This window comes from Bos taurus, chromosome 20, assembly GCF_002263795.3.
Source record: "Bos taurus isolate L1 Dominette 01449 registration number 42190680 breed Hereford chromosome 20, ARS-UCD2.0, whole genome shotgun sequence".
NCBI lineage: Eukaryota > Metazoa > Chordata > Mammalia > Artiodactyla > Bovidae > Bos > Bos taurus.
Genome location: NC_037347.1, coordinates 33,439,238 through 33,583,416, shown reverse-complemented (window position 1 = coordinate 33,583,416; position 144,179 = coordinate 33,439,238). Strand labels below are relative to the sequence as shown.

The window sequence follows — 144,179 nt, the reverse complement described above, 5'->3', positions numbered from 1 at the left end:
GATTTTGCCCATTTTTATTAATGGGTAAGATTAATAAATGGATAAGAGGCTTAAAAGATGTACCTTTGATTACCTTTGGAGAGGAAAAGGATTTTGTAGATCTTTCTTTTTGTTTAAACACTAGATAAATGTCTTCATATTGAGTAAATGAAGTTTAGGATGAATTAGTTTTCACATTTGGCTTAGTGATTTCCCCTAATTTTTTTTACCCCCACCCCCAGCATGTGCATTTGATATATTTCTAATTTCACAGATCAGTGATTTTGGATTTCCAGTGAAGTTTCATTGTAGATGTACCTTCATCTGTGGACCACTTAGGCTTCTGTTTTGTAAACTTGACTTTCATGGTAGCCTATATCTATCTTTCTCTGGACTGTTTTGCCTTCCTGAAGAAGGCTTAAGGTTCAGCTCAAATCAATTTCCACCACTTTTCTAAAGGTTTCCCTAACGCCACTTCATCTTAGCCCCCCTTTCCAGTACCCTTACTTTTCCTCTAGCCAAACTCACTTCACCTTTTCTAGTTAACCCTTGGTACATTGCTTTGGTGAAAAATGAATCATTCTGTATTGTGATCTATTTGCTTATAGTTCTATCCAGAATTTTTTCTTAAAGATTCACTATTTTTTTTCCCACTCAACCCTAAGCATAAATATAAACTGGGAGTGCTCTAGAAATAATAACCCATGTCACCAGACTCAAAGACAAGTGGGTTTCTGGATTCATTGATTTTGGACATTTTACTTCTGTAGTACACCAGAAAAATTTTATAAATGTCATTTCTCCAAATTATTAATTTATCTCAGATTTTATTTCTCAGATAAAGGAACCTGGAGATACTGGAAATGTGTTTGTTTTGTATTTAGACTCGCAGGCGGTCAATTGCTGTTTATGGACAATACGGCGGCCATTCCTGTGTGGGAAGTGCTTTTGAAACACAACCATGTCAACCTACTCGAGGATGTCCAACAGAAGACGGATGTGGAGAACGTTTCAGGTGTTTCTCAGGTATTTGCTTCTCATAGGCTGAGCACGCAGAGGGTAAATTCAAATGTTATTTGTTTAACTTGCTCAGTATATACTTGTTGAGTTGTACTGCATTTATATTAGCCTATACCAGTTTTCCCCCGAAACAGTTGGATTTTTATTGGCATATTATTTGCATACTCAACTATCATTCTTTCAAATGCATGGGTGGCATCCAGTAATAAAGATGGGGATACTCTTTGAAAAGAAACATGGCTGTTGACAGACCCAAACAGTTCCTGACATTGCATTTTTGGTTAAGATGTAGAAGGAGACTGGAATAAAGACAAGTCAGGCAAAAACACTATTATTGCCCGAATTATTTTTATGTTTACAAGAAAAGCAGCTCTAATTAGTTAATTAAGGAGTGATACAGGTCATGTCTATGCATAGGGGACTGAACACAGCTTTGGATTAGATATTATTTGACCTCTTGTCTTGGGCTTCCTAGGTGACACTAGTGGTAAAGAACCGTCCTGCATCTCCTGCAGGAGATGGAGGAGACATGGGTTCCATCCCTGATTTGGAAAGATTCCCTGGAGGAGGGGGCATGGCAACCCACTCCAGTAGTCTTGCCTGGAGAATCCTGTTGACAGAGGAGCCTGGTGGACTGCGGTCCATAGAGTCACAGAGAGCTGGACACAACTGAAGCAGCTTAGCAGGCATGCATTGTGTTGCACTTGTGCAGACAGGTTAATTCAACAACTTTTAGCAAGCATTTATTATTCTTGTTATGTTCAGATACAGAAATGAGGGTTACGAATGTAGAATGAAACAGCCTCTTCCCTCAAAAGTCTTAGTTTTATGGGCAGAATAGTACATAAAAACTTCCTGTGTTAGAAGTGTTTCTCAACAATACCTCTCTAACTCCTATTTTAATTTCAAAACCCGAGTCAGACGATGCCTCCTTAGGGAAACCTTCCCTAAACACCCAACTAATAAAGCTACTTAACAAATTACTTTCCATGTTTTCCATGTGTGTTGTATCATCTGTAATCTGAAGTATATGTTGCCCTGGGTGTCTCTTGGTAGACTGTGAATTCCTTGAAGATGTGGATTTTATTTCTTTTATTTTTTTCATCTGGAGTGTGTACTACATAGTAGACTCTCAACAAACGTTTGTTGCATTGGATCAAAAGCATAGTGGGATGGGCTGGCAGGACAGTTTTGTGCCATGCTTGCTATTAGGACACAAATGAAGGCCATACATCATAGTTTGTGGGGGAGGGGTGGTTTTTGAAAGAAGATAATATACAATCTGATTTTTGAACGACAAGTAGGCGAGAAGTAGAGAAACCCCTTTGAGGTTGAGAAAACTATCTGCAAAGTCTGTGGAGATGGCAAAAAGATTGACCTTTGATTTAGGTAAGTGATCCAGTATGACTAGGGTGTAAGCAGCTGGTAAGAGAATGGCTGGAGATGATACTGGGGAGGGAGGCAGGGGCTAGATCATCTGGTACCTCTAGTGTTTCCTCTCTTGCTTCTGGTACTCTCAGCTTGTATCTATCATGACAGTTATGGCTGGATGGCATCACTGACTCGATGGATGTGAGTCTGAGTGAACTCCGGGAGTTGGTGATGGACAGGGAGGCCTGGCGTGCTGCGATTCATGGGGTCGCAAAGAGTCGGATACGACTGAGCGACTGAACTGAACTAAACTGATACTGCTGAATTGCAATGATCTATCTTCACACTCTTTCCTATTAGATTGTAAAGTGTATGAAAAGCCTGGTGAATTCCTTTTTACTTGCATCCCAACACCCAGGAGTGTCTAGAACAAAGAAGGTATTAAATAAATGTTGAATTTTATTTTTTTATTATTATTTTTTTTACTTTACAATATTTATTGGTTTGGCCATACATCAACATGCATCCGCCACGGGTGTACACGTGTTCCCCATCCTGAAGCCCCCTCCCACCTCCCTCCCCATACCATCCCTCTGGGTCATCCCAGTGCACCAGCCCCAAGCTTCCTGTATCTTGCATCGAACCTGGACTGGCGATTCGTTTCTTATATGATATTATACATGTTTTAATGCCATTCTCCCAAATCATCCCACCCTCTCCCTCTCCCACAGAGTCCAAAAGACTGTTCTATACATTTGTGTCTCCTTTGCTGTCTCGAATACAGGGTTGTTGTTGCCATCTTTCTAAATTCCATATATATGCATTAGTATACTGTATTGGTGTTTTTCTTTCTGGCTTACTTCACTCTGTATAATAGGCTCCAGATTCATCCACCTCATTAGAACTGATTCAAATGTATTCTTTTTAATGGCTGAGTAATACTCCATTGTGTATATGTACCACAGCTTTCTTATCCATTCATCTGCTGATGGACATCTAGGTTGCTTCCATGTCCTGGCTATTATAAACAGTGCTGTGATGAACACTGGGGTACACGTGTCTCTTTCAATTCTGGTTTCCTCAGTGTGTATGCCCAGCAGTGGGATTGCTGTGTCGTATGGCAGTTCTATTTCCAGTTTTTTAAGGACTCTCCACACTGTTCTCCATAGTGGCTGTACTAGTTTGCATTCCCACTAACAGTGTAAGAGGGTTCCATTTTCTCCACACCCTCTCCAGCATTTATTGCTTGTAGACTTTTGGATCGCAGCCTTTCTGACTGGTGTGAAATGGTACCTCATAGTGGTTTTGATTTGCATTTCTCTGATAATGAGTGATGTTGAGCATCTTTTCATGTGTTTGTTAGCCATCTGTATGTCTTCTTTGGAGGAATGTCTATTTAGTTCTTTGGCCCATTTTTTGATTCGGTTGTTTATTTTTCTGGAGTTGAGCTGTAGGAGTTGCTTGTATATTTTTGAGATTAGTTGTTTGTCAGTTGCTTCATTTGCTATTATTTTCTCCCATTCTGAAGGCTGTCTTTTCACCTTGCTTATAACTGGAGGAATCAACCTGCCTGACTTCAGGCTCTATTACAAAGCCACAGTCATCAAGACAGTATGGTACTGGCACAAAGACAGAAATATAGATCAATGGAACAAAATAGAAAGCCCAGAGATAAACCCACGCATCTATGGACACTTTATCTTTGACAAAGGAGGCAAGAATATACAATGGAGAAAAGACAATCTCTTTAACAAGTGGTGCTGGGAAAACTGGTCAACCACTTGTAAAAGAATGAAACTAGAACACTTTCTAACACCATACACAAAAATAAACTCAAAATGGATTAAAGATCTAAACGTAAGACCAGAAACTATAAAACTCCTAGAGGAGAACATAGGCAAAACACTCTCTGACATACATCACAGCAGGATCCTCTATGACCCACCTCCCAGAATATTGGAAATAAAAGCAAAAATAAACAAATGGGATCTAATTAAAATTTAAAAGCTTCTGCACAGCAAAAGAAAGTATAAGCAAGGTGAAAAGACAGCCTTCAGAATGAATTTTATTTTTTTAATCCAGTCCCCATGCTCTCAAAGCATATATATTTAAAATACCAAGAAAGGCAGGACTTCGGCATCTTCATCAGTGATTTCAGAAAAGAAATCAAAAGTTGAAGAGCAGGAAGTCAATCTGTCTTCCCAATGGTTGACCTTGTATGATTTTAGAGACCAAAATGCTTGATGGTTATGGATAAGAGCCTGGAATTTGAATTTGGGTTCTGTTTTCAATTTTATTGTTCATGCAAGGTCAGAGGCAATGGCACCCCACTCCAGTACTCTTGCCTGGAAAATCCCATGGGCGGAGGAGCCTGGTAAGCTGCAGTCCATGGGGTCGCTAAGAGTCGGACATGACTGAGTGACTTCACTTTCTCTTTTCACCTTCATGCATTGGAGAAGGAAATGGCAACCCACTCCAGTGTTCTTGTCTGGAGAATCCCAGGGACCGGGGAGCCTGGTGGGCTGCCATCTCTGGGGTCGCACAGAGTTGGACACGACTGAAGCGACTTAGCAGCAGCAGCAGCAGCAGCAAGGTCAGAATCAATTTTGCATGTTGCAAAATGAGGACCAAAATAATCAGCGTTCATTCCTTGGGCAGTGAGGGTTTATCTTAAATTCACACTAGAGTATCAGTACTGTGTTGGGAGCCCAGGCTGAAACCTTTTGACCCCAGGTAGTGTTTTCCTTTTTTCCTCTAATATTTTTGTGTGGTGGATGGTCTTGTGTTCAGGTCAGTGCATCAGCAAATCTTTAGTTTGCAATGGGGATTCTGACTGTGAAGAGGACGGTGCTGATGAAGACAGATGCGAGGATGCAGAAAGCAGACCTGCCTGTGACAAGGATAAACCTCCTCCAAACATAGAGCTTACCGGACGTGGGTAAGGTGCTGAGTGGCTTCCTGTATACATCTACGAGCTGTAGTTTTCATTTTGTTGTGTTTTAGTCTGTGGTTTGGTAAATCTAAGAGCAAATCAACTAATAGTCAACCTTTACTTAGATCTCTTTGCCACATCCTGAAACATTAAAAAAAATCCCTACATATACACCTGTAAGTATATGCGGTAAAGCTTGGAAGGACCAGTTGTCCCTGCAGCGTCCTGGGTTTAGCACTGAGAATCCTGCATCCAAGGAAACCCCTCAGACCTGGGAAAACCTGGCCAGTCAGTCACCCTATGGGAGAGGGAGATGGGGAGGAGAACTAATTCAATGATGTGGGGCTATTTAAGGGAATTGAGAGACCACAGAAGGAGAGCAGTGGAAGAAAAGAGAAATTGTGTTGGGACCTTCGGGATGAAAAGTAATTGTCTCAGCTAGCTGGGAACTTTCAAGTGAAGTTAGAGTGATCCTCTTTGCCTTTTCAAAAAGAATTCTGAAAAACTTTTAAAGGTCAGGCTCAAGTTAAGGTTTCAAGGTTTTAAGATAATCTCTGAGACTGATAGATGTGAAATGTGTTAACAGAAAAGTGGTAAAATTACTCCAAAGAGTATACCAGTTAGCATGCTAAGGGGCCAATTAGTTGAAATTCATTTGTAGAGAGTTCTATCTCCTCAAGAGTAATCTTAATTGTATTGGTTTTATCTAAAGATGCAATTCAAAACCAGCTGTTGCCATAGATACAAAAGAGCTGTTCTTAGGGCTAAAAAGATCTTGGGTTTCCCCATTCATTAGTGTTAGCCATTATACCAATCAGGGGGAGTTGGTAATGTATGGTGTGCTTTAGGAGGATTTTATTTGAGATCGCCCAGAGATGCTTAACTGTAATGTGTTTCAAGAACATCCAGAGTTCACTAATGATGCCTGTTTCAGCAACTGCTATTTCTGGTTTTTAACAGCCTTTTCTTCTTTCATTTTTTTTTTTTTTTTTTTTTAACAGTTACAATGCACTAACGGGCCAGTTTAGAAACCAAGTCCTCAATACCAAAAGTTTTGGTGGTCAATGCAGAAAGGTGTATAGTGGGGATGGGAGAGATTTCTACAGACTGAGTGGAAATATCCTCTCCTACACATTCCAGGTACTTAATTATGGATTTAATGTCTTTCTAGTCTGTAAACTGTTGCCAGAGATAATTATTTATGATATTGAGCTTTTTGATATTTTGTTGAGTTTACTTGTAGCCTCATGTGCGATCAGTTCTTATAAATGTCTTATATGAGCTTAAAAAGAATATATTTTCTTTTTAAAAATGTTTTATTTATTTGTAAACATTTAAAAAATTTTATTCAGTTTTTAAAGGTTACTTTCCATTTACAGTTGTTAAAAAAATCCTGGCTATATTCCCGGTGTTTTACAATTCATCCTTGAGCCTGTCTTACACCTCCTGCTAGTTAGTGCCTCCTCCTCTCCCCTCCGGTGTTGCCCCCTCTCCCCACCCCCTCCACTGGTAACCCTTTAGTTTGTTTCCCTTATCTGTGAGTCTACTTCTTTTATGTTATATTCTCTAGTTTGTTAAGAACACATATTCTTTAACTCTGGGGTACAGGGCAATAATACTTTTAATTTGTGTCATTCATGCTGAAATATCTATTGTCTCATTTTCAATTCCATGCTCCCAGAACCTAATGGTCTGTCCCTGTGTGGGTGTTAAAACTCAAGACTCTGGTCGTAACTGATTGTGATAATTTCCTAACCACTGCCATGGTTAAAAATGCATTTATTTTTAATTTTTTTTTTACACAGATGTTCATAGCAGCTTTATTTGTGATAGCTAAAATCTGACAACAATCCAATTATAGATCAAAAGTGAGTAGATATTACATCCATACAATACAATACTACCCAGCGATGCAAAGGAATGAGCTACTTATACACACTACAACATGGATGAATTGCAAGTTATGCTGAATTAAAGTAGCCCACAAGTACATCCTGTATGATACCACTTATATAACATTACTTAAAAATGAAAAATAAGGAATTCTCTGATGGTCCAGTGGTTGGGACTCCATGCTTTCACTGTGGAGGTTGGGGGGAGATCAATCCTTGGTGGGGGAATTATCTTTAGCTGCAGGGAACTATCTTTAGCTCTGATATGGCAGATTCCAAATTACTTCTGTATCTGCAGCCTCCATTTGGCCACCAGGGTAATGATGTCACCCAGTGGATTCTCTTCCACTGTTCAGAGTGCCAGGAGCACGTTCCCTGTAATATTCAGGATATTCCCTCCAAAACAGAGCACACGCTCCAGGATGTCACTAATGTAATAACTCCGGAAGACCAGCGGGTCAGGAAGCAGCACTGCCAACGGGGCCTCTGCTGGCCACAGAGTCTCCCCCTGGTGGCAGCAATTATGAAATATTTCATATGTACAGAAGCATGTGAATAACATATACTTGCAGTTTGGAGAAAACTAATAAGATCAAACCAGTCAATACTAAAGGAAATCAATCTTGAATATTCATTGGAAGGACTGATACTGAGGCTCCAATACTTTGGCCACCTAATGCGAGGAGCTGACTCATTGGAAAAGAACCTGATACTGGGAAAGATTGAAGGCAGGAGGAGAAGGGGACAACAGAGGATTAGATGGTTGGATCACCAACTCAACGGACATGAGTTTGAGCAAACTCCAGGAGATAGTGAAGGACAGGGAAGCTTGGCGTGCTGCAGTCCATGGGGTTCCAAAGAGTTGGATAAGATTTAGCAACTGGACAACAAAACAATTACACAAATAGGACTCATGTATGCCTAGCACCCACCTTAAGAAATAGAGTATTGCTGGTGACTTAAAAACTCCCGTCTGCCCCTCTCTGTTGCATCCTCTCCACCTGTACAGCCCGTGTAAACGCTATCTTACATTTTGTGTTGATATTAATCACTTCCTTGTTTTCCTGTATATGTTTATCCCGTATGCTTATTCTTTGCCACTTACACAGATAAATCATATAGTATGTTTTCTTCTGTGAATCGTTCTTTCACTCAAGGTTAGTTTTGAAATTTATTCATGCTGATATAGATGGCATTTTTACTACTATTTCCTTTTTTTTTTTTTCTTATGAAAATGCCTTGAACGTTCTTGTGCATGAGTTGTTCCATGCCAATGAGCTAGAGTTTCTCTAGGGCAAACACCTGGAACTCGAATGGCTGCCTTGTAGGTTATGTATAGGTTATATTTGTCTAAAGTTTCCAAAATGATATATATATATATATGGTCCGTCTATACCCCACCAGCAGTGTGGAAGAGTGACCTGTGCTCCACATCATTGCCAGCATCTGTATTCCAGGCTTTTAAACTTCATTTATGGTCTTGAGGGCTGCTTCTTGCGGGCTGTTTCTGTCATACACACTACCTAATCTCATCCTGTTCCTTGATTTCCACACAAAATCTACTCAGACAAAAGCGTAATGGCTTTAGGGTAAATTCCTGAAGATTTAAAGGGAACATAGAGATTGTCTGCTGTAGCAATGCCAACTCATTCAACAAAAACAGTTGCGATCTTCCATCTTAAATTGTCTGTCCTTCCGCAACCTCAACAAAAAGAAGTTTCTGGTCTCATCCTGTTTTAACCTGTTTCTTGCTCTTCTTTTCCAAGGTTTCCTCTCTCATGCCTTTCCTTTCATCTTCCAAGAAATTGAAATTTTCCAGTTCAACCCTCCTTACTGATTACTCCCAAATTTGTAAAGCAAAACTATTAGAATGTTCAGAGGGAAGGGCCTTTAGTTTACCAAAATTAGCCATCTTCAGAAAGCAGTTCTGATTATAAGGAGCAAACCCACAAACCTCCAACTTATAATGGAATTAAGTTACATTTAAAAATTATTGAATCATGAAAATGAAAAGTGAAACATATCTGAAAAATGATCATGGCTACCAAGTTTTGAATATCTCTGGTGGCATCCGCACTATTTTAAGAAATTTGTATAATTTTAATCACAATATCTTCACAATATCTATGGAAGGTAAGTAATATTTTACTGTTTTGTATAAGTAGAAATCAAGGCTCAGAGGACTTCAACTGACTTGCTCTAAGTCACTAAATTAATAAGTAGTAAGGCTTAGGGCTCAGTTCCAGCATGCCCCAGGTGGTGCTAGTGGTAAAGAATCGGCCTGCTAATACAGGAGATCTAAGGGACATGGGTTTGCTCTCTGGGTTGGGAAGATCCCATGGGGGAGGGTATGGCAACCTACTCCAGTATTCTTGCCTGGAGAATCCCTTGGACAGAGGAGACTGTCGGGCTCCAGCCCATAGGGTCGCACAGAGTTGGACATGGCTGAAGTGATTTAGTACACACGCCAGTATGTCAGACTTCACAGCCCTTCATTTTTCTAGTATATTTTACTCTCCCTGTGCTGTGCTTAGTTGCTCTTTGTGACCTCATGCACTGTAGCCCACGAGGCTCCTCTGTCCATGGGGATTCTCCAGGCAAGAATACTGGAGTGGGGTGCCATGCCCTCCTCCAGGGGATCTTTCCAACCAGGCATCGAACACAGGTCTCCCACACTGCAGATTCGTTACCATCTGAGCCACCAGGGAAGCCCAAGAATACTGGAGTGGGTAGCCTATCCATTCTCCAGAGGATCTTCCCAACCCAGGAATTGAACTGGGGTCTCCTGCATTGCAGGTATATTCTTTACCAGCTGATCTACCAGGGAAGCCCAGTTTACTCTCCCAATGTATTGTATTAAATGCTTTTTCAACTCTAGATTCTAACATGGTGAAAAACATGTATTGTAATTTATCCTTTGGCCTAAAGGGAGAATGTGAGTAGGTATATGCAGAGACATTTTTCTCCTCTTATTCCTAGGTTAATGTGTTGATAATTCTTTCATTATTATAAGGGGGAGAAGTGTGTGTGTGTGTGTGCGTGTGTGCGTGTGTGTATACATACACATATAGAACAGAAGAAATAATAAGGGAGAGGACTTTTGACATGGTTGGAAGGAAGACATGCTGGAAGCCTGCCACTTCTGAAGAAGAAAAATAATTTAATAACAGTGTAATCCTGCCATTCATTTTTCACAGCGTGGCTTGGTTTTTGGATTGACATCTGAAATGCCTTTCCAGTCACTGAATTTGAAGGAATGTTTGTCAGAGGTAGAGGGAAATTACAGCCTGTTACGAGTGAAGAGTAGAGATGTTTTGAGAATCCAGCCCGAGGGAAGTGAGGTGGAAGTAGCAGGCAGTGAGTCAGTCAGGCAAGCGTGAAACCCAGGTGCCAATACAGAGGTGGTCGACGTTCTCCTCAGTTCAGACAGACTGGGGGCCACTGCAGATTCAGCCCTCTTCAGGTAGAACATGACTTTTGGCTTGTTGGAGCATAAACATTAGTAAATAAACAGAAAACAGAATTGGTCAATCTCTCTTCTACGCTCTGTTTTGGAAATCAGCTTGATAGCGTACCCAGGACAAACCCCGTTTCTTACCGAGGAGTCCACTTACTTTGAAGCTATGCTTGTTCTCTGTTTGCTCATGTTTTTCATACTGCAAGGAAGCCTTTGAAATTCAAGCACATTCCTGCTCCATGGTCACTTTGGGAAGGTGCCACCCTGCTTAGTTCAGCTTGGGAGATGCTGAAAGACAGTCTTGTTTATTCTCAGCATGTAATGAGTTGCAGATGGCAGTGAGCAAAGATCAGGGTGGAAAAAACAACTTTCTGGATCCTCCTGCTTTGGTCTTGGATGTACTTCATAATATTAAAATTTTTATTGAAATATAACTGATTTGAAACGTGTTTTTGGTGTATAGCAAAGTGAGTCTTTAAATATATATATATGTATATATATTCTTTTCAGATTCTTTTCCATTATAGTTTATTACAAAATATTGAATATAGTTCTCTCTGCTATACAGTTGGACTTTGATGTTTATCTATCTTAATATTTAGTAGCTGATATCTGCCAATCCCCAATTAATTTGTCGTTCCTCTCCTTTCCTTTGGTAGCCATAAGTTTTGTTTTCTATGTCTGTGAGTCTGTTTCTGTCTTGTAAACAAGTTCATTTGCGTCATTTTTTTAGATTTCACATAAAGTGATATGTGATATTTGTCTTTGATTTACCTCACTTTGTTATTTAGAGATCAGATATGTCTGTCAAATTAATAGCGAAAACATATTCTAAAGGAAATTTTAATTAATGCTTAATTATCTGATCCTCTGCATCCTCTGAAGGTATGTCTAGTTGTCCAAGATTTCTAAATCTACTTTGTTAACAAAAAAATAATTTGAATAATGATAAAAATATCTCACATATATTAAGAGCCCTCTGTATACTAAGCACTGTTTCAAGTGCTTTAAATGTACCTTATTTTTTCTTTATAATAACCTAAGTAGGTAGGTTGTATCATCTACTATTTTAGCAGATGACAACTATAGGGTGTGAAGGCCAGGAGTGTGACTTTGGAGTCATTGTAGTGCCTTTTACTTTGGCAGGATTAGAGTGTGTGTGTGTGTGTGCGCGCACGCTAAGTCACTTCAGTTGTGTCCAATTCTTTGCAACCCCATGGACTGTTGTCTGCCAGGCTCCTCTGTACATGGGATTCTCCAGGCAAGAATACCACAGCGGGTTGCCATGCCTTCCTCCAGGGGCTCTTCCCAACCCAGGGATCTAACTCATGCCTCTTACATCTCCTGTACTGGCAGGCAAGATTTTTACCACTAGCACCACCTGAGAAGCCCCAGAATATGTGTAAGTGTTAATAGAAATGAACCAGTAGAGAAAGAAAACTTGAAGCTGTAAGACAGGGAGTAATCGATTTAATTGGTCCTTTGGAGAGGTGGGAAGAAATGCAGTATAGAAAGAGGTCAGAGAAATTAGCCTTAGATAGGAAGAGGAACACGTGTGCAGAAAGGAAGTGAAGGTGTTCATAAGTTTGTAGATTTGTTAGCCAGAAGTATGAGTAGTCTCTTGTCTGACAGAGGGAATATTTGTAAAGAATGAGATTAAGGTTATCTTCCAAGAGTGAAAGAAATGGCTGTAAGAGTGAGGGGTTGAGATGGATGCAGAACTTTTGAAACTGATACTGTAGGGAATGGGAGAAAGAATTGGCTAGAGATTTAGGATTGCTGGCATGTATTGAGGGTTCCCCTGAAATTAGAAATCATGAATGAACTTATATCACCAATGGATAGTTGTGTGATTTTTCTGTAGTAGTGCTAAGCTGCTTGGCTGTGAGGATTGAACTAGAGTTGAGTTTCTGCCTGGCAAATATGGTGGCAGGACATACCTAGACAAGGCTCATTGGCAAGAGTTAGGTTCATTGGCATGAGAATGGTTGAAGTCATGAACCATGAAGCTTACCCACAACAGGAAGGAAGTGAAAAAATGAAGGTGCTGATAGGGAAAGAGAAGGGAAAGTAACTTGCAGAGCTTCTTTCTATGAAGTTGAATAATAAGCTATGGCAAGAGTAGAATGAGAGTTGAAAGAGTAAAAAAGTCGGAGTATAGGATGTTTGCATTGTGATTTCAGAGGAAGACTCAGTCTGGGGGAATTCAAGATCTTAGCCAGAGTGAAGAGGGTATTAATTGAAGCAAATTTAAGATCACACTACAGGGAGGGAGGAGGGAGGAGGGTTCAGGATGGGGCACACGTGTATACCTGTGGCGGATTCATGTTGATACATGGCAAAACCAATACAATATTGTAAAGTTAAAAAATAAAATAAAATAAATAAAAAGTTAAAAAAAAGGAAGAGATTGAAGGCTGCATCAATTAATATTAAGAATTGATATAATTGATATTATATAATTCTTATTATATAATTGATATAATTCTTAATATAATCAGATATAAGGTCTGATTTATCCTTGTTTACAAAAAAGGTGTTTTCTATAAAATAAAATTATGTGTAAATTTTAACATATACACAAAATAAAGACAATGAACTAACTTGTAGTAACATACAAGACTGCCTGATGGGTTTGAATGTTTAGACCCTCTTAGATGGGATGTATGCTCACTTCTTCATTACCTTACCTTCCACTGGATGCTTCCAACATTTATATTACTTGACAGGCCTCATTTGACACTTGATCTAGGGCAAAATAAAGGATAAAGAAGTGATAGTCTTCTCCATGAATGCTGGAGCTGTCCCTTCTCAGCCACATGTGACTATCCTGTTGTCTGTTTTAAAATTCTTCTGGGATGGCTTTTTCTTCTACCATCTAGCAAAGGAAAAACAATTCCAACCCTAGCATTTATTTAAGTCTAACAGAATTAGAAATTTAAATCCACTACGGATCATATAGAGTATTTCAAAAACAAAGCCCCAGAGATCTAACTAGTTCATATCACCTGTTTGCATCTCTGTGTCCCTCTATTGGATGAAAAGTCAAGAGCCAGCTGCTTTGTAGGTCTCTGTTAGTGTAACTCTGGTGATTTGCTCACTTCTGGGCTAAATGCTGGCATTAAAGGAAAATGCAAGATGTTTGTACACAAACATATTTTGTGAATCACATGGGATTGCTGTTATTAGTACTATGTCTCCTGGTTGACAAGGAGTAATTCTAATAATGCACTAATTGTTATAATAAGGGACTAAGTAATTATTATAATGAACTCTATTCTTTACAGTCATATAGGCCTGGTCTTAGTGAGAATCACTGTTGTTTTACATTAATGAAGAGCTTTGTCTTTTGGAGAAGATCATGTGAAGAAAGTATCCATGTGAAGGGATCCATGATGAAAGACTCTTGGTTCCATCTAAGGCCTTAATTTGATCATAGCAAAATTTTTCATTTTCTTTATGGTACATATTTAAGGTGTGGTGGTTGTAGTTTAGTCACTAAGTCATGTCTGACTTTTACAACCCCAGGAGTGTAGCCTGCCAAGTTCCTCTGTCCATGAAATTTCCTAGGCCAGAGTACTAGAGTGGATTGTCATTTCCTTCTCCAGGGGATCTTCCCAATCCAGGAATCACACCCAGGTCTCCTGCATTGCAAGAAAATTCTTTACCCTCTGTGCCACCAGGGAAGCCATGACAAATTATTCTTGGTTACATCTAAGACCTTAATTTGCTCACAGCAAAAATTTTCATTTTCTTTATAGGTGAAAATAAATAATGATTTTAATAATGAATTTTATAATAGTACCTGGGCTTATGTAAAAGAGACATCAACAGAACATTCATCATCTAGTAAAGGACGTTTCCTCTTTTTTAGTTCTTCATCTTCTTCACACGGTTACTCTTCAAATACGAATATACTCACTAAGAAAAAGGTTAGTGTGAAATATTCATTAACTTTTCCATATTTTGCTGGTTTAAGTATTTCTAACATTAACAAAAGTGTATTTACCAAAATAATCAGCCATCATTTTTTAATTAGGGCATAGTATCTTCTTCAAAGAGATAATCCAATATACTTCTTTAAAAGGTATAGCTTTTGTCTTGTTAATTCTCTTTCATATTGTATTTATTTACACTTTTTATTTTCTCATTATTTGTTCTTATTTAAAAATCCAAAAAATACTTATAACTTTAAAATCTTCTAGTTAAAACTAGCCTAAATTTCTAATTCATGATTACTGATGGTACTATAGGTGTTATATACTATTTCAAAAATCCAATGAAGATGTGCTTCTGAAACACTAATACTAGAGTTTTTCAAATAAGCTGTATTACAATAAAAGATGTTAAAATACCTTATTACTTTGGAGAGACCAACATTTTCATCTGAGGAGTTAAAAGACTTAACTTTAGATATTCTGTTGTTTTGAGATACTAAGACTTTCATCATGGGCAACCTGAAGAGTTGGGATGAATTATACTAATTGATACATACTTAGTGGTGAAGTATTTTTCAGGCTGATTATCATTCATTATATGCATAATTCATCTCATTCTTAAAGTCAGTAACTTGATAAATAAATCACATAAGTAAGATATAAAGGAATATAGATATTATTTGTTTTATGACTAACTGGAAATATGAGTGTAAAAACATTTATCATATTCATATTATATTATTCATATAAGTGAGAATTTAGTGTAAGTTAACTCTGTCTTGGATATCATGAAAAGATGCCTAGGAAGGGTTTAAAAGATCTCATTATTAAGTGGCTTACCCTGTAAATACCCCAGTATGAAAGATAAATTAGATCACCCTACTGATAAGTCATTGTCAAGATGTGGACTCTAAGGACATTATATCCCTATTTGTGAGATTATTTAGTAGTTAATGATGCTGATTCCTTTTTGCTAGTTGAGGAGGGCATAACAATTTTGTCTTGGGGTTTTAAAAGTTAGCTATAAAACAAGTTATGAAGTCATCACTCAGATGTTATTCCTGTTTGAGATTCCAAAAATTCCTTAGATTGCTTCAAGTGGGTGGGCTCAGAAGAGACCTCGTTATGCATCAAAAAAAAAAAAATTCATAAAGTCTGCATTAATGTAGGTGACTGTTGATGGAGACATTGGACCAGAAACTATTTCTGTTGTCTTTTAATCTTCAACCTAAAATGCCTTTTACTCTTTCTTATTCCTATAGAGTTATCAATTGTTGGTTCTTCAGAACACTGTTGAAGTGGCTCAGTTTATCAATAACAATCCGGAATTTTTACAACTGGCTGAGTCATTCTGGAAGGAACTCTCTTACCTTCCCTCTCTGTATGACTACAGTGCCTACCGAAGATTGATTGACCAGTATGGGACGCATTATCTTCAGTCTGGGTCCTTAGGAGGAGAATACAAAGTTATCTTTCATATGGACTCAGAAAAAGTCAAAAAATTTGGTAATTAAAAACATTGCTATATATAAGCATTGCAAGGATTTTAATGGGGGAATAACCTGTAGTTAAACTTTAGAGCTTTAAAATATGACAAATAGAGGTTAATTGCAAAGGAATCCAAAATTGTATGAATCCATTATACTCTACACAAAATCTTCCAGGCCTTAAGAAAAAGCTTGCCTACTCTTTTGGATAGTATCCTGAAATGAAAGTTAAGTCATTAGAGATAACTAGAGGGTGTTGATTAGATTTTTATAATACTTTTTGATCTCCCCATTTCTCAGATTAAGTAATATTCCTTGAGGAAAATGGATGAGGATTTTACTAATATTGCAGAAATCAAAATGTTTCAATGAAGTATTTTTTTTTATTTGCCTCTGTTCTTTACCACTCCCATGCCTTTAAAAACAAATTTGCTCTGAATATCACGTTTGCTCACTACCTAAGACTTGTAACAGTAGCTTAAATTTATTGATTCCTTCTCAACAGGTGAGTTGTCTATGTCAGCAATGATCCTCACTGTTACCCAGTGATATGCCCATTATGGCTCCTGCCCCACAGACTGAGAAATGCAGACTCAGTGCTGTGAAGAGACCCATCTCAAGGCATACAGATTGTAAGGAGGTCTAGCTGGCTCCAGCATCAGCTTAGCTTTATCCTTATGTTATGTTGCTGCTGGAATTGCCTGATTCTTGTTAGAAACTGGGCACGCTACTGAGTTCATGTTGGTTGATTCCACGGTGAGAGGATGTTCCCCACCAGCTACTGCCATGTTGGAGGAGCATGTGAGTCTTAGGATCCACTCTTCCTCTCCAAAGACCTTTCGGCCCTGGCTTATTTATGGGCCAAGTCCAAACTTCTTCCCAGTTTTGTCCTGAAGCTCACGGCCACCCTTGCTTCTCTATCCCAGTTCACCTCTTCAGTCAAGACTTTCTTACCACTTTGGAGGAGAGTAAGACTTTTCAGATGAGATTCAGAGGAGGAATATAGCCTTCTCTTGCGGGTAAACCACAATATTTTCTGTTTCCATTGACTATTTTCCCCCCTTGGGCTTAATTTTTTTTTTTTTTTTTTTTTTTTACCAATTATGGTTCAATTAGAATGTGAACATTTCCAACCTCAATAGGTTGGAAATGAATGCACAAGTATAGGTTTTTGTAGCAACAACAGAGGCAATATTTCTTTGGGAAATTAATCCAGAAAATGGCTTGATCTAAACTCAGTTTCATGATCATGTTTTTTTTCTTTAAATCTTAAAAGAAATGAAGAGGATTTTTAAAAAAGACTTCTGAGTTCGTAAAAATTTTGAGTAAAAATTTTACTTGAGCAGTTTCTGTTCTTCCCCAAAGTTTTAATTGAAATTAATCAAGGCTCCTGGGATATGATACATACAAGTGTTCTTTAAGAAATATTGAGTTTATTATAATATTGTTAGTAAAATTATATTAAAATGTATTTCTACTCTTTATTATTTTCTATCCTCTTTTTTAAAATTACATTGGCAAAATTCCAATTGATAATGAGTAGAAATTATAACCAACTAAGATGTCATTGGAAGAAAATGTAGAAACCAGAGCTGTTAAAGATGGAGACACTGAGGCACTAGAACTAGGGTTTTAGGAATTAATTACTATAGAACCAGAACCCAGTTTTTGGTGTCTCCAGTAGGTGGGCTGGAGGCCATTGCATATTAACTTTTACTTATTTGCCTTGTGCCTGAGAAGCTGACTGTTGTTGGGTGAAAGATATCAAACTTTGGGGTGTTCAATTTTAGTTCCCTCCACTGTTTCATATAGAAATCATCCATGTAACTCCACCCTCTGGTTAAAGATATTAGAAGCCAATATCAGCTGAATCATTTGAAAGTGAGACAGACACTTGATGCTTTATCCCTAAATATATGCATGTATCTTATTTTGTTTATAACAAAGATCAAATATTGCTTTTTCTGACCTTTGATCCTTCTAGAGCACTTGAAAATATACACATCATAACATTTTTGATTATATGGCCACAGTGGTAGGAAACAATCTCTTCTCCCACTCTCACACCTGGCATCTCAAAGAAGATTTTCAGCAAATGTGGAAACTAAGCACGTTTAAAATTTTTCCCTCCAGATTTCCATTCAGAGGACAAGAGGAAATGTGCTTCCTCACATTTCCAGTTTTTGTTTACATCATCAAAACAAAAATGCACAACGATGGAAGAGGTCTTAAAATCGGTTTCAGGTAAATGAGAAGGGGGTAATTTTCATTACAAGTTTATCCCCTTATGGTTAATTCGTGGTCTCCAAGGGACTTTGACATTTCAGCAGGCGTTCTATTTTGCGTTTTTCAAATACTTGGCTATTTTACCTGTGATCTCTCCGTCGGATGTCATGGACATCCATCTGCATCCATGCATCCATCCATCGTGCAGAGCAGAAGGTTCACTGGGTATGTCCTGTGCTCTGTAACTATGTCCTCCATGTACACCACCACTGTCTCCTGTGAGGATGGTTGGCAAACCAGTCTAGAAAAAGGACACCAAGAGGGGAAGCTTCAGTTTCACTCTCTAACATGGATGCTCAGTGCAGGCAAAGATTTTGGTGCATGGTGGTGGTGGTGATGGTGATGGTAGAGTAGGGGAGGTGGTGTGTTAGTCTTTGAGTGATTGAGAAAGGAACTGGAAGGGTAAGCTGATTTAGACTGTCTAGACACTGTGTCAGGGAGTTTGGGTTTCATCCTGATGGTGAGGGATGCTGTTAAAGGATTCAGTACAGGGAGCGAATAAATGAAAGATGACAAATATAAAGTTGTAGTGAAACAAGAAGGATTGAAAGGGAATAATCTGATAGGATAAAAACCAGAAGAGACGAGTAAAATGGAAGGTAGAGGAGAAGAAGCTGATAGCGAGAAGTGCTAGAGTGAAGTTAAGTAAGAACGTCTGAAGATTCTTTATTGGATTTGGTGATTAAGACTTAATTGCCTAAGATGAAGAGATTTTTAGTATGTAGGGATGTAAATGAGACTGTGCCGTGAAATGTGTAAGGCCATGGAGTGATACTGGGGCTCAAGTTCTCTTGGGATGATGGCAGAAATTGGGATGAAGGAGAAGACTGATGCAGGTGCTAAGGTCCTCATCAGGGAAGTGAGGATTCTTTAGCGGATAAATGCAAGGAGGAGGGAGACACTGTTAAGCCAGGCTTTAATTCTTCATTTACTTACTGTATTCATCAACTATTTATGGAACCTATAGTGTCTGAAGAAATTGTTCTAGGCACTAGTGAGGTAGCAGTGAACACGCTAGAAAAGAGGCTGTCTTCTTAGAGCTGACGGGACAAAGGAGAAGGACAAGTAGTTGAATAATGTGGAAATCCAATGATCTGGAAATAGAAATGGAAGTGGAGCTTTGAAAAGGTGTTGACATCAGCTATCAGCTGGGTTGGTGATTAGAAGTGGCTCATCAATGTTATTTTGTGTTATTTTTTCTTTCGGGCTTAACAAACAGGTAGCACTTACAATGTGCCCAGCACCATTTTAAGTGATTTACAAGAATTAGCCAATATACTCCCACCTAAGAGCTGGTTATTATTCCATATTTCCATTTTACCGACAAGGCACTGAGCCACAGAGAGCCACAGCCTAAGACTGCAGTTGGTGTCAGGCTTGAGATTCCAATGTCTGGCTTCATAGTCTGGATCCTTCGCTGTTGTCCTGGGCTGTTGTCTAGGGGAAGAGGGCCAGCTGAGCAGAAAGCTTACTGAGGCGTAGAGAGAGAGGCTACAGGCTTAAAAATAAATATGAAAGCTGATTTCTCAGACTCTGTATTTTGTAAACAAGCTTATCAGTTAAGGTGGTAATTCGCAGACTTTGGTGTGCATGAGGATTACCTGGTTAGCCTGTTCAGCTGCTCAGTCCACGGCTTTTCTCCCAGCTATTTCCTTCTAGAAATCCATCTGATATCAGAAATCTGCAGTCGTTCAGGTGATTCTGGGAGTTCAGGGACTGAACTTAGCAATACACTGCTTTAAAAGTGGTTCTATTTGCATATTAAAGATGTAACAAGATGAGGACACACTTGGGTATTTTTATTAAAATTATGAGACTTAATATTTCTTAATATTCTGATTATAAAAATGTAATTTTTAAATTTGTAAAATTGGATGAAATTATAAAATTTGATTAAAAAAAGGAAATGAAAATCAAGCTCTGATTAGCAAGTTAGGAATTTCCAGTCATGATCAGTGTAGAATCAGCTACACATGGAGATGAAAATATTTCTGAAATTATAAGGCACAGATATGAAAAAAAAGGGATTTGATTAGTATTTGAGTTTTTAAAAACACTTTTTATGTGTTAATGTATGCCTGTTAATTAAAAGCATTTTGTTTACTATAGTAGTCCAGATGCAATGAACTTTCCCTCCTGACATTTTCTTGTGAAAAATTTCTAACATACAGAAATGTTGAAAGAAAATAGTAATAAATACCCATGTACCCATCCCTTATATGTAATAATTATTATTTTGATATATTTACATATATATCTACATATAGTATTTATAATGTTGACTGTTTAGCAATACAAAAATATGTATTTAAAATATTTGTAATATTTGCTGAATCACTTGGAAGTTTCAAACAGCATAATGTTTCATCCCTAAGTATATACATGTATTTTCTAAGAAGCAAGACAGTCGCCTGTATAACAAATATTCTTTTTTAAAAAAATATGCTAATTTATTTATTATTTTTTAGAATTTATTTATTTTAATTAGAGGCTAATTACTTTATAATATTGTATTGGTTTTGCCATACATCAACATGAATCCGCCACGGGTGTACACGTGTTCCCAGTCCTGAACCCCGCTCCCACCTCCCTCTCCATACCATCCCTCTGGGTCATCCCAGTGCACCAGCCCCAAATATCCTGTATCCTGCATCAAACCTGGACTGGCGATTCGTTTCTTATATGATATTATACATGTTTCAATGCCATTCTCCCAAATCATCCCCCACCTCCCTCTCCCAAATATTCTTATTACACTAAGAACATTAAGAATATGAGTAATAATCTCTTAATAATCATCTACTGTTAGGTAATGATTGTGTCTGTTTTATTTTCTCTCTTAATAGATACTGTTTTTAGAGTAATTTTAGGTTCACTAAGTGATTGAGCAAAAAGTACAGAGAATCCCTATATCCCCAACCACGGGCACAGCCTCCTCCACTATCAAGATCCAGGCCACAGTGGTCCATTTGTTACAATTGATGAACCCATACTGACACAGAATAATCACTCAGAGTCCATAGTTTACATGAGGGTTCTGTGTATTCAGTGGGTTCGGACAAATACATAATGACATGTAAACATTATAGTGGGCTTCCCTGATGACTCAGTGGTAAACAATCTGCCGGCCAATGCAGGAGATATAGGTTCCAACCCTGGATTGGGAAGATCCCCTGGAGTAGGAAATGGCAACCCACTTCAGTATATTTGCCTGGGAAATCCCATGAACAGAGGAGACTGACGGGCTGCAGTCCATGGGATCGAAAGAGTCAGACATGACTTAGCAACTCAACAACAATCCATTATAGTTTCATATACAGCAATTTCACTGCTCTAGAAGTCCCTTAAAGATCTTAAAAATCCACTAAAAATCCCTCCTACTTGGCAACCACAGGTATTTTTACTGTCTCCATAGTTTTTCCTTTCCCAGAACGTCATACAATTAAATGGATTGTGTTAAAATACTTGATAGACTTTCAATTTCATTTTCTCATTCTCATTTCATTTGTACATCTGAACTTATTTGATTTTTCCTTGAGTAGAAAATGAGGGCAATTTGTTGCGAGGGGTCCCATTTGTCAGAGGAGGACATTCTGGCTTCTTGGCTGGCCTTAGTTACCTGGATCTGAACAATCCTGCTGGAAACAAACGGCGATATTCTCAGTGGGCAGGATCTGTACCTGATCTTCCTGAAGTCATAAAACAAAAGGTATGTGATGTTCAGCGCTAGGTGGCGGCCTGGATTGGAGGGGAGTTTGGGGGAGAATGGAAACATGTTTATATATGGCTGAGTCCCTTTGCTGTGCATCTGAAACTGTTACAACATTGTTAATCAGCTGTACTCCAATAAAAAACATTAAAAAAAAAAAAAAAAAGGAAGAAGAAAGCATCAGAAAGCAGTCATGTTTATTTGCACTGGGAAAGTGAGATTAAATCAAGGTGCTTAAACAGAGAAGGCTGTAATTAGCGTTTTCTGTATCCCAATTATGGTTTGTATAGTGAAATGAATGCATACATAATAGGAAACAGAAGGTTCATTATCTTGTATGTCCATATTTCAGTTGTAAAGGTTAAATGTCCTGTAAATCCCAAGAGAAATTAATGCTAACATTTGCATTTCTAGCATTTGACCTAAATTGGGTTATGCCTTCCTGGTCCCTGATTCAGAGGAGTTATAGATTCTTTCAATAGGAAGGTACTTAGGCTTGTCTAGTATTACATTTGTCAGATCATTTGTCTTCCTGTGCCCATGGTTTATCGGTTCCTGGAGTCATGCAGGTTAATTCTAAAAAGATAGAATCAATTTGGCTGGCAGAATTTTAGGATGTTTTATTGGTACAGTCAGTTCTTGTATAACACAACATATGTGTTCCTAAAAATCAGAGAGTTAGGCAAAACTGTGCAATAAAGACCACAGGGCTTATGGGGAAAATGGTGTTAGGAACACAACACACAAAAACTTGATCTGTGACACTCATTAAAAAAAAAAAAGACAGGCACCAGTAAAAACAGCTTCAGATTTATACATGTTAACTTGTTAAGAAATGCATAGTCTACAACATATGTGGCACATCACCTTGAAGAGAACCTGAATCTTGCAAGGGTGGAAATGTGTGGTCTTCAAAATTATCTTTTAATAACTAGAAAATGAAGGTCCTATTGGTTTTAAAAAATTTATGCATTCACACAAAATGCAAATAATATTCCTAGTTTTCCCTAGATTTGTCTTGTAAAGAAAGTGGGTTGCTTTCTTTTTTTATTTGAAAAAGAAATCGTTGGAATGAAGATAAGTGGCTTTTGATTTTATTTTAATGGGGTTGAGCCAAAATGCTGAAAGGAAAATATTCTTACTAGAACTCTGATTACTGACCATGTGATGTCTTTATCTGTGTAGCTAACGCCTTTGTATGAACTGGTCAAGGAAGTACCCTGTGCCTCTGTGAAAAAGCTCTACCTGAAACGGGCCATCGAGGAGTACCTGGATGAATTTGACCCCTGCCATTGCCGGCCTTGTCACAATGGTGGCATGGCCACTGTTCAGGGAAGCCAGTGTCAGTGCTACTGCAAACCGAAAACGTCTGGTGTGGCGTGTGAGCAAGGCGTCCTCTTAGGGGACCAAGCAGGTCAGTGTGCTGCATTTATGGTGGCCACTTGCCCTCTGGCCTCTGAGACTGTGCTTCTTCATGTATGGATATAGGGCAAAGTCTCATCAGGCTTTGAATCTGACTCTCCCTCTCTACTCCACCTCCAGACTGTAGCTGCGGGGGTCAGGGCCCTTCGCTGTCTCCCTGATTTCCCCATCTGAACTAACAGAAAGTGTCAGTTGCTTCAGTTGTGTCTGATTCTTTGTGATCCCGTGGACTGTAGCCTGCCGGGCTCCTCTGTCCATGGGATTCTCCAGGCAAGAATACTGGAGTGGCTTGCCAATTCCCTTCTCCAGGGGATCTTCCTGACCCAGGGAATGAACCCGGGTCTTCTGCATTGCAGGCAGATTCTTTACCATCTGAGCCACCAGGGAAGCCGCTGAAATAACAGACCTGCCTCCAGTCCTCCACTCTCCATTAGAATAGATTTATTGCCTGAAACATGTTCCATCCTTCCATGGTCATCTCAGTAAAGTTTTGTCTTAACTTAGGTCTACAGAGCTTTCGTCTGCACTGACCAACCTTTCTGGTGGCAAGCCTTTGGAAACACTACTGTTTTTATTTTCCATTATGTCCCATCAATTAATCATTCATTCACAAATATTTGTTGAACAACAGCTGTGTACTCAACAGAGCTTTTGGTGCTTTAAGTATTTAGCACATGAAGTTGACTTTATGAGTAGGCAAAGTATGAGACGATTTGTGTATATTTGTTTTTATATTTATTTATGTGGCTCTTTCATCTCGAAACTCATTTCTTAAGGTCAGAACTGTTTGCTTCCTTTATTCCTGGAGCCTGACATAGGGCTTGATTCATTAAGTGACTTAATAAATAAATGTTTGATAAATGAATGAATAGATGACTAAACCATGGTTGCTTATAGACAAACATCAAGAAAGCATCTTTGCCTCCTAATATCTTCCCAAGTGACCAGTCCTGATAAATTAAAATACCACCTCTGTCATTCATTCCTTTGAAGGGTTGATTTACAGCTGTTTGCTAAACTGGACCACTCCAGTACTCTTGCCTGGAAAATCCCGTGGATGGAGGAGCCTAGAAGGCTGCAGTCCATGGGGTCGCTGAGGGTCGGACACGACTGAGCGACTTCACTTTGACTTTTCACTTTCATGCATTGGAGAAGGAAATGGCAACCCACTCCAGTGTTATTGCCTGGAGAATACCAGGGACGGGGGAGCCTGGTGGGCTGCTGTCCATGGGGTTGCATAGAGTCGGACACGACTGAAGTGACTTAGCAGCAGCAGCAGCTAAACTGGAAGCTCCGCCTGCTGGTGAGGAATGGAGTAGCAATCATAAAACATCAAGCTCTTATTACCTACTATTAATACCGATGGCTCAGATGGTAAACAATCTGCCTGGAATGCGGAAGACTGGGCTCGATCTCTGGGTTGAGAAGATCCCCTGGATGAGGGCATGGCAACCGACTCCAGTATTCTTGCCTGCAGAATCCCCATGGACTGAGGAGACTGGTGGGCTACAGCCCATGGGGTCACAAAGAGTCGGACATGACTGAGTGACTAAGCACACACATACACACAACTCAATTTCTAATTGTGGAAGAAAGAGTAAGGAAGATTGGGTAAAATTATTATACAAATTATTTTAGTTTCGGTGTGCACAATACTGAGGAGTGAGTGTTGGGGAAGAGAGGGGAAGAAGAGGGATGTAGGTCACGCAGCAGAAATAGCTGCTCCTGCTGCTGCTGCACAGTCCAATTCTGTGTGACCCCATAGACGGCAGCCCACCAGGCTCCCCCGTCCCTGGGACTCTCCAGGCAAGAACACTGGAGTGGGTTTCCATCTCCTTCTCCAATGCATGAAAGTGAAAAGTGAAAGTGAAGTCGCTCAGTCGTGTCCGACTCCCAGCGACCCCATGGACTGCAGCCCACCAGGCTCCTCCATCCATGGGATCCTCCAGGCAAAAGAGTTCTGGAGTGGGGTGTCATTGCCTTCTCCAGTAGAAATAGCTAAGGAGCAGTAAACACCCTCTTCTATTAGCAGAAAATAATGCTTTGAGGGAGTGGTTCCTGAGATTAGTTTCTAACTTGGAAAGCAAATTTCTTAGTATATGTTTCAAATTCTCTCTTACCTGCCCCAAGGAACATGATGGGAAAAATACTAAAAACTATGAGACAGGAACCAGCCCTGAGGTGGAAGGTGGCCAGGGTGAGTGAGGAGGTACCTGCAGTTTAAGAAGGATGCTGACAGGAGGTAGACACATTTCTCCTACTTGCATATTTCCTCATGTTATACAGCTCCAACCCTGGATACCCAATAGACTATGTTCTTCTGAGGCCCAATCACTGTTTTAACAATAGGACCTTGTGTGCCTTTATTGAGAGACTGTGAGGTGATAAAAAAAAAAAGAGCCTGGATTCAGCTGTAAGACCGAGTTACAGTCAGGATGTGGCACTCGGCTGACAGTACAGCACTGGACATAGCATTTAACCATTTGGTTTTGGGTTCCATGCCTATCAAATGAAAATTTTAACAGACCTCTTGGCCACCTCCATTAATTCTTGTGAGAACTAAATGAATGAAAAAATGCATGTGGAAGTGCTTTGAAAATGTAAAATAATACACAAATTTAAGATATTTTTGCAAGAAAGTTGTTAATGCAGTCTTAATATGGACAGTCCTAGTCAGTGTGCAGGGACAGTCTGGGCATTGTGCAAGACCTCAGTGAACAGAGTGAAGGGAGTGCACTCCGGATTGTCCCCTCCCTCAATCACCACTTAGCAGAAAGCTTAGTATTAAGCACAGAAATCTTTCTCTCCAAGTGCTCTCCAAAAAATCTCTCTTTATTTGCAGGAGGGGTGGATGGAGGGTGGAACTGCTGGTCCTCTTGGGGTCCCTGTGTTCAAGGGAAGAAAACAAGAAGCCGACAATGCAATAACCCGTCTCCCAGTGCGGGTGGGAAATCCTGCATTGGCGAAACCTCAGAAACCAGGCAATGCGAAGACGGGGAGCTGGAGCATTTGCGGTAATGGAGTCCAGACCTCCTGGCAATTACATAAAACTCAATGCCCTCTGCAGACGCATGGAATACATTATGGCTGCTATTGAAACATTTAAACCCTATGTGATGATTTTATCAGGGAGTGCTTGGTTTTTAGCACTGGGGTCAGCTGAATGGGAGAGGCATGTGGCAAGTAAGAATCACTGAGAGTGCCTTGACTCTAGATGACATTCCTCTGTTCTTTGATCTGGACGTGCTAAAGTCGCTCAGTTGTGTCTGACTCTTTGCAACCTTATGGACTGTAGCCCTCTGTCCATGGGGATTCTCCAGGCAAGAATACTGGAGTGGGTTGTGTTTCCTACTCCAGGGGATCGTCCAGACCCAGGGACTGAACCTGTATCTCTTGCTTCTCCTGCATTGGTAGTTGGGCTCTTTACCACTAACATCACCTGGGAAGCCCTCATGTGTGCTTCAGGTTTTCCTGAAGCAGCTGTTACAAAAGGCTGCGGAACTGGGAGGTGGTCTGGCTCAGTGGATGTGAGCAGCAGCTTTGGCATCAAGCAGATCTGCCACCTGCCTGCTCTGAGACCTTGAGCAAGTTAACTGCACACCCCTAAAATTAGGATAAAAATAGTAGATACAGTGATAACAGAAAGTTGTCAGAATTAAATGAGGTTAAGAACACAAAGTAATGAGTACAGTGCCAGGCACAAAGTAGGCTGTCAATAACAGTTGTATTATTTTCAGCTTTACCACCCCTCTTCTTTATTTTCTTTGGACAAAGCATCAGGCACGTATTTGAGATGGTTAACATCTTCACTGATTAACCCAGTTGTCTGATACCGACTTCCTATTGGTCAGGATCTCGCAAAAGCTATCTTTAAAAATACTTCATTGCTGAATTGTTCCCCTGGGTTGGAATTCTTTATGGCACACCCCATTCTTTAACACCGTCTTTATTAACCTTTTCTGATCAGGGATTAGCAAACATTCTACAAAGATAATTCGAAGGTCACGTGAGTTGACGAAATGTAAGATGCTTGGGTGTGTGGTATTAGCATAGGGAGATGGGATGCCTTATTCCTAAGTCTTGGGTGCCTCCAGCAAGAATACTGGAGTGTGTGGCCATGTCCTCCTCCAGGGGATCTTCCCGACCCAGGGATTGAACCTGCACCTCTTACATCTCCTGCATTGGCAGGCGGGTTCTTTACCACTAGTGCCACCTGGGAAGTCAGCTGGCAAACATGAAATCTGGAAGGAGGAGAAAGCTGCATTCAGGGCACAGATTTCTGGAAAGACGAGGGTCTCTGAGGGAGCCTTGGCCCCAGTGGGTGTGTTTCCTCGCCCGCAGACATAAAGCTGGATGGACAGGAGCCTCCTAAGGAAGCTCTGAGAGAATTCTCTCTTCTTGGTGCTCAGAAGAGAGAAAATATCCTCTTCCTCCTTAGTACAAAAAGGAAAACTATGCTTACTGAGTCACATTTCTGAGTTTCCTCAGTTGTTGCAAGAATATAAGGAACTCAGCTCAGAAGGAGGTGACATTCAGAGGCTATTTGTAAGGCTTCCCTTCAGATTTCATGTTCCTGGAGTGGAGTTAATATTGGTGAAAGAGTGACCTCAGAGGCACCACTGATAATCATTGCCTAATGATGGCTGTCACCGTTACCATGATCATGATGCCGAAAGCTCGGCCTCTCTGTGCCAGTGCTGAATTAAATCTTGCAGACAGTGTTTTGGGTGAAGTAGAAGAGGATAGCTTTATTACTGTGCCAGGCAAAGGAGGACATAGCAGGCTTCTGCCTCAAGAAACTGTGTGTCCCAAGCCCAGAGGATCTGCTGAGGGGGTTTTATAACAAACGTCCAAGGGTGGGGTCTCTGACAAGATCAGGGTGTGTACTTGGCTTGCACTCTCTTCATCTCAGCTGATGGGTCTCCTTAGTCTTACCTCAGCTGTTTTCTTGGTTGCTTCTCCCTTGATGAGCAACTATTTAAATCTGCCCTTAAGGAAGGTCATGGAGGCTGGAGTCTTGCCTATAAGAATCAGGGGACAAAAATAGGCCTCCCTGCCTGGGAGCCCCACAGGGACCAGCTTGAATTCAATTATTTTGAGCCCCGCTAGAGATTGCCTCGTGAGAGGTAGAAAGAGCATAAGTTTAAGGAGCCTACAGAGGCTGAGGGGGGTGCATGGCATCAATGGGCATGAGTTTGAGCAAACCTCGGGAGATGGTGAAGGACAGGGAAGCTTGGCATGCTACAGTCCGTGGGGTTGCAGAGAGTCTGACATGACTGAGCGATTGAACAACAGCAACTGACTAGATTTGAGTCTAGTCCTGGTATTTTTTCCTCTATAACCTTGGACAAGTTACTCAAACTTTCTGAGACTTTTCCCACATATCTCAGGGGGTTACTGTGCATGTGAATTGAGCTGAGGCACATTTGTAGAGCATCTGCCATGGTGCTTAGCATATAGAGAGCCCTCCGTCAAAAGTGGTTATTTTGTGTTATCTCTCTTCCAGGATTACGAACTTGAATTACCTTATTTTCAATAGAGAATTAATTCTGTGTTTAACGTATTTAAGAGACAGACAGTAGGAGAAAAAGTAGTGTTAGATGGTTGTCCTCTAGAAGTCATATAAGGATGTGTGTTGTCCAAACACTTTTACTTCTTTTTCTTTTCTTTATGCTTATTTTCTGCACTACTGACCTGGTTGTTATCTTTTGGAAGCTCAAGTTTGTGTTTGTGTCGTGGATGTGATCAGATGTTTGGTTCTGAGAATGGCAAAAACATCACATCACATGATGGAGTCCCTTCAGATGCAAATGAAAAATTCACTGTAGTGTAAAATTTTTATTAACAGTAGCAAATCCATCACATTAATTATGTTTTATTTCCTTTTCTTTTCAGATTGCTCGAGCCACATTGTTTTCCCTTGTCTTTGGTTCCAACAAAATTCTGTTCATCACCTCCTGCCTTGAAAGACGGATTTGTTCAAGTTGGTTATGAAAGAGATTTTTTTCTTTACATATCCTCTTTGCTCTGAGTTCTAGCTCTCTACTGATGTTCATAATCTACTTCCTCCTCCTGTGATGAAGCAGTGCTAAAAAGCATTTTATGTGTGCCTTTCAGTTTTTAATCAGGTTTTAGTTTGTGATTTTTCTTCTTTGGCCCAAAGTGATTAGAATTCTGCAGAAGGCAGTGTATCTCCTATGGTAAGGGAAATCAATATCACCACCCAATGAATTAGAAATGTAATCATGCCAGAGGGCTGCTAAACATTTCCATTCTGAACATGAAAGTAGGAATCTATAAGCAAGGTTTTCAATATAGAGAACGTTCCGTATTTTTTCCATTGAAAGGAGTCGCTTAAAGTTTTTCATGACTACCAGGGCTGGGGTGAAGCATTCTATTTATTCTAGGAGCCAGTGAGACATTTAGCCAGTGTGACATTTAGCCAGTGTCTGGCGAGATATGGGTCATGGTACTTTGAGCAATTTTCTTGTTCAGGAAGGAACACGAGTCATCTGCCACTGTCATTCGGGAGAACTTTCTTGCCTTTGGGACCATATTAATTCATGCTCTTCTCACTCCTTGTTATGATGAAACTTTGGCTCCAAACCCCAGTAAGTGTCTCTGTGCTCACAAAGGAGTTGCTGTTCATCAGGATTTTCTCAACGCCACCAGCCATGCTTGGTCCATGGCAGTTTCTGTCTCTCAAATGCCAGGCCCTTGAACATATACTCACTGAGTGTCTGCTGAAATGTCCCCAGACGTAGGTACTATTCAGAGGTGTGTGCTGTCTTCAGCTGCAGTGCATGGGTGACCTGTAAAGAACTGGAGGTTCTAAACACTGTCCTGTGGACTGGCTACCTCACAGGCACCCAGGGAACTGAACAATAGATTATTACTTGACCTTTCTTCTCCCCCCAACACCCCTCATTTTGTAAGTTTGGGGTAGAGCCTGAGAATCTTTTTTCTTTGTTTTAAAATTGCTGCTAGTGATTCTGACAGAGACGGCCAGGTTTAGACACTGTTGAGTTAGACTTTCTCATACAGAGGTCCCTTCTGCAAGAAAGAGGAAGGGGCTAGAACCAAAGCAGATTAAATATCTTTCCCCATTTTCTGCAAATCTCGATGCCAATCTGGGTGCTGTGTTTCCTATCAACTCCCGTAATGGAGCCAGAATGGATCAGGATGAGCAGGACTTTGAGAAGCAGGCTCCATAGAATTTTGTTCTAATGCCCACAGCAGAGCTGTTCCAGCTGCAAGTCCTCTTCCAGGCCGATTTTCTTTACCACCCCCTTGAGTAGCAGAGAACTAAAAGGATAAAGAAAGGCACCAATAGAGAAACCAAACAAGCATGATGACTCCCTAAAGGCTCAGACTTCAGATTCTTCCTTGCTTCACCATGAAATCTTACCTCTTGGCATTATGGGCTAATGACATGTCCTCAAATCTGACCCAGCTCCAGCAACGTGACGGGGCACGGGAGGGTGGTGGGCGAAGAGCAACCTTATGCTTCTCTTAAAAGTCGTCAGTGGGAAATGCAGACTTCCATGAACATGTTGATACGATGTAAACATTTCTCCGTGTTCATAATGGCTTTTGTTGGGTGTGATTGCCAGTGGACAGCCCATAACACCTCACTAGGAAGAGTTGACTGACAAAGACATTTCTGAAATCTGATAACAGACTTTCCTGAAAGTATAAGAGAAGTTACTTGGGCAGTATCCATTCAAATAATTTTGATAAAATGCTTAGTACAGTGCTTCATTTGGGAAGCAGTCAATAAATTATAGTACAGTGGCATTAATATCTTTATTTCAATTAATGATGGTATCAGTGTTGTTAATTAGGACTGTACAGGAAAAAATTATTTTAAGGACAGTTTTCAAAGTGAGCTATTTGAATGTAGTTTGCCTAATGATTACAGAAGTCATGGTTTTTAGGCTGAATATATCTAAAGAAACAATTTATTAATGCAAAAGAGATGTATTCTTCCTCTCTCCATCTTTTATTTCTATTTAGGATGAAGGTGCCACATTTCCTGTTGGGAAAAACATAATGTATACTTGCAAAGAAGGATACTCTCTGGTTGGAGACCCTGTTGCCAGATGTGGAGAAGATTTGCAGTGGCTTGTTGGGAATATGCATTGTCAGAGTGAGTGGCCTTGGTCGTGGTATTTCATTTAAGATGAGTGGGAAGGAATAAATCAGAATAAAGAGCTACTCATCATGTACTCCTGTCTTGATCTCTTTTTTTTCCTGAAAGGCTCATATGATTCCAATCAGGTTTCAGGAGTACCTTGAAAAAATCCTCAGCTTTCTGTAGTTGATAGTGGTCCTGTTAGACGAGGCACATTTTACTACGTTTTTATTCCTTTTTTTTTTTTAAACTCTTTTTTGGCTGCACCACATGGCCCGTGGGATCTAATCCAGTATCCCTTGCATTGGCAGCATGTGACTAATGGAATTTTAATTACTGGACCACCAGGGAAATCCTAATTGCAATTTTAAAGTTTCTGGGGTAAATCAGAATAGGTCAGGAAGCTCAGTTCTAGCCAAGTTCTAGCCAGTTCTCAGTTCTAGTGAAGACATTCTTCAGAGTTCAGTTAGCAGGGATGTACTACAGTCTACTTCCTCAAGTGCTTTGGAGCCTAGTCTGTTTAGATCCAGGCCTCTGAGTAAGTGCTCCTGTATGTCATATCACCCTATCACTGTTCTCGGGTTTCCCTCTCAGCTGTTCTACAATGTAAGATTCTGTAGCAGATGGATAGACAGCACTACTGGGATGTATTTTTCCTATATTGATTGTTCTGTGCTGTGTGAGGAAAGTCTGCATGCACATACATTTTACTCTCTTGGGTACATACCTATTAGTGAAATATCTGAGTTATCAGGCACACACACGTTTAGATTTGGTATGCTACCGATTTTGGTGAAGAATCCACTTGCAGGGCAGGAGACCACTTGCAATGCAGGCAATGTGGGTTCAATCCCTGGGTCAGAAAGATCCCCTGGAGAAGGAAACAGCAACCCACTCCAGTATTCTTGCCTGGGAAATCCCGTGGATACAGGATCCTGGCGCACTACAGTCCATGGGGTTGCAAGAGTCGGACATTACTTAGGGACTAAACCACCACACCAGTTTTCCAAGTGGTTGTATCAATTTACATCTTGGACAGAATCCAAGAAGTCAAGATTGCTCTGTATCCTCACCTACACTTGATAACATCTATCTTTAAAATTTTTTTTTAGCCATAGTGGTGAGTGTGTAGCAGTATCTTGTTTTTTAATTTGTATTTTAAAATTTGTATTTCTTCTGATGACTAATGTTGTTAAGCCTGTTTTCATATAGTTATTGCCATTTGGATACTTTTTTATGATGAAATGGCTGTCTAGTCTTTTGGACATTTTTTTTCTGGTGGTTTTTTAGTCTTTTTATTAATGACTTGGAAATTCTCCTGTTTCCTTTGTCTCTGTCTCTCTGTCTCTCCACCCTTGAGTCTTTCAGAAGAAATAGGATATCAATACTACTGAATAGAATGTATTAATAAATATTCCCTAGCTAGGAGTAATGAAGCTAAAAGTCGGTTCTTTGAAAAGATTACTTTGCTTTAAGAGCTTCTTTTTCTTTATTGTGTATCTACTGGTGAGGAATTGTCCCACTCTTTGTTCATCTGCAACATTCTTGTTTTATCTTTACTTTTGAAGGATATTTTTACTGGGTAAGGAATTATTGTCTTTCAGCCCTTTAAAGATTTTTTTACATTGCCTTCTGACTTCATTATTTTCTAGTGAGAAGTCAACTTTTAGGTTTATTGTTTCTCCTTTGGAAATCATATACTGTTTTGATCTAGATGTTTCTAAGAATTTTTTTTTTTTAGAAGCAACTCTACTCTGATGTGCCTAAGCGTGATTTTCTTTGTCCTAGTTGATCTTCAAAGCATTTTTTAACCTATCCTTTAATGTCTTTTGTCAATTTTAAAAAATTATTCACCTTTTTCCTTAAATATTGCTGTCTAATTCTTGCCCACCTCTGCTCATGAGACATCGATGAGACATTTTTTACAAAGTATACACATATACATACGTGTATATATATGTGTGTGTGTGTGTGCTACATTTCTTTCTTTTTATGTTTGTTTTGGGATCTTAGTTACTTGAAAGTGAAAATGTTAGTCACTCAGTTGTGTCTGACTCTTTGCGACCCTATAGACTGTAGCCTGCCAGGCTCCTATGTCCATGGGATTTTCCAGGCAAGAATATTGGAGTGGGTTGCCATTCCCTTCTCCAGGGGATCTTCCTGACCCGTGGATCAAACCTGGATCTCCCGCATTGCAGGCAGATTCTTTACCATCTGAAACATCAGGGAAGCCGAAGCCTCTTAGTTCCTTGACCTGGGATCAAATCCAGGCCCGCGGCAATGAAAGCACTGAGTCTCAACCACTGGACCACGAGGGAATGCCCTATATTTCTTTGCTTTACATCAATTTTTCTCTTTCTGTTTCATTCTAAGTATGTTCTGTTGATCTATATTCTAGTTTTTTAATTCTCGGTACTCTTGTTATAATCTGCTTTCAAGAACTCTACTGAATTCTTAATTTCATTTTCCAATTCCAGATAAACCATTTGTCCACTTTTCTATACTTTCTAATTCTCTGTGGAAACTCTCCCTCTTCTAATTTAATTTTTTCCAACATACTAATCATAGTTATTTCATGGCTTGTGTCTGTTAGCCCCATCGTCTGGATCTGCTGTAGATCTGTTTCTGTTGTATTTTTGAATATTAGATTAGTTTTGATTGAATGCCAGACTTTATTTGTAAAAAAATAAATAATTTGAGACTTTGGATGATGTTATCCTTCTCTAGAAAAAAGATTAGGTTTGTTTCTGGCAAGAACAAAGTTGATTTATGTCCAGTTTACCTTTATCCTAGGTCATAACCATTAAAGGATCATAAGGGAAAGTATTGGATTTCTACTGAGGCTGCTTTTTTGTAACAGGACTGGACTTTAATTTTTGATCTCCTAGCCCTGCGAGACTGCTAAAAACTCTCTGTAGCTATTCAGCTTCAGAGCTGCAGCTTTCTCCTTAGTTTAGCAGCCCTTCAGCACATTAAAAAAATTTTTTTTTTGTTTTAAATTTACAAATAGCCTCAAGGACAAAAACATTATCAAATGTTGTAATCACTGCTTTAGACTTTCCTTTTTCTAGAGTCTTATACCTTGGGATTTCCACTGCTCTGATTGTTCTCTGATGCTCTCTGATTGTTCTCTGATGCTCTCAGAAATAGTTTTTCTTATAACTTGTACAGCTTTCCTATATGTCTTAGTGGGAGCATTAGTGTGAAACCAGCAAATATATCATGGCCAGAAATAAACAGTCCTGATGCTAGATTATTAGCTATTTGAAGGTGGAGTATGTGAGCAATATTTTGTGTCCATAGCAGCATTCAACACACTTGGCCAAGTGTAGGCCCTCAGTAAATGCTGGTTTTGAATGAATGAATGGATTTTCTGATAAAAATGGTGCCAAAATAGAGCAGGACTTTGTAGAATATTGTCCAAAATCCCACTAGAAAGATTTTTTTTTAAGTCATTAATTCTGACTTGCTTTCTACCATTATGCATGTTTTTCATTTTTTTTTTTTAAGTAGAAGATATGAACTAATGACTGTAATGGAATAAGGAAAGATAGAAATGGGAAACCAAGAAAGATTTAGCACTTTTATGGTTGCAAGGTTAAAGGTGGTTCTTTAAAAATTTCAGATAGCAAAATATCTAATTGGACATATGCAATGATATGCAAATGAACACAGCTCTTGGGAAAATTTTGGTGAGACTTCACCAGATGAGAGAGAGAAGTGGCAGCTGTGAAAAGTCCAGTTTTGACAGCAGGCTGGACTTGGGGACCTTATAGTGCTTATTCATTTTAAATTGTCATATGACTGTGAGGGCAGGGGTGAGAGGGTGGGAACTGTCTTGGTTTTCAGTCGTTTACATCACTACATGACAAGCACGGTGGGACATGTCTTTCAGGGCCTTCTAAGAGTGAACTCACCTTTTCTACCTTGTCCTCTAATTTGAAAAAGTAGAACAAGTGTATCAGCACCATTCAGGGCTGTCATTTTTAAAAAGATGGTCTAGGAAAGCAAGGAACCTTGTATTCTGCTCTCTTTTCTCTTTAGAAATTGCCTGCGTTCTGCCTGCACTGATGGATGGCATACAGAGTCATCCCCACAAACCTTTCTACACCATTGGCGAGAAGGTGACCATTTCCTGTTCAGGCGGCAGATCCTTAGAAGGTCCCTCGACATTTCTCTGTAGTTCCAGCCTTAAGTGGAGCCCTGAGGTAAAGGATGTCCAGTGTGTGCAGAGAGGTGAGTGGCTCCTGGGTCTGTCCACGGACACATGGACTCTGGGAGTGAGAGTCCCTGTGGCCGTCCTGAACTGCTGTAACGGAATCATTCCCTCCATCCAGACCCCACTATGAGAAGGAGGTCTAGACTGGGTAACTAGATTTTTTTGCATATAACACATAGACTCGCAGAATTCAAGGAAAGGCAAGAATAGCCCAGGTGATTCTCAGATTTTAACTTAAATCCTTCATATCCAAGATTAGTTTTATATTTGTAGGATACCAAAAAAAACAAAGAATTTCTAAAAGCTGATTTCTGGCTTCCTCCTGATTTTTTAAAAAGGTACTTTTATGAAATACAGAGTTGAGATCACAATTTATATAAAATCCTGCCTATTTCATTTTTGGGTTTATTAGTACTTATTAGTTTATTAGTATTTATTACTTTATTAGTGTTATTGAAATTGAATATTTAAAAGCATTTACATTTAAGCCTACAAAGCAGAAGTTATGAAAGGAAAAGTATTGTGGTTTGTGAAATTATTCTTAATAGTAAAAATCCAAATATCCAGTATTTTGAACACATGGCAAATTTAAATGGCCTTTAAAATAAAATTTAAAAAAATAAATAAATAAATAAATAAAATGTTTTCAATTTTTATTGGAGTATAGTTGATTTACAGTGTTGTGTTAGTTTTAGGTGTACAATGAAGTGAATCAGTTATACGTACACATGTATCCACTCTTTTTTAGATTCTTTGCTCATGTTGGCCTTTATAGAGTATTGAGTGGAGTTTCTGTACTATACAGGAAGTCCTTATTAGTACCTATTTTATATATTGTAATGTGTTTATGTCCATCCCAACCTCCCAATTTAACTCTTCCCCTCTTCCCTTCTGCTCACCATAAGTTTGTTTTCTATGTGTTTCTATGTGTTTGTTTCTATGTTTTCTATGTGATTCCATTTCTGTTTTGTGAATAAGTCCACTTGTATAACATGGTCCAAACTATTTCTGTTCAGAGATACTTAAGATTTGTTTTCAAAATAAACTCTTTCTTTTTTGTTTACATTTTTTAATAAATGGACTTCCCTGGTAGCTCAGCTGGTAAAGAATCCGCTTGTAATGCGGGCGACCTGGATTTGATCTCTAGGTTAGGAAAACCCCCTGGAGAAGGAAACGGCTACCCACTTCAATATTCTGGCCTGGAGAATTCCATGGACTGTATTGTCCATGGGGTTGCAAAGAGTCGGATGTGACTGAGTGACTTTCACTTTAATAAATGGAAAATATTATGCTTGCAACAGTTAAAAACAAGGAAGAAGTCATACTTGCATTCTATTTGATATTCTTATTTCTTGAGTATATGATTTAAAAAAATTTTTAATTGGAGGATAATTGCTTTACAATGTTGTATTGGTTTTTGCCGTACATGAGTATATGATTTTTAATTCAATGTTGAAGTGTGTCTTCTATGGCAAAGATGAAATAGCTGATTCTATAAGTAACAATAATATTCCCTGGTGACTCAAATGATAAAGAATCCACCTGGCAATGCAGGAGTCTCTGTTCAATCCCTGGATTGGGAAAATCCCCTGAAGAAGGGAATGGCAATTCACTCCAGTCTTCTTGCTTGGAGAATCCCATGGACAGAAGAGCCTGGTGTGCTACAGTCCATGGGGTTGCAAACAGTCCGACACGACTGAGCAACTTTCACTTTGAAGTTTGTCATCTCCGGTGAAGATGAAGTAGTTGATTCCATGAGTGATAATATTGGGTAGACTAGATGTGCACCACTGAAAAGAGAGTAGGTTGCCTGGAGGGTTCTGTGATGGGAGACCTGGGCTGTGGTATTAAATAGACCATAGAGGACAATGAGAGGGCAGCCTGTTCAATGGAATGGCCTCCGTGCCCACCCCACGTGCTCTGTGGCTGTCAGAGGACCACAGCAGAGATGACAGCTTTGTTTTCCACACGCACCGAAGCATCACTGTGAATTTATTTGGGATAAAGTAAAGGACCTGTACCAATATTGCTAAAATTAAAGAGAACAATGTACAGTTGATGAGGTTTCTCTTTTCCTCTAAATGAAATTATATACTTTTTTTTTTCTGAAATGTTTTTTCAGTCACTTTATAGCACAATTTGGTATGAATTTTCTCCCCCTCAGCAAATTCTATTAAGGCTCTAATTAAGGATGTTTTCCAAACCTGTGTATTTTTTGAAAGACATGGATAACAATAATAACTACCCTTAAAATAAGCCTATAACAAACAAAAAAAGGCCAGGTTTGTTAGCCTCCAGAGTTTTACAATACCTGCTGTTTAAGTAGTCTTTTTGTTTTTTAATTGTAGTAAAATACACACAACATTTATCATTTTAACCATTTAAATATGTGCAATTCAATAGCATTAAATACATTCCCATTATTGTTCAACCCTCACTGTCATCCAACATTCCATCTTCCCAAACTGAAACTCTACCCATTAAACACTTGTCTCTCATTTATCTCCACCTCCAGTGGTATTTAGCCTTGATGTGAAGATATTTGATTTTAAAATAGTGAAGGTACATTCTGTAGGTGGGCTCTAAGAGTGGGTTTACTTGGTTAATTAAGCTATGAAGATGACAAAGCCATGTTCTTTCTACATGCAAGTCTCTTGTCTAGGTAATTCCACAAGTGATTTTTCACAAAGCAATTACGAGAACTTTTAGAAAATATGTAAAATCTAAAGTTCTATCCTTAAGAATTATTAGCAAAAAACTGCTAATAATAATGCAGAATTCATTTATACAGCTTAATCATTGAACTTCAGCTTGGGTGCATTTAGATCAGACTTTCTCAACCCCGACACTATTGGAATTTTGGAACCTGATAATTCTTTGTTGTGGGAGCCTGTCCTATGTATTGTAACATGTTTGGCAGAATCCTTGGCCCCTGCTATCTCACAGGGGTGACAACTGAAAATGTCCTTTGGCATTGCCTAATGTCCCCTGTGGAGCAAAACTGTCCCTGGTTGAGAAGCATTGATCTAAATAATCCCATTAAAGTATTTTATTTTGGAATCATTTAAGATTTCAGAAAAGTTGTCAAGTATAGTTTCCATATACCCTTTACCCATCTTCCAATACTATTAACACCTCACATACCTTGACATAATTTAGTTGGTCAAAACCAAGGCATTAATATTAATTAGTACAACACTGTCAACTAAACTACAGACTCTTCATTCATCACGTTTTTCCACGGATGTCGTGTTCATGGTCTAGGATCCAATTCAGGATACTACATCGCATTTAAGATAATACCATCTTAAAGACAAATGCTTGAAGAATAAATACTTGCTACAGACAATGCTGGACACGACAGACACACTTCACCTTGCCACCATTTTTACAAGTTTATGCCTTCCTTGTTCATGAGATTTTCCTGTCATGTCTAAAGCTCTTAAGTTTTCCAAAAGTAAGGAAGCATTCTACAGTTTGTGCATCTATAAAAACATGACCTTCAGACAAATGACCTTTATAGGTATATCTAACAGGTAACTCAGAGAAGGCAATGGCACCCCACTCCACTACTCTTGCCTGGAATATCTCATGGACGGAGGAGCCTGGTGGGCTGCAGTCCATGGGGTCCCTAAGAGTCGGACACGACTGAGCGACTTCACTTTCACTTTTCACTTTCATGCATTGGAGAAGGAAATGGCAACCCACTCCAGTGTTCTTGCCTGGAGAATCCCAGGGACAGCGGAGCCTGGTGGGCTGCCGTCTATGGGGTCTCCCAGAGTTGGACACGACTGAAGCGTCTTAGCAGCAGCAGCAACAGGTAACTAGTTTGATGATGAAAAAGTATATGCCACGGAATTCCATTGTAATGAAGCTGCCAGGAAGTGGAAATGGCAAGGCAAGTAGAAATGGCAAAATGAACACTGTTCACTTTGTAGTCAGGCCCAGCTGTGGCCATGGCAAATTAAGCTCTTTGCAAGTCAGACCAAGGTGTTTCCCTGACAAAACTGGAATGATAATTGGCTTTCTATCAGTTTGTAGAAAACATGAAGGAAAGGATTTTATCTATGTAAATACCTCCAGACATTTACTCACTGTTGAGGGGAGACCACTTGGACATTTACATGTAAGAGATTATTATAGTCATCCTTGAGATACTAAGAGTTCTTCTTCTATAGGTCAGCTTATGGTATGCTTTCTGTCTCGTGATAGGTGTAGTGAGCAAAATGTACCCAAATAACACATGGTTTTTAAACCCCACCTTCTCTTTAAAAATTTTTAATTGGAGGATAATTGCTTTACAATGTGTTGGTTTCTGCCATACAAAAATGTGAATCAGCCATAAGTATGTATGTGTCCCTTCCTCTTGAACCTCCCTCCAACTCCCCACACCATCCCATACCTCTGGGTTGTCGCAGCACACTGGGTTGAGCTCCCTGCATCAATCGTCAGATTCCCACTAGCTATCTCTTTTACATGTGTAATGTTTATGTTTCAGTGCTACTCTCTTAATATGATATTTTAAACTCCACCTTTTTGAAGAAAGGGAGCCTACACCATGGGGCTTCAATTCAGACAAACATAGACTTAAATCCTGGCTTGGACAATTTGTTAACTAGCATGAATTTCTTGACTTTTCTGACTCTTAGTTTCCTCATCTCTTAAATGGCTATTTATTAAGAAGAATTCAATATCATATAAAAAGGGCAGGATCAAGAGTCCATGCTCAAGAAATGGTGGCTATTATGACCAAAGACGTTATTTGTTGGGTCTGTGACGCTGTACCTCTTATAAAATGCTTTATAGCTTTATTAATTTATTGATTATAAGAATTTATTGCCTGGTTCAACAATTGAAATAATCCTTGTTTACTACAAAGAAGCTCTTCTCCTAATGGTCACATCTCCATTATTCTTTTCTTTTAGAAGCACCTTTGACACCGAAAGTGCCTAAATGTCAGCCCTGGGAGAAACTGCAGAATTCAAGATGTGTTTGTAAAATGCCCTATGAATGTGGGTAAGCTCTGTTTTATTCTCTGTTTTATTTTATTCAAAACAGATTGAATGATTTCTTAGATGCTAGTCTCTGTTGGATCAAAGGTGTTACTGACCAAGGATCAAGGTCCTTCACATTTCAATCCAGTCCATCTGCTGCCTGTTTTTGCCTGGATCACCAGGGCTGACCATTGGTGGTGTCGGGCAGTGTTCTAATCTGGCTGGTGAGAAAGGCTGAAGGATTACTTAAGGCTGCTTGTTTTCTGTATAAAATGGGACAAAATAACAAAACCTGAGGATTTAGAGTTTGAGGAGATTAGGGCTGAAATTCCCTTGAGACATAAACTTTTTTTTTAATCGTTCATTTATTTTGGGCTGTGCTGGGTCTTCGTTGCTGCAAGCAGAGGCTACTCTCTAGTCGTGGTGTACACATTTCTCTTTGCCATGGCTTCTCTTGTCACAGAGCACGACCTTTAGGGCGCGCAGGCTCAGTAGTGTCGGCTCCCAGGCTCTAGAGCGCAAGCTCAGTAGTTGTGGCGCATGGGCTTAGTTATGCGTAGCATGTGGGATCTTCCTGGATTGGAGACTGAACCAGTCTCTCCTGCATAGGCAGGCTGATTCTTTACCACTGAGCTACCAGGGAAGCCCCAGAGACATAAACTCTTAAAGCAATACCGACAGAGAAAAAAGCAGCTGCTTTTCTAATTCTTGAAATATGTTTCTAGATTTGCATTCCAAGAACACCATCCCACTTGAAATCACTCCTTTGTAGAAATATAGCTGAAGTAATTACTAAGTGTTGGGTACAGATGGCATGATTAAATTAGGACCAGAGGAGCTTTATTGGTGGGACTATTTACAGAAATGTGGGTCGAGTAAAGAAAACTGCACACGACAGAGCAGTATTCCTGAATTGGTAGAAGCTGAACTGAACTGGTTTACATTTTTTTCCACGCCTAAGTCAAAAGTTGTGAGAGAGGAGCATTTATGAAAACCTGTTGACAGAGGGTTAGTTGAGGAGGAGTTGAGTCTCATTCTAGGGGCTTCAGAGATGCCTAGGAGTGAGCCAGGGGAATAAACACCCCAACTGTACTCTCTTTCCTCCCTCCTTTTCTGCCAGAACCCCACAATGATCAAACATTCCTGAAGCTAGAGGACAAGGAAGTCTATTGATGTGGTCCGTACACTTCAGCTTCCCAGGCAGGGTGAAGAAGAGAGGAGGGTGAATCTGGAGAGGCAAATAGGAAACATCCAGTCCCTAGGACTTACTGACCACCTCTAAGGTTAACAATCAAAACACAAATTTATTGGCCAGTTACTTGGCTTTCAGTTAGTATGGTCATCAAAACACATATCCAACTCCTTGAATACCTACATTGTGTGGTGATGACTAAGGGGTATCCTATAAGAAGTAAATTTTTGTGTGAAGGAGAATATATAGCTGAATAACATAAATGGAAATTGTAAAAAAAAAAAAAAAAAAAAAAAAAAAGGAAAGAAAAGATAAAGGAGAAAAAGGAAACAAACACACAAAAAAGTTCAGCCCAGAATCTTCTGACTGTGCTGTTATTCTCTGTTAATCATTGTTTACTTTGATTCACCTTCATCTTCCTTTCAACTTCTTTGTTTCATTGAGCTGATCTGCAGCCTGTTGTTTATACACATGGGAAGAGTTTTAATGTCTGATATGGGCTTCCCAGATGGCCCAAGTGGTAATGAATCCACCTGCCAATGCAGGAGACGCAAGAGACATGGGTTTGATCCCTGGGTGGGGAAGATCGCCTGCAGTAGGAAATGGCAATCTGCTCAAGTATTCTTGCCTGGAAAATTCCATGGACAGACAAGCCTGTCCTCTGGGCTCCTCCATGGAGCCACAGTCCATGGGGTTGCAAAGAGTCAGACACAACTGAGCGACTGAATGTGCACTGATAACAAGGGAGGTGGCTTGTAAGTTCTTTGCCGTTTAAGCTGTTCTAAGTACTTCTATTTAAAGTTTAAATAAACAGATTAAAAAAAGGATACAAGGATTTGTTTCCATTATGTATTTCTGTATTTCTTTGTCCAAACAAATTTAGCTCTTGGTTAAGAGAAGAAAACATTAGAGCTAAATATATGTCAGTAAATATAGATTCTGTCTGTTATTCAAAAATGCCTTTTGTTGTCTAAGGTTTCACTACGGTAATGGCATCCTTACCCATCAGTATTCAGATAAGTGGTTGTTTTTATTATTGACATTTCAAATACTGGCATTTTTTTAGCACCAATGCATAAGGAAAAAACTTAACACATTTCATGGAAATATTTCTAAACTATTTTGTAAACATAGATACTCTAAAAATAGCATTGAAAGATAGAGTTCATCTTCCCTTGAGAATTCAGTCATCAGCTGTGGATAATGCTATCATGTGGACATGAACTCTCAGGGTTGCTGGGCTGGGAACAGCTGCTTTCTTCTACAGTTAGTGGTCCCATTTTTTCAAAATTTATTTATTTTTTAATTGAAGGATAATTGCTTTACAGAATTTAGTTGTTTTCTGTCAAACCTCAACGTGAATCAGCCATAGGTATCAGTTTAGTTCAGTTCAGTCGCTTAGTTGTGTCCGACTCTTTGTGACCCCATGAACCACAGCACGCCAGGCCTACCTGTCCATCACCAACTCCTGGAGTCCACCCAGACCCATGTCCATTGAGTCGGTGATGCCATCCAGCCATCTCATCCTCTGTCGTCCTCTTCTCCTGCCCTCAATCACATGGTCGCATTTGACTTTGGTCCCTCCGAGTGCGTGTGTGTGTGCTAAGTCACTTCAGTTGTGTCTGACTCTTTGCAACCCTATGGACTGCAGCCCGCCAGGTTCCTCTGCCTATGGAATTCTCCAGGCAAGAATACTGGAGTGGGTTGCCATGCCCTTCTCCGGTGATCTTTGCTAATTTTCTGTCTCCTCCTTTGTTATCAATCTACCTGTTGCTAACAGACCATTGCCTTCTCTTTTAATTTGCTGTATCTGATCTGTTCTAAATGAAACTAGATCGACACCAGATATCTAAGATTATAAAACTTGTGAGCAAATAAAGAGCAAAATATGTTCATTTTGAAGACTGGAGGGGATTGGGCCCTAGAAATGTGGGGGATTTGAGTTTCTGTCCCCTCATTTGGCTGTGGGAGACAACATCTGAGGCACTGAGCCCAGAGCTTCACCTTTCACTTTTCATTCTCAGCTTTGAGGAAAGAAAATTTTGTAAAGGAAGTAATTTAAAAATGTTGTTTCAGGTCCTCATTGGGTGTATGTGCTCGAGATGAGAGAAGCAAAAGGATACTGCCTCTGACCGTTTGCAAGATGCACGTTCTCCAGTGCCAGGGTAGAAATTACACCGTGGCTGGTAGGGAGAGCTGCACTCTGCCTGCCTCGGCTGAAAAAGCTTGCGGTGTGTGTCCACTATGGGAAAAATGTGATGGTAAGGGACATTTCATATTTGTGACTATAAAAATACTTCAGTAGTAGGAGTGAAGTTTTCAAACATGTAGTGTGCTATTTTAGCAACAGATGAAAGCACATCCCTAAGTATGTCAAAGACTCAGACTGGTCTGAGTTTGAAGCCTGGCATCAGGCTCAGAACCTGCTTACTCTGGAGTGAAATGCCTCCCTTGCCTGGTCCTGTATACTGGAGCAGGTAGACATTCCTTTCTCCAGCGGATCTTCCTGACCCAGGGATTGAATCCCAGTCTCCTGCTATCCCCACTATCCTCCCCCGCTGCCTTCCCTGGGGAGGCGAAGTGGTGGATGAAGAATCCTCCCTGGTGGTCTGAACTTGTTGGGTCACTCAGTCGTGTCTGACTCTTTGAGACCCAGTCGATAGTAGCCTGCCATGTTTCTCTGTCCATGGAATTCTCCAGGCAAGAATGCTGGAGTGGGTTGCCATTTCCTTCTCCAGGGGATCTTCCTGACCCAGAGATTGGACCCAGGTTGACTGCATTGCAGGTGGATTTGTTACTGTCTGAGCCAGCAGGGAAGATCTGATGGCCTGAATGTCCTCCCAAATATCACATTCCACCTTCACGATTTTTGCTCTGTTCTTGTATTATCCATATTATGTATTCATTAAAAAAGAAACAGCCTCACATAAAAATAACAAATTTTAAAAGAGGAAACTTTATAGCACATCTTTAATAGGAAATATCCCTTACCATAAATATTAGGTAACCATAAAAATGTCTTTCCAGGTGGCTCAGTGGTAAAGAATCTGCCTGCCAAGCAGGAGACAAGGGTTTGATCCCTGGGTTGGGGAGATCCCCCGGAAGAGGGCATGGCAACTCACTCCAGTATTCTTGCCTGGAGAATCCCATGGACAGAGGACCCTGGTGGGTTACGGTCCATGGGGTCACAAAGAGTCAGACACGACCTAGCGACTTAGCAACAACAAAGGGGGCATGTTGGAAGCACACCAGTGCCAGGCTGACACTTTCTCCTAGAAGCAATCAGAAGGATGTGATGGAAAAGGAGGTACTACTTGCTGGTCTCCTGTCCTGGCGTCCTGGTGGCACTTAATAGTGATCTTGACAACCACACCAGGGGCCCCACCTCTGAGGGGGAAGAGCTGAGTTGTCCAAGCCAGGCCTTGGTCCTCAGTTTCCCCATCTATAAATCTGGGAGCCTGATGGTGCTTTCTGGATCTGTAAGGTCTCTACCAGCTCCTCAGGGCCTCCCGCTCCTGGCTGGTACCCCCTGGGCATCTTTCCCCTCACCCCTGTCCCATTTGCAGCAGAGGCAGTGACACATAAAACTCTATGGCCATCCGTGTCTGCGACACTTTCGGTTTGGCAGTCATCACAGTCTGCTGGCTGATCTGGTTACCCTCCTTCAGGGGATGCCTGGCCGGTGTATTCCAGCATCACCCCTTCAGCGCCCACACAGCTTTCCTTCCCACTCGTTTCTGTTTGGTCTTTATGCAGTATGAGGCCTTTTGGGTTTCACGTCCTCTCTCTCAAAGCAAGTTAATTCTCCTTTACTTTGTCTCCCTCTGAGGCTTGCCGCCCGGCTCTTTGCTGAGGTCTCCGCCTTCGGTCTGGGTGTTGAGGGATCACATCATGTTTGGGGCGCCCCTGGGCAGCACCTGAAGGAGAGAACCGCCCCATGGGCGTCCAGTCGACAGGAAGCCTGGCACCAGCCTCAGAACTTGCTTACTCTGGAGCAAAATGCCTCCCTTTACTGGAGCAGGTTGCCATTCCCTGCGCCAGGGGATCTTCCTGACCCAGGGACTGAACCCGGGTCTCCTGCATTACAGGCAGATTATTTACCGTCTGAGCCACCAGGGAAGCCCACACGGGGTGGGGCAGGTAATGGTGACAGGAACACCGGTAGCTCTCCAGTCACCACTTGCATAACTTTGGATGGGATGCGCCTGGCCTCCCTCATCTCCACCAGATGCCGTTAAGCCTCTCTCGTTTCTTTTTCCAGCCGAGGGCAGCGAATGTGTCTGCAGAGCCGCCTCGGAGTGCGAGGAAGCAGGATTTAGCGTCTGCGTAGAGGTGAACGGCAGGGAGCAGACGATGACCGAGTGCGAGGCCGGCGTCCTGAGATGCAGAGGACTGAGCATCTCCGTCACAGGCATCCGGCCCTGCGCCGCCGAGGCCGCGTAGTTGCCGGCGCCTGAGGTCCGGCTCGCCGTCCCGCAGGCGCTGTGGCTGAACTAAAGCTCTGCATAGCCAGCCCTGTAGACGGCTTCCCAGCACGCAGGCCCATTCTTTCTCCTTCCCCTCCGTGTCCCCTTCCCCCAACTCGAACCCCTGCATAATCCCACAGCTCTTTGTCCTCCCAAACCCGAATTCAGATCTTTCTCTTCTCTTTCTAAAAAATGTCAGTCTGAAGGATATTGATGAACCTTTGCAGATGTTTTGTACTTCTCTGGACCTTGCCTTTTTTTTTTTAATCTGAAAATTAGAGGGTTAGACTAGAGAAATTTCAATGCTCTATGATTGTTTTAAGTATGATTGACTCCACTCATGAGCCAGAATACATTCTACAAATTGATTAGGAAAACAGAAAGATTAGAGAGGCTGGCTTCACTCAGTGAAACCGAATACAAGGGGACCTGGAATGGAGGAAGACAGATAAAATTATTCCATTCCAAATGGTAATCCTTCACCCTGTTGACCCAGGCAGGACACCTGGAGATCCCTAATCTTATCAGGAGGTTGAATCACCCGTCATCAAAGTGGAATCCGTTATGTGATGGCTACCTTCTTGTCTGAGAACAAATACAATTCAGGCTTCTCTCTGGAGCTTTTCTTTAGTGTGTGCCAAATTCAAGACCTGTAATTTGCCTTCCTCTTCTCTCTCTCTCTCTCTTTTTTTTTTTTTTTTGGTAGGAAGCATCATTTATGCTTGAGCTATTGAGTGATTGCATATTTGGGTGAAGAGTGTTCTTTAATACGGATACACACCTAGATTTTTCCGGGGACTCTACAGGTAGATCCGTTTGAAGCATTAGCTTTCTATTTATCCCCTATTCATCTTTCATCAAAACAAAATAGCAGCTGTAGGAGGTTAAATGAGTGGGCTTCAATGGGATTTAAAATGTGTGTTTATATATGAATAATATCTGTATTTTCTGATTCATTTTAATAAAACTTTAGTTTAAATCACAATGATTTTAAAACTCATTAAAGATACCATTCTTTGACATTAAAAAAAAAATCTGTGTTATGTTTAATTTTAAAGAATCTTGCCATGAAGGATGGCTAATGTGCTTTTTTTTTACATTTAAAGCATTTTAAATTACTTTGTTGAGATATGATTGACATGTAAAGAGCTGTACATGAGTCTGGGGATAAGTATACATCTGTGAGAAACTTCCCAGGTGGTGCTAGTGGTAAAGAACCAACCTGCCAATGCAGGAGACATAAGAGATGTGGGTTCGATCCCTGGGTAGGGAAGATCCCTGGGAGGAGGGCATGGCAACCCACTCCAGTATTCTTGCCTGGAGAATCCCATGGACAGAGGAGCCTGGTGGGCTACAGTCCAAAGAGTCAGACATGACTGAAGTGACCTAGCATGCACACATGCATACATGTGTGAAAATATCACCACCATCAAGACCATAAATGTATCTATCACCTCCCAAAGTTCCCTCCTACCCCCATTGTAATTATTATTATTATCATAAGAACAGAAAGAACACTTAACATAAGATCTTTCCTCTTAGAAAAATTTAAATATACATTACAGCATTGTTAGCTATACACACCGTGTTGTATAGGAGATCTCTAGAACTCCTTTATCTTGTATAACTGAAACTTGATATCCTTTGACCATCACCTCCCCATTTTCCCTGCCCTTAGCCCTAGGCAACCACCATTGTACTCTCTGCTTCCATGAGTTTGACTGTTTTAGATACCTTGTATAAGTGAGATCATGCTGTATTTATATTTTTGTGTCTGGCTTATTTCATTTAGCATAATATCCTCCAGGTTCTATCCTGGATGAGTGAATAATTGGTGGCTAAACAGGGACCAGTGAATGAGATTGGACAGAGATGCTGTCTTGAAATACTAAATTTCATGCCTTTTTTTTTTCTTTCTTTTCTGAACATCCTTATCCTTGGCTTTTTCTCAGCCCACCAGGCTCCCCCGTCCCTGAGATTCTCCAGGCAAGAACACTGCAGTGGGTTGCCATTTCCTTCTCCAATGCATGAAAGTGAAAAGTGAAAGTGAAGTCGCTCAGTTGTGTCCAACTCTTAGCGACCCCATGGATTGCAGCCTAACAGGCTCCTCCGTCCACGGGATTTTCCAAGCAAGAGTACTGGAGTGGGGTGCCATTGCCTCCTCCGCTAGTTGGACAGAGACATTCACAATTCTCTATGAGAGAATTAGGATCATGGCAGCAGGGCTACAGAAAGATAGTAACTTACAACATTAAAAATCTTTTGAGATTTCTAAAATGAGTTCCTGAACATCTAAGGAGAAGGTTTTAGGAAAGCTGGAAGGACGGTTTATGTCATGAAAACTGACGCAATGAGAACAGAGGCAATGGGAGAATACCCTCGTCTGCCCCTCCCTCTGCCTCAGACCAGGTGAGGGGCACCTGGCTGGGATCTAGCCTTGGAGGAGAAGGCAGAAAATGCTCAAGTGAAAGTTGTCTGGACCTACTGGGGGACAGAGGGAAAGGAGGGAATTGGCGCAGGCATTAACTAGCTGCAGGGAGCTCCAGGGGAGCCCAGTCACGTCCTACCAGCCATCACTCACAATTTCAGTGGACCCTGTGAGTCACCTGGGCAGAGAAGCTGCTTTGGAAGTTTTCCTAATTGCACTGGACTGTGTCTTCTTGCGACACTCCACACATTTCCTAACAATTGACCAACAGAAGTGCTGTTTATCAATGCCCTGAGATTTAATGAGCCCCATCCTAACTGCTATGTTTGGAACTTCCCTCCCAGCAGCAACAGTCCAGGATGGTTGTAATCCCCCTGAAACAGAGGGAAGGTTCTTGGTATTCAGGTGGGGTATGGTGGGGATGTAGAATGGCAAGGGGGATGTCTGACAAATGTCCCCTGGAACTCTGAGTTTCCTAACAACAAGCCAGGTGACTGGCTCATTTGATTGAGGGCACCCCCTTTCAGCTGAGCAGGTCATGGCTAATCTCAGCTTCACATGGGACTTGCAAGACCATCCTGTTGGTGAGTAGCTGTTCAGAGCTGCAGGTGCTGAGCAGCTGGTTTTCTCAGTGTTCCCTGAAACAGCTGCACCATAGGCTGTTAATTACTTTTGCTTTTGGTTAAGGTATGCATATTTATCAATATTTTTTGACCAACCCCACAGTTTATCATTTGCTCTATATTTTTTTCTGTACTACCAATATTTCTTACACCCTCATACCTGCACACATACTGACCTACCACAGGCATCTGGATTATTTGTAAGATGGGTGTAATAGCTAGTGAAGGTGGTCATCATAAACTTGAAGATAAATGAAGGTCCTATATACTTAGGACATTCAAGTGTATCTATGACTCTTTCTTTGTCTTAGATAGGATAGGAGGAGGAGATACAAGAGGAGAGAAGAGAAATGAAAAGGAGAGGGAGAGAAAGAGGGAGGGAGAGATGGGGGAGAGAGAGAGAGAGAAAAAAAAAAAAGATTGGAGCATCCTTAGCACAGGAGTAGCAGAACTGAGCCGCAACATTAACCCTGCTACCTACCAGTGTACCAGGACTTTTCTTCCTTGATGGACTAAAGTGGATTCAATACTTTAGCTAGAAACGGAATGACCTGTTCTCTTTCAGAACACTGAGCCAGAAAGCAACTGCAGTAGGAGGCAATTTCCTCCTAATATCTGAGAAACCCGAGGTATATGCATGCTTTTCAATTACCTTGGTCTTTCAGGCAGTTCACACATTTGGGGACAAGAAAGCTGATGGCATGATAGGAGTCCCTGCTGTGACAACCAAAGCACTTGCAATTTGTCTTTTTATTTATTCCTGTCATGCAAAGCTCCAGATTGATTCTCAAAACATCAATCATGTAAAAAAAAAAATTTGCTTTTTTAGCCAAGGGTTAACAAGACTAGATGAGAAGACTGTTGTTTCAGAGAGGGAGGGCCGAAGGTGAAAGGGTGGGCAGGAGAAAGAACAATAAAGTGCTTTTTGATTTACAGGCTGAGGACAATTTCCTGAGAAAGGACAAACATTAAGTACTTTTCTGTTATCACTATTATTTCTGTGCATCCCTACAAGAGGGGGCTGGTACTGAATCCCAGGGGAGGGGCCTCAGGTACACAACAGATCAATGATGCTCACAACAGAGAAGCACTGACCAAATAAATCAGATGTGCTGTTGAATAACTGTGTGTTATGCAAGAATCTGCTGACCAAGTGGGCTGGGAATACAGACAGGTCAAAGGACTTTTCTATAATGGTGGAGTGGAATTTTCTTATTAAGGGAAAGTTTTACCAGACATTCTCAGGAGAAAGTGATTAAGGTGGAGGTCCCAGGATTGGTGTATTACTAGACCACGTGCAACCCAAGTGTGAACCATGATGGTGGTTCATAAAGGGCTCCCATTGAACTCCAGAAACTTCTCTGTACAGACGCTGAGCATCATGGGGCGGGGGGAGGGGGAGGTGGCATGAGTCTTGAAGTCAGGTGTGGTGTAAACATGGACACGCTCACCAAGGGGATCACTGTGGCCCATAGGATTAAATACTTCGGTAGGAAGATGAGAAGCTTTCCAGAGTATCTCGAGCCTCTTACAAATGCAATGATTGGCTGTTTACCAAGGACATGGTGCACAGATTCATTAGATGTGAGGGGAAGTCACATTTGGAGAGATCTTATCTCCAAGTCTCCTCTGGACTGGTGAGAGTAGGAACTTGACGATATGGTTCTGTGCCCCCTGTGGCTCAGGACCCTGGCTGTATATGCTCAATAACACTGCCATTTTACAGTTACTTTCCATTGTCACATAGCTAGTCAGCAGACCTAGTCTGGAAATGGCTCTTATGCTTCCCAGAGTGGTACTCATCCATTTCTATATAGTGCTGGTGCCTTGACTGTCCTGTGAACCCGTGTTTGAGTTGGGTCTTGCCAGGCAGGGGAGATTCATGTGCTATGTGAGTGTTCTCTTATGATACCCACAGGGCAGGCATTCTGAATACTTGGATTTAAGTAGATACGCTTTGTCTTTTTGTGCTGTGAAAGTGTGGGCCTCCTAATTCTCTCCCTTCTTTTTTTGGAATATTGTTAGGAAATTTTGAATTATGTCCCCTGTTGGAGGACTGACTGAGGGTGAGGATGTTTGCACTTGAGAACGGCGGTACAGAATGAGGCAGAGAATTTAAGGAGGAAGCAGAAATTCCTGAGATCTAAATGATATTGACAGGACCTCTCTGGTGGTCAGTGGTTAAGAGTCCACCTCGCAATGCGAGGGACACGGATTTGATCTCTGGCTGGGGAACTAAAGATGCCACGTGCCCCTTGCACCATGACTGAGCCAGTGTGTGGCAAGGAAAGATCCCGCATGACAAAATGAAGATCCTGCATGCTGTAAGAAAGACCTGACACAGTCAAATAAATGCATATTAAAAAAAAGTTATTGACAAAAAGCCTAAGTTCTGGAAAAGTTGATCTTGGGATGCTGGCTTATTAGGAGACTGTTGATCCTGCTTCTGAGAGTGGAAGTGGCTGCAGCTGACAGTCCCCTGGGATGCAGACTGGGACTTCTAATCTGTGATGAACAGTCCTTTTTTCCCATTTTAGTGGGTAAAAGAGCTAGATGTCTTAGTTCTGGCTGCTGTAACATACTACCATAGACTGGAAGGCTTAAACAGTCCTGGAGGCTGGACAGTCCAAGATCAAGTTCCCAGCAGATTGGGCCTCCGGTGAGGGCCCTCCTCCTGGTTTGCAGACAACTGCTTTCTTATTGTGTCCTCACATGGTGGACGGGGAGCTCTGGTCTCCTCCTCTTCTTATAAAGTCACCAAGCCCCCATGGGGGTCTGCCCTTATGACTTCTGACCTCATTTAAACCTAATTACTCCCAAAGGTTCCATCTCCAAATACCATCACCTTGGGGATTAAGGCTTCAACATATGGATTTTAATGAGACACATTTAGTCCGTAGAAGAGACCATAAACTGCTGTGATTTATTGGTCAAACCGGTTGCTTCTTCCAGTGGGTTGGTGAGGAATCTTATCTTACGAGCTTGCCCTTTGGCAATCTTGGCAAACAATGTAAATAGCGCAGAGCAAATTTATGGAAACTGACACATCCTCTCTGCATATTCTTGGAGACATTTTTCTCTCACATTATAAAGCCAGTGTTTTGAATGTCTAATACAGGTCCCAAGGAACTCAGGCTGGGATATACCATCTCTTCTGAAAAGCAACACTGGAACTCAGTCTTGGGCTGTGGAATATAAAAACCTGAATGCAGGAAAGGAGCAACATTAATATTAAAACCTAAACCTGCTGGGAGCACTTTATATATATTAGCTCATTTAATCAGTTTAATGACACTGTGAATAACTACTATTATTATTCTCATTTTACAAATGAGGAAATGGAGGCATAGAGAAACTAAGTGATTTACCCAACTTACACAGATAACAATTAGAGGAAACAGAATTCAAATTCAAGCCCTTTTGTTTGGTAGATTACACTCTTAACCACTATTTTGATATATTGTAGGTAGGCAGTAGTTATCGCAATAGGTAGCAATAGCATGACAATAGCATTTCTTGTTGATTCAAGGGCTTCCCTGTTGGCTCAGTGGTAAAGAATCCACCTGCCAATGCAGAAGACATGGGTTCAATCCCTGTGTTGGGAAGATCCCCTGGAGAAGGAAACGGCAACCCTGTCCTGTATTCTTGCCTGGGAAATTCTATGAACAGAGGAGCCTGGCAGGCTACAGTCTATGGGGTTGCAAAGAGTCAGACATGACTTGGCAACTAAACAACAACAACTGGTTCTAAAATTTTTGTTATACTTGGTCTTATTAAAAAAATAAACCAACATTCAAGATAAGATTTGGTCACTGGAATGAAAACACAGGAATTTCCATAGCGCTTTTAAAAAGATTCAGCTGTGTAAATATGATGACTTCCTCAAACTGATCTTTTAAAATGGATTGAAATAAATGTTTTTCTAATGCTCCATGAATCTGCTGTGTGTGTTTGAATGCGTCTATGGTTATACCTGGCTTCCCAAGTGGTACAGTGGTAAGTAATATGCCTCCCAAATGCAGGAGATGCATGAGACAGGTTCTATGCCTGGGTTGGGAAGATCTCCTGAAATAGGGAATAGGAACCCACTCCAGTATTCTTTCCTGGAAAATTCCATAGACAGAGGAGCCTGGTTGAGTCCATGGGGTTGTTCCAGGAAGGGGGGACCCTTTCCAGGGCCCAAAACTAGGCTCTTATCTAACACTCGGAAATGAATTGTCTGAGGAGACGTGTGCTGTCAAAGCAAGAGATTTTATGGGGAAAGGTCACCCAGTCAGAGAGCAGTAGGGTAAGGAAACCCAGGAGAACTGCTGTGCCACATGGCCACAGTCTTGGGTCTTATGGTGATGGGATTAGTTTCTGGGTTGTCTTTAGCCAATCATTCTGACTCAGAGTCCTTCCTGGTGGTGCACACCTTGTTCAGCCAAGATGCATGCCAGCGAGGATTCTGGGAGGTGGTCAGACATGTGGTGTCTCCTTTTGACCTTTCCCAAACTCTTCCAGTTGGTGGTGGCTTATTAGCTCCGTGTTCCTTACCAGGACCTCCTGTGCCTGCCCCACCCCAAATGAAGCTGTGACTTCAAACCAATACACAGTTCCATTTGATTTCATCTTGAATACGTGTATGCATACATGAAAATATTTAAGAGGCAAGTTTTGATTAATGAAAATTTGATATTTCTGAAGGTTTTAGATAAACAGCAATAAAAAATATTGTGCATAGAATGCCAAAAAAAAAGGATAAGAACATTCATTCAGTCTCCTGACCTTCCCTGAGTCCCAAAGACCAGATTCAAATGATTTCTATTCAGGGAAGGGAGGGGATACAGAAACAGAGGAGGAACAATCAAATGGTGGTACAGCCTTGAGACAGGGTCCTGGTTCCTACTCAAGAAATATGCATAACAAAGTCTTTGAGTTCTTCTGCAGAACTGGGGCCCCCACCGAGGTGGAGGATGGTAACTTCAGGCTGAACACAAGAGTCTTGGAGCATCACTCTGTTGCCTCACCACCAACCATTCAGAAAAAAGTCACACACCCTGCAGCCCTCTCCCCAGATGTTGCCTTCTGTTTCTGGGGACCAGTAACGACCATCCTGTTAGGTCTCCTGTTTGGCCCCTGTCTATTTCATCTCTGAGAGGAGCCAACAGTTTCAAGCTAAATTGCTGTTATTACAAGGGTGAATGCTATTTTCAGGCAAAGAATACCTTGACTTAGATCAGGTAGAGAGAGACATCTGCTCTGCTAGGCAGGTCTATGCCCATGCACAGCAGGAAGAAGTTAACAGAAGCAAGAGACCTCCGCCTCAATTCCCAAGAAGTATCTGGAGTATGAAGTCTCTCAGAGGGGAGTTGTCAGGGGAAGCACACTGACTGAAACCACCACCCTGGCCAGGCACTATAGTAACCATTTACGTGAGTTGTTTTAAGACAGGAGGTCCCAGTAAGGAACATGGAACTAATATGCCACCACCAACTGGAAGAGTTCGGGAAAGGTCAAAAGGAGACACCACATGTCCGACCACCTCCCAGAATCCTTGCTGGCATCCATCTTGGCTGAACAAGGAAGGACTTGTTCACCAGGAAGGACTCTGAGTCAGAATGATTGGCTAAGGACAACCCGGAAACTAATCCCATCACCATGAAACCTGAGACCGCAAGCCATGTGGCAGAGCAGTTCTCCTGGGTTTCCTTACCCTACTGCTCTCCACCCGGGTGCCCTTTCCCCATAAATTCTCTTGCTTTGTCAGCACATGTGTTTCCTTGGACAATTCACTTCCGAGTGTTAGACAAGAGCCCAGTTTTGGGCCCTGGAAGGGGTCCCCCTTCCTGCAACAGGATCACAAAGAATGGAACACAATTGAGCAACTGAGTACATTCGCACACGTGGGCATATCTACCTAGAAATATGTCTATTGTGATTTTATCCTAAGGATATGAAACTTTAATAAACATTGACTTTTTAATTAATAACATTAATTTTCTAAATATTTTGGAGATTTCAAAATATCTTTCTGTTATTGATTTCTAGTTCAATTCCACTGTGGTTATAGAACATACTTTGAATGATTTCAATCCTTTTAAATTTATGGAGATTTGTCTTATTTGTCATATTTTGGTTCAAAATATGATCTAGTTTGGTGAATGCTTCATTTGCACTTGAAAGGAAGTTGCCTTCTACTGTGATTCAGTCGAGTGTTCCACAATGTCAATAAGGTCAAGTTGGTAGTGTTGTTCAAGTCTTCTGTATCCTTATTGATCTTCAGCCTGCTTGTTCTATCAGATATTGAGAGTGTTTTGTAGATTTATCTATTTCTTCTTTCAATTCCATCAGTTTTGCTTCATGTATTTTGAATCCCCATTATTAGGTGCATAAACTTTTAGGATTATTCTGTCCTCTTGATAAACTGACCCATTTGTTGCCATCAAACGTCTCTTTGTATCTGATATATTCTTTGTTTTGAAGTCTACTTTGTTTGGTATTAACCTAGCTACTCCAGTTTCCCTTTGGTTATTGAAGTAGTATGTATAAACTCTGTGCATATAAGTAGACTTTATTTGTTAGGGTTCTCCAAATAAACATGTAAAAATATATACATGTACATATAAAATAAGTTTTATTATTAGGAATTGGCTCATGTGATTATGAAAGCTAAGAAGTCCAATGATCTGCCATTGCATGCTATAGACCCCAAAGCCTCTGGTGTAAATTTCAGTTTGACTCTGAAGGCCTGAGACCCAGGAGTGCCAGTGGTGTAATTCTCATTCCAACGCCAGGAGGACACCAATGTCAGCTCAAGCATTCAAGTAGAGAGAGAAAATTCAACATTTCTCTTTCTATTTGGACCATCGATGGGTTGGGTGATCCTCATCTATATTGAGGAGGCCAATCTGCTTCATTCTATCCACTTTCAAATGGAAATCTCTTCTGGAGAAGCCCTCACAGACACACCCAGAAAAAAATGTTTAACTAGATATTTTGCATTTTGTGGCCCAGTCAAGTTGACACAGAAAATTAACCATCACAAGTCCATCACTTATTAACTTGGCATCCATGCACATCTCTAAGCTCTACTTAATCTCCAAATGAAGATAATAATAAGGTCATAATTCCACCTAATTATCTTACATACAATTGAAAACATACTCATCCTTTCCCCAGAAGAGGAGATAGAGAACTTGAGAGATATTTACTTTTCTCCTTGATATCCTGTACTTAAGTACTATGATGCAAAATGAACAATACTTACATACATAATGTAAAATATGTTGCATGATAGGGAAATAAGGGAGAAAAGAAAAAAATTATATTTGCTTAATATACATGCAGAAATTCATGACAAAGCAAAGAGGAAATATTCATGACAAGTATAGCTTTCGTCTCTACTATACAGCTGGTCATGTGGTTGTAGCTGGTATTTTAGTTCTCTTCTTGAACTACCAAATCTGTATTCCCTTTGCCTTGAGCAAGCACCTCAGCTAGTTGTGGTTCTTTACCTAATGGAGTGACCCATACCTTTGTTCCTAAATTGGGCCGTTAGTAGCCCTGCCTGGATTAGGTTGTTGACCTTAATCACAGGGCATGGTAGCACCAAGAGAAAACCTAAAGGATCTCCTGTATTCCAGACATGCTCTTCTTTCTTTCCATTGTGGAGTAGTAGTCCAGTTTCTCCTTGGTGAACAGGACCAATCACACCAGTCAGACAATTCCTTCCTTCCTTGTCTGTTGATTCAGTGGCATGAACAGCCCAAAGTGTCCAGGTATTCGTCTTAACTTCTTGTTCAATAGAATCATTGTTATGTTCCCTGGTGGAAACATTTACCCTCTGGAACAAAGACTTCTAGGCCTGCAGGTCATAAGATCATGGGATCATGATTGGTAAGCAGAATTTACCAATGGATTACTTGGGATAATAATAGTGAGTGAGACCAGTGAGTGAGTGATGCCACTCCTGTTTCCATCCCTTGGTCCTTGGATCTCTGAATAGTGGATGGGAGAAATCTTACCATATCCTGGATTTGGATTCAGAGCATGTACAACCTTCTGCACATTTTTGACTAGGAGCATGTGCCTGTTGCAGCACTTCTTTTGCTGTGAAGAGAGTTCCTAGATTAGAAGCAATCCTGTGTGGAATACCATGACTGTGGATGAGACATTCTGTTAGTCAACAGATGTTAGTTTTACTAGAAGTATTGGATGAAGAAAAGGCAAATCCATATCCATACTTAGTGTCAATTTCAGTAAGAACAAAGCACTGCCTCTTCTGTAATAGAAACAGTTCAATGTATTAATGCACCATCAGGCTGACCACCCTGGGGAATGCTGCTATATTGAGGACTCAGGGTTAGTCTCTTCTGCTGGAAGATTAGTCACTCAGTGGTGGCTGTGGCCAGGTCAGCCATGTTGCTGAGTCTATGCATGACCTTACCCTTGTCCCCAGGGCCACTTTGTTCATAAGCCCCCTGAGTGATGATGGGACTGACTGGGGAAAGAGGCTGACTGGTACTGTGTGCACATGCTAAATCACTTCAGTTATGTCCAACTCTTTGTGACCCCAGGGACTGTAGTCCATCAGATTCCTCTGTCCCTGGGATTCTCCAGGCAAGAATGCTGGAGTGGATTGCCATGCCCTCCTCCAGGGGATCTTCCCAACCCAGGGATCGAACTCTTATATCTCCTTCAGTGGCAGGCAGATTCTTTACCACTGTGCCACCCGGGAAGCCCAACTTGTACCATAGAACAAGTCATTCTCTCTGCTTGATTATTAAAGCCCTCCACTGCTGAGATATACATTTTGGTGAGCATTTACATGGGACACAAACTTCTTCATATTTTTTTGAAAATTCAGAGAGGTTTATCCATGTTCCTGTTCCCTAAAGTTCCTTGGCACCAACTTTCCAGTCATGTCTTTCCATGTTCCTGACCATCTAGAAAATCATGGGACACAGCCTAAGAATCTGAGTATAATGCACACCTGGCCATTGCTCCTTCCAAGCAAAGTGAAAAACCAGATGCTCTGCTCAAAGTTCTGTCCACCAGGAGGGTTTCCCTTCCTGCTGCTTTCAGAGGAAGGGCTGTGGTATTGCAGCCATCGCAGACCCATCTGTAGACCAGATCTGAGTTGTCCCTTCCTCTGTCAGCTGATCACAGCACTCATCATGCACCAAGGGGTCATGGGTGCACACGAGAGAAAGAGGGCAGGATAGCAGGAGGAGGGATTATGGGCATTTGGGTCACATCGTCACATAACTTACTTATGTTCTTTAGCCTGCTCAGTCCCAGTCACATACACATCACTGCTATTTGATGATGGGGTGCTGCGGTGCTCATCAACTTTCTGGCTTGGTGGTCAGATAACACCCACTTCACAAGGTGCAGCTCAGCTCACACAGTAACTTGGTGACCCACAACTAAGCGTTCCATCTCTATTAAGGCCTAGTAACAGGCAAAGAAGAGTAGTTTGTTTCTTGAAAGAAGAGGAATTTGCAGAGGATGGCAGGGCTTTGCTCCAAAATACAAAAGCCTGTTGTAGCACTTCTTTTGCTGTGAAGTGAGAGGCCCACGAGGCGTTGTGCCTTTCTTGGTTGTAGGAGCAGCAGGATGCAATAATTTACTCTTCACCATAGATAGGATATCTCCACATGGTCCCATACCACTGGATCCCTAGAATGTCGCTGAAGGAGATGATCTCAGTTTAGGTAGATTTATTTTCCAACCTCGAACAAATTAAGGTCTTACCAATAAATCTAGAGTAGTTGCTATTTCTTGCTCACTAGATTCAATCAGCAATGCAATTGTGTGATGTGATATTTTGTAAAAGAGAAAGGTGATCTATATTCCTATGAATTGTTATGCCATAAATCCCACTTGAGCATATTGTGGTGTATGATCCTTTTAACACTCTGTTGAACTTAACTTGCTAACATTTTACTGAGGACTTTTGCATCTATATTAATCAGGGATATTGGTGTGTAATTTTCTTGTCTTATGGTACGCTTGTCTGGTTTTGGTATCGGAGTAATGTAGGCCTTGTAAAATGAATTTGGGAGTGTTCCTTCCTCTTCTATTTTTTGGATAAGATTTTTTTTTGAGAAAGATTGATATTGATTTTCCTTTTAATGTTTGGTAGCATTCACTGGTGAAGCTGCCTAGTCCTAGACTTTTGTCTGTTGGAAGAATTTTGATTACTGATTCAATCTCTTTACTAGTAATTGACCCTGTCATTTCTTTCTTCTTTATTTTTTAAAGTTTTTTTTTTTTTTTATGTGGACCATTTTTAAAGTCTTTATTGAGTTTGTTACAATATTGTTTTGGTCTTTTGGCTGCACGGCATATAGGACCCTAGCTTCCTGAGTAGGGATTGAACTTGCACCCCCTGCATTAGAAGGTGAAGTCTGAATCACTGGATGGCCAGGGAAGTCTCTGTCTTTTTTAAAAATAATAGGCCTTAGTCCAAAATGCTGTCACCTATGTCTAACTCAGCAGCTTATCTACTCTGTGCATTGCATGCTAAAATACTAGTTTTTTATTTCATTACCTTGATCAAGAACTTCTTTTGATAACTTGGTTTCTTCCAAATACAGTATAACTCAATTTGTCCTCCAACATTTGGCCCTTTGCTATTTAGCTGTCTTTATCTCGTAGTAACACCTTTTTGATACAGTCATGGGGCTCCATTCCACACTCTATGAAATGGTACAGATTGCAAAATGATCCAATAGACCTGTCTACCCCCATCCACAGGCCTGGCACATTCTTACCATCTCTACTCTAAGCAGAGCCATTGAGGGTTAGATGTGAGATAATTATAATTCCACTGGAATGAAAATAAAGATAAATTTCAACTCCCCCATCTTTCTCAGAAAAATTTAAAAAGTCCTGGTGAACCTGTCCTGCAGACTAATAAGCAATTCTCCACGTTTCCCATTTTAAGATAGAATTTCTTTTTGACTGCCGTGCCAATTGAGGCATTGGTCAATTTAATCCTCAAAAGTTACTTCAGAATATGAGGAAGAAGTGGTAGGTAAGGTAGAGGGAAGGATTTCTTATCTTGTGTTTTTCTGTGGCTCTCAAATTGAAAAAGAAACTATGAGTCACATATATTTAGAAAATTGTGTTCTCCAAATTTATCTTTCTTTCAGGATAAGCACCTAATTCTATAAATAAAATCCAGGACAGTGTGTCCAGAAGGAATACAAACAAGTAATACTGTTTTGTTGGATAAATAAAGTTTGGTAAAGCCGAGGGAAGAAGCAAATGCCATTTCTCAGGCCATGTCTTAGGGGTTTCTACATGTACACAAACACACATATTTTTATGATGAGCCCCACTGTCCTTCCCTCACGTTGCTCCTGACTCTTCCCATGTTTTATTCTGTCCTGGTTTTAGGGATACTTAAAGTAAATTAAAAAGAAAGAGAAATTCTGAAGAATGATAATTCCAGACTATAGCTGTAGAAAATTTTTTGCCAGAGAGTTTCTCTCTGTCAGGATGTAGATCAAAAATTCTGATTAGCTTACAGGTTGCTAACATGTCTGACTGACATGCGTTTTCTAGTTTTATACATAGATAATCTGAAGGATAATTATGGGGTTGGGGACTAAGTCAACTGAGAATATAACGCTGTTAGAAGATGTTTGCTATAACCTTGTTGGAGTCTCTTAAGGACTCCAGAATAAGTACCTGGTCTTGGGTTTTATGTTTGAAAACTGCGGTGGTATGGGGGAAATCTCATTTAAGCGATCCCCCTGGCTTCTTTCTCTGGAAGCGTGTCTCCTCCTTCCCATTTGCGGTTTTTTGTTTTCCTGTTTTCTGGTAAAACTGCCTTCTTAGCAAAGTCAGCCAAGCTAAACGTCTCTGATTTACCAGCAGAACACTGGCTTTCACTGTTGGGTTAAAGGGCAGAGTGCTAAATTGCAAAATAATGTCATTCAGAGGGCTTCAGAGTAGTGCTGGCCCATTAAGCAGTCTGTGAAGATCACCGAATCTCTATCCTAAAGTAAACACAAGTTGAAAAATGATTACATGTGCAAATAATGGTGAGGCAAACAGCAGGAGTAAAACTGGAAAACAAATCTGTAATTTCTTCAAGAGTACTTGAATATATGTTTTCTCTATAACTCTATTTCCCTGAGATCTTCAAGAGGTCTCTCCCTGCTGAGTAACATGGCCTGTGTCTCAACCATAGAGGTGAACCACGGAGGCCAGTGGAGGATTAACCAAAAGAGAGGCATCCAGGGGTGTGGGGGTGGGCAACTCTGAGCGGATGGTAGTGTTTGGGAGGGATTCATGGAAATACTTGTTGAGGTGAGAAAATAGATCTAAATTTCTCCTGTCACACAACCTGACTGTGACTTATTCTGTACGTTACGAGAGCAAGCAAGAAGCCTTCAGTGGGAAATTACAGTCTGTAAGAGGCCGCCAGAACAGCTGAACTGGATCCTCTGACTAGAGGGGCCATGCTGTCTCCAGCCTCCCAAGAAGAGCAGCAACGTTCACTGAGCTAGGAATGTGCCACTTGGGGTGGGATAATCAGTTGGCTTTATATTGTCAATCACGGAATTTATGTTAAGATTTGTGATTATAATAATAAATTTGTTACTCATTAATATTTATATTGTATAGTTGACATTTAGTTAATAATGATTCTGTGCCAGATTTCTACATTCTTTACATGTACACGAATACATCTAATCTTCACAATAGCACCTTGAGGTAGATAAATATGATCCCAGTTTCAGTTCAGTCACTCAGTCATGTACAATTTTTGTGACCCCATGGACTGCAGTACACCTGGCCTCCCTGTCCATCAACAGCTCCTGGAGTTTAACTCACATCCATTGAGTTGGTAATACCATGCAACCGTCTCATCCTCTGTCCTCTCCTTCTCTTCCCACCTTCAATCTTTCCCAGCATCAGGGTCCTTTCAAAGGAGTCACTTCTTCATATCAGATGGCCAAAGTATTGGAGTTTCAGCCTCAACATCAGTCCTTCCAATGAATATTCAGGACTGATTTCCTTTAGGATGGACTGGTTGGATTTCTTTACAGTCCAAGGGACTCTCAAGAGTCTTCTCCAACACCACAGTTCAAAAGCATCAATTCTTCGACACTCAGCTTTCTTTATAGTCTAATTCTCACATCCATACATGACCACTGGAAAAACCATAGCTTTGACTAGATGAACCTTTGTTGGCAAAGTAATGTCACTGCTTTTCAATATGCTGTCTAGGCTGATCATACCTTTTCTTCCAAGGAGCAAGAGTCTTTTAATTTCATGGCTGCGGTCACCCCCTGCAGTCATTTTGGAGCCCCCAGAATAAAATCTGTCGCTGTTTCTATTGTTGGTCCATCTATTTGCCATGAAGTGATGGCACTAGATGCCATGATGTTAGTTTTCTGAATGTTGAGTTTTAAGTTAACTTTTTCACTCTCCTCTTTCATTTTCATTAAGAGGCTCTTTAGTTCTTCTTTGCTTTCTGCCATAAGGGTGGTGTCATCTGCATATCTGGGGTTACTGATATTTCTCCCAGCAATCTTGAATCCAGCTTGTGCTTCATCCAGCCCAGCATTTCTCATGATGTACTCTACAAATAAGTTAAATAAGCAGGGTGACAGTATACAGCCTTGACGTACTCCTTTTCCTATTTGGAACCAGTCTGTTGATCCACGTCCAGTTCTAACTGTTGCTTCCTGACCTGCACACAGATTTCTCAAAAGGCAGGTCCCATCTCTTTGAGAATTTTCCACAGTTTGTCGTGATCCACACAGTCAAAAGCTTTGGCATAGTCAATAAAGCAGAAATAGATGCTTTTCTGGGACTCTCTTGCTTTTTCTATGATCCAAAAAATGTCAGCAATTTTATCTCTGGTTCCTCTGCCTTTTCTAAATCCAGCTTGGATTTAGAAAATTTCAACAGTATGTGAAGTTCATGGTTCACATACTGTGGAAGCCTAGCCTGGAGAATTTTGAGCATTATTTTGCCAACATGTGAGATAATCATGTGGTAGTTCAAGCATTCTTTGGCATTGCCTTTCTTTGGGATTGGAATGAAAACTGACATTTTCCAGTCCTGTGGCCACTGCTCAGTTTCCCAAATTTGCTGGCATATTGAGTGCAGCACTTTCACAGCATCATCTTTTAGGATTTGAAATAGCTCAACTGGAATTCCATCACCGCCACTAGCTTTGCTTGTAGTAATGCCTTTTAAGGCCCACTTGACTTCACATTTCAGGATGTCTGGCTCCAGGTGAGTGAGCACACCATCGTGATTATCTGGGTCATGAAGATCTTTTTTGTATAGTTCTTCTGTGTATTCTTGCCACCTCTTCTGGATATCTTCTGCTTCTGTTAAGTCCAGACCATTTCTGTCCTTTATTGTGCCCATCTTTGCATGAAATTTTCCCTTGGTATCTCTAATTTTCTTGAAGAGATCTCTAGTCTTTCCCATTCTATTGTTTTACTCTGTTTCTTTGCACTGATTGCTGAGGAAGGCTTTCTTATTTCTCCTTGCTATTCTTTGGAACTTTGCATTCAAATGGGTATATCTTTCCTTTTCTCCTTTGCCTTTTGCTTCTCTTATATTCACAGATATTTGTAAGGCCTCCTCGGCCAACCATTTTGCCTTTTTGCATTTCTTTTCCTTGGGGATGGTCTTGATCCCTGCTTCCTGTACAATGTCACAAACCTCTGTCCATAGTTCTTCAGCCACTCTATCAGATCTAATCTCTTGAATCTGTTTGTCACTTCCACTGTATAATCATAAGGGATTTGATTTAGGTCGTATCTGAATGATCTAGTGGTTTCCCCTACTTTCTTCAATTTAAGTCTGAATTTGGCAACGATCTGAGCCACAGTCAGCTCCTGGTCTTGTTTTTGCTGACTGTATAGAGCTTCTCCATCTTTGGCTTCAAAGAATATAAGCAATCTGGTTTCAGTATTGACCATCTGGTGATATCCATGTGTAGAGTCTTCTCTTGTGTTGTTGGAAAAGGGTTTTTGCTATGACCAGTGCGTTCTCTTGACAAAACTCTGTTAGCCTTTGCCCTGATTCATGTTATACTCCAAGGCCAAATTTGCCTGTTACTCCAGGTATCTCTTGACTTCATACTTTTGCATTCCAGTCCCCTGTAATGAAAAGGACATCTTTTTGGGTGTTAGTTCTAGAGGGTCTTATAGGTCTTCATAGAACCATTCAACTTCAGCTTCTTCAGCATTACTGGTCAGGGCATAGACTTGGATTACTGTGGTATTGAACAGTTTGCCTTAGAAACAGAGATCATTCTGTCATTTTTGAGACTGCATCCAAGTATTGCATTTGGACTCTTTTGTTGACTATGATGGCTACTGCATTTCTTCTAAGGGATTCTTTTGCCCAGAGTAGTAGATACAATGGTCATCTGAGTTAAATTCATCCATTCTAGTCCATTTTAGTTCACTGATTCCTAAAATGTCGATGTTCACTCTTGCCATCTCCTGTTTGATCACTTCCAATTTGCCTTGTTTCATGGACCTAACATTCCAGGTTCCTGTGCAATATTGTTCTTTACAGCATCGGACTTTACTTCCATCACCAGTCACATCCACAACTGCGTGTTGTTTTTGCTTTGGCTCCATCCCTTCATTCTTTCTGGAGTTATTTCTCCACTGATCTCCAGTAACATATTGGGAACCTACTGACCTGGGGAGTTCATCTTTCAGAGTCCTATCTTTTTATGTTTTCATACTGTTCATGGGGTTCTCAAGGCAAGAATACTGAAGTGGTTTGCCATTGCCTTCTCCAGTGGACCACATTCTGTCAGAACTCTCCACCATGATCTGCCCGTCTTGGGTGGCCCTATACCACATGGCTCAGAGTTTCATTGAGTTAGACAAGGCTGTGTTCCTTGTTCCCAGTTTACAATGTCCATGATCCCAGTTTACAGATGTGGAAGTTGAAGTACAGGCAGGTAAAATGATTTTTCCCAAGTCACACAGCTAGTAAAGGGTGAAGCTGGAATGTGATAAAAAGAGTCTTGGAAATTCGTGTCAGGGTGAACCCCTCTAAGATTAGGGTTTGGACAAAAGTCCAGCTGTGGTATGTGTTTCATGTGGCCATTCTACCTAATTTCCACCAATCAATGATAAGGGAGGCTCTTTGCTGGTTGCCAGGGTGGGTGAAGAGTAATAGTGGCGATGGATATGTGAAGAAGTATCAGATAAGATCTTGTGTGAGTGAATTTATACTTGTTGAGAATGTCTTGCAGTTCTGGGTGGCTCAGCCCACATTCTGTTACAACTCTTTGCCCCATATTCTGAAATTGTCTTGTGGGATACTGTAGCTATTAGGTACATATGGTTACTTAAAATTAAAAACTTAATTTCTCTGATAGACTAGTGGCTAGTGGCTACCATATTGGTCAGTGCAGATATAGAGCATTTCCATCATTGCAGAAAGTTCTATTGCAACTGTCATTTGACATAAAAAAACCTGCCAAAGAGGTCAACTAAACCATATCTCTTGCCTTCTTGCTTTGTTTCATGTGTGTTAATGCTTTGGAATAGTTCCAACTCCATGAAGAATTTAATCAAAGCCATTACCCCAAAATACACCTATGCAATTATACACAGAAACTTGCATATGACTTAGGTGGGATCACAGCCTCTCTGTGTTAGTTACCCATTAGTGCATAGCAAATTACCTTAAAACTCAGTGGCTTAAAACAACATGGATTTATTATCTCATACAGTTTTGTGGTTCAGGAATCCAGGAGTGGTTTAGCTTAGTGATTCTGACCCAGGACTCTGGTTAGATTGTACTGGAGTGACCAGATTTAGCAAACAAAAATACAAGATGTTCAGTTAATTTGGAATTTTAGAAAAGCAGTAAATAATTCTTTAGTAGAAGTGTGTCCCATGCAATAATCAGGACACGCTTTCACTGAAAAACTACTCATTGCTCACCTGAAATTCAAATTTCATTGGGCATTCTGTATTTTATCTCATAATCCAGTCAATGTGTCAACTTGACTTCAATCATCTGAAGGCTTTGCCCGGGGCTCATGGATTCATTCCCAAGATGGCTCCTTAACAAACCTAGCAAGTTAGCTCTGGTTGTTTGTAGAAGGAATCAGTTCTTGGACACATGGATCTCTTTTTGGGCGGCTTGAGCATCCTTATGTTGGCAGCTGGCTTCCTCCATAGTGGGTGATTCAAGAGAGGGCAGTACCATTTATGACCTTGTCTTGAAAGTCACACACTGTAACTTTCTGAACCTTTGTATTGATTGCACAGGACATTTCTATTCACTGTGGGAAGAGAGTTACAGGAACACCAGGAGACAAGAATCATTTGGAGCCATAGAGTATAAATTTCATGAGGGTAGAATTTTTGTACTTTTTTTCCTCATAGTTGTAGCCCCAGTGGCTATAACAGTGCCTTATACATTTATAGGCACTCAATAAATATTTGTTCAATGCATGAATAAATAAGACTCTGGTCTAAAATCTCTGACCTAAAAGACTCCTTTGGTTCCTAAAATGTTTGGTGGAAATGAGAGAAATTTTCTCAAGAACTTGAGGATGAAGGGATTAGAATATAGATTAGAGGAATTTATAAGGAGACATGTCAATTTAGTAAGTGTTGCCGTTGTTTGTGAAAAGAATCCTAGGACTTGTTGGAAAACTGAGGATTTTTGAAGAAGGCACTGACATTCTGTTTCAAGACTGCTGTGCTAATCTATAGATTGTAGACTTGAACTGCAACACTTCCAGTCTCCAGCCAACCCTGCTTACTTCAGACTGGGCACCACAATCCGAATTGGCAAGAGCCAATTCCTTAATATCCTGTAACTGCTTGTCCTGAGTTCAGTGGTTTTTGTATACTGACAGACTCCTAGTTTTTCTCAAGTCTGGAGTCAAGAGGAGACTCTGCCAGCAACCAAGGACCTCTCTGTCAGTCCCTAACAGGTTTTTCCTCCAATTGCATGGCTTGTCCTTATACTTGTGCTACTAAATATAAAAGGTATGTAGTTATGATACCCCCTAGATTTTCTCAAATTGTTAATGTACAGTGTTAAATACATTGCATCCTTAAAGCTATCAGTTTAACTTTATTTCAGAAATCTGAACAAAGGGCCAGATCATACTTGAGCTCAGTGTTTGAAATTTAAACGTTCACAAGACAAAAATTATAGCAAAAAATAAGGCTGCTAATGAATGGTTGTGATCGTGGTGGTGTTAAATGAGTCCTGGACTCTGTGTTAGAAGTTTCTTTGTCTGAACATGACTTCCTGTACATAGCTTTTCAGGTGTGCATTGTGAAAAAGAGTGAAGAGTTACGATTCAGATGCCATGAAGCAGGTTAACACATATGCACTTGCATATACACAATTCAAAGAGAGGAATGCTCTAGGATAAAAATGGAAAGGAGATAGTGAGATTTAATACAATGTCAGGAAGGGTCTTTTGTAGAAAAGTCCCTGGGGCGCAATCTCGACACATAAATTACAAAGGAAGAACAGACAGGTTAAAGTTTGTCATAAGACTGTTTCTTAGAAAGAAAAGAGCCTGAGTAGCAAGTCAAAACTGACAAAGATATGAAAAGGGGCTATGAGCGGAAAGTAGCAGTAGTCCTCTTCTCAGTGGCAGCAGAATTGTTTGACATTCTCTCATTTTTTTGGTATCTGTTGGGATGTAAGCTTCCATTGAAGGCTGTCCTGTGCAAAGGCCATGTGGCTGTCACCACTCACATCACAGGTTATTCCTCATGTGAACTGGTGAGTGTGGTTTTTGCCAACTGAAGCCACCAGGGAGTCTGGAGGGTAAGGGATATACCACTACCTCAAGATCCCCACCCTGGGCGCCACCTCTTTCCTCAAGATATTACAAGTTTGTGAGTTGTGAGGATGAAGACAGGACTCAGTTATAGAAAAAGCCTAGCAGTTTATTTCCTGATGGTTTACAGATGGACACTTATCTCTTTACACCTTCTCAGGAGGGTCTGCGTGGCAGCTTCAGCTGCTCTCTGGACACTGATACAGGGGTCCTGTCGAAGTGCTTGGAGCTCTGAAATGGGAAGAAGAGCAATGTCCACTGAGGGAAGAAAGCCAAAGCCCAAGCTCTGCAGTGCAGGGAAGCCTCCACTAAGGATCAGAGCTACATGGGGCTCAGGTCCCTGGGCTCACATTTTGCCCTAATGGTTAGGATTTGGATCCACAAATTTAGAAACTATTTTTACATTGAAATAAGGGAAGAGAAGATGCTGACCTTGGGACCAGTAGGTTTACAAACAATCGAAAACTTGAAGTCTGCTGGGAATGGTGCCTGCAATGGGATGGAGCTGGGGGTCACCTTACACTCTGGAGAAAGTCCAGTATATGGGGAGATCAGAGACCACTGATGACGGGGTACACTATGATTTTACAGCTGATGTGGAACTTGGAGTGGCTTTAGTTTCTCTTTCTCTAAGAATATAACAGGGCTCTGGACAGAAACTAGGGTTGGTACTCACGTGTGGTCAGTTGTTCTCTGTCTACTAGCTCCACATATCGATAGGTCAAATTGAGAACAATGGCATCTAAAATCAACAGGAAGAAAAGTTACTATTTGCTTTAGAGGAATGGGCCACAAAAAGTCAGGGCAGACTCTGCACCTGGTCAGAAATTAAGTGGTCTGAATAGTGAATGAACAAGCTAGGCTCCCCTTGCACCTCCAGGATGATGTGTATGGAGTCTTGAGTGCTGTGACTCGAAGCGGTTGCTTGCCCACCATGTTACTGGGAAAACTCACTATCTCCTCCAGGGGAGCGGCGCGAGTTGTCAGGGTTTTGAACATGTATGGCCCCTGTCTTCCAAAAATTTACAGTGTAGTTAGGGGGCTATGGTTTTTCCAGTAGTCATGTGCGAATGTGAGAGTTGGACCATAAAGAAAGCTGAACACCGAAGAATTGATGCTATTGAAATGTGGAGCTGAAGAAGACTCTTGAAAATCTCTTGAATGGCAAGGAGATCAAACCAGTCAATCCTAAAGGAAAACAACCCTGAATATTCATTGGAAGGACTGATGCTGAAGCTGAAGCTCCAATACTTTGGCCACCTGACGTGAACAGCTGACTCATTGGAAAAGACCCTGATGCTGGGAAAGACTGAGGGCAGGAGGAGAAGGGGACGACAGAGGATGAGATGGTCGGGTGGCATCACCAACTCAATGCACATGAGTTTGAGCAAACTGCAGGAGATAGTGAAGGACAGGGAAGTCTGTCATGCTGCAGTTCATGGGCTTCACAAAGAGGTGGACACATTTTAGTGACTGAAAAACAACAAAAAGGGGATCCTCTATAGGATCCAATAAGGGATCCTCAGGGTCCTGGCTTCCTTGGTGGCTCAGACAGTAAAGAGTCTGCCTGCAGTGTGGGAGATGCAGGTTCGATCCCTGGGTCGGGAATATCCCCTGGAGAAGGAAATGGCAACCCACTCCAGTATTCTTGCCTGGAAAATCCCACGGATGGAGGAGTCCAGCAGGCTACAGTCCACAGAGTCGCAAAGAGTCAGATATGACTTAGCGACTTCACTTTCTTTCTTTCTTTCTTTAAGGTGGCCAACCCAGTGGGCCTATTCATTGTAGGCCTGATTAGATGGAATGGGTTTCATGATAAGACTTAATCCTCAGTGATTCACTTACTTTACTATTTTATAGATCAAACAAAGAGGCGACACAGAGTGAAATTTCACAACAAAGAGTGAAATTAAGTGAATTGTCCAGAATCAGCTAGCAGAGCCCAGGTCCGCTGGCCCCCAAGCACCCGTACACTTTTCACTAGTTATCACGTTGCTGCTAAAGCTCTCAACTTGAACTGAGTTTAGAAGGTTGACTATGGTTTGTGTTAATGGGTGATACAAAGGAAAACAATTTGGCAGGGGCTTCAGGCTTGGATCAAAGACCTGGGGAAAAGAGGGAAGAGTGACTTGGAATCAGAAGAAGCAGGAAGGACCCAAATAGGGAGAATGGTCTGATGGAAAGAGAATGAGTGTTGGGAATTCAGAAGCTGCTACTGTAAGTTTGCAAAGAAAACAGGTTCTTTTGAGGGAAGATGTCGTAATACATAAAATGAATTTTCTGGCTTATTATTATTATTTTTTTTTGGTCATACCAATCATACTGGTCTTCCCAGGTGGCACTTGTGGTAAAGAACCCACCTGCCAATGCAGGAGACATAAGAGACATGAGTTTGATCCCTGGGTTGGGAAGATCCCCTGGAGGAGGGCGTGGCAACCCACTCCAGTATTCTTGCCTGGAGAAACCTATGGGCAGAGGAGCCTGGCAGGCTACAGACCATGGGGTTGCAAAGAGTCAGATATGACTAAAGCAACAGCACACAATCATACCAGCATTCATGCTGGGGTAGCTTCCAGGCAAAGCAAAACAGGATGGCAAGGAGCGGACCTGTGAGTGGAGAGAGTGGACATGGCCTCACCTGTGAGTTTGATGGCTGCACTCCTGATGGTCTCCCAGCTGCTGCTGAAGAACGTGAATGAGTGTGTGTGGAGGATCCATAGGATTTCTTGGTTTCTCTTCGACTGGAAGAGATTTGTGTTACAAAGAGGGCAACTGAAAGTGGGAGGGACGGGTGGGCAAGGGAAGGACTGGGAGTTTGGGATTAGCAGACGCAAATGAGTATATACAGAATGGATAAACATCAAGGTCCTACTGTATAGCACAGGGAACTATAGTCAATATCCTGTGATAAACCAGAATGGAAAAGAACATGAAAAAGAATAAGTATGTATAACTGAGTTATTTGGCTGTTGAGTGGAAATTAACACAACCCTGTAAATCAACTATACTTCAATAAATTAAAAAAACAAAGAAGGCAACTGAGAAGTGACCCTTTATGAAATTCAGCATCCTATAGTCCCCAAGAACAGACATCAAAAGACCAGTGAGCATGCATACAGCGGCTATTTCATTCTAAATTTAATCAGGGTGGCACTGGAGCTTATAGGACTAATCAACAGATGTTTCAGGAGTCAAGAGCAGATTCCAGCTGGAACTTGGGGACAGAGTAGAGGGTGATGTGGCAGGATATCCAGAATCACTGTTCTTCCCAGATGGTTCTCGCTCTAGCTGGGATTCTTTGCTATGTGCTTTGCCTTCTGGGATTTGCCTGGACTCTTGGCCTGAATTTTTGGAAGCAGCACCTATTGCACACTCACCAGCTTCATGCAGAACTGCCTGTAGAAATCCCTGGCCCTTGGTAGATCCTGAACATCCAGGAGATGGTCTAATACCCCATAGAGTTCCTGGAGACCCAGAAAAGGAATGCAGATGATCAGGACATCACGGCAAGCCTGGAAAACAGAGTTTTCTGCGTCACAGTGCATAATGCTAGTTCCCCTTCCAGAAGGGAAGGCAGGCTTATAGGTATGTTGGGAAAAGAGCAGTAAAGAGTGATGCAAGGGCTGGACAGTCAGTGCTACCACCTTCCCAGTTTCAAAGATGGAAGTGCAAACTCAGGAAGTGATGGCCAAAAAAGAACCCAAGATGGGATAACTGGTTTTCAGGTTCATTTGAGACTGGTGTCTTCAGATATGGCTTCTGGCCCAGCCAGACCAAGATTCCTGGCACCTCTTGGCTACGGGCAGAGGAAGAGGTGCAGCTGTCTCTGCAAGGGCCACTTACAGTTCCAATCTTGGGATTGGGGTCCCAGAGGTGGAGAAGGAATGAAATCATGCTCTTTTTTATTTCTTCAGCAAAAAAAATCTTCCACCTTCTTCCTGTTAGGGATGCCAGATTCTCAAATAAGAGGATGGCAGTCAGCCTCACATCATCCTGCTCCTGTGATGACAGATGCATGTCTTGGGTGAGTCCCCGACATGGCCATTCCCAGCTGGAAACCCCCCAGCCCACTATGCCCCTTCCCATTCAGTAAAGGAGGCTGGAGTCCAGGCACTGGAGCTCGCTTGTCACAGCCCCTGTGTGTTTCAAGAATGCCTTTTCTTTCCCAGTATCTCTCCATCCACACAACCCGAGTTTAGAGCTGGAGACTTGGTTTCTGACTTTGAGGAACTAATGAGGAAATATGACCACAGGAATAATACACAGGGAATGCTAGTGGGAGAAGGCCAGGGAGGGTTCTTGTTTGTTCTGTATTTTATACATATTAGTCTGACTGCATCATTAGTCTGGAGTTATGGGGCCTCTGATCGAAACTGCTCAAGGTCTAGGATGCTTCTCCAAGATCCCATACACTTTCCAAAGGGATTACAGAAAGCTCAGAAATTTGAACTTTGGGTCTCAGAGAGAGAGAGAGAGAGAGAGAGAGAGGATAAACAAGAAAGTGCTTAGCCTCACTATTTTATATATGAAGTTACGGAGCTCCCTTGCTTACTGTCCAGGATGGTTGGCAATGCTTTACAGGTGGTGGAGAAAGATGGCCTTCTATTATCTAAGACACTTTGTTGATATGGTTTAGAGTTCTAACAAACTCTGATGAATTTTCTGGAGGTTTTCTTTTTTCTTTCTTTTTCTTGAGGGAGTTGGGTATCTAGAAAACTAGTCTAAAATACCTATAGGAAGGCAGAGGGATGAGGGGAAAGGTCATTTCGGGTAACAATATTATTTAGATTAGCAACAAACAAGAACCAATAAAAAAGCATTCCCATGGACATGAGGGGAAGATGACAGAAGAATTAACTTTGATGGCAAAATTAAATGTGTGTGAGAAGTGGGCATATAAACAACAATGTTATGAAAAAGGACGCTGATAAAGATCTACCATAAAAAAATAAACATGGCTTGTTGGGAAAAGGCTAGAAAAGTTAAATACATGAGATGTGACCTTGTAGAATGGAAATGGAAGTAGACATGTTCTTTAAATGTACTAGAAGTAAGGTCAAGGTATATTTTTAAAAGATCTCCTTTTAGAAAGAGAAGCAACCCAATAACAAAGTATCCAAAAGCTAGAGAGTTATTTTCTTAAAAAAAAAGAAACCATTTGAATTTTTAAAAATCAAAGACCTAAAGCTAGGTGGAGGAGGAATTAACCAATTGGGAGGATGAGAAAGCAGAAAAGAGAAGTGTAGAAGTGTCTTGGGTGCTGGGAGAAGTATTAAAGTTTAATTTCCTGTTATAGAGAGTGACGTGAGCGCTTGGGTGCTGGTATGGGAAATAGTGAGCAGGGCCTGGAGCGTGGGACAGCAGCTGTATTTTATACCATTTTTTCAAAGTGTCACCATATTTTTGGATTTTCAAGAAAGTATTTGAATAGTGAAGAAAAGAAAGAGAGAATTTGGAGATTACAGAATTGTATGTTTTACCTATAGAAAAATATAGGGGCAAAGTATCATAATTTATTTGCAGAAAGAGAGAATTGCGTGCATTTAGTTGCTTTAGTTGTGTCTAACTCTTCACCATCTTATGGACAGTAGCCCACCAGGCTTTTCTGTCTATGGCATTCTCCAGTCAACAATACTGGGGTGGGTTGCCATGCCGTCCTCCAGGGGATTTTCCCAGCCCAGGGATCGAACATGCATCTCTTAAGTCTACTACATTGGCAGGCAGATTCTTTACCACTAGCACCACCTGGCAAGCCCCCAAAAGAGCATTACAGGACTGTAAAGAACATGTCGTTATTAAGACTCAATTTTTGTCAAATTTTATGCAAAATTTGATGAGGTCGATACCTACTAGAAAGGAAAAAGTTCTAACCTAACAACCAGAAAGACTTTAGATTTTTTTGCAGTAAAACTGAGAAACATTCTTTTGACCATAAAACTTGTAGACAGACTTGTGATTATTGAAGGCTCAGATCCAAGAGTGTTACTATCACTGAATCAACAACAGTCCAGGAAACCTAACAGGTGGGTCTCTCTGGGGCTGACTTCAGCTCTTTGTTGTTAAAGATTGTTTCAAATCTGTGTAGTGAAGAAAAGAACATCTTTGTTATTTTAAAAAAGATACTGAGTTGAATGAAAGCCCATGAAGTATTTTTTGAGTACAAAATGAGAATGAAAAGTAACACTAACACATTGGAGAAAGTAACACTAATACCAGCAGAAAGCTGCTTTCAAAGGTCAGGTTCAGACTCACACAAAAGAAACGGAAACACAAAACTGGTGGACTGTGGACTGAGGGCACGGATTACAAACTGAAATCTGGAGGTCGGGTGGTTAATAAACCTCTGAAGAGTCAGGAAGAAAGGGTAAGATTAAAAAAAAAACTGGAGTGAATAAATAGGAAAAAATTGGACTTGAGAGGTGATTTTTCTTCAGATTCTATTCAATACTTCTCAGGCCTCATTTAGAGATACAACACAGTCACTGGCTTGTAAAATATTAAGGAGCTGAAAAATTAGGTTTATGGTGAATAATGAAGGAAATAAAGACTTTTCATTCTGGAGACCATCAGGTGAACAGGTAATTTAATAAGGCCTTAATGTTTAAGAAGGATGCACTTGAGGAGCCAGCCAAGATTTTCCATCTCCTCCAATCACACAACAGGAGCAGACAGGTTTAGATGATAAAAAATAGGTTTATGTTAGATGTGAAATAGATTTCTATATTAATGACAGTGAATAAACCAAGAAGAAATAATAAAATCTAGTTTCCCAGAAGGTATAAAGAAAAATGACCTTCCTTTGCCTAGGATCATTGACTAATCTTTTCTGAAATGAGGGCTGTAAACCAGATCAGGGGTTGACAAAATTTTTCCGTAAAAGACCAAAGGCTGAATAATTTAGACTCTGCAGGCCACATGGTTTCTGTAACAACTAATCAGCTCTGCAGATGAAGTGTGAAGGCTGCCATAGATAATATGTGACCAATGAGCACGGCTGTGTTCCATTAGCACTACATTTGCAAAAAGATGTTCTGGGTCGAATTTGGCCCATGAGCCATGGGGCAGTTTAATGACTCCTGGGTGAAATGAACTACGCAAGCATTTTAAGTCTTTGAAATCTTGCACATGGAAAAGATGGTGTTGGCGGCATCGACGTCTAGCCCTGTAATGAGTACTGTCATCATCTGTGTTCCCCCAACAGCAAACGTTGAGGTAAGGATTTAAGTGTAAGGGAGGTGAGCCCAGGAAGCAAGACGGACAAGAGAGGAAAACTACGAAAGGGAATATAAGCGGGTACGGCAGATGGACACCAAACTGGTCTGCTGCAAGCACCGCCTGAACCTCTTTCTGTTCACTCACTGCTGGGGAGGGAACATTCCTGAACAGGTTCACTTACATCTTCAAAGAAGGTTCTTGTTTGCAGCACTATTTCTTTGAAGTAGAAGCTCACGTCTCTGTCTGTGAGCAGATCCAGGATCTTTTTTAGAGCCTTCAAGCTTTCACAGACGACCTCAGTGCGGGCCAGGTGATAGAGGCCTCTGATGACAGATTCTAACATCATCTGCTTGTGCTTCTTCACCTATTTTGAAATAAGGTCTCTTAATCTCAAAAACTGTTCTATGTGTATCTGGAATAGGGTAGGAGACCCCAGACAAGGGGACTGACATTCTGTTAGGGTCACGGATCCTTCAACACAAGAGCCACTACTTCAGCAACTTATTTGGATTTTCACTTAATTTCTGAAATTAACACACATGGTAACCATGGGGTGTGGGTTACTAAATAATTATTTTAAAACTCTACTTGTGTCCATGCATGCTCAGTTGGGTCCAATTCCTTGCAACCCCATGGACTGTAGCCCACCAGGCTCCTTCTTCTCCATGGGATTTTCCAGGCAAGAATAATGGTGTGGGTTGCCATTTCCTTCTCCAGGGGATCTTCCCAACCCAGGGATGGAACCTGTGTCCTGTGTCTCTTGCATTGGCAGATGGATTCTTTTTTTCTTTTAACCACTGAGCCACTTGGGAAGCCCCTAACTCTATTTAGAGGAACTACTTTTTGTCCCTCCCCCAACCCCTTTTACCTTGTGAGGGGCTCCAGAAGCTGTATTACCAAGACCCCGGATGGCCATTTGCCTCAGGATGGGGTTGGAGTCCCAAGCACTCTGATCCATCAGGACAAGCACTTCCCGTAGATTCCCATGCTTCCAAAGGACTGGCTCCTTCATGAGCTGAAAATGACACACTTCTCCCCTTTAGTTGAGGGAAGGGCCTCCCTTCAGGAGAGTTCTGAAGGCATCACAGCTATGATGAAAGGATAGGGCCCCAGCTGCTTGTGGAGCAGAGGAAGAAGCCTTGGGTGAATACGCAAATCTGGCAGGAACTAAGCTCTAGCAGTAAACAACCCACAGGTCAAGGTTATGAGCTGATGAGAACCAAAACACCTAGTTAAGAATATATGTGCACGTGCTTAGTTGCTCAGTTGTGTCTGACTCTTTGCGACCTCATGGAATAAAACCCGCCAGGCTCCTCTGTCCATAGAGATCCTCCGGGCAAGAATACTAGAGTGGGTTGCCATGCCCTCCTCCAGGGGATCTTCCTAATCCACGAATCGAACTGGGGTCTCCTGAATTGCAGGCAGATTCTTTACCAGCTGAGCTACCAGGGAAGCCCAGTTAAGAAGATAATTCTAATCTAAATGGGAAAATAGAGCATGGAAAACAGGAGTAACTGATGATGTTATTTCTCTGGACTGGCTGGGCCAGCCTTTATCCCAGGGTGTGGAAGGACTGTAGTATTGATATATTTGTTGGTTATATTTTGTTTTGTCCTTTGCAGGTTAAGTCTCTATCCTTCTCTGCTTTGGAAATTGATGTCTACAGACCAGAGGGGAGGAAGAGGATGAGGCTGGGTTCTTTTTCCTCTCTCTCTCTCTTCTCAGGTACTGTATCTCTGGCAGTCATTGGGCCTCTCCACTCCCAAAGCTTCTGGTGAAGGTCCCTCTTCCGTGGCTCTGGTTCCCACTGGACTCCTGAGAGAGATACCCCATGGGACCCAACGAGCCTCCTGGGATGGCTTGCCTCAGAGAAGAAAGCTGTGCCCGTTATCCGGTAGTTCTCCGAGGAGGAGGTCAGGGATGGGAGGAGTTGTTCTGTGATGTCCCGTATGATTCCATGTTGCCACACGGCCATGCTCCTAGAAAACCAAGGCTCCCATTGTAGTGGAGACTTTTTTCTTTCTAAACAACGGAAGACACTTTAGTCTATTTCTCTATCAGGAAAATCAATAATTTTAAAAAGGGATGTTAACAAGGAAAGAGCACCAAGCCTTAAACTTTATAGCACCCTATCTAAGTGCCTGACTAAAGTGTTCAGTTCAGTCACTCAGTCGTGTCCAACTCTTTGTGACCCCATGGACTGCAGCCCGCCAGGCCTTCCTCTCCATCACCAACTCCGGGAGTTTACTTAAATTCTAAAGTGTAGTTTGCCTAAAACTGTTAATTTGTATCACTATTTTTTGAGGAATTGCTGAGTTTGGAGCTGATCCTACCATGTCTTCCCAACCCCCTTTGCTCTTTCATCTGTTTTTTTCTTTTTTCTCCTTGACTCTAAGTCCTTGGTGACTCAATGGCTCTCAGTGAAGTTGTCTGCACTGCATTTTCACTTTATTTTCAGTTTTTTCTTTGGTATCTAGTTTTGGAGTATCTGAACATTACCTGGCCAGTGCACAGACTCCTATGTGGTGGGTACTGGGGCTGCTGAGGAGGGTCCACACGTTGTCTCCCTCGTCAGATTCTTTGGTCAGCCCTTCTCTCATGGCCTGGGCCTGCACACACTTCAGCGTTGTAGTCGAGAGCCTGAAAGAGACAGTTGGCATCACAAAAGTAAGTCATCACCATGCAGGGAATTGTGAATCCCCCAAGTCCATAATCCATAATAAATACCATCAAGTTGTCTGTATTCTATATTTTCACATATTATATCTTGGGGCTCTATATTGACATGTATGAATCTGGTTACTTATAATCACTACATTCTACAGAATAAATATAGCACATTTTGTTTGTTTAAAAAAAATGTTCCCCATAATGCTCCCTTACTTCTGGATGAATGGAGGCTGTGCAAAAAAAACACAGGCAGCCTTGATCTCATACTTTGGTTTTGGGGCCAAAGGGGATATTGACATGTCCTGAAGTCAGTCAATAATTCCCCAAAATCTTAACCTCTCCTGAGAAAATCAAGCCCTGAAGATAGAAAGTGTGAAATACTGTATTTTAGTGGTTCAAACACAGCACCTTGGAAACCAGGATGCATCTCTCAATGGATAGTGCATTCCAGTTGTTGGCCAAACAGTAGTTGTGATGCAGTCTCTATTGACTGTGTCTACAATTCGTGTACACAAACAGATTTAAGTGTGGCTCTTTGAGCTGTCACTGGAGGAGGACCTGGCCACCTGCTCCAGTATTCTTGCCTGGAGGATCCCATGGACAGAGGAGCCTGGCAGGCTACAGTCCATTGGATTGCAAAGAGAGGGACACGACTGATGTGAATTAGCATGCACACATACATGCTTAGAGCTGTAGGTATTTTAGTAAAGTTACATGTATGTATGTACATGTGCTGAGCCTAACTGCTTCCTTGGTGGCTCAGATGGTAAAGAACCTGCCTGCAATACAGGAGACCCATATTCAGTCCCTGAGATGTGAAGATCCCCTAGAGAAGGGAATGGCAACCTACTGTAGTATTCTTGCCTAGAGAATTCCATGTACAGAGGAACCTGGTGGGCTACACAGTCCATGGGGTCACAGAGAGTCAGATGGGACTGTGTGACTGAGTGCCTGGGCCTGCACAGGCAAGCAAGCAGACCCCACCCCCACCCCTACCCCACATGCATGCTCACTGAGTCTAATTGCTCTTTAAAATGCCTTTTAATAGGTTGACTTGACTTTGGAACAAAAAGTTAGGCAAGAGAACAGGGAAGCAAAGCAATGTGTTACAGGATAAAAATCTATACTTAATAATCCTCAAAGAGCTCTATGGAGCAATATAAAATATGAATTTAATAGTTTAAGAAAGCACTAATTTATGACTTAATTGGGACTTTTTTTTTTAACTTTTTCAATGGTTCATGAAATAATATTGGTTCTTTCAATTGGTGATGTCTTAGATTTGAGGAAATATGATATTTATTTTTATTTTTCTTCTTTCCTTGTACAGTGTATATGTGTATACTCGTGTTGGACTCTTTGTGATCCCATGGACTGGGGTTCCCCAGGACCCTCAGTCCATAGAATTTTCCAAGCAAGAATACTGGAGTGGGTTCCATTTCCTTCTCCAGGGGATCTTCCCGACCTAGGGATTGAACCTGCATCTCTTGCATTGGCAGTCTCCTTTGTTGGGAGACAGATTCTTTACCACTAGTGCCACCTGCCTTGAATATTACAGAATTCCAACTTTCCTTGAAAGGTTTCAAGGAAAGAAGACAAAGGAAGTGGATGGGGCACTCTAGAGAAGAGGATGTTGCTGCTTATAAGACTGTTCTGGACAACAGCGCCTGGGTACCAGTTCCGGGAAGAAGGGCTATGAGGCTCAGGGATGGAGGGCTCTTGTTTCTAAATGGGTACTTGAGGCCATGCCAGGCCCTTTTCTGGAGTCTTGGGTCAGGATGTCTCCAGAAGGCCCTTCTGCCTGGCCGTTTACCTGCAGGGGTCAGCTATCTGCTGCCGCTCCCCCTGCGGCATCACCCGCCGGCGGCGGCTGAGGGCTGAGGTGGGCATCTTCTGACCGAGTGTGCAGCTGACCAGCTTCAGGAGAAGCGCGAACAGCTCCGGGTACAGGCTCGAGACAGGAGTGCCCGTCAACACCACTTCATACACGGCACAGGCCACCTGCGGGGAGGAAGGGTCTCGTGTCAGGTGGGGCTGACCTTCCAGGCTGTTTTCCCTCCACAGGATTGCTTCCCAGGTAGACCACACTTGTGGTAAAAGCACACAGAAAGGGGAGAAAACAGAGGGTTTATTTTTCTGGAAACTTCTCAACTCAGATTGTGTTTTTCTCTCAGGGCTCCCATATGGGGTGACTCCAAAGTCTAGTTGGCACCATCAGGTTAGGCTTAGAGTCTTTTGACAACAATTAGATGTCTTGAAGGATAATTTGGAAACACAGAGGCATAGATTTTCCTTGGGTTGGTAAGAAATTGGCTTCTAAACATGATCAGCCACAAAGTCATTGCCACGGGTTGTCCAACTCACAGATATTGCCTCTATCCTGGCTAGGTCATCTTCTAATTCGTTCTCCAGTTTGTCGACTAAGGCTCGCAAGAGTTTGCCACTGGAGGCTGGGTTCTCAGCCAGAGATTTCCACAGTGTCTTTGTGTCCCTAGGGAAGGAAGGCAGGAAACTGATGAGGCTCAACTCCTTGGCAGATGCGCTTTTCCATTGGATCCACTCTAAAACCACATTATGACTAATCACAATTGCAGGGACGAGTGGACATGCCAGCGTGCCTGGGGATAATAAGGATGCTTTATTTAACAATCTAGCATTTGGGCCTTGGGTTGCTGAGGTTTGTTAACATCCATCAAGACAGAAACCTCTCATATAGATGCATTCTCAGCAACCAGAAAGGGGGGAAATAATCACTTTCTAAAACTCACCTACTCCTATTTTAAATATATATATATATATACACACACACACACATACATACACACACACACACACATACATATACCTAAAATTCTCATTATCCAATGAGGACATATATTTGAAAAATACTTGGAAAACCATTACCTGTGATTCAAGCACTGTTTCTGAAATTAGTCAGGTGAGATGTTTTCAACTTTTTCTTGCTATCTTTCTCCCAAACCAGAGATTTTTTCCCAGTGCCTTACAGAGGGGTCTTCCCTGGGAAAAGGGACCACCTTAGTTTGAATCTACCTGTCAAATGGCAGAGGCTTCTGTAAAAGGTTGGCAACAACTGCGTCCATGTGAAAGCTGGCTATCTGAGAGATGGCTTCTAGCATAAACTGAAAACTTTCCTCCTTTTGTCTGAGGACCGGCATGTGATGGTAAATTACGCCCAAGATCTCCAACAGCTAAAAACAAAAAGCCAATTCAATCACTGAATCACCATTTTTCCTTGACATGGTTGGCTTAGGTCATGTACAATCAGCAAGTTGTGGATGGTGATTGATGAAATAGAAATAATGTTAAGGAGGTGATTGATTCTACACATGGCCTATCTCTTGCTCAGGACAATTATTGATAAATTAGGCATTTATTCTTAAATCAGTTTAGCAAACATTTAGTAAAAGGTGGCATTATGCCAGGTGCTGAGTTAGGCATTGTGGGGAATTTACCAGGGTTGCATAAGATGTAGCCCTTTCTCAAAAGGAATGAGTCATCTCATAAAGGACTTCAACTGTACACCCAAAGGCTTGTGCACAAAATTGTGTATGACAAACGGTGTACAAGAGATTCATGGGACGGATAGGGGAATCCAGAAGTAACTGAGGTCACCGGTCTGGGTCTCAAAGGATATATACCAATTCCAAAAGGCAAGGTGGAGATGGCGAGGAAAGGAATCCTCGTCAGAAGGAACAAGACAGGTAAAAATGCAAATAGAACACAGCAGGTTCAGAGAGCAGTGAAACTGATCTATCCTCCACTTTTGGATACCTGTCATTTTACATCTGTCAACACCAAAACTAAAAGCTCTAATGTGAACTGTGGACTTTGGGTGATTATAGGATGGGTCAATGTAGGTTCATCGATTGTAGCAAATGTAACCTGAGGTGAGGGATGTTGGAAGTGTGGAGATAGGAGGTGTACTGAAACTCTATAACTTCTGCTCAGTTTTGCTGTGAACCTAATGGCTTTATAAAGTACTGCTACTGCTACTGCTAAATCACTTCAGTCGTGTCCGACTCTGTGTGACCCCATAGATGGCAGCCCACCAGGCTCCCATCCCTGGGATTCTCCAGGCAAGAACACTGGAGTGGGTTGCCATTTCCTTCTCCAGTGCATGAAAGTGAAAAGTGAAAGTGAAGTCGCTCAGTCTTGTTCAACCCTCAGCGACCCCATGGACTGCAGCCTTCTATGCTCCTCCATCCATGGGATTTTCCAGGCAAGAGTAATGGAGTAGAGTGCCATTGCCTTCTAAAATCTATATAAAAACTACATGAAAGCCTGGTAGAAGCAGATGTAGAAAAGCTTTATGGAATAGGAGAATGGTTCAGTTTGGAGCACAGAAAGAATGAAGGTGAGAAAAAAGAGGAGGATAACTTGATAGACAAGACAAAGCTGAATCCGAAAGGGCATTGAGGGCCACCTTTCTGAGTTTGGATGTTAGTCTGTGTGCAGTAGGGAATTATATCATGCATTTGGATTTTTGACATGGATTAGGACACGTCTCTATGTGAAAGCAACTTTGCGTCCAGTAGATATTTCTCTTTCTTATTTTGGATAGACATTTTTAGGTTAAATATAACATTTTTCATAGAATTGTAATTCCTTAATCATAAATATCCTGCAAGCCTGATTATCACACAGTCCCATACTAGTGATTCTTGGAAAACATTTAGGTCCCTAGCCTTTACCTAGCATGTGAACAACTTCCCCTTTTATGTTTAACACACAAACACATGGATATTCTAAATTTATTAACCTTTCATTCTCCCATGACTGGCCTAGGGCCTGCCACAGTATATACTCAATAAATGTTTTTGAAAACAAATGAACAGTTGGACAGTAATTAGAACAGAGGTCATTTGTAAAAGTCATGCTTTGGAGAACTCTTTAATTTAGGATGATTAACTCTGGGCTCTGGGGTCCATGACTTCTTCCTCTTGTTACCCTTGGGAAGGAAGCTTTTCGGGGTTAAAAATTCTTTTCCTCATCATTGATCTCTGAATTGCTAATATTTTGATTCTGACTTTAGGAGAGAGAGAAGACAGCATATCCATTTGGAGCTCTTAACCAGACTTCCTGAATTTAAATCCAATCTCTCTGCTTAATTCTCTAGTTGGGAGAAAGGATTGAGGACTTTTCTTTCAGTCAGTTCCTCAAGAATAGCCTTCTTTATCAGAAAATACCTAAAGGATGTTAAAGAGCAGCTCACAGGGTGGCAGTGGAGTTAGAAAGCGCGCCTGGCCCTCAGTGGCCATCTCAAAGGTTCACGAGATCACTCTTATGCTTGTAGGTCTTACAACCCAGTTTTGCACACCCCACATGCTTCTGGTTCAGATATTCTTCCTCTGGCCAGAGAGTGGCAGCTTGGAAAGTGCTCATGATCACAGACCAGAGAGGCAATTGAGTCAGGCGAGACGGGCCCTCCGCCTGAGCCTGGTTGCTCATACACAACTTGGGTCTCTGTTGAGGCCTCCTGCGGCTGTGTATACTCTTGCCTGTGACTCATCAGAGGACCAACTGAGGAGTGATGACCTGCTTCTGGTACTGGCCTTTCAGAAGTGCTAGAATTGTGCTCAGTTGTCAGACTGGCTGTCAGTTCACCTGGTCTTCCAGAGTAGCTCCCTGCTCCTTCAGGGCAGTGATCATCCAGACGCCACAGGCCTTTGTACATGGGGGGTTGAGGCTCTCCAGACCATCCAGGGTTTCCTCCAGGAACACGAGCATTTCTTCACTGGGGATGAGTTTACTGACAATCTGAGAAAGGACCCAGAAAGACTCATGTCACCAACCCCTCCTTCATATCTGGACCCAGAAAGACTCATGTCACCAACCCCTCACATCATATCTGGACCCAGAAAGACTCATGTCACCAACCCCTCACTTCATATCTGGACCCAGAAAGACTCACATAACCAAGCCCCTCACTTCCTATCTGGACACCCAAAACGTGCTGTCCTTTGTTTTAGGATATTAGAAACCACTGGGCTTTCCAAAGAGTTAGCGTATGATTGAGGCCATAGAAACTAGAGAAAATACTAAAATAGGACATAGACATGGCCTTTCAGTCTAAGTAAAACTTTCTTGAAGTTGCTTTCTAAAAATCATTTCGTATTTATTAAATTCTAGGTCTGCCAAGGCAATTTCCTCTCCAAACCTGAATTTACAACATGCCTCATAATGGAAAAATAATGCATACATGGCAATTTAAATGTTGTCAAGTACTTTCATATACATTTCATCTATCATAGAAATGTCTTGTGTCTGCCAAAGAGTAGCTAGGAGCTAGGCTTGAGGATTCAGGAAATCTGTCACATGTACTAAGTGCCTGGCTAAATAGCCTGTGCCTCACAGCATCCAAATGGAGGGTGAATTAAGATGAACCCTGTCTTTTGCTTTTGTGTGTTTCAATATTGAGTAGTCAATAAAAAGGTCAAGAAAATAAGACTTTGTAATTTTGGTCTCTCGACAATAATTATATAGAATGTTTGATTGTATATGCCTCTGTGTATGTGCGAAAGAAAAGGCAAGCAGGGTAGGTGAAAAGTTAGCAGTCTGAATAAATTCCAGAAGCATTATCTGGGGCTTTAACCAAACAAGAAGGTCATGGTTTTGAGTTTGTGGGTATGAAAACATTCCTATTCACAACTGAATTCCCTCTGTATTAAATGGCCCAGTGATGTGTGGTAGAACAATCTTTGAGAGGACATGAATTCTTTTTCATGAGTAGCTGCCTGTCCTAGCTGGATTCTGAGTTACCATGGCTCCAAGATCAAGGCCTAGACCCATGTGTCTGTTCTTTGGAGCACCAAATGTCTGCCTGGGTCCAAGCTCAACAGTTATGTGTTTTTTTCTTTCTCATATTGGGATGATATTGGTTTAGGAATAATTGAAGGAAGGGAACTCATGTTTTTGACACTTATCACGCATCAGACACTGTCTTAGGCATCGGACCTGTTTTCCCTCCCTGTGCCCCCATGAGTTTCTCTCCTGTATACTCATCACTTTCTTGTCGCTGCTGCCGCCTCCTTAGTCCAAGCCACCTGAGCTCGCACATGGATTCTTACAGTTTCCTCCAAACTGACCTCACTAGTTTCACTCTTGCCAGCTTATAGTCTAGTTTCAACATGGCAGCCAGGTGACCCTTCAGAAATAGAGTTGTATCACATTCTTCCTCATAGAACCACCGCTACCCCATAAGGAGATTTTGCAAGTTAGGAAAAATGCTTTGTTCTCAAGAAAGTTCCCTTCTCTCTGTTATTGTCATAATGACCAATTTTGTTGTTTACCGCCCTCAGTGGGTAATTACCATAGTACACATAGAAATGCATAATGTCTGCATTAGGAACAATATTGTCTCATACAAGTTGTACATTTCACACCTGCCACATTGTATGTAGTGGTTTTGACTCTTCTGTTCAAACCCCTCTGCTGGTTTTTGATTTTTATTGGAGTGAAACCAAGGCTCTTAATAAGGCTTGGAAGGCACTTCAATCTGCTCTGGGCTATCTCTTGGATCTCAGGACCCACTTCGTTCTCCACCTCAGGGCCTTTGCACATACTGTTTCCCCCTTTGCCTGGAATGTTCTTTCCAGATATCTTTGTGGTTCTCTCTTTCAGAGTTGTGATCCCAGGGGATCTGCACCCACCTTACTCTTTATTCCCCTCCTTGACTTTGTGTTTCTCACTTATCACTACCTGACATCATATTTATTTGGCTGCTCCATCCACTAGGACGTGAACTCAATGAGGGCAGGCATTTCTATCCTAAGACCCTGGAAAATAGTCTGGCATGTGGTAGATGCACAGGGCACATGAGGTGAATGAATAAGTGACTGAATAAATGAATGAATTGATTGACCAATTCTCATAGCAGCTCTGAGAGGGAGGTTATGCATTTTTTTAAGATGAGGAAATGGATCACATAGTGCACGCACTTCAAGGGGTGCACACAGAATACATCTGATGGACTCAATGCCCTGTTTCTCTCATTTTACCCTACTGCCTCCTTCACCTGGAGAGGACTGCATGGTTCCCTAGGTTTCCCAGAGTTTGAAATGAGATTAGCAGGGGTTGCTTATATACGTGGACCCAGATTTAATGAATGGACAAAGTCTTTTATTTTGCTAGAATGGCTAGACTGTTTGCCCTCCTTGGTAGAGGTGCGTACACAGCTGACTCATTTGAAAATCAACCCAGAATCATCCTTATGTCCCTTGATCAGTCCTCCATATCTATTACCTTTGCTATTTTGGAGGAAATCTTGATCTGGACCTGCACATCATCACATTGCAGCCCTTCCTGCAAATCCTGTAGTCTTTCCACTTCCAGGTGAACACCTGCAATCAACAAAGGGTGACATGGGAGTTCAAAGAGCTGATAGGGGTTGAGAGGCTGTCTATATTTTAATGTGACACTAATTCAGCTGCTGGATGCCTTTCACAAACGCACGAAAGCCTCTCTGATGAGCATAAGAGCAAACACTGACTGAGGAGTTTCGGCATGCTAAAAGCATGCTAAATACTCTGATCTCATTTATTACTCCTAGAGATCATCTGAGGTTATTTGCAGTTGAGAAAACTGACACAGAGAGATGTAAAGTCATTTGGCCAGGTCATGCAGGGGGTGAAAATGGAAGGTTGGAACTTGAACCCTGGTCTGACACCACTGCCCAGGCTCTTACTACTCTACTCTACTGCTGGCTCTGTTGGAGTTCTATTCTGCAGTCAACTTCTGTTGAGGGGATTGGTAAGGTAACCATTGTAATCATTGAAATTGTGTGATTGTTGATAGTGAAAGTGAAGTCACTCAGTCGTGTCCGACTCTTAGCAACCCCATGGACTGCAGCCTACCAGGCTCCTCCGTCCATGGGATTTTCCAGGCAAGAGTATCGGAGTGGGTTGCCATTGCCTTCTCCGATAGTGACTTGTAAATGCAGACCTCAATGGTGATGATTTTCTGTTTGCTGTCTGGAGTTAGTAATTGGTGGAAACTCACACCTGAATCACTCTCTGGGAGGTAGCTTAGCCTCCTGGGCAGAGGACCTGGGCTCAAAGTCCAGCTTCACTGCCTTCAATTGTCCAAGCAACTGGTAAATTTCTCAACCTCTGATCTATTATCCGCATTAACAACGGACTGAACAACATCCACAAATATTAAGTGGGCATTTAATTCAGTAAAACACTAGTTACTTGTATCCAGTACATATTTAATTTAATGATCATATTCTTTCTCTCTCTCTCTCTCTACCATGTTTATTTGATCAAACAGGAAAAAGAGTTAATGAAAAATGAATATGGGATTACCTGCTAACAAAGAATATTTAAGAACTGGAACTTTGCATGTTTCAAGAAAATAAAAGGACCTAAAGGGAGAAATATAGATCTGATCACCTGAAGAACTATGGACAGAGGTTCCTAACATTGTACAGGAGACAGTGATCAAAACCACCTCCAAGAAAAAGAAATGCAAAAAGGCTAAATGGTTATCTGGGAGGCCTTAAAATAGTTGAGAAAAGAAGAGAAGCAAAAGGCAAATGAGAAAAGGAAAGATATAACTATCTGAATTCAGAGTTCCAAAGAATAGCAAGGAGAGATAAGAAAGTCTTCTTAAGTGAACAATGCAGAGAAATAGAAAACAATAGGATGGGGAAGACTAAAGATCTCTTTAAGGAAATTAGAGATACCAAGGGAACATTTCATGCAAAGATGGGCTCAATAAAGGACAGAAATGGCATGGACCTAACAGAAGCAGAAGATATTACAAGAGGTGGCAAGAATACACAGAAGAACTATACAAAAAAGATCTTCATGACTGAATAACCACGATGGTGTGATCATTCACTTAGAGCCAGACATCTTGGAGTGTGAAGTCAAGTGGGCCTTAGGAAGCATCATTATGAACAAACCTAGTAGAGATGACAGAATCCCAGTTGACCTATTTCAAATTCCAAAAGATGATGCTGTGAAAGTGCTGCACTCAAGGTGCCAGCAAATTTGGAAAACTCAGCAGTGCCCACAGGACTGGAAATGATCAGTTTTCATTCCAATCTCAAAGAAAAGCAATGCCAAAGAATGTTCAAACTACCACACAATTGCACTCATCTCACATGCTAGCAAAGTAATGCTCAAAATTCTCCAAGCTAGGCTTCAACAGTACACGAATCAAGAAGTTCCAGATGTTCAAGCTGGATTTAGAAAAAAACAGAGGAATCAGAGACAAATTGCCAACATCTGTTGGATCACAGAAAAAGCAAGAGAATTCCAGAAAAACATCTAGTGCTTCATTGACTATGCCAAAGCCTTTGACTGTATGGATCACCACAAACTGTGAAAAATTCTTAAAGAGATGGGAATACCAGACCACTCAACTTGCCTCCTGAGAAGCCTGTGTATGCAGGTCAAGAAGCAACAGTTAGAACTGGACATGGAACAACAGACTTGTTCAAAATTGGGAAATCAGTACATCAAGGCTGTATATTGTCACCCTGCTTATTTAGCTTATATGCAGAGTACATCATGGGAAATCCTGGGCTGGATGAAGCACAAGCTGGAATCAAGATTGCTGGGAGAAATATCAATAACATCAGATATGCAGATGACATTATCCTTATGGCAGAAAGCAAAGAGGAACTAAAGAGCCTCTTGATGAAAGTGAAAGAGGAGAATGAAAAAGCTGGCTTAAAACTCAACATTCAAAAAATGAAGATCATGGCATCTGGTCCCCTTACTTCATGGCAAATAGATGGGGAAACAATAGAAACAGTCAGAGACTTTATTTTCTTGGGCTCCAAAATCACTGCAGATGGTGACTGCAGCCATGATAGTAAAAGACACTTGCTCCTTGGAAGAAAAGCTGTGAAAAATCTAGATAGCATATTAAAAAATAGACATTACTTTGCCAACAATGGTCCATATAGTGAAAACCATGGTTTTTCCAGTAGTCATGTATGGATATGAGAGTTGGAACATAAAGAAGACTGATCATTGAAAAAGTGATGCTTTTGAACTGTGGTGTCGGAGAAGACTCTTGAGAATCCCTTGGACTGCAAAGAGATCAAGCCAGTCAATCCTAAAGGAAATCAGTCCTGAATATTCACTGGAAGGACAGATGCTGAAGCTGAAGCTCCAATAATTTGGCCACCTGATGCAAAGAACTGACTCAATGGAAAAGACCCTGGTGCTGGGAAAGATTGAAGGCAGGAGGAGAAGGGGATGACAGAGGACGAGATGGTTGGATGATATCACCAACTCAATAGAGTTTGAGCAAGCTCTAGGAAATGATGAAAGACAGGGAAGCCTGGCATGCTGTAGGCCATGGGGTTGCAAAGAGTTGGACATCAACAACAACAACAACAAATAAAGACCAGGCAGAAGAATAATAGAATCCCTTTCTTCCTATGAGGTCCTTTTGTGGTACATTTCTTGTCTTATTAGAATGGTCCTTTAATTCTCACCCCTTTAATTCATTTTTTTTCTTGCTTTGATAAAATCATACACCCTTCATGAATTCTCTTCCCAAATCCCAAGGGACTGTCAGATCTATTCAGGTTCTGCTGAATAGTTTTTCCCTATTGACTGACTCTATCATCTGCCCTCAACCAAATTCCACCTGTCTTTCACACACTTTTAGCATGCAAATTTAGAATTGTTATATCTCTGTGTCCCAGCACCAGAACAGTGTCTGACACACAAAAAGGCACTCAAATACTTCCCTAGGGGCTTCCTTTGTACCTCGTTGGTGAAGAATCTACCTGCAATGCAGGACACCTGGGTTCGATTCCTGGATTGGGAAGATCCCCTGGAGAAGGGTTAGGCTACCCACTCCAGCATTCTTGCCTGGAGACTTCCTTGGACAGAGGAGCCTGGCAGGCTACAGTCCATGGGGTCGAAAGAGTCAGACACAACTTAGTGGCTAAACCACCTCTTTCACCTTCATCAAGAGGCTTAGTTCCTCTTCGCTCTCTGCTATCAGGGTAGTGTCATCTGTATATCTGAGGTTATTAATATTTCTCCAGGCAATCTAGACTCTTAATTCTACATCTAAAAGAATGAAGAGTCTAGTGTAGGCATGAGCAGCAGCAAGCTGGCTGGGGGATCCTGGCTGCAACTGGTCTGGAGGGAACTGTACACAAGGCAGGTCCCACCTCGGCAAAACATTTGCTGATTTAACCTGGATTTAATCTAAAGGAAGCCCTGAGTGTTGGTTTCAGCCTGATACTGAGGTTTTAAAATTCCTTCTGTTTCCTGACATTTATAGGCATTTACACATTCTGGCAGAGCAGGCAGAGGTCCTGCTATGCAAGCTACAAAAGTCTCCACAAAGTTCTCTCTCTTAGAGAACTCTGAAATTCACTTAGCACCAGGATAATAGTATGATTTCCTCTGAAAGAAAACTGTGTGGTAGAAAAAGCTTTGCTAATATGCCCAATTGGTGTGTGGTTTAAATCAGACACTCTGAAAACATTTCACCTGCTTTAATGGATCTTTATGATGCTTTGCTGCTATTATCTTTATTTAAAAAAAAAAAAAACAAAAAGCAGAGCCACTGAGGAAAAAGGATCTAAGAGAGAGAGATAAATTGTGTGACATAACTCAGAAATGACTGAACTAGGGGAGGAGAAAGAAGGAGAGAGAGGAAGGAGAGAGACAGAGATATACAAAGAGAAAAGCTGAGAAAAATGAAAACAGGTATCTTCTCTGCATCTGTGGGTTTCTCATCCTTCCCTCACCTTTTATAGAGAACAGACCAATAGCCGAACTAGCAGCCGCCTGGCGGATGGAGGGCAGGGTGTCACAGGAGTGAGGAGCCAGGAGGCCAAGGAGTGAGCCGATCTTAAAATTCTCTGGTGCCTGCAGGATAAAGGAGGATCCCGAGGTGATGGGGTGGCTTGATGATGTTTCAGGATAGTCCCAACACTGGATATTAAGTCCTTCTTTCCTCCGTGCAGGTCCTTAGAATAAAATGGAATCTCGGACTTTCCAAGCGGACAGGCAAGCAAAGACAAATGAATCGCTTCACTCCCCGCCTCCAAATCTCCCCCTCCCCCCGCGCCCCCCCACCCCCACCCCGCAACCCCTCAGCCAGCTCCTGCTTGTACTCACAGTGATGAGGGATGGGGCAGACCTCAGGGTGGCTCTCTGAAAAAAACTCCGCCTGGACTGGAGATCCTTCACATGGGAGTTTTGGATTCCAGTGGCCTCCGAAGTCCTTGCTGTTAGCAGGCAATGACATCCACCCATTCTAGGGGCTTACTCACCTCGACATCATTTGTCAGAACTTTTGCGGTGATCTGGAAGGCTCTTTCTCTTTCCCAGTCTTTTTGTGAGACAAGCCACATTCGGAGAAGCTGTTGGTCAAAGAGTAAAAGTGCTTTCCTTCAGTTCAGTTCAGTTCAGTCTCTCAGTCGTGTCCGACTCTTTGCGACCCCATGAACTGCAGCAAGCCAGGTCTCCCTGTCCATCACCAACTCATGGAGTTCACTCAAACTCACATCCATCGAGTCAGTGATGCCATCCAGCCATCTCATCCTGTGTCGTTCACTTTTCCTCCTGCCCTCAATCTTTCCCAGCATCAGGGTCTTTTCAAATGAGTCAGCATCAGGCGGCCAAAGTATTGGAGTTTCAGCTTCAACATCAGTCCTTCCAATGAACACTCAGAACTGATCTCCTTTAGGATGGACTGGTTTGATCTCCTTGGAGTCCAAGGGACTCTCAAGAGTCTTCTCCAACACCACAGTTCAAAAGCATCAATTCTTCGGTGTTCAACTTTCTTCACAGTCCAACTCTCACATCCATACATGATCACTGGAAAAACCATAGCCTTGACTAAATGGACCTTTGTTAGCAAAGTAGTGTCTCTGCTTTTTAATGTGCAGTCTAGGTTGGTCATAACTTTTCTTCCAAGGAGCAAGTGTCTTTTAATTTCATGGCTGCAGTCACCATCTACAGTGACTTTGGAGCCCCCCAAAATAAAGTCTGCCACTGTTTCCCCATCTATTTGCCATGAAGTGATGGGACCGGATGCCATGATCTTCGTTTTCTGAATATTGAGCTTTAAGCCAACGTTTTCACTCTCCTCTTTCACTTTCATCAAGAGGCTCTTTAGTTCCTCTTCACTTTCTGCCATAAGGGTGGTGTCATCTGCATATCTGAGGTTATTGATATTTCTCCTGGCAATCTTGATTCCAGCTTGTGCTTCCTCCAGCCCAGTAGAGGAAGTTAAATAAGCAGGGTGACAATATACAGCCTTGACGTACTCCTTTTCCTATTGGAACCAGTCTATCGTTCCACGTCCAGTTCTAACTGTTGCTTCCTGACCTGCATACAGGTTTCTCAAGAGGCAGGTCAGAGGCTGGTCTGGTATTCCCATCTCTTTCAGAATTTTCCACAGTTTCTTGTGATCCACACAGTCAAAGGCTTTGGCATAGTCAATAAAACAGAAATAGATGTTTTTCTGGAACTCTCCTGCTTTTTCAATGATCCAGCAATGTTGGCAATTTGATCTCTGGTTCCTCTGCCTTTTCTAAAACCAGCTTGAACATCTGAAAGTTCACGTATTGCTGAAGCTTGGCTTGGAGAATTTTGAGCATTACTTTACTAGCGTGTGAGATGAGTGCATTTGTGCAGTAGTTTGAGCATTCTTTGGCATTGCCTTTCTTTGGGATTGGAATGAAAACTGACCTTTTCCAGTCCTGTGGCCACTGCTGAGTTTTCCAAATTTGCTGACACATTGAGTGCAGCACTTTCATAGCATCATCTTTTAGGATGTGAAGTAGCTCAACTGGGATTCCATCACCTCCACTAGCTTTGTTTGTAGTGATGCTTCTAAGGCCCACTTGACTTCACATTCCAGGATGTCTGTCTCTAGATGAGTGATCACACCATTGTGATTATCTGGGTCATGAAGATCTTTTTGTACAGTTCTTCTGTGTATTCTTGCCACCTCTTCTTAATATCTTCTGCTTCTGTTAGGTCCATACCATTTCTGTCCTTTATTGAGCCCATCTTTGTATGAAATGTTCCCTTGATATCTCTAATTTTCTTGATGAGATCTCTAGTCTTTCGCATTCTATGTTTTCCTCTATTTCTTAGCATTGATCACTTAGGAAGGCTTTCTTATCTCTCCTTGCTATTCTTTGGAACTCTGCATTCAAATCTTTCCTTTTCTCCTTTGCTTTTTGCTTCTCTTCTTTTCACAGCTATTTGTAAGGCCTCCCCAGACAGCCATTTTGGTTTTTTTCATTTCTTTTTCTTGGGGATGTTCTTGATCCCTGTCTTCTGTACTATGTCATGAACCTCTGTCCATAGTTCTTCAGGCACTCTGTCTATCTGATCTAGTCTCTTAAATCTATTTCTCACTTCCACTGTATAATCGTAAAGGAGTTGATTTAGGTCATACCTGAACGGTTTAGTGGTTTTCCCTACTTTCTTCAATTTAAGTCTGAATTTGTCAATAAGGAGTTCATGATCTGAGCCACAGTCAGCTCTCAGTCTTATTTTTGCTGACTGTATTGAGCTTCTCCGTCTTTGGCTGCAAAGAATATAATCAATCTGATTTTGGGGTTGGCCATCTGGTGATGCCCATGTGTAGGGTTTTCTCTTGTGTTGTTGGAAGAGGGTGTTTGCTATAACCAATGCATTCTCTTGGCAAAACTCTATTAGCGTTTGCCCTGTTTCATTCTGTACTCCAAGGCCAAATTTTCCTGTTACTCCAGGTGTTTCTTGACTTCCTACTTTTGCATTCCAGTCCCTTATAATGAAAAGGACATCTTTTTTGGGTGTTAGTTCTAAAAGGTCTTGTAGGTCTTCATAGAACCATTCAACTTCAGCTTCTTCAGTGTTACTTGTGAGGGCATAGACTTGGATTACCGTGATATTGAATGGTTTGCCTTGGAAATGAACAGAGATCATTCTTTCATTTTTGATATTGCACCAAAGTACTGCATGTTGGACTCTTTTGTTGACTATGATGGCTACTGCATTTCTTCTAAGGGATTCCTGTCCACAGTAGTAGATATAATGGTCATCTGAGTTAAATTCACCCATTCCAGTCCATTTTAGTTCTCTGATTCCTAGAACGTTGATGTTCACTCTTGCCATCTTCTGTTTGACCACTTCCAATTTGCCTTGATTCATGGACCTAACATTCCAGGTTCCCATGCAATACTGCTCTTTACAGCATTGGACCTTGCTTCTATCAACAGTCACATCCAGAAGTGGGTGTTGTTTTTGCTTTGGCTCCATCCCTTCATTCTTTCTGAAGTTATTTCTCCACTGATCTCCAGTAGCATATTCTTTCATATTTATCCATTCTCATTCTCTTGCTCTCACTCTGCCTCTTCTGGAATAGGGTGCTGGCCTCCCCACAAACACTGTGTAAGTGGGCTGGCTCTGTGGTGTTGCTGGGGGGCTACGTGGGTCAGGCTAGATGAGTCCCCAGGAGGAGGCAGAGTTTGGAGGGTGACCTGGAGCACAGGTTAGGATCCATGGGACCTACTCACATTGAACATTTCTTGGCAGTCCTCTGCTTTCATGTTATCCCACATCATGGTCCTCAGCAGCTTTCCGAGAGCATCCATGGATCGTTCGTAGAGAAACTGAAATGAAGTGAGTGACAGTGAAGCTGAGAGCACGCGTTCATTCAAGTTCATTCATTCTACCCGGTTCTTCACCCTCCTCCGGCCTCGCCCCCACATACTTGGATGTGCTCCTTGTCTTTGTCCGTCTCGCCCTCATTTCTGAGTTTTTCCAAGGGTGGAAGGGGCAGCAGCCTCCGAATATTCTCCTCAAGAATATTAAGATGGTCATTCAGTGAGAGTTGAGGTTTCAATTTACTGAAATGAGAACCACGTGGAGAAGTGGATATTATATCGCCAAACAACACACATCTCAGTTGAGTTCCAGAGAACTGAGGATCTGAAGGGGCTTGAAGGGGTCAGATGCATTTCTGATGGAAATGCAATGTTGAAGGAGATGGTAACAGGAGTAGAGAAAGATTGGGGACATAAAACCAGACTGTAAGTCTAACTTATTACAGTGATAAACAAACCATCACTTGCTTGGCATTACTTAATCCTTTATTGTATGATCTAACATTTATCTACTTGTTTTCTTCAGCACTCAAGTTATGTGTGTATGTGTGTGTGAGTGACTGAGAGAGAGAAGAGAGATTCTAAGTTTGGAACAGTGAGTTTTATTGATGTCATATGTCCTTTCATGTCATGTGTCATCCCTGATGGCTCAGTCTGGCAAGAATCCGCCTGCAATGCCAGAGACAAAGGGTTGATCCCTGGGTGGGGAAGATCTCCTGGAGAAGGAAAGAGCAACCCACTCCACTATTCTTGCATGGGAAATCCCATGGACAGAGGAGTCTTGTGGGCTACTCCCCATGAAGTTGCAAGAATGGAACACAACTTAGTGACTAAACACCACCTATAAACACAGAGTAAATGACACTGGAACCTTCCTTTTCCTTTCTCACTATCTGACATATAGTATAGACATGAGGATATAAAGAAACCTGGATATAGCTTAGGAACATGTAAGTATTCAGTAAATATGAAAACCTCCATTTGTTATTAGATAAATGTAAGCTAAGACAATACAACACCACTTGTCTGCAACAAAATTAGCAAAAAAATAAAAAATGATGACACTGTCAGAGAAGGGTGAAACTGGTTCTCTTACAGGGCTTCCCTTGTAGCTCAGCTGGTAAAGAATCTGCTTAAGACCTGGGTTTGATCCCTGGTTTGGGAAGATCCTGTGGAGAAGGGAAAGGCTACCCACTCCAGTATTCCAGCCTGGAGAATTCCATGGTCTATAGTCCATGGGGTTGCAAAGAGTCTGACATGACTGATAGATTTTCACTTTCACTTGCACAGAGGAGTAAAAGTCAATAAAGCTGTGACAGCTTTATTGAATGTTAAATGTGTTGATATATAGTGTGCAATCTTCTCATCCTTATTGTCTGGCTGGCTATTTAAAAATATCAACTTATTGAGGCATAATTTATGCACAACAAGCTGCATCCATTTAAAGTGTGCAATCAAATAAATTCCACACTCATGAAACTACCACTATAAGCAATACAGAACATTGCTATCAGTCCCCAGTTTTTCCTGATGCATCTTTGCAATTCATCTATTCCTCCACCTTGGTCCAAGGTAACCACTGATTTGCTTTCTGTCATTAGTCTTCAAGGTCTACAAATGTCCTGTCTATATGAGGGAAGCTGTTAGCTACATGTGGCTATTGAACTCTTGAGTTGTTGCTAGTTTGATTTAAAATACACTGTAATTGTAAAACACACCGGATTTTGAAGATGTGGTATGAAAATCATGTAAGTCATCTTATTAATTCTTTATTTTAAATACATGTTGAAGTAGTATACTGAATATATTAGATTAAAATAATTATTAAAATTAATTTAATGTTTCTTTTTTACATATTTAATAGTGGCTACTAGAAAATTTTAAACAATAAATGTGACCTGTATTATTTCTACTCAACAATGCTGTTCTGGAACCTGGTTAAGTCTTAATTCATCTTCAAGATTTCTTTGCACTTTCTTGAAACCTCTCTTATCTTTATAAATATGGGAACTTGTGCCTTTCCCTTATTTTGCTTCTTACTGAATTTTAGAAAAACTATGTGGATGTGTTTTGAATTCATTTCTCTTTGTTGGCTAAAACTCCTTCAGAGAAAGGTCATATTTTGTTTAACATTGTCCTTTTAGAACCTAGCTCAATGTCTGATACATAGATGCAACTCAATAATATTTATTGAACCAAATTGTCAGCTTTTATAATTAGATGTTCAAAGAACATTTTTTTTTGCATGAGGATGTTCATCAAAGTATTACTTACAGGTTTTAAAACAAGAAATAGTTAAATGTAGCAATAGGAGGTTGATTAATAATTGAAGGTAATAATATGAGGCATATCTATGCATCAAGATATCAGGCAGTGATTAAAATAGTTGTTACCTCAACATAATAAAGGCCATATATGAAAACCGTATAAGCTAACATCATGCTTAATGGTGAAAGACTGAAAACTTACCCTCTAAGATCAGGAACAAGACAAAGATGCTACTTCTATTTAACATAATACTGCAAGTCCCAGCCAGAGCAATAGATAAGAAAAATAAATAAAAGCCATCCAGATTGGAAAAGTAAAGTAAAATTATCTCTGTTTGCAGATGACATGATCTTATATATAGAGAATCCTAAAACATCTACAAAAATATTATAACTAATAAACAAATTCTTCAAAGTTGCAGAATACAAAATCAGCACACAAAAATCACTTCCATTTTTATACACTTAAAACAATGAACCATCAAAAAAGTTAGCAATTCCATTTATAATAGCATCAAAAGAATAAAATACTTAGAAATAAACTTAACCAAGAAAGTGAAAGGCTTGTACACCAAAAAACCACAAAATGATGCTGAAGGAAGTTAAGAAGACACAACTGAAGGGAAAGGTGTTTCATATTTAAATTGCAATACTTATGATTGTTAAGATGTCCCTCTAAAGCAGTCTGCAGATTTAATGCAATCCCTATCAGAATCCCAATGATACTTTTTGCAGAAATAGAAAAATCTATCCTAAAATTCACATGGAATCTCAAGGGACCTCAAATACCCAAAACTATTTTGAAAAAGAACAAAGTTGGGGATCTCACACTTTTTGGTTTCAAAACTTGTTACAAAACCACTGTAATCAAAACAGTATAGTGCTGGCATAAACAAACAGACACACAAACCAGTGGAATACAATAGAGGGGCCAGAAATAAACTCTCGTGCATATGGTGAAATGATTTTCAACAAGTGCCAAGACCGTTCAGAGGGGAATAATGTTGCATTTGGCCATGATTACTTGGATATGACACTAAAAGTACAAACAGTGAAAGTACAAATGGACAAATGGACCTACGTCAAAATTAAAAATTTCTGTTCATGAAGGACACAAAGGATAGAGTAAAAAGACAGCCTATGGAATGAGAGAAAATATTTGCAAGTCATATATGTGATAAGGGGTTAATAACCTTATCTAGAGTAGAAAGAATACGAAAAGTATAAAAATATAAAGAACTACAACTCAACAAAAAAAAAGAGAAAGAACTGAGAAAAATGGACAAAGGATCGAATATTTTTCTCAAGAAGATATGCAAACAGGCAATAAGCCTATAAAAAGATGCTCAAAGTCATTAATCATTACTGAAAGGCAACTCAATGCTACAGTGGGACACCATCCTACACCCATTAGAATGGCTACTGTAAAAACAAACAAACAAAAATCAGAAAGTGACGGCAAGGATATGGGAAACTTAGGACACTTGTGTGCTGTTGGTGAACATAAAACAGTGCCCTGCTATAAAGATCAGTGTGGTGGCTCCTCAAAAGATCAAAAACAAGCTTGCCATCTGATCCAACAGGCTGACTCATGAGTATATGCCCAAAATAAATAAAAGTGGGGTCTGGAAGAAATATGTATGTACCTATGTTCATAGCAGCATTATTTACAGTAGCCAAAATGTGAAAACCCTCCAACAGATGAGTGTCCAATAGAGGAATGGATTAACCAAGTATACTATACACATCAAACAGAATATTGCTCTGCCTTCAAAAGGAATGAAATTCTGATACACCCTACAACATGGATGGATCTTGAGGACATTATTCTAAGGAAAATAGGTCAGGCATCAAAAGGCAAATACTAGATGGTGCTAGTGACATGAGCTACCTAAAGCATAAAATTCACAGAGACAGAATATAGAGTGGTATCAGCCAGGGCTGATGGAAGGAGGAAATGAAGAGTTGATTAATGGGTATAGTGCTTCCATTTCTGGAGATTGGTTACACAATCATGTAAAAGTACTTAGCACTACTGAACTGTACACTTAAAGACAGCTAAGGTGATAAACATGTATATTTTACCACAATAAAAAATTAATGAAAAATGAATTATGTTTGTGAAGAATTGGTCATAACATGGGAATATATAAGATGAGGGAAAAAAAACAGGATAAAAATTATATGCAGAGCAGAATCTCAGCTCTGTAATCAACATGGACAATTAGGAATAAAGAATTGAAGAAAATATACCAAAATTTTGATAATAGGGTAGGGTTAGGTGTGATTTTTAAAGACTTTCTGCAGTTTCCAAGTTTTAACAGTGAACTTCTATTTCTTTTACTGCAGGGGAAAAGATTATTTTAAAAATGTGCTTAAAATTATCATTTTCTTCAGGCATAGTGCTGCTAACCAAACCTGAGTGTGATTAAGGCTTTCATAAGTTTTTAATGGGAAGATTAAAATTTGCCTATAGGCCAAGAGAAATTATTTTTGCACAGAAATTTCAGTCCTCATATATCAATAAATCTGACTTTTATAAGCAGCTTGCTAGTCCCTGTCAGTCATCAAATGATCAGGCTTTCAGTCAATTCTGTCACTTTGGAAAAAGAAAAAGCTCCCATTTGAAATAACCTATTGATGAATTGGGCTTCCCAGGTGGCACTAGTGGTAAAAGAACCCACCTGCCAATGCAGGAGACGTAAGAGACGTGGGTTTGATCCCTGGGTTGGGAAGATACCTTGAAGGAGGGCATGGCAACCCACTCCAGTGTTCTTGCCTGGAGAATCCCAGGGACAGGGGAGCCTGGTGGGCTGCCGTCTATGGGGTCACACAGAGTCAGACACGACTGAAGCAACTTAGGTAACATGCACGCATTGATGAACGGTGTCCTTTTTGTGATGGTGCACTAGAGTCTGCACTTATCAATGGCAGTTGATCAGAATGAGTATATGCGGAGGAAATTTTTTTTTTCAATGAGAAGAAACAAAAAATTCTCTACCTGAGGTATCTGATGGCAATTAAGGCTTTCCACCGAATAGGGCTGGCCAAGGAATCCAGAGGTTCATCCCTGATGAAGTCCTGCAACACAGACAAGGCGGTGAACCGTCTCAGGGAGGACTAGGGGAGTTTCTAGATGCACTGAGGTGGAAGCCTCATTGGACTGTTGGGTGCCCTCAGGCAGAACCATGGCAAAATTCTGTTCTTAGGGATTGGCAAGTTTTACCCACTTAAAAAAAAAAGACAACTTGCTCTCTTGGTAATTAACTTCTCAGGATCTTGCCCATGTCCTTTGCACACTCACCAGCATGTAACCTAGCAGCACCTCCTTGTAGGAGAACTTGAACGTCTCATCCTCAGCATCCTGGACAGCAATACCAATCTCTGTGATACTTCTGGTAAAACTCATCTGCAGATCCATGTCCTAAAGGAAAATGACTCACAGTGCAAGCCAGAGTCTTAGGCACTGAACCTGGTTCTACAAATGTTTGACCTACGGTTGAAATATGTGCCCAGACAGCAGTGGCACCGTGCTTCTTCTGCCATTTTCACCTTAGTCTCAGATCCAAGTTGCAGGGTTTCTTAACCCCGACCTCTGCCATGGACTGCAGATTCTCTAGAACAGTGGTTTTCAAACATTTCTGACCAGAATCAAAATAGGAAACAGTTTACAAATCCATCTGGTACTTACATGAACTATATATATATATATATATGTGTGTGTGTGTGTGTGTATATATATATATATAAAATGCATGTATAATGTGGTGTTGGAGAAGACTCTCGAGAGTCCCTTGGACTGCAAGGAGACCCAACCAGTCAATCCTAAAGGAAATCAGTTCTGAATGTTCATTGGAAGGACTGATGCTAAAGCTGAAGCTCCAGTACTTTGGCACCTGATACGAAAAACTGACTCAATGGAAAAAACCCTGGTGCTGGGAAAGATTGAAGGCAGGAGGAGAAGGGGATGACAGAGGATGAGATGGTTGGATGGCATCACCGATGCGATGGACATGAGTTTGAGTAAGCTCCGGGAGTTGGTGATGGACAGGGAAGCCTGGTGTGCTGCAGTCCATGGGGTCGCAAAGAGTTGGACATGACTGAGTGGCTGAACTGAACATGTATATAATACATGATGTATTATGTATACATATATATATGTATATAATACATGATGTATTATATATAATATATATTATATAATATATAATTATATATATAGATATATAAAACCATGATTTATCAACCTGCCTGCAACTTGGATCTGAGACTAAGGTGAAAATGCCAAAAGAAGCACAGTGTCATTGCTGTCTGGGCACATATTTCAACCATAGGTCAATATAATATATATTATGTATATAATATATATATATATATAAAATACAACTGAAATAAAAGTTTTGTGATACTTAATGCTATATATAGTCATTTTTCTTTCTATTTTTTACATTATGAAAGTATGATAACACATTTATAGGAGACTTGGAAAATACAGAACACAGTTACATACAGTTTCACCATATATCACAATTATTTTTTAAGTAGAAAAATTATGATTTTTAGTTGGAGTTTCAATATCAAACTCTCAAAAATTATCTTTTATTCCTCTTTTATTTTATTACAAAAAGTTACTGGTTGTGATTTATTAGATATATTAAATTGATTTCCTGATCTACTGGTGGGTCACAACTCACAGTTCTAAGAACACTGTTCTGGTTTACAGGTAACTTTCAAACCACCTAGAACCAAATACAGTTCCTTGTTCTGTCTTAAATTAGGCTTGGGAATCCTGACTTCAGAATTGGATTAATTAGTTAAAATTTGGGATTCTTTCCTGTGGAATCAAATCAAGAGAACATTTATGCTTACTGTACTTTCAGGGAGCATAATTTGTATTCAGATATATTTATACTCAAACACAGGTATTCAGGTATATCAAATATATCACCTACCTTGTTCGCCACAGACATGCCCAGAACCTGAAAAAAATCAGAAGGAAAGGCAGATACTAGAGCAGCAGTCAGAGTTCTTTCACCCCAACCAAAGAACCACGCATCAACCTGAAGGACAACAGTGAGGCAGGGTGTTCAGCTTTTCCAAGTGGTGGGGGCTGTTCCCTCCCTCCCTCAGTTTCAAAGGGACACCTGTGTATTGGTGGATTCTTTGCCATGGATGAATCATGACTAAGCTACAAAAGGCAGCACAAAGATTTCAAGCCTTTGGATTTCAGGCTTCTCATTTTAAAAAGGCTCTATCAGACCTTGGTAAGAAAAAGGGCACAAAAGCTCTTGGAAGAAAGAGCAATGAAAACTTATAAAATGAAAGTTAATGTAGCAGCTGATTTTGGAACTGAGATATAGTCAGTTCTCTGACAATGCCTGTGTTGAAAATGCAAATTTGTTACAATGAAATTGATGTATGAGGGGATACTTTTAGCGTATTCTGAATTTTGAGTTTGCTTATGTGCAGTTTTGTCTATGAGGGCAAAAAGGTGAACCAGATGAACTGAGCCTGAGGAAGACTTGCACATACACCACAGACATCATCAGCTGCCTCTGTTTACTGTGTGTGATGAGCTGCTCTCACCCAAATCCGGCATTACAGCTGTCTGTCGGATTTCAGATATCCCTCCTTCCCACCACCGTTTCATAATAGCTCATAAATTGTGCAGTTGAATTCAGGGGTTTTTTAAGGAAAATTTCCATCATTTTTTAGTAGTATTTATCTACTTACTGTTTTTAAAATTACTTTTGAAAATTAAATTCTTGTTGTTTTTTTTTAAACTGTATCATTGATGGGGTTGTTGAATATTGTACCACTCATCCCATTTCCCCCATAATCCCTGTGGTTTTTCCTGTATTCTCTTGTGCAAAAGTTGCATTTTAGCAGAATTGACTTACCTTAAAGTGTAGTGATCCTTATCTAAAACATCTTTATCTCCTTTCTATTTTATTGTTACCAAAACTTTCCTCAGTGATGGACTTAATAGTAATATAAAATACCTTCTTAAACTATGTTTTCAGTTCTCATCATTATTTATCAAATTTCCGGTGTGTAGCATCAGATTCACATTTAGAATCTGTCTAAAATGACAGATTCAGTGATCCATCCCTGAAGACTGATTCATTGTTGTTGTTCAGTCACTAAGTCATGTCCAACTCTTTGCGACCCCATGGACTACAGCACGCCAGGCTTCCTGTCCTACACCATCTCCTGGAGTTTGCTCAAATTCTTGTCCATTGAGTCCATGATGCTCTCTAACCATCTCATCCTCTGCTGCCTCCTCCTTTTGCCTTCATCTTTCCCAACAACAGGGTCCTGGCCAATGAGTTGGCTCTTCGCATCAGGTGACCAAAGTATTGGAGCTTCAGTTTCAGAATCTGTCCTTCTAATGAACATTCAGGACTGATTTCCTTTATGACTGACTGGTTTGATATCCTGCAGTCCAAAGGACTCTCAAGAGTCTTCTCCAATACCATAGTTCAAAAGCATCAATTCTTTGGTGCTCAGCTTTCTTTATGGTCCAACTCTCACATCCATACATGACTACTGGAAAAACCATATCTTTGACTAGACGTACCTTTGTTGGCAAAGTAATGTCTCTGCTTTTTAATATGCTGTCTAGGTTGGTCATAGATTTTCTTCCAAGGAGCAAATGTCTTTTAATTTCATGGCTACAGTCACCATCTGCAGTGATTTTGGAGCCCAAGAAAAGAAAGTCTCACTGTTTCCATTGTTTTCCCATCTATTTGCCATGAAGTAATGGGACCAGATGCCATGATCTTGAATGTTGAGTTTTAAGCCAGCTTTTTCATTCTCCTCTTTCATTTTCATCAAGAGGCTCTTTAGTTTTTCTTCACTTTCTGCCATAAGGGTGATGTCATCTGCGTATCTGAGGTTATTGATATTTTCTTGGGAATCTTGATTCCAGCTTGTGCTTCATCCAGCCTGGCATTTCAGATGATGTACTCTGTATATAAGTTAAATAAGCAGGGTGACAATATACAGCCTTGATTTACTCCTTTTCAAGTTTGGAACCAGTATGTTGTTCCATGTCCAGTTCTAATGGTTTCTTGTTGACCTGCAAACAGATTTCTCAGGAGGCACGTCAGGTGGTCTGGTATTCCCATGTCTTGAAGAACTTTCCACAATTTGTTGTGATCCACACAGTCAAAGGCTTTGGGATAGTCAATAAAGCAAAAGTAGATGTTTCTCTGGAATTGTCTTGCTTTCTCTATGATCCAACAGATCTGGCAATTTGATCTCTGGTTCCTCTGCCTTTTTGAATCCAGCTTGAACATCTGGAAGTTCTTGGTTCACATACGGTTGATGCCTGGCTTGGAGAATTTTGAGCATTACTTTGCTAGCATGTGAGATGAGTGCAGTTGTGTGGTAGTTTGAACATTCTTTGGCATTGCCTTTCTTTGGGATTGGAATGAAAACTGACATTTTCCAGTACTGTGGCCACTGCTAAGTTTTCCAAATTTGCTGGCATATTGAGTGCAGAACTGTCACAGCATCATCTTTTAGGATTTGAAATAGCTCAACTGGAATTCCATCACCTCCACTAGCTTTGTTCATAGTGATGCTTCCTAAGGCCCACTTGACTTTTCATTCCAGGATGTCTGGCTCTAAGTGAGTGATAACACCATCCTGGTTATCTGGGTCATGAGGATCTTTTTTGTATAGTTCTTCTGTGTATTCTTACCACCTCTTCTTAATATCTTCAGCTTCTGTTAGTTCATACCATTTCTGTCCTTTATTGAGCCCATCTTTGCAAGAAATGTTCCCTTGATATCTCTAATTTTCTTGAAGACATCTCTAGTCTTTCCCTTTCTATTGTTTTCCTCTATTTCTTTACATTGATCACTTAGGAAGGCTTTCTTATCTCTCCTTGTTATTCTTTGGAACTCTGCCCAGGATCTTACAAAAGAAACAAATCACTCAACTCCATTTCATAATCAAAATTTCTCTTCCCATATATTCTCACTTTGCAGACAAAGGTCCATATAGTCAAAGCTATGGTTTTTCTACTAGTCATGTACAGATGTGAGAGTTGGACCATAAAGAAAGCTGAGAGCTGAAGAATTGCTGCTTTGTATCTGTGGTGCTGGAGAAGACTCTTGAGAGTCCCTTGGACTGCAGGATATCACACCAGTCAATCATAAAGAAAATCGGTCCTGAATGTTCATTGGAAGGACTGGTGCTGAAGCTGAAGCCCCAATACTTTGGTCACCTGCTGAGAAGAGCCGACTCATTGGAAAAGACCCTGATGCTGGGAAAGACTGAGGGCAAGAGGAGAAGGGGACAACAGAGGATGAGATGGTTGGATAACATCATTGACTCAGTGCATATGAGTTTGAGCAAATTCTGGGAGATGGTGAAGGACAGGGAAGCCTTGCCTGCTGCAGTTCATGGGGTAGCAAAGAGTGGGACATGACTGAGTGATTGAGCAACAACAATATGTTCTCATCTTCCAAATGCACCAGATCCTATCTTCCCTTTGGTCTGTATCCTTTGAGGATGATTTTGAAGAGCTGAGCCCCTGTAATGTTTGGGAACCCCAGTCTTGGAAATTGAAGTAGCCCCGTGTTGGCTATTACCCGAGAGCACTGGCCGTAGAGAAATAGGACTTGAGATACAATGTCCTGATCAAGCCTGGTTAGGAGTTGACTCTTAGGTGCATGGAGGGCCACGGCTCCATAGATTACCATGACGTCAGTTTTGCTCAGGCTCTTTTTCCCAGAGAAAATACCCTGAAGAGGAGAAAAGAGAGACATGAAAAATATGGCTGAAGGAGTTTCTTTTCCTCTCATGATTTTTCCTAATCCTATGGGCCACTATGGGAGTTAAGAAATGGGACTGGGATTATTAAAATGAGTCTGAAGCTGATATGCTTGCTGATATAAATTTCAACACCCAGAATGGTGTGGTGGATCTACCAGGCTTTAATAGAGGTACTTGAGAGAGGGCTTGCATTCATTTTACTCATTCTTCCTCTTCTTTAGGGGAAGCAGTATATGCAATGGAAACTGTCCATGAGGCCTGAGGAGCCAGAAGAGGGATAAAACTAGACACCCACAGAGCTCCTCAGGTCCTCCCAGGTCAGTATGAGTGACAGGAAGTGGAGGAGACTTGTTATCTAGCTGGTCATTCTACAGGGCTTGGGCTCAGATGGTTCCAACCGGGAATAAAGACCGAGGATGGGAGCAAGTATGATATGGAGAAAGGATGTCCACGGATGGAGTCAGTGTCACTCGCCTTTGCAATGACCAAGGGGTTTGGAGGAGAAGGATATTCTTTTTACCTTACATCGATTCATGAAAAACTTTTCCCGATCTTGGAATGTTTTAAGAACTTTTAAGACAACTTCAAAGTGTTTCTCAGCACAGTATCCTAAGATAGATGTTATTCCCTAAAATCAGAAAAGACAGGGCATTTTGATGCATCAGGAACTCTAGGTGCTGGAGGTATAGGAGTCAACAGAACACACCAAACTCCTCATCCTCTTGAGTGTAAAACCAGGGGAAGTCACAAGGAAGTGACATAAAGTGAATACGCAAATCCAGTAAGCCTATAAATATATAGTATGTCAAATGGTGATAAGTGCTGTAAGAAAAGAAGAAAAAAGTGTAGCTTCTATAAGTTCGGGGAGTTGGCAATACAAATAGAGTAGCCAGACAAGTTGTCAATAAAAGGGTGACATGGAGAAGAGCCCCGAAATAAGCAAGAGAGTGAGCTAATGGACTTCCTGGAAATGAAAGTTCCAAACAGAGAGAGTATGTGCTAAGGTCCTGAGGTCCACCAAGGAGGACAGATGGAACAAAGAAGTAAAAGATGAGGTCAGAGAGAAAGTGGGGGTTGGTCTGAGTAAGGTCTCTTAGGCCACACTCAATACTTTGGATTTTTAATCTTAGACCAGTGGGAAGCAAGTGGAGGTTTTCTTGAGCTGGAGTTGACTATCATTTCTACAGGATCACTCTCCTTCTGAAACTTTACCTTGAAAAGTGTAAGTGTTAGTTGCTTAGTCCTGTCTAACTCTGTGACCCCATGGACTATAGCCCTTCAGGTTCCTCTGTCCATGTGATTCCCCAGGCAAGAATACTGGAGTGGGCTTCCATTCCATTCTCCAGGGGATCTTCCTGACCCAGGGATTGGACCCAGCTCTCCTGCATTGCAGGCAGATGTTTTACTGTCTGAGCCACCAGGGAAGCCCAAGGTTAACTTCACCCTTAGGTGATTAAAATGTTGAAAGCTCCTGTTTCACACTCTGTGTTCATATTTCCCCCTTGCCCACATTCTTTCCACCTCACTTGCTTCAGGCTCACTTCACCACTGTACCTTCATGCCAGTTTGTTCATGAGTCCTGATTTGTTTCATTTGGTTGCATAATCCTGCTAGAGCCAGCATGAGAATCCAGGGACTAGACTTCTGTCATCAAGCTCTCAACCAGCACTGTTCTTAGATATAGGGTCTTACACTCTCTACCACCAGGAGATGCTTGGAAGAAATCTTTAAAGGCTGGTGGCCTGGTGTCTCTGTGTTCCTTGGTCATGGTGCCTTGGTTCCTTAGGTTCCTTTACATCCTAAGATGTAAACTTCTGTGACTTTCCATCTCCGGGTCCTCTCACCCCACAGTGCTCTGTGTTTCTCCTCTCCCGACCCATCTTCCTAACTTCTTAACTCCCTCCCCATCTTTCCAGCTCTGACCTATGTCCCACTGTCTTTCTGTCATGTGAGTCTGGAAAATCCCAGGCCCTGGATAAATCTGACTCTCATACTTGTCTATCACCTATCCGTATACCCCATTTGTTGGATGCTACCGGGAAAAAAAATGACACCCCTGAGAAAATTGCTGGAGTAGAAGATGATTTCAACTCCCCAAGGGGCCCTCAAATCTGCACACATATCCTATTTGTTTTCTTTAATCTATTTTCTCTCTCCAATTCCTCACAGTTGTAATTTCAGATCTTCTCTCCTGAAACTCCTTACTAAGCATTTTCTATGAAAAAAAACTTTGAGGAGTCTATTTTCCTTTATTTTATTTGGAGGAACTTGAGGGATGCAGGCAATGTGTTGTGGAGACAGGATTTGAATCCAGCTGGTCTGACACCAGAATCAGAGCCTAGGTGTCACCTGAGTGAGAGAGTCACTCTTAGGAGAAGGAAGGCCAGCTGATCAGTGAGACTTAGAGAGTTATGTGTTAACTCCTCACCAACCCAGAGGCCATTTGCTAAGTGATTTGAGTGTGCAGGATACACTGAAGAACTTGAAGCAAAGTTAAGTAAAAGAGGAATTTGAGAAGCTTAAGTGGATGTCACAAAGTTCATCTTCCTTCCAAGGCTTGTGAATTCCTCAGACTTTGAATGATGGCCATATGGTATGCTTGGATCTAAAATAAACTTAATTGTTTTCTAGCCCAGAGCAGAACTAAAAGGGCAACTAGAATGGAAATAATGGTGTTAGGAATAATGTCAATGAGAAATAACTGAAGGCTGAATATCTGAGATGGAAAAAAGAACTAACGACGATATAAAGTCAGTTTTAAAAGTTCAGTAAGTATAATGTTTTCCAGCTATTTACAATGGGGAAAGGACGCTAAACACCTGAGAATTTCTGAGACAGGTATATAAAAAGACAGACTATGATCATTTATTTTTTACTAGCTGGTCTTTATTCCTGGGTGGTTTCTTTTCTTAAACAGACATCGTCTTTTTCTTCACATATGCTCTCCAGCTTAGGCTAGGGTAGGGAATAGGCAAAAGCTCTTTGCAAAAGCTCTCCAGGTTATATTTTCTCTAGGAGGAAAACCAATGATACATAACCTTACTTTCGGCTTACACATTTAATGATTTTGGTACTTACAATCATGCCCTTATGTTACAAAGCCAAGGTCAAAATATTTTTAAAATACTCTTGTTGAGTAGGAGTGACTGAAATTCATTTTTCACTATTTTCACAAATCTGATTAGATAATGAAGCACTGATTTTTAAATAGGGAAACCTCAACCTAAATGTCCATCAACAGATGAATGGATAAAGAAGATGTGGTACATATATATGATGGGATATTACTCAGCCATAAAAAGAAATGAAATTGGGCCATTTGTAGTGACATGGACGGACCGTCTACAGAGTAAAGTAAGTCAGAAAGAGAAAAACAAATATTGCATATATTTGGAATCTAGAAAAATGGTACAGAGGAACCTATTTGCAGAACAGAAATAGAAAACGCAGATGTAAAGAATATACTACCATGTGTAAAATACATAGTTAGTAGGAAGCTGCTGTGAAACAAACACAGGGAGCTCAGCCCGGGAAGAATGGTGGGTGAGAGGGAGCCTCAAGAAGGAGGGTATATATGTATACATATAGTTGGTTTATGCTGTAGTACAGCAGAAAATAACATACTGTAAAGCAGTTAGACTCTAATAATAATAAAAAATAGGGAAGCCTCATTTTTCTGAAAAATTCTGTTGGACTATTTTGAATGTATGTGTGGATAATTCTGCGTGGATAATTCTGGATAAGTAAGCTATTAATGTAAGAACTGCCAGCGGTTTTCCAGAGGGAATTCACTATCATTGTCATGAGAGGAAATTGAGAGAAAGTGGTCCCACCTGTCGTTGGTCCCCCAGGTGGTGGGGAGCAGCCAGAAATTCCTTAATCTGTGAGCTGACAAAGTCCACATCTTGGCAGGATGCCAAGGTGGTTCCCAAGGCTTTCCAAAGAAATTTCTGGAAAACAAAGGACAAGCAACAGAATGTTAAAAGTTGGAAAGCAAGACTGATAAAAAGTAGAAAGAGTAAAAACAGTCATTCAAAAAAAAAAAAAAAAAGACATTGAGTTGACTTAGGACTGCTTGCTTATCAAGCACTTTCGCGTATTGTCTCTTCTTCAAAATGTTCCCTCCCCACAGGCTCTGTCCTCTGCCTGTGCTCTCCTGCCTTCCTCTATGCTGTGTGCCCTGCCATCATAATAATACCTTTTATTACCTACTGTGATTTTTAATTTTCTTATTGTCTCTATGCTCAGAATTTCAGTTCTTGGTAGCAGAGGTTTTCACTGATTATCTATGTACAAATAAGTGTTAATAAGTTCTTATTGAATAAACATGCTCAATGAAAATTGGGTTATTTTGAAGACAATGTCATCTGATATTTTCAAACTTCACAGTATATTGACTTGGTTTATAGTTTAAGAGATTTAACAGTAGTTTTGAAAGTAATACCTTGGCTTCTCTACCATTATCTCTCTCCAGAAGTGCTGTCAGACTGGTGTTAGGAATGAAGCAGAAAAGTCACATAAGAACTTTCACATACACATGTGTCTTCAGTAATGAACACTGAGTAAATTGAGGAAGGAAAGCACCCAGTGGAGGAACGCTGGTGACAGAGCATGTCAGGAATCATTCTGTGGCTTCCACCCCCTCCAGAGGCGGTGAGAGTGTTGGATCCATTATGCCAGCCATACGCTGGGCACTTCTGTAGTGTCAGGATGGAGAAAAGGCAAGTAGAACAGGCACTGCTTCCTGTCATCTTTCATCGGTGGCCATGCAGAGTTATTGACTAGGGGCAAGGGACAGCCCTGCAGTAGCTTGTGTTTGAAAATCACAGCACATGCCTGGCTGTAAATAGGTGTATGAACATGCAGGTATACAAAGCAATTTAATACCAGACTGGCATCTTTTAATTTAGAATGTCTGTCTTGTTACAGAAAGGAGAGAAAAATGGCCAGTTGGAAGTCCACTCCAAAAACTCTGCAGAGCTCAAAGGATTGTAGCTCTTTGAGTGGTCATTAGTAATCAGAAAGGATCTATGGCACAGGAGGAATGGAAAATCTAGGCATAACAGATAAAGACAAATTAGCACATTCAGGAGAAATTGTACAGATTAATCTGATTTGGGATGGGAGGGGGCCATAAGGCTATAAAACAGGTGGAACAGAGTAAGAGTAGACTTGATCAGAGTAAGATTCTGATGAGGGAGCATCCACTCCATTCTCAGTTGTCTAGGCAAAAGATCCCCTGAGTGGGGCCAAAGCTGCTAGAGTCTATTTAGTTTCATCTTGGGAGAAGGGTAGGAAAGAGGTGGGAAAATCTTGTGCTGCAGGAATATTGATTTGAGGAAGGAGGAAAATATATTGTATTATAATATAGCTTCAGTGCCTCCCAGTACTGCTGACCTTTTGCTTATCTGCTGAATTTTGTCAGATTCAATGAATAGTGCATTCACACCTGGGGACTTGGTTAGGAATCCCAGAAATCAGAAAGCCCGAATTGGGGGAAAATTGTGGTTGATCGTAAAATAGCCATAATCTTTCTATCTCATTTCTGTCCATGCTTCCCTGCTATGGGAGTTTGTGATTCCTATCAAGACAAGTCTATTTCTCCATTCTTTGGATCTGGGCTTGCCTTGCAACTTGCTTTTGTCACTGGAATGTGGTAGAAGTGATAGCATGCCCCCTTTGAGCTTAGACCTCAAGGATCTTGCATGCATCACTGCCACCACCATGAGAGCAAGCCCCTGATAGCCTGCTGCAGGATGAGGGACTGCAAGGAGCAGAAACAAGCTGTCCTAGACAAAATCATCCCAGACCAGCCAATCCCCAGTACACCCCAGTGAGGCTAGTTGAGATCAGAAGAATTTGAAAATGATGTAAGAGAGTTGTAGGTTGATAATAAAGGATTTGTGGGAAGAAACACTCAATACTGGGAACACTTAATAACTGAGCAAATGTCTTTCCAGGGGGGAATAAATTTTGGAATGATATAACCACAGTGATAACTACAATCTACTTTTTATTGAACACATGCCATGTGCCAGACACTTTACTAGGGTCTTTATATACTTTATCTCATCAAACCCTTATAACAATACAATCCTCAGAGAGAGATAAAAATTTCCATCTTATTGGTGAGTATACTGAGGCTCTGAAAAGGTTAAAAATTTTACCAAAAGCTGCATTAGTAGTTAAGTAGTGGAAGCTGAATTCAAACTCCATTTGGAATGGATGGTTACAGTGTGGAGGGTTTGGTAGAGGTCATGTGTAGAGAGAGGAATGAAAATTGGTAAATTTGTAAAAATGTAAATTTGAGCGTTGTTTTTTTTTTTTTTCAATTAAAAAAAAAATGATAGATTATTTCCCGCAGCCGGCCTCACATGAGTGGCCCAGTGGAATGGAAACCAAGGCATAAACTGGCATTAAACCAGTGCTATGGTTAAGAGGCTGCTATTCGCTCTCGAGTAATTTTTTTTTTCCTTCTCTAGAACAGAACCTCCAAATTTTGGTCAGGCATGTATTTATCTTAAAGGCACTATACTCAGCAGTTTTCCTTGCAGATAGGCTGTGGCCCTGTAACTTTGGGTCAAATAAAGGTAAATAGAAGGGACCATTTTTCTAACCACTTCTTCCTCCTTTGCATTGCAGTGCAGACAAGCTGGAACTTGCACCACAATTTTTGGTCATAAATTAGAAGGTATGGTCTCTGAGCTGAAAAACCAACCTTCTCAACAGAGGTGTTGCTGTAACTGTCCATTTGCTGGTTGAAATCCCGACTCAGTTGAATGGTCCAGGCTACATCACTGATCTTCCATAACGATTCTTTGAGCAACTGTTGAAGGAGGTGAAAATCAGATATGAATGTGACTGTTTAATGTGTTTTCTTGCTACTTTTCTGTTACAATATATTCTACAAGTATAAAATGTATACTATATGGGATTATTCCTTTTCCCATAAAAACTTGATTACTTTGAAACTTTTCTTCTTATTTTAGAAGACATACTCCGTATTGTTCTGAATTTCCAGTAAGAATCAGATCCACAGGAAGTGGAAGTTAACTTCATGTAAGTGCCTTCTGTTTTCCTTTTAAATAAAAATTGCCAAAAGACTTACAATAGAAACTCATCCAATCTGAAACTTAAATTGAAGTTAACATTTTTCAAGGTTTCAGTAGATTTGGAAAAACTCCACTTGTCAAAGTTAGTTTGCTTTATTATTTACTAAGAAAAAGGGACATTTTTGGAATAGTGAGTTAAAGGCCTTGAAGAACCAATTAGATATACAAGCACAAGTTGCCAACTTCAACTGGAGTAATGAAATATTCCTCATTTCATCAATTATTTTGAGCCAGGGCCACAATCAGTCATCTGAACCCATGTCTTTCTTCATTGAACCATACATGAAGAGGTGTTTTTGTCCTTTTGGAGGACAAAATCCATTGCAATTTCTAAAATCTATGATTTCTCCTGCGTTTTCTCTATCTTAATCTTAGACAGAACACAGTGTCAAAACCATTGAAAAAGTTTGTGAACATGTTTTCTTAATAAGAATTCATTCAATGGATCTTTTGAAAAGTAAAAATTGTACAACCTTGGCATTATAAGGGAAGAAAGCAAATGTAGACAGTTTTGGAAAAAGAAGCCAAGAAGTATACTCAAGATTGGAGGAAGGGAAAGTAATGTTCTCAAGGCTTCAAGAACTTTCCTTCCTAGTAAGAACAGTTATTTTAAAATGGTAAGTGGGGAAATAAGGTAGAAATTATGATAGAGGGAGGGAGGAAGAGATAGAAGAAGCATGAATATAGGAGGAAGATAGATTCTAGACTTAAGGAACAGGAAGAATAGAGCTGTTGCTTTCAAACCTCATATTGGATAAGACTCATTTGTGAGCGTCATCAAGACCTGTAAGCTGTCAGGTACCCCCTCTTGGAGATTCTGATTCTAGAAGGGGGGTTTTAGGGGTAGAGGTGCTGTGGAGACATCACTGAAATATTACATTTTATAGAAATTATAGTTCACATGAAAAGATGCTCAGCATTGCTAATTATTAGAGGAACACAAATCAACTCTAATGTCCATAAACAGAGACATGGATAAAAAAGCTATGGTACATATATACTGTGGAATATTACACAGCCATAAAAAGGAATGAAATAATGCCATTTGTAGCAACATGATGGATCTAGAGATTATCATACTAAGTAAGTCAGAGAAAGATAAATATCATATGATATCACTCTTATGTAAGATATAATTTTTTTTAAAGATGCAAATGAATTTATTTATAAAACAGAAGTAAACATAGATATCAAAAACAAACTTACGGTTACCAAAGGGAAACATGAGAAGGGGAGGGATAAATCAGGAGCTTGGGATGAACACAAACATGTCTACTATATAAGATAGATAGCCAACATGGGGGCTTCCTAGTGGTGCTAATGGTAAAGGACCCGCTCACCGATGCAGGAGATGTAAGATATGTGGGTTTGATTCCTGGGCTGGGAAGACCCCCTGGAGGAGGGCACAGCAACCCAATCCAGTATTCTTGCCTAAAAAATCCCATGGACAGAAAAGCCTGGCAGGCTATAGTCCATAGGGTCACAAAGAGTTGGACACTACTGAGGTGACTTAGCACAACTAACAAGGGCCTACAGTATAACACAGGGAACTCTTCCCAATATTCTGTGATAACTTATATGAAAAAATAATCTAAAAATGAATGAATATATATATGTGTAATTGAGTCATTTTGCTGTATGCCTGAAACTAAGACAATATTGTCAATCAGCTTTACTCCAATAAAACTAAAATACTAAAAAAATCTAGTAAATTTTATAATCAAAATCCTAAAAAGTTATTTGACAGGTCCTTTTTAAAATATAAATTTAAAAATCATTATAAATACCCTTAGCTTACTTTTAAAAATACACCTTTTCTGTAATACATAGTAATAAATACATCCCCTCAAAACTGCCCCCAAATGAAAACAAACTACAATGAGGTACTACCTCATTAGATTAGTATGATTAGAATGGTCATCTTTAAAAAGTCTACAAATAACAAATGCTAGGGAGGGTGTGGAGAAAAGGGAACCTTCTTACATTCTTGGTGAGAATGTAAGTTGGTACGGCCCCTGTGGAAAACAGTATGGAGGGTCCTCAGAAAATAAAAAAATAGAATTGCTATATGATACAGCAAGCCTGCTCCTGAACAAAACTATAATGCCAAAAGATACATGCAGCTCTATGTTCATAGCAGCACCATTCACAATAGCCAAGACACAGAAGTAATCTAAGTGTCCATAAATACATGAATGGATAAAGAAGATGTGGGACATAAATACAATGAAATACTACTCAGCTATAACAAAGAACAAAATAATGCCATTTACAGCAAGATGGATGCAAGTAGAGACTATCATACTAAGTGAAGTAAATCAGAAAAAGACAAATATCATATGGTATCACTTATATGTGAAATCTAAACTATGACACAAGAGAACCTATTTATGAAATAGATACAGACTCTTGGACATGGAGACCAGACTGGTGGTTGCCAAGGGGGACAGGGAGAGGGAAAGGATGGAGTGGGAGGTTGGGATTAGCAAATGTAAGCTTTTATATAGAGAGTGGATAAACAACAAGGTCCTACTGTATAGCACAGAGAACTATATTTAATATCCTATGATTTACCATAATGAAGAATGTATATGTATATATATAGATATGTAGAACAGAATCACTTTGCTGTACAGCAGTAAATCAATAAATTCAATTAAAAAATAAAGAAGCCATAGTTAATTTCTATATAGGTGGTTTATGCACTGAAACTCTGTTGGATTAAAAGCTTCCTGGCTGTGGGCTCCTTGATCTTCTGTGGACTCCTAAAACCAATGTGCTGTTTGTAACGCTAATGTCCAAGTCCTATGTGCAAGTCCTATCTTATAGTTTTGGGGATTTGACATTATGGCACTGTTGGCTGTCAAAGTCCAAAAAGTTATGGATGAGAGTAAGATTCTTTTCTGGAGAAGGGGTGCAATATGGTCTTTTGGTGTTTAGACATCAAGAAAAAGATAATGAGAAGCAGATATAGGAGGAAATGGAGTTGTATTTAGGAGCAAAGAAGTGGAAATTATGTTAATTTCTATTTCTCTATATGAATGATGAAAGAATGCAATTGGAAGGAGAGGAGAAAACTTGAAAATTAGAGAAGATTTAAGAAAGAGGGAGAAAAATATTAGTACGTGAAATCTTCAAAACTGTCCTAGATTCTGAACCAAATTGAAGACTAAAGATAGTTGTTCAAATTATGGTAATTCAAAGAGTACAGTTGACACGATCACATCTAATAGTCTAACAATTTTCTCAAGAAAAGAAATGCTGTTTTCTGCCCTTGGGAATTTAATTCTTTCTGGTCAAGGTGAGTAATTTTAGGTGGTTTCATCACCCCATCATCAACAGTTGGTCTGGGAGCCATCTTTACCTGAAGCAGCATGGTCTCCCACAGCACGATACTACTGTTCTTTCCTAGAAACAGAAATTGGTGCAATAAGGGCAAAAAAAAAAAAAAAAAAAAAATTCAAGATGTACTTCTCCCTTGCCAGGTTCCCACTGGATGCTAGTGTTCCATTTTCAGTTTTCTCCCTACACAGGATGGTTATTTAAGATTAAAATTACTATGTTAGCAATCTTAAATTGCTAGTTCATGGTAAAAATCCAGGCTTTTTGCCAATTTCAACAGTACTTACTGAATGATAGTATTTTAATATTCTAGCATAGATGAATAGTAACATTTTAGAATACTACCAAAAGAAGACTTCTCTAAATACAAGAAAAAGACCAGATCACAAGTAAAAGTTCTTGCTAAGTATGTAACCCACCTGGCCTTATTACAGTATAAGTATTTGGTAGAGAAATGGAACCTGAGGAGTCTAAGACAAAACAGAGCTGTCCACCTTGCATATCAAGTTCACTGTCCTTATTGTCTAGCATGAACACTCATGGCTTAAGACACAGAAGGGATGCCTTGTTCTTCGTGCTCTTGCCTCCTTGAATAAGACCTGATCCCATGCACTTGTACCTTCCAAAGGCTGTAGGAGTTCAGGTATGCGTGTTTTCCACAGCTCTACTAAATTTGGGTGAATTATCTCAGGCAATATCTTCAAAAGTCCTATTGCACCAGCCCCACGCAATTTCCCCACACTAGCGAGCATAGATATTACCTGGAGGATGGAAGAAAAATTACTGATCAACTCAGGGGTATTTAAAGGGCTCACCGACATTTTCCTTTTAATCACTGTTCTGGATTCCCTAGAATCCTTCATTAGATAATCTTTTAACAGACCATCACAGACTATTCTAGAGTAAAGCTAATACTTAGACATCCATCTGTCCAATTTTTTTCTGCAGATAAAAGTGAAAAAGTGTATGGAAGGCATCAACTGAAAATAAATGAAATGTACTAACAGATCTATCTGTGAATTAAATAAGGGCACGTGGAGATACAACTGGAGTAAATGATGCATATGTGGCCAAAAGGAGAGAGAGAGAAATCTGAACAACAAATATGCAATTTGCTTGAATCATTCTCACGGATCAGATTCAGTTTACGCTTATTAAAAAATCATAAATGAAGTTTTAGGAAACATTTCAGAGTTAGGAGATAATCTTGCCAGGAATAAATTTTCATGAGTGTCATTAATATAGCAGAACATTTATTATGCCGTTTTAGTGTTTCTTTTGGTTTGGAGTATCTTTGTCGCTTTTACTATCATTTATTTGGAACTGGAAATATCTGCATTGGTTTAAATTGATCCCGCCTTGATTTTTCATAACTCACTCACCAGAAGTCTGGCTAGTAGCTGTTGTGGTGAAGGAAGTTTCACTAGAAAGAGAAAGCAATTTTCATTACTGTTATGGGGACTAGAAAAATTCAGATTGGGATTGGGTGTATGAGTGAAGCCCTGTAGCCCTTCAGGAAATGAATCTCATAAGAGAAAAGTTTTGCTTTGTTTTTGAATGTACAAACCAGTTCCTGTAGAGATGACAAGTGCTGTTGATTCTTTGGCATTCTTCTTCTTTCTTTCCTCTGCCATAAACAGAATCCTGATGATATTAAACAGGTATTTCAGCGTTCCTGTATATTCTGCAGGTACCACGAAAGTCAGGATTCTGGGCCATAGCACCTGTGGAAAACGAAGGCAAAATGAAAGTGCTGCTTGTTCTTTTCCATTATTCCTCCCTGGTCCTCACTGTGTGTTTCCCTCTAGTTTAGAAAACTTCCTCTCATTTGTTATTATTTTGCTCTTTGGGCCAAATCAAAATGAAATCATGAAATCCGCCTCTGCTGAGCACATTCATTTTCAGGCGCTACTGGCCATGAGTGTTTCTCCATGGGGTTGCTGCTGGAATCTGGGACAGGACAAATCTTCACTGTGGGTCACTGCAGGAAGCGCCAGGCTCTGCTCACCAAGTGCCCTTAAGCCCCGCGTCAATATGACAACCAAAAATGCCCCATATATTTCTCCAAACTCCAAGACTGGAGTGGAACGCTCCAAAGTGAGACGGATTGGGAATGGATAGCGAATGGACTGTGTTTGCCGTCTGTGCTCCAGGTGCTAACTTCTGTAGTCTGTGTGTTTCACATCCCTTGGAAAACTTGAATATGGTTCATGTCCTAATGGAAACCTAGGTATCGACTTGGACTCTGCCTTTTGTCTTGCCATCTGCATTTAATCACCAACATGCTGAGTTGCTTCAGTCATGTCGGACTGTTTTTGACCCCATGGACTGTAGCCTGCCAGGCTCCTCTGTCCATAGGATTCTCCTGGCAAGAATACTGGAGTGGGTTGCCATGCCTTCCTCCAAGAGATCTTCCTGACCCAGGGATAGAATTCAAGTCTCTTATATCTCTTGGATTGGTAGGTGGGTTCTTTACCACTAGTGCCACCTGGGAAACCCCATTGAATCACCAAGCCTAGACCTTTTTTTCATTATAAGATTTTTCATGCCCTTGCGTATTTCCCTTCCTAATTTTATGACCCATATCCAGTGTCTATGAATCTCATCTCATCTTATATATAGTCTCTGTGCTTAGACTACTCATGTCAATTCACCGACTTCTTATAGTTATCAAATGTTTCAGTTCAGTTCAGTCGCTCAGTCGTGTCCGACTCTTTGCGACTCCATGAATCGCAGCACGCCAGGCCTCCCTGTCCATCACCAACTCCCAGAGTTCACTCAGACTCACGTCCATCGAGTCAGTGATGCCATCCAGCCATCTCATCCTCTGTTGTTCCCTTCTCCTCCTAACCCCAATCCCTCCCAGCATCAGAGTCTTTTCCAATGAGTCAACTCTTCACATGAGGTGGCCAAAGTACTGGAGTTTCAGCTTTAGTATCATTCCTTCCAAAGAAATCCCAGGGCTGATCTCCTTCCGGATGGACTGGTTGGATCTCCTTGCAGTCCAAGGGACTCTCAAGAGTCTTCTCCAACACCACAGTTCAAATGTTTGGCCCTTGCTTAAAATTTCCAGTGGCTCATCAAGGACAAGGTAGGAATTTAGCATTTCAGATCCTTTATGATTCTGGCTCTAGACTACTTTTTCATCATTTACTACTAGATCAGAAATTCCCCAAACTTTAATATGCATCAGAAATGTTGGAACTTATTTGCATGCTGATTCATGGGTCCCACGCCCAGATATGCTGACTCATTTAGGTCTGGCATGTGACCTGGAAATCTGCATTTTAAATAAATATTGCAGGTAATCTACAATCACACCTTAAAATACCATCCTAGATAAAGCCTCCGATTCACTTAAATTGGTCTGTAGATTGTCTTCTGGCTGTGCCATGTATTTCTGGCCATTAAATCCTTTCCCAGGTTGTTTTTCTTAAGCAAAACGCAGATCCCAAAGTTCCTGAGGTTCAGGTTATTTTAAACCTCAAGTGAGGTCTGAGAATGTGTGCTTTTAACACCTTCCCAGGTAAGTGGGGGTAAGTTTAGCATTCACTGCCTTACTACTTGGGAAGAAGAGAAACAATATATTAAGATGCTTATAAACTGCCATTTGCCTCCAGATATAAGAGTATGTAGCTAATTTAACACCTGTTTTTGAGAAACCATTATGTGCTGGCCTTGAATATTCTCACATAATTTCTCTGGCCAGAGCGTCAAAAAGCTGATGACAGATGGAGTACCAACTTCTTTACTCCTAAATGGACAGAGCTTTAGAAAGGTGATCAAAGGAACTATGATTGGTGACAGAAGACTCCGTACCTGAGGCATTCCAATGACCAGTGGGTCCAGGGTTTTTAAGACCTCCAGGCTTATTTCTCGGATAGATGTCTCTCCCTTTTCAGTCTCCTGGGAGTTAGGTTTTATTGGTTTCTCCTTTAAGAAAGATGAAGCAGGTGACTTGTTAATAATCCCTGTTGTTGGTCTCCTCTGACCTTGGGTGTGTTCTTAGTCTCTGGGGTGGAGGATAAAGTCACTCAGCTTAAAGGGCTTGAGGAACCCAGTGACCTTGGACTCCAGTATCTAACCCCTGCTTCTAACTGCTCTTTGGAAGAAGGGGGAGACAAAAATGCCTCTGGCTTTTTTCATAGAAAAACAAACACTGTGAACTTCAGTTACCCCCTTTCTCAGGCCTTTCCCCATTTTTCTCTGGGACAAAAATTTCCACTACTTCCTATGGAGTGGACTGCAATTTCACTTGCAGGTTGTAAGATCACTGAGATCTTAGACATGTGTTTTTCAGGTTCTTCATCCAAAGGAACCAGTGTAACAAGTATGGATGTTTCCTGTTTTCTAGAGACAATTCACTTTCTCTGCCTCTCTCCAAACCAGCCCCCAGCCTTGGAGGCCAAGTTGTCTCCTCTCTAGGGAAAACTGTGAGTTAACCTACCTTGCATTTATGATAAGTTAGAAATGGCATCAGTGGAAGGGAACTGAGAACACTAGATGCTGAAAAATTTATTAATAAAAGTGAAAGCTTAAATATGACTTTAGTTACTAAATTGAACTTCAGGTATTTTTAAAAATCCAGTCGAGTCAACTGCACTTGCTGCAGAGCAGCACTCAAGATGGCACCCTCTTCGTACCAGATTCTTGTTGGACATTGAAAACTGGGTGAAGATGTAGTCAATCAGTGGCCAGCCTTCCCGGGCTTCAATGTAGCATTTTTCACACATGGTTTGGATGAGGAGGAGGGTGGAGTTCCTCACCTAGAGTAGGGAAAATACATTAACAATATTTCATTTCTTTGGGCAGAATGGAAATTTAGATACTCCTATTGTGTAACCTTTATGGATTGTTCAGCGGGAATCTTAAAAAAAAAAAAAACAACCCTATAAATTGAATGATATTACTGTAATAGATGGGGCTTCCCAGGTGGCTCAACGGTAAAGAATCTGCTTGCCAATGAGCAGACCCCAGGTTTTATCCTTGGGTCAGGAAGATCCCCTGGAGAAGGAAATGGCAACCCATTCCAGTATTCTTGCCTGGGAAATCCCATGGATGGAGGAACCTGGTGGGCTACAGTTCCTGGGGTTGCAAAAGAGCTGAACATGACTGACCAACTAAACAACAACAACAATTACGCCCTGTAGGAGCAGGAAGTAATCTATAAGGTTATGATTTAAGTGTCACTAGCAAAGCTCTCTTTAAGCAAACTCTTTCTAGTTCCCACGACATATCCTGGCTAAAACTCAGTTCAGTTAAGTTCAGTCAGTCCTGTCTTACTCTTTGTAACTCCATGGACTGCAGCACGCCAGGCTTCCCTGTCTATCACCAACTCCCAGAGCTTACTCAAACTCATGTCCATTGAGTCGGGGATGTCATCCAACAATCTCATTCTCTGACATCCCCTTCTCCTCCTGCCTTCAATCTTTCCCAGCATCAGGATCTTTTCCAAGGAGTCAGTTCTTCATATCAAGTGGCCAAAGTATTGGAGTTTCAGCTTCAGCATCAGTTTTTCCAATGAATATTCAGGACTGATTTCCTCTAGGATTGATGGGTTTGATCTTGCAGTCCAAGGCACTCTCAAGAGTCTTCTCCAACATCACAGTTGAAAAGCATCAGTTCTTTGATGCTCAGACTTCTTTATAGTCCAACTTTCACATCCATACATGACTGCTGGAAAAACCATAGTTTTGACTAGTTGGACCTTTGCCGGCAAAGTAATGTCTCTTCTTTTTAATATGCTGTCTAGGTTGGTCATAGCTTTTCTTCCAAGGAGCTAGCATCTTTTAATTTCATGGCTGCAATCACCATCTGCAGTGATTTTGGAGCGACCCCCCCCCACCCCAAAATAAAGCTTTTCCTTTTCTGTTTTAGCCTATGAAAAGGCTAAAACACTGCCTCACTTAAAAAATCCTCAGTGAAAGATGGCACATTGAAATAAAGTTCCACAATTTCTTATCCACAAACTCAAACTCTAAATGACACTGAAAACTGGGATTTTGTTTCTTAAATTTGGTTCCTACTTGGTTGAGAAACTCAAACTGAACTGTTTTAAAGCTATTTGTTGGTATTCAGTTCCTCAGTCATGTCCGACTCTTTGCGAGCCTATGGACTCTAGCATGCCAGGCTTCCCTGTCCTTCACCACCTCCTGGAGCTTGCTCAAACTCATGTCCATTGAGCCAGTGATGTCATCCAACATCTCTACCCTTTCTATGTAGTGTGAATATGCATACATTTTCTTGAAGAAATCTTAATAGGTTTGATTGTGGGCTACTATCACAGTAACACTTTTTTCTAATCTGAAAAATTGTAAATTATGAAATATGTCTTGCTCTATGGATTTGAATAAATGGTTATGAACCTGTGTCACAAGTTGTTTAATAATTTGGCTTCAATTCATCTATTGGATTGTTTCCCTGGAGGATAGAAACCTCAGATCTAATTCCTTAGTGAATGGGTCTTTTAATGGAGGGTAGGAAGAAAATAATTTTTCACAGGGAAGCAGGGTCCCAAGGTTGCACACACGGACTCTGTAATCTCCTTAACTGAGGAGAAAGAGGTAAACCTTCTCTGTATATTTGCCCAAGGAGTGAGCGCTTTCCTGGAAATTTCTGTCCTCTTTTATTCTACCCTAAATCCTAGCAATGCTTCAATTGGCTTGCTCAATTACTGGGTCAGGTTTATATATATAATCAGTTCAGTTCAGTTCATTTCAGTCGTTCAGTCGTGTCCAACTCTTTGTGACCCCGTGAATTGCAGCACGCCAGGCCTCCCTGTCCATCACCAACTCCCGGAGTTCATTCAGACTCATGTCCATCGAGTTGGTGATGCCATCCAGCCATCTCATCCTCTGTTGTCCCCTTCTCCTCCTGCCCCCAATCCCTCCCAGCATCAGTCTTTTCCAATGAGTCAACTCTTCGCCAAAGGTGGCCAAAGTACTGGAGTTTCAGCTTTAGCATCATTCCTTCCAAAGAAATCCTAGGGCTGATCTCCTTCAGAATGGACTGGTTGGATCTCCTTGCAGTCCAAGGGACTCTCAAGAGTCTTCTCCAACACCACAGTTCAAAAGCATCAATTCTTCGGCGCTCAGCCTTCTTCACAGTCCAACTCTCACATCCATACATGACCACAGGAAAAACCATAGACTTGGCTAGACGGATCTTTGTTGGCAAAGTAATGTCTCTGCTTTTGAATATGCTATCTAGGTTGGACATAATATAATCACTCCATTATTATTTATTGCATAGCTTTGATTATTTTAACCATAGTTATTGGTGACCAAAGCCTCCTGGGGGAATTTTCTTCTCTTCATTGGCTTCTGCATAGGGCTTTGATCCAAATAAAATACAATTTTCATACAAAATAATACTATAATTGCTAATTTTAAAAATTTCTCACATAAAAGTTCTATGTCTTTTTCAACATGGAATACTTTAATCAGATAATCAGGAGATATTGAGAAATCTATTGTGCATGTAAGACTTTCTATAGATGCTCCCTGACTGGAAAATAGGATATCTCTGCTCAAAATAGGGTTCAGGGGTTATTATTTTTGGAGGAAGAAGTATCATCTTTATAATTAACAATTAATTTTAAAACTATTTAACTAGCATAGCAGAATCATGCTCTAGACCAAAATCTTTTTTTTTTTTTTTCCTACTGAGAAGCCCTTGAGAATGTGCTTCAGAACTTTACTTTGATAGAGTTTATCTTATTAGGGAAAGATGGAGTTCTTTTAAAAGTAGAATTGGTCACTGAGCTCTTTATAAATCAGTCTCATAAGCACATCCCTAAAGAGTCAAAACTATTTCATTTACTCCTAAAGCTATCATTATCCAAATAAAAGTCCCCATTAATTCTCTTACTTTAATACTGAGGTCACCCATGACGACTTTGACTGCTTTTTCAATTGAAGTGACATGATCCCTCAGCTTGGGCTCTGAAAGACAGAAAGAGAAATTGAGAAGCCTACTTCAGTAGGAGTACAGTACATTCTGGAATTGTTGAAAACCGATTAGAGTTATGGCACATAATTTCAAAGTCTCTTGTCCTTAACATTTTATATTGTTCACTTCCTTCCTACCTTCTCCTTTTTCAACTCTTTATAGATGTTGATTGCTTTTTTGGTTCTCTGTTACACTTTGTTTAACCTTGTTTAAATTGTTAGATTCTTAAGTGCAGTCAATACATCACACCTAATGGATTAGCCTTAAATTTTGGAGACCACCTCAGGTTTCTTTTGCCAATTTTTCAGTAAATCACAGGGCAAACTGAATTTTTTTTAAAAAACTATTATTTTGTTGTACAAAAATGAAAGATCATATTTTATTGAATCTGAGGTATCAATTTTATGAGGCATCATTAGTTTATATTGCACCGAGTGAAAACCTATAGTGGCTAATGATAATTAAAGATGCTATCAATTATAAGATGCATTCTGAAATTGCAAAAATTAACAGTTTTTAGAATGCAAAAATGAAAATTCATTAAATTCTCTTTTCTAAAAGTACAAATTTTTAGAACATTGTGCATTCTTACACCCACTCTCAGTTTATTGGGCCACTTAACCAATACCTCCTTTCAATTCCAGATTCAATTCTCAAATATTCTATTCCTTTACTGATTGCATCCATAAATATCATGAAAGAACAGAGGTAACTGGAAATGCCTATTTAAAAGTAGTAGATTGATTATAGACAACTAAGAAAACCTAGCTTTACTTGAATATGGTGTTCTGTAAACTTCCCAAAGACACAGGATCAAATTAGAGACAGTGCACAGATTTCAGTCTGCTTCTTAATACAAAAGAAACAACTCTGGTGTCATCCCTATTCTTACCTTCAGCATTGATAGCTGATCTTAACAAAGTCAAGATTCCCATTCGAATGGCTTCATTATTATTTCTCATTTGTTCATCAAAAAAATCCATCAGGTCTGCAGGGTTTGAATGGGCTGTGGGTTTAAGAAATACTGGAGTCAAAAGAACTCGTTTTCACCTTAGGTAAAATTCTTGTAAATGGGAAGACTATCATTCTATGAGAATTGTCAAAGTCACCCTTTGGTTGGTAATCAGATTTTATTAGGCCCATACTTCTTTAGCATACAGAATTTAACAGTTTGGTCCCTAAGAGAGCTAGGCCCACTTCTGTTCATACCTGTGAATGTAACCTTATTTGGAAATTAGGTTCTTTGTAGAGAAAACAAGTTAAGATGAAGTTGTATTAATTCAATATAGCTGGTGTCTTTATAAGAGATGGATAGAAGACACAGAGACACAGAAGGATGCCTTGTGAACATGGAGGCAGAGATCAAAGTGATGCTTCACCATCTGTGCAGCTGGTGGGGGTAGGGAGGAAGCAGGTAAAACTGAAGAAAGGTCTGGATAGAGTGGATGGGTTTGGGCTGGAAATGATAAAGCGAAGTAGTTAATTAGGCTGGCACATCGAGAAATGGAAAGTACAAAAACAGAGGGGCTGATTAGGAGAGAACTAGGCCATGCTAGAAAGGTATGCAGTGAGGTAGTGGAGATGACACATTTTGGAGAGGGTGCAGGTGTGGGAGGTATAGGGTGTTCTTGTCCCTTGCCCTGAGAAACTATATTAGAACATGGTTTTGTATCCTGACCCCGGGACCTTGGTGTTTCCTCTGCAACTTGTGTCAGGTTGTAGATTCTAACATAGTGATGGGCAGGATTGTGATGTGAAAGAAAAGAGAGTGAAGGCTGGAGAAAATGATAAGGGATACATACCAAGAGTTGACAGGGAAGAAAAAAAGGGTAACATTAGTTTGATAGAGTGTCTAATAATCACAAATACCAAGAAAAAATGTATTTCCTAGCCTTAGGGTTACCAACTCACACTGGTTTGCTTGGAAATAGACCCAAGCATATATGGTCAATTAATTTTCAACAAAAGACCCGGGAATATATACAATGCAGAAAGATTAGTCTCTTCAGTGAATGGTGCTGGGAAAAGAAAGAAATCTGATTGTTACCTCAAAAAATACAAATGCACACAAATTAAATCAAAATAAATTTAAAACTTGAACATAAGACCTGAAACTCTAAAACTTCTAGAAGAAAATATAGAGACTAAGCTTCTTGACACTGGTCTCGGCAATGATTTTTTGCATTTGACTCTAAAAGCAGAGGTAACATAAGCAAAAATAAACAAGTGGGATTCCATCAAACCAAAAAGCTTCTGCTCAGAAAAGGAAACCATCAACAAAATGGAAAGGCAACCTATGAAATGGGAAAAGTAATTGCCAACCACATATCCAGTAAAAAGTTTATATCCAAAATATGTCTGGGACTTTTCTGGTTTTAAAACTGAAAGTTCTAATTTCCCAGAAATCCTTCAGTCCTGGGCAGATCGGGATAATTGGTCACCCCACCTACAGCACTCCTCAGAACAAGTAGGGTATGAAAAAACAGAATAGCGTGAGTCAAAGGAACGTTTTGTGTGTATGTGTGAAAGTGACGAATGTGGCAGTGTGCTCACACTTCGTCCTTGCTGTCATCACCCCTCTGAGACATTTTAATTAAAAGCCCACTGGATGCTGAGTCCTACCTAGAATGAGGAAACAGTTTGAAGCTTCGGTTTCGTTTTCTTTTTCTGGAGGCTCTGGAACTCTGCACACCTGAATGAGAAGAAAAAACATTAAGGGGCTAGACGTGAAACAGAAAACTGGTGACAACAAAACAGACTTGACAGCATGGTCTTCTTACCTGGCGGAGTAAATTGATGAAGATGGCCTTCCTCAAGGCCTTCGGAAGGCTGACATCGTAAAGGACTGCTGCGGTCAGTATCTGTCTTAGACTCTGGAATAAAAGCTCTCCAAGGTTAGCTGGAGCCTGCCTGCGGAGCGACAGCCCAGAATGTGGAAGGCAAATGATCATGGTTGTGAGGAGAACATACCCCTATCCTTCCAGTGGTTACCGTTTTCTTTAGTGATTCTGGCTGCCTTACCGTGTTCAGTGCTCCTGCAGCTTGAACAGGAATTCCTTTCTGGAGTGTCTGCCACCTTAGAGGCCTACTGCTTCTCTACCTTGTATTTCCTGGGAGGTATGTAAATTCAGCTGCCCCAAAACATGTCTGAGTTCCTTAACCCCTCCTGAGAATGAACATCCTTCAGGATGATCTTTGGACAACCGTGGGAATCAGTTTCTCTGATGTGGCTCTCACCTGAGTGACGTGAAAGTCAATCTCTTTGTCTTTGTACTGGTTAAGGAGCCATGGGACCTGGCCCAGGGCATATTCACAGAGGTCTTCCCGATGGAGCAGCAAGCTTACTGTGGGGCCGTGAGCCTTAATGATGGCCAAAATCTGCAGAGGCAGCAAACAGATACTTAGAAAAAGTATAATACTTAATTATACTTTACATAAGTATAATATACTTATGTATATTATATTATATTTATGTATATTATGTATATTATACATATTAAGCACAAGTATAGTAAATTTATGTAAAGTATAATACACAATTATATATTAATAATATAAGATATATAATAACTACTCATTGGAAAAGACTCTGATGCTGCGAGGGATTGGGGGCCGGAGGAGAAGGGGATGACAGAGGATGAGATGGCTGGATGGCATCACCGACTCGATGGACGTGAGTTTGAGTGAACTCCGGGAGTTGGTGATGGACAGGGAGGCCTGGCGTGCTGTGATTCATGGGGTTGCAAGGAGCTGGACACGACTGAGCGACTGAACTGAACTGAACTGATACTTTACATAAGTACATAATAAAATATTTCACTATGTTTTTGTACATTTCTCAGTATACCAGGAAGAGTTTTAGATACCTCCAAAAACCTTTCCTCACTGCTTTCAACCAAACAAGGTTTTTTCAAAAAATATTGAAGCTAAGATCACTGTATTCATTGTATGAAGAGTTATATTTATATTTGTATCTACATCCATATCCATATCTATGCTCATTTCAATGTTTGCCCCTCTCTTCTATTTCTTTAATCTCATTCTAATTGTCAGTTTATTTTACTATATTAACAGATTTATTAAAAACTTTTTCTCTTTCTTTATTTTTTATGAAAGTATGATAATAGCACAGTTGCAGGAGACTTGGAAAATACAGAACAATGTTACATGTAGTTCCACTATATATTACAATTATTTTTTTAAGTAAGTAAATTAAGATTTTTAATTGGAGTTTCAATATTAAACTCTCAAAAACTAATAGAACATACAGAAAAGTAGAAGGATATAGTAGATCAGAAAAGCACCATGAGCCAATCAACATAATTAAGGTTTAAATAATTTTCACACAATAGTAGGATATAAATTCTATTCAAGTTCCCACAGACTAAATTTTTTTAATTAAAAATTTTTTCATTAAATGTTTAATTTTCTTCAGTATTCCTCTGAGTATTATTATTATTCTGAATAATATTATTAAACATCATGGTGCTTAAAATGTCAATAATCTAGAAAATTTACTTATAAGTTTATTTTGCAAACAACGTGGATTTTTTTCTTTTTAAATGAACTTTCACTGGGGCATAGTTGCTCTACAATATTGTGTTAGTTTCTGCTGTACAGCAAGATGGATCAACCATATGTATATCTCCTTTCTTTTGGACTTCCTTCCCATTCAAGTCACCACAGTGAATTAAGTAGAGCTCCCTGTGCTATACAACTAATGAGAATATACTAACAAATTAAAAATCTCCCTGACATGAAATATTCTTTGATTCCATATCACTTCAACCCCACTGTTATCCTCACCCAATTCTCCTTCTCTTTTCTTGCTTGCATGTCAAAGTTTATTGAAGGAGTGGTCTGCGTTTGCTATCTCCACTCCCTGCTGCTGCTGCTGCTGCTAAGTTGCTTCAGTCGTGTCCGACTCTGTGCGACCCCATAGACGGCAGCCCACCAGGCTCCCCCGTCCCTGGGATTCTCCAGGCAAGAACACTGGAGTGGGTCCCATTTCCTTCTCCAATATCCTTCCATTTATTTCTCAGTCCACAATACTCCGGCTTCCACATGACATGAAAAGCGAACCCGCACAAAATATAAATGTAATGTATATTGATGATAACAATTTAGAAAACACAAAAATTAGGAGGAAGCAGAAAACATAGTGCCCAGAGTACTCATGGATAGGCACTATTTGGTATGTTTTTAATATGTTTTTTCTTTACTTGACTTTTTCTTTTCTCTCTTTTTCTCTATGTATTTTAATTTCTTAGAAACTGACATCATTCTTTAATCTATAGTTCTAAATTCAGCTTTCTCTACCTAATATTATATAATTTTTATCTATTAGCTAATTTTTCCTATAGAGCAAACCATCTCAAAAGTTAGTGGCAGTCACAGAAAGGAATAAAATTGTGTCATTTGTAGTGATGTGGATGAACCTGAGTCTGTCATGCAGAGTGAAGTAAGTCAGAAAGAGCAAAACTCTTTGCATATTGTATATTGTAATATACAATGCAATAATATTGTATATTAACACATATACTTGGAATCTAGAAAAATGGTGCCAATGGACCTATTTGCAGGACAGGAATTGAGATGCAGATGTAGAGAACAGACTTGTGGGCACAATGGGGGAAGGACAGAATTGGATGGATTGAGAGACGAGCATAGACATATAGACACAACCTTGCATAAAACAGATAGCTTTGGAGAAGCTGCTGTATAGCACAGGGAGCTCAGCTCAGGGCTCTGGGATGACCTACAGAGGTGGGATGGGGTGGCAGAGAGGTTCAAGAGGGAGGGGATATATGCATATACATATCTGATTCACGTTATTATACAGCAGAAGCTAACACAACATTGTAAAGCAATTATAAGCCAATTAAAAATTAATAAATTTTAAAAAGCTTAGTGGCTAATAACAATAACCATTGATTTCACTTAAGACTGTATGTCAGCTGAGAGGTGGTTCTACCACATTTCCATGCAGTGGACACGTTTCAAGATTTTCCTTATTTGAGCACCATAACAATGGCCTCTGTACATCTGCCTTTGCTTTTTGAAAATCACTCCTTAGTTTCTAAGATCTCATTCTTCTTAAGTCCTTCCAAGTTTTCTTATTTCTTAAAAAACATCCTCTGTAGAATTAAAGGCTCTTTATTCTGTTGGCCAAGATCACTATTTGGGTTTCTTTGTTTCTGCCTGTTTATATTTACTTTCCTCACCCTACTTCCCCTCCTCCCACTTAACTCACTCAAGTGCCACGTTATCCCATCTCCAACCTATGCTTCAGTGAGTTTTCCCCTCTTTAGTGACTGCATGTCCCCAGCAGTAAATGAATTCATAGGCTGCAAGCTCAGTTCTAGTGTCACGGCCTTTCTAGTACTCATCGGGTGTTAAGTGTTTCTCTCCCTGTGCTCTCTTATTACTTTGTGCACCTTCTTATTACTTGCCTAACTCTTGTAGTGAGCAAATTTGAATTGCATTTTGCTTTTCAAGTGGCTTCCATAAAAGACCTCTACAGAGTATTTTAAAAATTTCATGTTCGATAATGATTTCACCATCCCAGCATGTTAAAAAAAAATAATAGCTCAAAATATAAAAAAGAAACTAGAGAAGGTAGCTAAATGTTAAATCTTTTATAATATAGCAATAAAGAAATAAAATTTAAGTTAGCTTACTTAAAAAATTATAGCAATTAAGCAAGATTAGGATGGGATGCAGTCCATGGGGTCACTAAGAGTCGGACACGACTTAGTGACTTCACTTTCATTTTTCACTTTCATGCATTGGAGAAGGAAATGGCAACCCACTCCAGTGTTCTTGCCTGGAGAATCCCATGGACGGAGAAGCCTGGTGGGCTGCCATCTATGGGGTCGCACAGAGTTGGACACGACTGAAGCGACTTAGCAGCAGCAGCAGCAGCAGCAGCATGGGATTATATATATGAATGAACTTTGTAATCTATTCTTTATAAGGCATTACACTATTATGAAATGATCAGCCTCATTCTTTAGATGTCATTTTAATTCACTGTGATAGTCACAGACACAGCAAATTTCTGTGGACTGGTGTTTTTCCTAATCAGTGATTCAGTCCAAATATGGGTTATGATATAGCTAACATTCCATATATTTTGCTCATTTTAGATATTTATTGTTCTCTCCACACATAGGTATGTCAGTTCCATGACAGTGGAGATTTGGATCTGTTTAATCTCTGCTGTATCTCCAGTATGTGGAATGATATGACATGTCATGGGGACTCAACAAATATTAGTTGAAATAAACAAGTAAATAGTGATTTGAAACAGGAAAAACAAAAGACTTAATAAACCAGATAAAATACAACCCATCACTTTCCAAAAGAACTAAGATGAATTATCATGTTAAAAAGAGAAGAGGAAGTTCAATCGGGATGCGAGGAGAGCTAGCTGGAGTCATACTGAGCCCCACTCACTTGTGTGGGCGAGGTCGTGGAGGCCCACTTGTCCATGATATACCGGAACAGCATGAAGATCTTGTCAGAGAGGCGGTTGGCATCTAATCTGGGATAGGGGAAATCTCTCCAGTGGTTGACATACTTGTAAATGGCTCTGCTGAACTTCTCTAGGGCTGCATTTAAAAACAACCACAGACTGAGAAAAGTATCAAGAGGGGATGGGCCATAATATAATCTGAGAAGAGCGTACTGATGATTAACAAATGTGTATTAATTTCTATAAAATCTATGACAGTACCAAATTAATTTATAAAAAAGTGCTCCAGCCACTTTAGTGAAATGTAAATTAAAACCATAATAAGATACTGCAACATACCATCCGGAATTGCTATCATTTCAGACAGTCATTGTCAAGTATTGACAAGACTAAGGTACAGCTGGTATTTTGACATTTTGCTAGTGAGAGTATGAACTGCTGCAAACACTTTAGAGAAAGGTTTGACATTATCAACCAAACTTGAACGTGCTTTATCTTGGACTCAGAAATTCTGCTCTGAGGTATACAGCCCTTAGATATGCATACATATAGGCACTAAAAACTTGTACAAGAATGTTTCTATTCACTTTTTGGTAACAGCTTCAAACAAAAAACAATCCAAATTATTTGTCAACAGGCAGGATGGAAAAACTATCATACAGACGTGTAACTGTAAACAGAGGTGAAAATGGACTCCATGGACCCAAAACAACATGCATGAATCTCACAAACAGGTAAAGTTAACCTGTGGTGTTAGAATCCACAATTGTGGTTACTCTTGGAGAGGATGGAGAGGGTGATGATTGGGAAAAAAGATGAAGGGGGCCTCTAAGGAGCTAGTAATGTCCAAAGGTTTAACCTGAGTGGAGGTCAAATGGAAGGCTGACTTTGTGACAACTCAGCTCTTTGTATACTTATGGTAATTATGTTTTTCTCCATGTATATTTTACTTTAATAAAACTTAAAAATCTTGAGCCTGCAATATATCGTATATATTTGCATCAAGTCATTACATAATTGTTTTTTCCTTCAGCTCCGCATGCTATCCCTTGTGTTAGATAGTAAAAAATTATAGTTTACTCTCTCAAGGATATGTCACACAATACTATGGAAAAGACGCCGAGTACCTTAGCTTTAGAACTGGTCATTTATTGGTTTATTCCTCCCCCTCCAGACTCTCTCATGTAATCTCATGTTGCTGCTGCTGCTGCTGCTAAGTCGCTTTAGTCGTGTCCGACTCTGTGCGACCCCATAGACGGCAGCCCATCAGGCTCCTCCGTCCCTGGGATTCTCCAGGCAAGAACATTGGAGTGGGTTGCCATTTCCTTCTCCAATGCATGAAAGTGAAAAGTGATGTTACATTTTCTCAAATCTGCTTGTGGTATACATACCTTGTTTGTTTGTATTCTGAAACAACAAACACAACATCTGTTTCTTTGCTGATTGATTGCACAGCTAGGTGGATGGCTATTAAATTGTATATATTTTCTTTATAGTATAGACATTTAACCTTAACTGGCAGTCAGACAAAAGTTGTTTTAGGACCAAAGAGCACTTAGATAACTTTATAATACACAGATAAGAATTCCCTTATTCATTGCATTGTGATTTCTGATTTTATTTTCTTTTACCTTCTTGGTTATTAATACTGGAGGTAGAAATGCACTTAGAGGCACCAAATGTTGTTTTGCTGGAACACAATGTTAACTGTGATGATAAATAGGGAAAATAAAAAAATATTGAAAACTGCTAATCTAGTATAGTAGTTTGAGTCCTTGACTTAGACTGTCATACTTCACATCTTGTCTCTGTCAAGTATTGGCTATGTGATTGCAGGCAAGCTGTTTAACCTTTCTAAGCCTCAATTTCTCATCTGTAAAATGAACTGAAATTGTTATCCGCTCAATGTAGTAACTGTGAGGGTTAAATGAAAGAATAATCTAAAAATACCCACGGCAGTACCCAGGTAGATAGTAAATTCTCAATATTTATCAGGTACAAATCTTACCTTCACTGAGGACAGACAAGAAGAAACAGGCAAAATAGAACAGAGAAGACTTGGATGATATGTAAAGAAGACATTTCTGACAGCATGGGCCTTAAAATACTATAAAATAATAGTCACAGAGATGTCAGTGGTGGAAGGAATCTCAGCAGTCACTTCATTTGTTGTTTTAAGAGGTGAAATTGAGGTTGAGAGAAGGACAGAATCACCTGATGGCTCAGTGACTCATCAGAGGAGAGAGTTCAGGTCTTCAGACTCATCCAAGAAACCTCTTATTGTTCAAAGAATGCTTTTTCCAGGAACTGAAGGGCATGCCATTCTCTGCAGACTGTTGATTACTATAGATGTCTTTCAGTTTTGGGGTAGAAGGGACTTGTGATCATAGTTTGTATACCCATTTTCCTTGATTTTATGATTGCTTGTGCTTTTATTAGATTATTTACTTATCATTTTCACAATATTTCATTACAAAGAGATACCAAAATTTAGCCCATCTTTTTGGGCTCCAAAATCACTGCAGATGGTGACTGAAGCCATGAAATTAAAAGACGCTTACTCCTTGCAAGAAAAGTTACGACCAACCTAGATAGCATATTGAAAAGCAGAGACATTACTTTGCCAACAAAGGTCCATTTAGTCGAGGCTATGGTTTTTCCATAGCCTTGGTCATGTATGGATGGTCATGTATGGATGTGAGAGTCGGACTGTGAAGAAAGCTGAGCGCTGAAGAATTGGTGCTTTTGAACTGTGATGTTGGAGAAGACTCTTGAGAGCCCTTGGACTGCAAGGAGATCCAACCAGTCCATTCTAAAGGAGATCAGCCCTGGAATTTCTTTGGAAGGAATGATGCTAAAGCTGAAACTCCAGTACTTTGGCCACCTCATGCGAAGAGTTGACTCATTGGAAAAGACTCTGATGCTGGGAGGGATTGGCAGCAGGAGGAAAAGTGGAGGACAGAGGATGAGATGGCTGGATGGCATCACCGACTCAATGGACGTGAGTTTGAGTGAACTCCTGGAGATGGTGATGGACAGGGAGGCCTAGCGTGCTGTGATTCATGGGGTTGCAAAGAGTCGGACACGACTGAGCGACTGAACTGAACTGAACTGAACTGAAGAGCTAGTAAGATCTCATAATCACTAGGGAAAGTGTGGTCCAGTTGAAAAAGGAGACTAGTAGAAACTGATTATGTAGGACAGTGGAAAGAAGATGGACTGGGTGGTCATATAGATCTGAATGCCACCTCTCCATCACATTGACTGTCATGACTTTGAGAGAAAATCACTTAACTCCCTTGACCCTCAGTTTCTCATCTGTAAAATGGGCTAATAGTACTTTGTAGAATTGCAGTGAGGATTGATAGGGGAAACTCCTGGCAGAAGGCCTTCCATGTGGAAGGCCCTCAGTTAATGGTAGATACTACTACTAGAAAGGACACGAGTAAAAGGAAAAATAAGACATTTGCTCCACTTATAGTCTGGTCTTAATAAAGGGGAAACCGCAGGGATACCCACCAACGCAGAAAGCGCCTTTCATCCTCTCCTCCTCGGTCAGCCTGAGCATGGTTTGCATGGTGAGCAGGGTCATCATCATGAAGGGAATACTCTGGGACACTGCAGGAAGGGCACAAGAGGAATTTCTGTCACAGCTCCCCAAACCATCATCAGTTAACAAGCATTTCAAAGCAGATGAGGTGTGGTGGGAAGCCATTCTGCCCCATGCCCACCCCCCAATGCCAGCCTGTACAGTAAGTCTCCTTCATATGAATCTTCAAGTTGCAAACTTTCAAAGATGAGAATGTGCAATTGCCTGTCCAGTCTCATACGTTAGTTCACGTGTCTGGTATACAATGTCATGTGCAAGTAGACATGTTCTTTACCGTCCAGTACTGTAGACAGTACAGAAGTACATAGTCTTTATTCCAAGCCCATCATGTCTGGAAGCAAGCACAAAAGCTGTGGTGATGTAGCTTGGGATTACTGTACTTTTCAAGGTACTGTACAGTAGGATTAAAATATTTTCTCCATATTTTGTGTTCATTTTTAATGTATTATTTGTGTGAAAATTATTATAAACCTATTACAGTACAGTACTATACAGCCGACCATGCTAGGCTAACTTTGTTGGACTGAACGAACAAACTGGACTTACAAACATGCTCTTGGAATGGAACTCAGTCACATCTGGCAGACTTACTGTAGTTAGAGCACCTTAAAATAAGGTGCTTCCTATTAGTTGTCTGTACCTGTTGCTTCTTAGCAATTACTTTGGATAATTATTTTGTTAATGTTCATCCCTCCCACCAGAACTTGCCTGTATCCCCAGGGCCTAGCACAGGTGATATGCTAAATAAATAAATAAATATGTTAAATAAAGAAAAAAGCATCCTAGGAAACCCTTACTTCATGTAAGAGTTGAGTGGTTTGCAGAATATGCCTTGTGGAAAATGTGCTTCTGCAAATACAAGGCCAGATGAAAGGAGAGGTGAAGGTGGGAGAAAGAGTCCAGCCAAATTCAGAGCAGCGTGGACCCATGGCTGGAGGGCAGGCCCATCCAAGCTCACAAACAGCAGCCCAGACGGGTCAGTATTTCTTTAGTACCGAAGGAAGTAGGAGAGACACTCCCCCTCTGCTGTTTGCTCCCACTTGGGTTTAGACAATTACAATGATGGTTTCCCAGGGAAAATGTGGAGGCTATTCCCTCTGTACCGTAGCTGGTTGCCAGTTCAGCCAGGGCAAGCACAACGAACTCGTTTGGTAGCTCCAGAATCCTGAAGTTACTTTGTACTTCATACATTACAGAGTTGAAGTCATGTGCAGCAAGAGACACCAATACCTCCCCAGCTAGCATTCTGATTTCTCTGAGGATCTGAAGAAGAAAAGGAAGATAACAATAACAGCCAGCATGAATCAGCAGAGGGGAAATAGTTGACATAATATTTATAAGTTCTCTACCTTTTCAATTGAGGGAGAACAGGCTGTTACAAACCCTGTGTGGAAGACTCTAGGGTAGATGTCAGCAGCTGGGAAGCGGATGTGATTCAAAAGCTTCTCAAAGCCAGGTTTTCATAGAGTTCTTGTAAACTCGAGGCAATGCATATTTTCTAGCTAATTAATCAGGTACCATGAACTTAAGATTTACGTTTAAGTGATATGAATTACTGAAGGGAATGGAGAAAGAAAAATGGGCTGGGAGTCCAGAGCTTTGAGTTTTAGTATTGTCCTGATCTAATTATCCTTAATGTTGGAGATATTTGGAGGGGCCTTTGCTTTTGGTAATGGTGAATGAAGTCAATTTGATCCACTTTCCTGCTGAGGAAAAGAAAAAGTGCTGGGCAAGATATTAAAAAATATACTCATAGAAACATCAAAGACAGTCACAATATAAGGTGGAATGAATTACTGAATTGAAATCTGGACAAGACTGGAAATCCAGAGATGTGAATTTTGCCTTTGGGACTGCGTTGCAGCTTTTCGGGACAATAGTCAGAATTCAGGGCCAACCAAGAGCGAGACCCTGGTCATCCTATGTTTTAAGAGCTGCGTTCATATGGGAGGTTAAATTGGCTCTCCGGGGACTAGAGTCCAACCTTGAGTTACGGAAGTTGCCCAGAAAAATCCCAAGCCTTGAAATTAGATTGCTTGTGCCTCGGCAGATAAACAAGTGAAAATCCTTTCTGGAAGGAAATAATGTAAGACTCAAACTACTTCTACAAATAATTTTTCAGACACAATGCCTAGTATACATGGACAATTAGGCATATGAAGAGATAGGAATTCACATGGGAATGAAGAAATTTGGGTTCTAGTTTATTCATTCTGTTGATAGATAGCTGTGTTACTTTGCAAACAATCTCTCTAAGCACCAATTTCCTCACCTAAAAGTGAATGGGATATTACTTCTAAAACTTTTCGAAGCTCTACCTTGGTTTCCTCATCTGTGATGGGGTAAATAATATCCAGGTTACCATGAAAAACAAATAGAAGTGATCTATGGTCCTTGTAGTGATGTAAAAAATGTTTATGGATGTCTACATGGGTGCAGTTGCGTCACATAAAGACCTGTTACTGGCCCTGACACTGATGCATCATTAAGGATAAAACTTACATTGTCATCTCTCATGTCCTTAGAAGCATAATAAATCAACCTTTGGACAATTGCATCATCCAAGATGTCGGTATTCTGAATAATGGAAGCGAGATGACCATAAATGTCTTCCTGTGAACATACAAAGTTATACACAGAAATTTGAGTTGCAAAGCTAAAAGAGTCAGAATATATCCAGATGAATAATACCATTAAACTAAGCAAAGTATCTACGAGATTTTATATATCTGATGATACCATTAAACTAAGCAAAGTATCTACGAGATTTTATATATCCTAATTGAGGCTTCCTTAACATAATATAGGCTTCCTAGATGGCACAGTGGTAAAGAATCTGCCTGCCAATGCGGGAGACCCAAGACACGTGGGTTCGGTCCCTGGGTCCAGAAAATTCCCCGGAGTAGGAAATGGCAACCCATTCCAGTATACTTGCTTGGAAAATTCCAAGGTCAGAGGAGCCTGGCAGGCTACAGTCCATGGTGTAGCAAAGAAGTGAACATGACTGAGCACACATGCACTTAACATAATATGCATCTTTAGGAATCAAAGGCTTATAGGTAAAGCGAAGTTCATTCTAAAACCTGTTTTAATATGACCATATTTCTAAGGCAGTATCTAACTGAAGGCAGGAATGGGTCACTTGACATACTAAAGTCTCTCGAAATCCTCTGTTGTAGGGCCCTCAGGGCAATGGAAATGCCCATCACCCTAATTGTTGCTTTTACTACCAAAGAGCACCTATAGCATTAAGGAATATGATGTCATTCCCAAAGAGGCTGAAAGTTATGCAACTTGTTCCTAAAGGGGATTTGTAAGCCCTTATTTCATCTATGCCTTTGTGGAGGAGAAGTTGTGAACTCCTTTCCACAGAGCTGCAGCCTCTGGGAACTACATGGCTTGAGCAGATGTTGTGTGTGAGGGCTCTTCTCAATCTCTTAGATGGCCACAAGGCCTTTGGAAGATGAGAGACTGGTCTTCTGAAATCTCCAAGAGCCTCAGGCATGTTACCTTGAGGTACTATGCCTGTGTTTAAGGTGTGAGATAACTCACTTTGCATACAGGATTCTAATATGGAGTCAGGGTTGAGAACCACTGGCTTAAGAGATAAAGGTGTAGGCACCGCCCTTCACAGGGAGGTTACACTGAATAATGATTAGGAGCATTATTTTGGAATCAAATGGGCTTGTCTACTGTTCTCAAGCATGTTACTTCTCTGGGCCTCACTTTTCTTAGCTGTCAAATGGAAATAACAACACCTATATCACAAAGTTGTGAGGAGTGAGCATAATACAATGCATTATTGTTTGGAAAGAATCAAGTGCCCTAGATAAGTGTTCTATGAAAGATAGCATTGTTATTTTACGAAAGGTTATTGAAGCCAGAAAAACCTTCAAATCTCAGAGAAATTCATCTCTATTTGTGGAATAGCATACAGATGGGTCGTTGCTGTTGTTCGCTGTTCTGTCGCTAAGCGCTGTCCTTCTCTCTGCGACCCCATGGACTGCAGCACACCTGTCCTTCAGTGTCTCCCGGAGTTTGCTCAAACTCATGTCCATTGAGTCCATGATGGACACACCGGTCATCCTTTGTCGCCCCCTTCTCCTGCCTTCAATCTTTCCCAACATCAGGATTTTTTCCAGTGAGTCGGTTCTTCCCAGGAGGTGGCCAAAGTGCTGGCGCCTCAGCTTCAGCCTCATTCCTTCCAGTGAATACTCAGGGTTGATTTCCTTTAGGATTGACTGGTTTGATCTTTGGGAATTTTCTCATAGGAGCCCTCAAATTCCTTGCAGGTCATTTGGTCCTGTCCAAAACATTCATAAAACATTTGGTCCGCACCAAAAAATGTCTGCTAACCCTCAGAATACACAGGAGTAGGCTCTAACCCACGTGGTTGTGACTCTGGCATCCCCCTCTTTCCACATCTATCTGCATAAGGTTATGGAAGGGGACATTCTTTTGCTAGCTTCTACAACCGGATACTCTGAATCCTCAAATGCCAAGTGTCATGGTGGAAACATTAAAATGACTTCTATGAAAGTGCATTTTCTGAAAAACTGAATACCACTTAAGAAGCCAGAAAGAAAAGAAGAAGTTGAAGCAAAGAAGGATGCAGATGAAATGTTGCAATAACTGGACTAGAAAAAGTGAATGGGGAAGAGATTTTTCTCTCTTTTCCTTACCTTGCTAATATTATCTTCCTTGTTCAGCATGCCAAGAGTGAGGTTAATATCTCCCAAAATCTCTAAAAATGGATGGGAAAAGAATTAAATATGGCAAAAACCAATACAACATTGTAAACATTAAAAAAAAAAAAAACACATGCTGAAATGCCCTCCTGTTAATTACTTTGCAGTGTTCACTTCTCTCTCCTTCTCTTTCTCTTCTCTGTCTCTCTCCTCTCTCTTCTTCTTTCCTTCTCTCTCCCTTTCTTTTCTCTCTCCCTCTCTCCCTTCCTCCTACTTTTCTCCTCTTCCCTCTTGACTGCCAGCTCTTTGATGGCAGGAACAGTGTCATGTATATTTCATATACTTGACAATAGAAGATGCTTTGTATTTTTTCTTCAAAACCTAAATTAAACACGTAGGGGAAGACAGAAGATGCTATGTCCCAATTAATCCCTCCAGTCATGTAGGTATCACACTATATCCTCTTCAGCAAGGCTCCCCTCTCAGATTCCATGAACTGAGCCCCTTATGCCTGACTTGAGTAGGGGAAGGCAGGAGTGTGATAGAGCTGGTTATTTTCTACCTCCTTCCTCCGTGCTCCCCTCCATCCTATTTATTCACATCCTCTTTTTCTCTGACTTCCCTTCTGGGCCTGCCAGCTCTTCTGGTATCATGCTCATGCAACCTTGTTCTTTTCTAAAAATGATCCAAATATTTTTGACTTGCACATTCCAGGCATTATTTGAATAAAGCACGTTGGAAAACTGAAAAGACATATTTGAGTCAAGGGAACTGAGAAATTTCACACCACACGGCAAGTTGGTAGGAGGGATCCTTTTGGATGTAATGATTTTCCATAAGCCTCCAAATCAAACAACATCACCCTTTCATACAGTCGTTTTTGGCAAAGCAGAATATTTCCAAAGGACTCTGCCAGCACTGAAGATTAAACAAGAAATTGCCTTTGTGTTGTAGGCACTTTCTCTTCAAATAGACTATACGTTTCTAAAGAGGTAAAACACAATCATCTCTCAGGCTCCCAGTCCTTCACTGGTCCTTTATAATTATAATTTATAATCTGGTGATTTTTATTATTTTGGAATGAAAGGAGAGTGGAGAGAAACAATCTTACTTTAATATAATTTTTCATAAAACCTTTCAGGTATACAGATCTCCCTAAATCATGCTCACTATTCCCCACCATATGTATATGGTCACACAGACACAAAATATCTAACTCCTCAGGGTCCAGTGATGCTTACCTGCAGATTCGTCCATGTCCTCAGCCATGTCTTGGCTGTTTCAGGCTCTCTAAGAGACAGCACCTAAGTATCAGAAACAGTAAGGCTAACAAGTCCAAGAAACAGGTTTGCAATTTTCTCACATAAGGGTCTCTAAATGAAAGTCCGTCCACCACTCGATTGGCACAATGCTCTGGAAACTTCCAGTGATGGGCTGCTGCTGAGGAAGATGATGCTGTATTCTACCACTGGGACATTTTCTTGCTTCTGAGCTCCTGCTGACCAACAAAATGGCTTCATCTCACCAAATAGTGTCCTTTTGGTGGAGACCAGAGTATCTGAGAAGGAAGAAATTAGAGACTGAAACTCAAACCATTTTGGTAGACCAAAGGAGTTCTTCTCCTTAAACATGGGTCCATTGATTACAAATTTGGAAATTGTTTTCAGTGGTCACTTTACTGGCCTGGTGTTGGTCAAAATTTTATGGTGACCTTGTTGATTGTTCTACCTGGTGAAAGTCAGTCACACAAACTAGGCATGGTCAGTGGACTGGAATGCTCACCACGGGCAGTTGAATGGAATGTCCAACTGACAGCAGAAGAGCCCAGACCTTCTCAGCCTCCCTCCCCATCCCCTCTGTCACTGACTTGATCTGGATACTGCCCTCACTCCAGGCTCAGGCTTTTTTCCTCTGACTTCATTCTCTCTTCTTATTTTCAAGTCATTCTTTATCCAGATCTCTTGGCTATAATACTTTCAACTTTACTAGTACTTCAGTCTGTTCTCCACACACCGGCAAACTTAAATCTATTCACAACTTTCAGTGTATGTCCAGATTGTATGTTAAGGTGGTAGATGTCAGAGGAAGTGGGAGTGGGGTACCAGCAGTCTGTAGGTCTGAGTGTGAAAGGGGCTGAGGAGAGGGGCCCAGGACAAGTCTCAGCTTCTGCTGCTTCTCCAGCTATCTTCCCTTCATTAAGGATATTTCAGATTCCAAGGCTGGGTGCTTTGGCCTAAACCTTTGGATTCATTGTCCTTCTTATAGGTATTTTCACTCTGGATCTGTTGTAGAGGTCTTCAGTAGGCTGGTGATTAGAAGCATTTTCAGCTTCCCAAGTCAGCATCACTCTTAAAGTGTGGTCCACAAGTGTGTTATATCAGGAATCACCTGTTGTCCTTATTTAAAAATGTCCATCCTTCAGGGACACCTCATACCTGGTAAATTACAAAGGGGCTTGCAATTTGTATTTTTAATGAGTACCCTGACTGATTCTTAGGTCTACTAAAGTCTGAGAAGCACTTGCCAAGATCTTTGTGCAATCACCCATTAGTGGATAATTGAAAATTTAGCACTTACTTGGAGGCTCTTCATTGTGTTTTGGTGAGAATAGCAGCTGCTCATCTTCAGAACAATGACTCACTCACCCATTGGAGGATAGGCTAAGAATTAGTGGGTCAGAGAGGTGATGAGGTGATGAGAGGAAACTGGAATCTCTTAATGTCTTATAGCAAAATGAAAATGTTAGAAATGATGTGCTTTTAGAATCTTAAAGAACACTGTGAAACAGAATCAATACTAAGACAGTGATTCAGCTGATTGTTACAATCAATTTCTTATTCTTTTCATGAATGGTGGCAAATGATTTTTTTGAGTGTCTCTACATAAAGATTTTATTGATTTCACAGAGATTAGGGAAGTTAGGAGATGATTGATTTATACTGACTTTGTAATTTATTCATCAGGGCAATCAAAACAACTTTTTGTTAAATGTTCTTTCAGATAAAGCAATTTACTCATAGATCTCTCTTTTCATAAAGTAGTGTTGCAGATATATTTTAAAAAAAGTCATTTTCCTATTATTTCCTACTTTTTGTGCTAGACTAGCACAATATGGGTTTGATTTCTCTGAAGCCCTAGTAGCATCCTAAACCCTAATTCTCAAAGCTAATGGGATGGCATGTGCTAATTAATGATGTATTGTTTCTAGATGTTTGATTGCAGGGGAGTTGATGTTCACCTTGCTAAACAACTAGGGTGTCTCTCTGGGTATGGTGTAACCATCCCCTTTCAGTGTGACTTGTCAAATGATACCACTCAACCCTATGTGTACTATGGGAGCACTATGTTCCCAAATGCAGTGTTATTGGACAAGGATATTAATAAGGCAGTAAAGGAAAAATATAAGGCTATGTGAGGATACGTGAAAATAATATAAAAATATTATAGAAATTAAAATTTTATGAAAATCAAATTTTAAATTTTTGTGGTTTTAATGGTTTCATTATAGAGCACAATTCCTTAAACCTTAACACAAATCCTTTTGTTCTTTAAATGAAATATTGAATCTTATAAAAGATATCAAAAATGAAATTTAGGCTCTGAATTTTTGTTAGTTTCATGATATAAGCCTAATCCCTTGTACTCTAGCACCCAGAGGGGCAAGAAATACGAGTTGGTAATTTCACAGACAAATTAAATATGCCTTAGTTTCCATTTTCCTCTTTTTATTTCCCCTTTTTTATTTTCCCTTCCTTCTTTCCTCCTCTCTCCTCCTCTCTCCTCTCCCTCTTGTCCTCTTTTTGCTCCTTTTCTCCTCTCTGGTCTCTCTTCTGTCTCTTGTTTCTCTTCCCCTTTCTTTGCTTTTTCTTCTTGTAGGAAGCAATAACAACTAAAGAATGATGTCCAGTATAGTTCACTGTGGTTCAATTCAACACACACTTACTGTCTACTTGTTGGGCAAGAAGCTCCATGATGGAGGTGCTTGAACGTATCGTGATGAGAGGCTATGCTGTAACCTCAAGGAACTTGCAATCAGAGGGGCGAAGCCATCCCATTGACACAGCTGACTGACAAATGATCCAGTGTAGT

At 40.6% G+C, this 144,179-nt stretch overlaps 2 protein-coding genes across 8 annotated transcripts in view; one reads left to right on the top strand and one right to left on the bottom strand.

Annotated features, from left to right (window-relative positions):
• Positions 1 to 47,532, top strand: part of C7 (complement C7) — a 57,031-nt gene extending 9,499 nt beyond the window's left edge. The window contains 15 exon segments of the mRNA NM_001045966.1: positions 864 to 1,005; positions 5,161 to 5,308; positions 6,304 to 6,442; positions 14,413 to 14,583; positions 15,852 to 16,095; positions 18,210 to 18,320; positions 21,905 to 22,071; positions 23,257 to 23,485; positions 26,336 to 26,507; positions 29,389 to 29,476; positions 31,510 to 31,642; positions 35,672 to 35,863; positions 40,772 to 40,862; positions 44,109 to 44,293; positions 46,294 to 47,532. Of these exon segments, the coding sequence (NP_001039431.1) occupies positions 864 to 1,005; positions 5,161 to 5,308; positions 6,304 to 6,442; positions 14,413 to 14,583; positions 15,852 to 16,095; positions 18,210 to 18,320; positions 21,905 to 22,071; positions 23,257 to 23,485; positions 26,336 to 26,507; positions 29,389 to 29,476; positions 31,510 to 31,642; positions 35,672 to 35,863; positions 40,772 to 40,862; positions 44,109 to 44,293; positions 46,294 to 46,475 (2,394 nt within the window). The 3' untranslated portion in view covers positions 46,476 to 47,532.
• A 20,916-nt stretch (positions 47,533 to 68,448) lies between these two features.
• On the bottom strand, positions 68,449 to 141,894 carry MROH2B (maestro heat like repeat family member 2B). Of its 7 annotated transcripts, XM_024981485.2 has the most exons (43): positions 141,819 to 141,894; positions 141,332 to 141,648; positions 140,085 to 140,146; positions 137,905 to 138,015; positions 136,506 to 136,665; positions 135,312 to 135,410; positions 131,774 to 131,928; positions 127,553 to 127,693; positions 127,096 to 127,188; positions 126,938 to 127,007; positions 125,208 to 125,321; positions 124,235 to 124,308; positions 121,009 to 121,131; positions 120,185 to 120,298; positions 117,933 to 118,089; positions 117,748 to 117,788; positions 116,985 to 117,126; positions 116,388 to 116,431; positions 112,630 to 112,737; positions 109,745 to 109,861; positions 106,432 to 106,539; positions 105,728 to 105,880; positions 102,077 to 102,103; positions 100,429 to 100,548; positions 100,126 to 100,205; positions 94,965 to 95,100; positions 94,768 to 94,863; positions 91,525 to 91,614; positions 90,997 to 91,117; positions 86,508 to 86,605; positions 83,871 to 84,023; positions 81,297 to 81,454; positions 80,610 to 80,736; positions 80,059 to 80,246; positions 78,075 to 78,215; positions 77,440 to 77,554; positions 76,444 to 76,590; positions 75,757 to 75,939; positions 72,204 to 72,359; positions 71,738 to 71,872; positions 70,999 to 71,101; positions 69,037 to 69,102; positions 68,449 to 68,591 (listed from the first exon to the last, which is right to left on the bottom strand). In XM_024981485.2, the coding sequence occupies exons 2-43, from the start codon at positions 141,357 to 141,359 to the stop codon at positions 68,485 to 68,487; spliced, it is 4,761 nt and encodes a 1,586-aa protein (XP_024837253.1). In that variant the 5' UTR covers positions 141,360 to 141,648; positions 141,819 to 141,894; the 3' UTR covers positions 68,449 to 68,484. The 7 variants fall into 7 exon arrangements, 5 of the variants coding, with proteins under 5 accessions (XP_024837253.1, XP_015314563.1, XP_024837254.1 ...); XM_015459077.3 differs by having other exon boundaries at positions 141,332 to 141,872; XM_024981486.2 differs by having other exon boundaries at positions 71,738 to 71,824; positions 141,332 to 141,872.
• Positions 141,895 to 144,179: the final 2,285 nt, after the last annotated feature.

What these genes read in the sequence shown, in the direction of transcription:
- MROH2B (XM_024981485.2), bottom strand. Translation starts at nt 141,359, where the DNA reads ATGGCTGAGGACATGGACGAATCTGCAG. An exon ending in AGGACATGAGAGATGACAAT is followed by an intron (nt 136,666 to 137,904) that starts GTAAGTTTTATC and finishes TTTCTTCTTCAG; the next exon opens with ATCCTCAGAGAAATCAGAAT. An exon ending in TGAACTGGCAACCAGCTACG is followed by an intron (nt 135,411 to 136,505) that starts GTACAGAGGGAA and finishes CCCTTCCTGCAG; the next exon opens with TGTCCCAGAGTATTCCCTTC.